The following is a 141,905-nucleotide window of genomic DNA, read 5'->3' on the forward strand; positions in this document are numbered from 1 at the left end:
AGAGAGCACAAGCATGTGGAGCAGCAGAGGGAGAGGAAGAAGCAGATTCCCCGCTGAGCCGGGAGCCTGATGTGGGGCTCGATCCTGGGACTCTGGCATCATGACCTGAGCTGAAGGCAGATGCTCAACTGACTGAGCCACCCAGGCGCCCCTGCAGGATAAAATTTTAAAATATAAAAGTAAATTGCTTTTCCTATATACCAGCAATGAATAAGCGGAATATGACAAACACACACATGCATAGGCACGCACGCACGCAATACCATTTACATTAGCGCTCCAAAATAAAATACTCAGGGGCGCCTGGGCGGCTCAGTCGGTTCAGCGGCTGCCTTCTGCTCAGGCCATGATCCTGGGGTCCTGGGATCCAGCCCCACGTCCGGCTCCCCGCTCAGTGGAGAGCCTGCTTCTCCCTCTCCCTCTGCCTGCCACTCTGCCTACTTGGGCTCTCTATCTCTCTGTCAAATAAATAAATAAAATCTTAAAAAACAAACAAAATAAAATACTTAGGTATAAATCTAACAAAATATGTACAAGGCCTATATGAGGAAAACTACGAAACTCTGATGATCAGAGTCAAAGAAGAACTACATAAATGGAGAGATCTCCATGTTCATGAATAGAAAGACTCAATATTGTCAGGTGGTCAGTTTCTCCCCGCTTGGTCTATGGATTCATTGCAGTCCTAATCAAAGCCTCAGCAATTATTTTGTGGGTATCAACAAACAAATTCCAAAATTTATGTGGAGGAGTGAAAGACCCAGAAGAGCCAACCCAGCATTAAAGGAGAAGAACAAAGTTGGAGGGCGGGTGCTGCATGACTTTAAGACTTGCTGTGAAGCTACGGTAATCAAGATGGGGTAGTGGTGGCAAAAATATAGACAAATAGAAAAAATATATATATAGGTAAATAGAAAGCTCAGACATAGACCCACATAAATATCGTCAGCTAATCTTTGACAAAAGAGCAAAGACAGTACAAAGGAGTAAAGACAGAAATGGTGCTAGAACAACTGAACATCCACATGCAGAGAAATGAATCTAGACACAGACCTTATACCGGTCACAAAGACAAACTCAAAATGGGTCACAGATCTCCATGTAAAACACAAAACTGTAAAACTCCTAGGAGATGACAGAGGAGAAAACCAAGATGACCTTGGGGATGGGGATGCATTTTTAGATAAAACACCAAAGACACAATCCATGAAAGAAATAACTGATAAGCTGGACTTGATTAAAATTAAAAATTTCTGCTCTGCAAAAGACAGTGTCAATAGAAGGAGAAGACAAGACCTAAAACAGGAGAAAATATCTTCAAAAGACACATCTGGGGGCACCTGGATGGCTCATTCGGTTATGCATCTGCCTTTGGGTTGTGATCTCGGGGTTGTGGGATTGAGTCCCGCATCAGGCTCCCTGCTCTATGGGGAGCCTGCTTCTCCCTTTGCCTCTGTTTCTCTCTCTCTGTCTCTCATGAATAAATAAATAAAATCTTAAAAAAAAAAACACCAAAGACACAACTCATAATAGACTGTTATCCGGAATATACAAAGAACACTTAAAACTCAACAATAAGAAAAAAAAAAAAAAACTAAAAAATGGGCCTAAGACCTTAACAGACAACTCAGCAAAGAAGTTTTACAGAAAGCAAATAAGCACATGAAAAGATGTTCCACATCATATGTCATCAGGGAAATGCAAGCTGAAACAACAACAGAACACACTACATTCCTAGGTGGGAATGCAAAATGGCACAGCTACTCTGCAAGACAGTTTGGCTGTTTCCTCCAAAATGAAACATACTCTTACTATACAATCCACCAGTCACACTCCTTGGTATTTACCCGAAGGAGTTGAAAACTTCTGTCCACACAAAAATCTGTACACAAATATTTATAGCAATTTTACACATAATTGACAAATGTTGGAAACAACCAAGATGTTCTTCAGTAAGTGAATATGTAAATAAACTGTGGTCCAACCAGGTGATGGAATATTATTCAGGGCTAAAAAGAAATGAGCTATCAAGCCATGAAAAGACATGGAGGAAACATAAATGCATATTAATAAGTCAAAAGGCTACATATTGTATGATTCCAACTATATGGCATTCTGGAAAAGGCAAAACTATGGAGACAGTAAAAGATCAGTAGAAAAAAAAAACAGTGGTTGCCAGGCATTGTTATGGGAGGGATTAATAAGTGGAACACAGGATTTTTAGGACAGTGAAACTACTCTGACACCATAATTATGATACATGTCATTATACATTTGTCCAATTCCAATTCATCAGCGTCTGTAATATGGTCAAAAACTAATAGCAGCATTCCTCTCCCGTGTATTAGCTAGAATGTTTCTTTAAAAAGAAACTTCCAGGCGCCTGGGCGGCTCAGTTAAGTATCTGCCTTCGGCTCAGGTCATGATCCTGGGGCCCTGGGATCGAGCCCTACATTGGTTCCTTGCTCATCAGGGAATCTGCTTCTCCCTCTGCCCCTCACCCTGCTTGTGCTCACTCCTCTCTCTCTCTCTCTCAAATAAATGAAATCTTTTAAAAAAAAGTAAAAAGAATTCCTTCCTCTCATCTACTATTTGGTTACCCAAATATACAGTGTGTATAGGATAGGCAGGTAAATAAAGACTAGTAAGTGTTCAAAATAATTTGTTCATCCTCCAACCTCTTCCATCTGTTACTATTATTATTATCAACATTAATTCTAATCTATTTAGTATCATATTAACCTCTTTTTCAAAGGAATTAAAGACTTCATTCTGAAAGAAGACTCAGGGTGAATACAGTTGACCCTCGAAAAACACAGTCAAAGATCTGCCTATAACTTTTACTCCCCCCAAAGCTTAACTGCGAAAAAAAAGCCTGTTGCCTGGGAGCCTTACTGATAACAAACAGTCCACACATATTTTGTATGTGAAAATGTATTAGATACCATATCCTCACAACAAAGTCAGCTAGAGAAAAGAAAATGTTACTAAGAAAATAGTAAGAATGAGAAAAGACATTTATTGCATTTATTGAAAAAAAATCCACATATTAGTGGATCCATGCAGTTCAAAGCCTTGTCGTTCTAGGGTTGACTGTATTTCCAAGTGTCAGATGGACAAGCTCAGGGAAAGAAGAGCAAGCTCTGTGGTGTCTTGCGAGCAGAGGCCTGCACATGTGCATAGAAGGCCCAGCACGTAGCTTCGGGTCCACCAAGCAAGATATTTCTCCTTCTCCTCCTCTTCTTCTACTATCTCAGCTAGTTTTTTATTTTATTTTATTTTATTTTATTTTATTTTATTTATTTTATTTTATTTTATTTTATTTTATTTTATTTTATTATTTTATTATGTTAATCACCATACATTACATCATGAGTTTTTGATGTAGTGTTCCATGATTCATTGTTTGTGTAGAACACCCAGCACTCCATTCAATACATGCCCTCCTTAATACCTATCACCAGGCTAACCCATCCCCCCACCCCCCCTACCTCAGCTAGGTTTAAGTGTGCTGTTTGGGAGTATTAAATACACTCATAATGTTGTGCAACCAGCACCGCCATCCATCCCCATAACTCTTTTTATCTTTTAAAACCAAAACTCCAAGGGCGCCTGGGTGGCTGAGTCAGTTAAGCAACCAACTCTTGATCTCAGCTCAGGTCCTGATCTCAGGGTCTTGATCTCAGGGTCATGATGAGTTCAAGCCCCACTGGGCATGGAGCTTACTTAAAAAAAAAAAACAAGGGGCTCCTGGGTGGCTCAGTCAATTAAGCGTCTGCCTTCGGCTCAGGTCATGATCTCAGGGTCCTGGGATTGAGTCCCATGTCAGGGTCCCTGCTCAGCAGGGAGTCTGCTTGTTCCTCTCCCTGTGTCCTTCCCTCCACTCATGCTCTTTCTCTTCTCCCTCAAATAAATGAATACAATCTTTAAAAAAAAAAACACAACTCTATGCCCTTTAAATAATAACTCTCCATTTGCCTTTCTCCCTAGTCCCTGGCACCCACGATTCTGGTGTCCAACTCTGTGATTTTGTCTACACTAACTCATTTAAGTGGAATCATAGTATTTGTCTTTTTGCAACTGGTTTATTTCACTTAACATAATATCCTCCAGACTTATCCGTGTTGTAGCATGTGTCAGAATTTCCTTTTTAAAGCTGAATAATATTCCATTGTACATACATACTACATTTTATCCATTTCCATTGAGGGACACTTGGGTTACCTCCGTGTTTTAGCTGCTGTGAATAATGTTGCTACAAATGGGGTGTACAAATATCTCTTCAAGATTCTGCTTTCAATTCTTTGGGTATATACCCAGAAATGGAATTATGGATCATATGGTAGTTTTATTTTTAATTGTTTAAAGAACCACCATACTGTTTTCCACCATGGCTGCCCCAGTGTGCATTCCCACCAACAGTGCATGAGGGTTCCAAGTTCTCTACATCCTTGCCAACACTAGTTCTTAATTCTTTTTTTCATAGTTGCCATCCTAATGGGTGTGAGGTGGTATCTCATTGTAGTTTTGATTTGCATTTCCCTAATGATTAATGATGCTGAGCATCCTTCATATGCTTATTGGCCATTTGTATATCTTTTTTGGAGAAATGTCTCTTAAGGTCTTTTGTCCATTTTTAAAACCAGCTTGTTTGATTTTTGTCATTTTGGGGAGTTCTCTAAATATTCTAGATAGTCATCCCTTACTGGTTCTCAAATATTTTCTCCCATTCTGGGAGTTACCTTATTATTCTGTTGATACTGTCTTAACAAAATTGTTAAATTTTCAGGGAATCTAATTTTTCTGTTTTTTTTTTTTTTCTTTTGTTGCCTGTGTCTTTGGGGTCATATCCAAAAAATCACTGCCAAATTCAAAGTTGTGAGGTTTTTGCCCTGTTTTCTTCTAAGGTTTTTATAACTTTAAGTGTTACAGATAGATCTTTCACTCATTTTGAGTTAGTTTTTGGGTTAGTTTTTGTAGACAGTGTTAGATAGGCTCTAACTTCATTCTTTTGCATGTGGCTACACAGTTTTCCTAGCATCATTTATTGAAAAGACTATCCTTTCCCAATTGAATGGCCTTAGCCCGTCTTGTCAAAAATCACTGGACCACACATGCAAGGGTTTATTTCAGGCCTTTCTATTCTGTTCCATGAGTCTGTCTGTCTGTTCTTACATTGGTTCAACAATATTTTGATTACTGTAGCTTTGTAGTATGTCTTGAAGTTAAGACATGTAAGTCTTTCAGTTCTTTTGTTCTTTTTCAAAGTTGTTTTGGTCATTCAGGGTTCCTTGGGATTCCATATGAATTTTAGGATGGGGCTTTTCTACTCTGTGAAATGCAGAATTCTTAAATGTGATTCTGATAGGGATTACGCTGAATCTGTCAATGGCTTTGGGCAGTGTGGACATCTTAGCAATATTATATCTTCTAGTCTGTGACAGTGGGATATGTTTCTATTTACTGATGTCTCATTTAATTCCTTTCAGCAATGCTCTGTGGTTTTCATTGTACATCTTTCACCTTCTTGATTAACTTCTAATTTTTTTATTTTTCTATCAAGAAAAATGAAATTGTTTTGTAATTTCCTTTTCAAGTTGCCCATTGCCTGTGTATATAAATGCAGCTCAGTTTTGTATGTTGACTTTGTGTCCTGCTACTTTGTAAAATTCATTCAATAGTTCTAACAGTGTGTGTGTGTGTGTGTGTGTGTGTGTGTGTGTGTGTGTGTGTGTGTGTGTGAGATCTTCAGGGTTTTCTATATGGGAGATCACATCATCTGAGAACAGAGACAATTATACTTTCTCCTTTCCAATTTGGATGCCTTTTCTTTTTCTTGCCTGATTGCTTTGGCTAGAATTTACGGTACATCCTTCATATGCTTATTGGCCATTTGTATATCTTTTTTGGAGAAGTGTCTATTAAGGTCTTTTGTCCATTTTAAAAGAAGTGTTGAACAGAAGTGGTGAGAGTGGGCATCCTTCCCTTCTTCCTGCTCTTAGAGGAAATTTTTTTTCTTTTCTTTTCCTTAGATTTTATTTATTTGTCAGAGAGAGAGCGCGAGAGCACAAGCAGGGGGAGCGGCAGGCAGAGGGAGAAGCGGACTCCCCACTGAGCAAGGAGCCTGACATGTGGCTTGATCTCAGACCCTGGAATCATGACCGGAGCCGAAGTTTCACTGAATGAGCCACCCAGGCGCCCTAAGAGGAAATTTTTAATTTTTCACTGTTGACTATGATGTTCACTGAGGTTTTCATAGATTGCTTTTATGGGAGGTAGTTTCCTTCTGTTCCTAGTTTGTTGAGTGTTTTTATCATGAAAGGGTGTTGAATTTTATCAAATGCTTTTTCTGCATCAATTGCAATAATCATGTGGGGTTTTCCCTCCCTTCATTCTGTTACTGTGATGTATTACATTGGTGTGTAGTTTTATTTTATTGTAGCATCTTTATCTGGCTTTGGTATCAGAGTAATGTTAGCCTCATAAAAATCAATCACTCCTCCCAATCACAGTGCAGCTCTTTTTGCCCACGGGTCTTGTCCCTGTACTTCAATAAAAAACACCTTTTTGGGACGCCTGGGTGGTTCAGTCGGTTGAGCATCCAACTCTTGATTTTGGTTCAGGTCATGCTCTCAGGGTGATGGTTTCAGGCCCCACATTGGGCTCTGTACTCAGCGAGGAGTCTGATTCTCTCCTCCCCCCACCTGTGTTCTTTCTCTCTCTAAAATAAATAAATCTTTAAAAAAATAAAAATAGGGCGCCTGGGTGGCTCAGTTGGTTAAGCGACTGCCTTCGGCTCAGGTCATGATCCCAGGGTCCTGGGATCGAGTCCCATATCAGGCTCCCTGCTCAGCAGGGAGTCTGCTTCTCCCTCTGACCCTCTTCCCTCTCATGTGCTCTCTATCTCTCATTCTCTCTCTCTCTCTCAAATAAATAAATAAAATCTTTAAAAAAAATAAAAAAATAAAAAAATAAAAAAATAAAAATAAAAAATACCTTTTTGCATGGAAAAAATAAAGAAAATGAGTTAAGAAGAGTTTACTCCTCTTCAATCTTTTGGAAACATCTGAAAAGGATTGGTATTGGTTGTCCTTTTAATATTTGGTAGAATTCAGCAATGAAGCCATTGAGCCCAGGGCTTTTCTTTCGTGGGAGATTTGTGATTACTGTTTCAGTCTCTTTACTAGCTATAAGTCTATTCAGATTTTCTACTTCATGATTTAGTCTCATTAGATTTTATCTTTCCAGGAATTTGTCCATTTCATCTAGGTTATCCAATTTGTCGGCATACAGTTTTTCACAGTAATCTCTTATAATCCTTTTATATCTGTAGAGTTGGTAGTAATGGCCCCACTTTCATTTCTGATCTTAGTAATTTGAGTCTTCTCTCTTCTTAGCCCATGTAGCTAAAGGTTTTTCAGTTTGGGTGATCTTTTCAAAGAATCAACTTCTGGTTTCATTAATTTTCTCTACTGTATTTCTCTTCTCTATTTTATCTCTGCTCTAAGCTTTTTAAATTTTTTATTTATTTCTTTAAAAGATTTTTATTTATTTGAGAGAGAACAAGCAGGGAGGAGGGGCAGAGGGAGAGGGAGAAGCAGGCTCTCTGCAGAACAGAGAGCCTGACGAAGTGTTTGATCCCAGGACCTGAACCACCCAGGCACCCCTGCTCTAATCTTTATTTCCTTCTTTCTGCCAGCCTTGGGTTTAGTGTTCGCTCCTTTTTAGTTCCTCAAGTTGTAAATTTAGGTTGCTGATTTGAGATCTTTCTTGTTTTTTACTGTGTTTATAGCTATAAATTTCCTCATTAGTACTGCTTTCAACTGTACCCCATAAGTTTGGGTCTGTTGTGTTTTTGTTTTCATTTAACTCTAAATATTTTTAATTTCCTATATGATTTCTTCTTTCATCCACTGGTGAAGAGTGCTGTTTAATTTGTACCAATTTGTGCTTTCTCCAGTTTTCCTTCTGTTACTGATTTCTAACTTCATCCCATTGTGGTTGGAGAAGATATTTTGTATGGTATCTATCTTTTTAAATCTTTTGAGACTTTATTTGTAGCCTAATATATGGCCTATCATGGAAAATGTCCGATGTGCACTTGAGAAGAATGGGTGTGCCATTCTTGTTGGGTAGAGTGTCTTTATATATCTCTTAAGTCCATCGACTAACATGTAAGCTTTTTTGGTGGTGGGGGGATAAAGGGAGAGAGAGACTCCCAAGCAGACTCCATATCCAGTGCAGAGTCCACGTGGGGCTCAATCTCACGACCTTGACATCACAACCTGAGCCAAAATCAGGAGTCGGACGCTTAACAGACTGAGCCACCCAGGCACCCCTAACATGGAAGCTTTTTAAGAAGACATCTGATAGTAAATATTGTAGGCTCTGTGAAGGAAGGGGAAAACTCAATAATGTAGACAATTGTTATTACAAGAGAGGAAACAAACTATGCAGGTTTTTAATTGATGAAGTTAAAAATATAATAATAAATATAATTTTTTTGTTATATAGGCTGACTCATGAGAAGAACAGAATACTCTTCACTAACATTGGTTAGCAATGGACTGGACTAGCATTTGTTTAATTGGTGGCCGAAGTGTGTGTCCCCTCTAACAAAACCAGTCACAAAAATTCATCTCTAAATGCTGATCTGTAATGAGATTTTATGCGTTTCATCTTTGAAAATGCCTCTTAACACAAAGAGGTACTACCAAGCCTGGTATTGGTCCACAAGCCTGTGATTTTAATTAAACAAATTCATCACATACGAGGCAATTACAGAATTCTTTCAGGTTCTTCTCTTGATATTTGTCTTTTAGCATGTCATTCCATTACAGATTAATCACTTCCAGTTGACAGCTATGTGGAAGCTTCTCTGTTGCACAGTTAAATGGATTTTGAAATATATAGATTTCCTCTGAGCTTGCATCAAGTTCTAAAAATCACTGCTTGAAATGTAGTGTGAGAACAAACAATAAAGGCGCTTCAGGTTTGTATGGGAAAGGGCTCTTCCGTCTTATTTCAACTTTTGACAGCAGGGGAAGCATATAAAGCTGCTTGACATTACCTGAGACTCCAACAGGATTAGCAAAGTTGAAATGACTTTCCCGCAATAGAAGTTTTGCAAGAAGCACTGTATTGCCTGTTAAGGTTCATCTGAACTTATTAAATAACATTTTCAAGTCCACAGCAAAATGCAATTTCCAAAGTCATTCGTTGTCTTACAGTAGTAGTTGAAGGAGGTTCCTTCAGGTCAGAAAAACTTCAGTCTTGGCCCGGAGCTCAAAACCTCTGGATAAAATGTCCCTGTTGATAGGCCTTCAAATTTCCACGTGAGGACAAGTCAGGATATACCTCCTATATTTCTGACAGAATTTCATTGGCCTGATGATGGAGTCCACAAGAGCAAATGACATTCACGATTGACCCCAGTGGTTCAATAAAACATGACAGATTCCAAGATTTTCCCCCACATACCTAATAAATACACCTGTGCGTGACCACAGGTCTCAACACCTTCCGTGTCCGTGAGCCTCCCATGTCTGTCTGTCTTAGCCAATGGCTGCTCCACACATGTCACCGTCGGTCATAACACATCTTAGTTGTGAATTCGTGTTTTAGCAAGTCTCTTTATCATCCTTTTTTTTTTTTTTAAAGTAGGCTCCACACTGGGTGTGGAGCCCGATGTGGGGCTTGAACCCACAACCCTGCAATCAAGACTTGAGCTGAGATCAAGAGTCGGATGCTTAACCGACTGGGCCGCCCAGGCGCCCCACTCTTTATCATCCTTAAAGTTACTCTCACCTGGAGCTGTTCTGGAGACACTATTCACAGAATCTCGTTCTTGGGTCACTTTCTAACTTTTCAGCGACTCCTCAAATCAATGACAACCAGATAGGAACCTCTGCCCTGTTTTTAAACCGCCGTCACTCCCAGTGTCCTAATTCTTAAACAAGCTTGTTCTTTTTTTCCTGGCCGCACTTTTCAGCTGTTGCATTCAAACACCATTTAATGAAGCTACCAACGATAAACAGCTCTGCCTCTTGGCTAACAAATGAGCCACTTTACAACTCATTTTAGTAGCAGATCCCTTTTTATTTTTGACAGGCGTGAAGAAATTCTGCCATGACAAGACAGGGTTTCACATTTTCCAGCTTTTCTGCCCGTCCCCTTCCTGGGCATCGGGGAGACTTCGAGGAACGCTTGGCCCGGCGATGGTGGTGCGTGTGGTGCTCTGTGGCACAGCTGTGGAGCCATCCTGCCCCCCCCACACACACAAGGTCTTGTCCGGTAATTGAAGAGCAGCATAGTCCACACTCCATGAGGCCGTACAGGCACGACATTCACAGTTCACTTTTGTCCTCTTTTCTCGTTTTGACATAAAAGATATGCGCTGGTAATTTTTTTTTTTTTTTTTTTTGGAAAAAAGTCACAGTAGGGGCACAGGGCTTGCTTGGCTGGTGGAACGTGCAACTCTTGATCTTGGGGTTGTGAGTTTGAGCCCCATGTTGGGCGGAGAGCTTACGTAACAAAAATAAAGCAAGAAAACATAAAGAAGTCCCAGGATGCAGACTCCGAGAGCCGCTGGGTTATGGCTGTGTCACTGCGGGGTGCACGTTCTGAGCAGCAGGGGAGGGTGGTGACAGCACCACACGTGGTCCCCCCCACCCAGGGAAGCAGGAAAACACCCACAGAAAATATGTACACAAACGAGCACGGCAGTGTTCCAATAAGAGCTTATTTAGGGACATTGACATTTGAATTTCAAATAATTTTCATGTGCTACAAAAGAGTCTCCTTTTATTATTTTCAACCATTTTCACAATGTAAAAACGAATGAACTCATGGGCACATAAAAACAGGTGGTCAGTCAGATTTGGCCCACGGGTCAGAGCTGTCATGCCCTGCCACAGGTCAAGAAATGTTTTAATACCTTTAAAGTTCAAATTAGGGGATGCCGGGGTGGCTCAGTTGGTTAAACATCTGTCTTTGGCTCAGGTCATGATCTCGGAGTCCTGAGATCGAGTCCCACTTCGGGCTCCCTCCTTCTCCCTCTCCCTCTGCCCCTTCCCCTGTTCGTGCTCTCTCTCTCAAATAAATAAAATCTTTTAAAAAATTAAAATAGGGGCGCCTGGGTGGCTCAGTCATTAAGCATCTGCCTTCAGCTCAGGTCGTGATCCCGGGGTCCTGGGATCGAGCCCCACATCGGGCTCCCTGCTCCGCGGGAAGCCTGCTTCTCCCTCTCCCTCTGCCCCTGCTTGTGTTCCCTCTCTCGCTGTGTTTCTCTCTCTGTCAAATACATAAATAAAATCTTTAAAAAAATAAAAAATTAAAATAAAGTTCAAATGAATGTAGTTAGTTGTATAGACAACACTTCCACATACCTAAAATGGAATGACTCCGAGAAGGGTGGATAGCATGCAATTCCCCTCCCTCCTCAGCCACCAGCTCCCAATTCCCAGAACTCCCTGGAGGCATCTAGCACTGCTAGTTTCACATATAATGTCCCAGAGCTAGTCTGTAAAAATAATAAGCATTTACATACAGACTCTTCTTTCCTCTTCGTGTTTACATGAAAAGTAACATGCCCCACTTCATACCCACTAATATGGCTATAATAAAAAAATGGGCAATAACAAGGATGGGCAAGGATGTGGAGAGCCCAGGACCTTCCCACATGGCTAATGGGAAGGTAAAATGGTGCAGCCAACTTAAGAAAGCAGTTCCTTGAAAAGTTAAACAGAGAGTTACTGCATGACCCAATAATTGTACTCCTAGCATATACCCGAGAGAAATAAAAACATGTTCATACGAAGATTTGTGCACAACTTCTCACAGCAGCACAACTCATCATAGCCAAACAGTGGAAACCACTCAAACGTCCATCCACAAGTGCGTTCTATCCATATAGCAGAATATTATTTAACCATAAAAAGGAACAAAGTACTGATCTGTGCCACAACAAGGCTGAACACATTTTCACAATGAAGGCTTAAGGGGAAAAAATCAGTCACAAAAGGCAACATATTGTGTGATTGCATTTAGACGGAGTGCCCAGAATAGGTAAATCCATAGAGACAGAAAGTAAATTAGTGGTTGTCAGGAGCCGGCGGAAGGGAATGGGGAGGGACTGCTAACGGGAACAGGGTTGGTTCCTTTTTGGGGTGATGAAAATGCTCTGAAACTAAATTGTGGCGATGATGTTACAATCTTGTGAATATACTAAAAACCACTCAATTGTATGCTTTAAAAGGGTAAATTAGGAGCGCCTGGGTGGCTCAGTCCTTAGGCGTCTGCCTTCGGCTCGGATCATGGTCCCGGGGTCCTGGGATCGAGCCCCGCATCAGGCTCCCTGCTCGGCGGGAAGCGGGCTTCTCCCTCTCCCACTCCCCCTGCTTGTGTTCCCTCTCTCGCTGTGTCTCTCTCTGTCAAATAAATAAGTAAAATCTTAAAAAAAAAAAAAAGGTAAATTATATGGTGTGAGAAGCATGTCTCAAGAAGGAAAGGTACCACATTATGCATACACCTCACCTTTTCCCCTTGACTTTATCCGGGAGCCAGTTTAAAGCTGAGGAATGCAGAAACACCGAAGTCGTGGTGTTGCTTTCGTCAGTCTCAGCTCACTTAAAATCATCCGCCCAGCTGGTTAAATCTCAAAATGCTTTCCTCAAGGAAGGGAATAAAATCGGAAAGCCTTTCTACCGCTGTGTGCAAAGACTCCGTAACTGGTTATCGGGAGGCCCAAAACCCCTGAAAACCACGCCCATCTGAGACCGCGCCTACCACTTGCTGAGTCTATCGTACTTTTTGACTAAAAGTTACAGGAATGGGGGGAGAAAGGAGAGCGGACTGGAAATTGATATGGAATATGGATATTGGAAATGGAATATGGAATAAAGATACCCAGAGACAGCCCGAGAGTCCCCAGCCCCCACCATCCTGAAACGTTCCTGCGGTACGTCCCCTCCCTGAGAAAAGACCCTGTTCCTTCTGGAAAAGGAAGGAACCCTGTTCTCTGCTGCCCTCCTACCTCCAAGGCTTGCTTGGCTGGGAACCAGAATCCAAACTCAACGTGCTCTGGAGTGAAATGCAGAACCAGGGTAGGAAAAGAATTACAGCTTGAAAGAACAGCAAGAATTTGCTAATACGGACAGGCACACACCTTGGGTGTATTTGGGAGAATGGACTTACAGGTACACAGGCATGGAAAGGGGGGGGGGGCGTGGTTCACTTTTCCACTGGGATGAAGTTATTGATTCGAGGGCATGCTTTCAGGAGGCACACACACACAGCTGCTTTAGCCGTGTGCTGTTTTGACTAATGTTCTGAACGCTGCTCTGTGCAAAATGAAATGGAAAGGCCAGAAACACTTTGGCATAAGATAGAGGAAAGAATTCAAAGACTTCAGGAGACAGGAATGCTGAATTGGAGCTAGCCAATTCTTCCCACTCACCAGGACCCCCTCCCCCACCCCGCGGTCTTGTCTCCCATTAGGCCTGGAAAGACTACATTTACCTCTGCCTTGAGGAATGGATTGGGGAGGAAGACGTCAGCCTTTTAAACCGGACTCTTACTGACTGTTCTCCTAGCCTGGCAGGCGGGGCTGCAGTTGGTTCCCGATCAATTGTAGCGGAGATGGGGAGAACCAAAGGCGGTTTGGTCCAGGTGACCACTGTTATCCCCCAGAAGCAGTTTCTAGTTATGGGTTCTAGTTACCCTAACAAGCAACAAGGCAGGCGTGATTGTGCAATTTTACAAAATAGTGTGACGCCTGGAGATATTTCACTGTGGTTAATTAACTATAAGTTTCTCGGGAATTAAAGTGAGAGGACCCTTTTTTTTTTTTTATTTTGTAAATTAAAATAAACCCAGGTCTGAGGACAACAGGCCTAACCTCGGAACATCAACACAATCAAGACACGAGAAAGTCAAGGCCTTTCCCCTAACTCTGAACGCCGGGTGGCTTCATCAATTCCAAGTCTCTAGCCCAGAATAAAGTAGATGTCAGGTAGCCTTGAGATCTGTGTAAGCACCAAGGCAAATTGTAAGTCGTCTTCCTCACATTCCCCAAAGAGAAATGTGCCCTAGGAGAATAGACATACCCAAATCTTTGGTCTACCGGATATGTATTCTAAGTTAGTGCTCATTATTGGGATCCTAAGAACTCTGAACATCACCAGTATCTGCCATTCGCAGTGAAGGTCGTGTGCTGCAGATATCAATGGGGTTGTGACCAGGCCCATCCAAAGGCTCTTTTCTATTCCCGTGTAAGCCACTGGCAGGGGGCTCCTCAGCATCAGAAACCCCTTGCTGGCTAACGAAGGCAGGCATGGACTAGGTCCCACCATGGTCGGCAGGCCAAAAGGGAAACCATGAAACTTCGCCTTGCCTCCAAAATCACAATCAAAAGCAGTATCGTGTCTCTGAGGAAAACACAGATTGTCACCACCACCGAATACTTGGGGGGGTGTGCTTGGCGATTCCTAGGACGTCCTCACGGAGCCCACAGTCCAGCCACTGCACAAAACGTCAGTGAGTGAGCACAGAGCTTATCAGTTGGTTTCTCCGATGGCAGAGAAACTCCCATTTCTCCTTACTGGAGAAAACCAACACGGTGCCTGGAAGCTGGTGAGCGCTTCTGACTCAGCAAGCCTATCAGATGTGCTCCTTTATTCCCTTCCAGTCCTTCCTCAAAGTTGTCTCGCATAAACTGTCCCTTCGGACACCTCACACAACAGCTCGCTGAAAGCATCCTACTGGTAGACCAGGGAGGCAAGAAGTAACAGGTGCACTGCGGATTTCTTTCTTATGGCTTTTCTGCACCAAGAGATCCTTGGACTACAAGTGTGTTCATTCATCATCTAGCACATGATTCCTGAAGCCGGAGTGATATTCAGACATTAGCAAAAGGCATATGGAGCTCACCAGAGAACTGGGCTGGGAGCTGTGTTTTCATTGGACGCGATTTCACATTCTCTCCATTTGGGAAAAGCAGGGAGATGTTTGAGTTATGCAGGAGATGCATATGGGGGGACATTTAACATTGTACATATCGGCACTATGAGCACATGCCTGTGCACGCACACTCGAAAGCCACGGGGGTGGGGGGACGGCAGTGAACATTTATTGCTTTTGCCAGGCCAGTACCCGCAATGCCTTTGGGGAACAGTGACCCCTACCTCCAATCACATGGTACTGAAGGGGGTGCCAAACAGAGAACCTTGCTCCTGTGGTCACATGATTGGGCAAACGACCCAGACCAATCATAATTCCTTACTGGTGGGAACATTTCAAGTGGCAAGACGCAGAAAACTCAGTTAAAATGGCTTTTGAATGAAGAATACCCAAGTGCATTGATACAACACTACACACAGGAATGCACTTTTTTTTTTTTTTTTTTAAGAATACAGGGGACATTGACCAAGCTAGACCATATTCTGGGAACTAAAGCAAACCTCAACAAATTTAAAAGAATTAGAATCATACAAAGTATATTTTCTGACCACAAAGCAATTAAACTAGAAACCAAGAACAAAAGACATTTGACATATTCTCAACTATTTGGAAATTAACACACTTCTAAATAACCCATGGGTCAAGGAAAAGTCACAAGGGCAATTAAAAATATTTTTAATTAAATGAAATGAACACAAAAGCTGTAGGTTGGAGCTAAAGCAGTACTTAGAGAAAAAGGAATTATAGCATTAAATTATTAGAATTTAATGAATATATAGAAATATAGAATATATTAGAAAAGAAGGTATCAGGGGCACCTGGTAGGTTAGGTGTCTGCCTTCAGCTCAGGGTGTGGATCAGGGACGGCCTGCATTGGCTCCCTGCTCAGCAGGGAGTCTGCTTCTCCCTCTCCCTTCCCCCCCTCCCTCCAGTTCATGCTCTCTCTCTCTCAAATAAATACATAAAATCTAAAAAAAAAAAAGGTATCAAATCAGTGATCTGACCTTCTACCTTAAGAAATTGAAAAAGTAACTTAAACCCAAAGCAGAAAGAAGCAAGTATTTAAGATAAAAGCAGAGGGACACCTGGGTGGCTCAGTCGGTTAAACATCTGCCTTCGGCTCAGGTCATGATTCCAGGGTCCTGGGATTGAGTCCCACATCTGGCTCCCTGCTGAGCAAGGAGCCTACATCTCCCTCTGTCTGCCTCTCCCCCTGTTTGTGCTCTCTCTCTCTCTCTGTCTCTGACAAATAAATAAAATCTTAAAAAAAATAAAGATAAAAGCAGAAATCAATGAATGAAAACAGAATTATAGAGAGAAATCAGTCAAACCAAAAACTGATTCCTCAGAAAGATCAAAATTTATAAACCTCTAGCCCGATTAAGGGGGAAAAAAGAGAGCGAGAAAAGCTATAGATTACCAATGTCAAGAAAGAATGAAAGATTTTACACTATAGATCTTAGACATTAAAAGCATCGGGTAATATTTAAACATTATACCTATAAATTGACAAATTTGATGAAATGGACAGATTCTCTGAAAGACAAACTTCCTAAGTTCACCAAAGAGGAACTAGATGATCCTGATATTCCTATAGATAATAGGGAAGTTGTACTTGTAGTTTAAAATCTTCAAAAGAAAACTCCAGGCCTATATGGCTTCAGAGGTGTATTCCACCAAACATTTAAGGAAGAAATAATAAAATTCCCACAAGATCTTCCAGAAAATGGAAGAAAAGAAATTGCTTTCTAGCTCATTTTTTGGGTTGTTATCCAATATCCATACTTGAAATAAATATTACAAGAAAAAATAACCTCAGGTCATTATCCCTCATGAACATAGATACAAAAATTGTCAACAAAATATCAGCAAGGTGAATCCAGCAATACATAAAAGGAAAAATATATCATGACAAAGTAGAGGAGGTGATACTGGAAATGCAAAATTGGTTCAATATTCAAAAATCAATTAATGGTAGGGCGCCTGGGTGGCTCAGTTGGTTAAGCGACTGCCTTCGGCTCAGGTCATGATCCTGGAGTCCTGGGATCAAGTCCCACATCGGGCTCCCTGCTCGGCAGGGAGTCTGCTTCCCCCTCTGACCCTCTTCCCTCTCGTGCTCTCTATCTCTCTCATTCTCTCTCTCTCTCTCAAATAAATAAATCTTAAAAAAAAAATCAATTAATGGTAATAAAAATTTTTTTAAAGAGTCTAAAAAGTAAAATTAAAAATTATAAAAAAAACCAATTAATGGAATCAATAGACCAAAGGAGAAAAGCCACATGAATATCTCAATGAGATGAAAAAAAAACCCAAAACCTAAAAAAGCATTTGACAAACCTCAACATCAATTCATGATAAAAACTTTCCACAAACCAGGAATAGAAGGAACTTCCTCACCCTGATAAAGTGCAATTACAAAAGAACCTACAGCTAACATCGTACTGAACTGCGAAAAACTGAAGGCTTTCTCCTAAAATCAGGAATGATGTAAGAATGTCCACTCTCACCACTTCTATTCAGCCTCATACCGGAGGCCCTAGCCAGTGGAATAAGGGAATAAGAAACAAAAGTCACATCAACTGGTCATCAAGAATAAAACAATTCACAGATGATATGATTATCTATGTAGAATATACAAGAGTCTATTTTTTAAAAGCTTCTAGAACTAGGGGGTTCTGGGTGGCTCAGTTTGTTAAGGGTGGGACTCTTGATCTCAGCTCAGGTGTTGATCTCAGGGTGGTGAGTTCAAGCCCAGCCCTGGGCTCCACACTAAGCCCGCAGCCTACTTAAAAAAAAAAAAAAAAAGCGTCTAGAACTAATAAACACATTCAGCAAGGTCACAGTACGCAATGTCAATTCAATCAATTACATTTCTATACACTAGCAATGAACAATTAGAAAATGAAAGATTCCAAAGTGCCATTTACAAGGGCACTAAAAAAATCATGAAATGTGCAGGCCAAAATCTAACAAAACGTGCAAAATCTGCATGATGAAAGAGATCAAAATCTGATCAAAGAAATCAAACAAGGCCTAGGTTCATGCAGAGGTATTTTGTATTCATGGGTTGGAAGACTTAATTTTATTAAGATGTAAATTACACCAAAAATCGATCTAGAAGTTCAGTACCATAGCAATCCAAATCCTAGAAAGGTTTTTGTAGAAATAGACAAACTGACTGTAAAATGTATAGGCAAAGGCAAAGGAAGTAGAAGTGCCGAAATAATTTTTAAAAGTAAAAATCGGGACTCGCGCTTTGTGGACTGCTTTGTAAGGACATTCGAGGTCACCACTCCATCCTAACAAGTGACTAAAGCCAAAGACTGCACAGAAACCTGAACAAACTAAGAAATCGACAGCTCTTCTCAGATCCTTCAGAGAAGTGAGATGGAGACAGAGCAGGGCTGGGCTCGGTCCCCAGAGTTCCCTGGCAGCGGACACCCTATGCCCTTGAGTAGCAGTCTTGCCGGGAGGCGGGGACAAGCTTAGCGACGGGGGGCTCCACCAGGAAGACTGGCAAGACCAGACCCACCCAGTGCGCGCCAAGGCGGCCCCGGCGCTGACCCTGCACCGACTCTTTCCCGCCTTACAACACTAGAAACGGCGCCCAGGGGTGAAGACCTAGCACGCGAGGGAGCCCCGCGATGCACGAGGAGGCAGGGCCTGTCCCCTGCACCTGCGCGCCCCACTCCGGGCTCCCATCCTGCCACAGCCTCTGGGGAAACCTCCCCGGGCCTTTGTCCCCAAGCCAGCCTGAAGGACCCTTCCTTTTGTCGCTTTCCACCGCTTGGAGCCCGCCACGACCTCAGACGGGAGCCAGGCCGCGGGCAGACCACCCCCCGCACCGCGAATCAGCAGCGCCCATGGGCCGAGAGCGACTCACCGGGACAGCACCGGGCCGGGGGACCCGAAGTGCAGCTGAGCAATTGCTGGGGGCCCTGACAGTTCTCAGGGGTAAAAACTGGGTGCGGGGCGGGATAGGAGAACCCCTACTTTGGGGATTTTGCCTCCAGGAGCCTACCATGGCCTTGGCGATTAAAATCGGAGAAAGTTCCATGCTGCTTCCGGCGGGGGAAGGGTGGCAGTAGGCTGTTATGGGGCATAACCCACCTGGGGAAAGGGAAATACCCACCTGCGGCCACTCCAGGGAAGAGAAATCAGAAACACCGGGAAGCGCAGGCCGGTGGGCTCAGCCTCACCCAACGACTGAGCCCACCCTAGGGGCTCCAGAGCACTTCCCTTCCCCACGCCTGTCCGCAGCATTGCCAAAGGCCTGTTCACTGCAGTGCCTTTGACCCCGCATATCATGCCTACCTCCCCACAAAAAATTAAAAGGCCTAATAGAAGGCAGAGAATACAATTTAAAGAAACAGAGCAAACATCAGAACCAGACTCAGAGATGACAGGGAGGCTAGAATGATGAGACCAGGAGATCTTAAAAATTAAGATTGAAACGCTGAGTGGGCTTTTTTTGTTTTGTTTTGTTTTGTTTTGTTTTGTTTTGAAGTAGGCTCCACACCCAACTGGGACTCAGAACCCTGAGATCAAGCAGCGTATGCTGTATGAACTGAGCCAACCAGGTGCCCCTATATGCTAAGGGTTTTAATAGGGAAAGTAGACGGCATGTAAGAACACAGGGATAAGGTAAGCAGAGGGATGAAAATTCCAGGAAAAAATACAAGAGAAATGCTGGACATCAAAAACTATAACAGAAAAGGAGAATGTCTTTGATGGGCTTATTAGCACACTGGACACAGCTGAAAAAAAGATTCTCTGACCTTGGAGATAGACAATAGAAACTTCCCAAACTCAAAAAGCCAAGAGAAAAGAACACTGGGAAGAAAATGGAACAGAATATTCACGAACAGTGGGACAACCACAAAAGGTGTAACATACCCATAATGGGAAGAACAGAAGGACAAGGGAGAAAGGAGAAGAAATTTCTGAAAAATAATGATGGAGAATTTCCCCCTATTAAAGTGAGAGAGACACCAAACCACAGGTCCAGGAAGCTCAACAGAACACCACACAGGATAAATGCCAAAAAAACAACAAAACAAAAAACAAAAACAAAACAAAACACACGTAGGTATATCACATTCAAACTTAAGAAAATCAAAGATAAAGAAAAAATGTTGAAAGAAACCAGAGGAATGAACCACCCTACCTACAGAAGAGCAAAGTTAAGATTTCTATCCAGCTTTTCCTCAGAAACCATGCAAGCAAGAAGAGAGTGGGATGAAATATTTTAAGTGTTTGAAGAAAAATACCCCACCAACCTAGAATTCTGTATCTTGAGCAATTATCCTTTAAAAGTGAAAGGGGGGGGTGGGAAAAAAATAAAAAATAAAAGTGAAAGAAATGAAGAGTTTCTCAAAAAAACAAGCATTTGAGGGGATCTGTTTGCAGTAGACCTGGCTTACAAAAAATGTTAAAAGAAGTTCTTTGGAGAGGGGGCACCTGGCTGGCTCAGTCGGTGGAACATGTGCCTCTTGATCTCAGGGTCGTGAGTTCGAGCCCACGCTGGGTGTAGAGATTACTTAAAAATTAAAAAAAAATCTTTAAAAAAATGTTCTTTAGAGAGAAGGAAAATAATGTAGGTCAGAAACTCAGATCTGTATATAGAAATGACAAGCACTGGAGAATAAATAAGTGAAGGTAAAATCCAAACTTATTTTCCTTATTCGTAATTGATCTAACAGATAGGAGTTTGTTCAAAATAATATCAACAATGTATTCGATTATGCACTGATCCATGTATATATCTTATGTGTGTTTGTATATAGTAGAATGAATGACAGCAATGACATGAGGGAAGGGAGGGATGAGAAATGGCTTCTTATCATAAGAACAATAACTATACCCACAAAGCAGTATAGTGTTATTTGAAAGTGGACTTGGATTAGTGGTAAATGTATGGCAAACTCTAGGGCAACCACTAAAAAAAGTAAAAAAAAAAAAAAAAAAGAAATACAATGTATATGCTAAAACAGGAGAGAAGATGGAATCATATAAAAAGCTCAACTCTGACAAAGGGCAGAAAGAATGGAAGATGAAAAATAGGAATTAAGGCAACAAATAGAAAACTGGAACCAATATGACAGGTATTAATCCAGCAATATCAAAGATCACTTTAAATGGAAATGGTCTAAGGGCACCAATTAAGACAGAAATTGTCACTGTGGATAAAGAAAAAAAAGACTCATCCATAAGTCCTCTACAAGAAACCCATTTTAAACTTAAAGACATATATAGATTAAAAGTAAATGGAGAGAGAAAGATAAACAATACTAACACTAAATTTTAAAAAAACGGGAGTAGCTATATTGATTTCAGACAGAGCAGACTTTAGAGCAAAGAAAATTATCAGGGATAAAGATGGCCATCACATAATGAGAAAGGGGTCAGTTCTCCAAGAAGACATAACAATCCTTAATGAGCATGTACCTAACAACAGACTGTCAAAGTGCTTGAGACAAACACTGATAGAACAGCAAGAAGAAACAGATGAACCCACTGTCAAAGTTGGAGACTTCAAAACCCCTTTCTCACAAATGGGTAGATTCAGCAAGCAGAAAATCAGTAAGGAGATGGTGAAATTAACAAACCATCGATCAACTGGATATAACAGACATCTGTAGAATATTTCATCCAACAAGAGCAGATTCTTCTCAAGCTCACAGGACACATTTTCCAAGATAGACCACATTCTGGGCCATAAAACAGAATATAAAAGAGAAAATCATACAATGTATTCTGTCAGACCACAACGGAATTAAAGCAGAAATCACTAACAGAAAGATAGGTGGAAAACTCTAAATGTATGGAGATTAAATAACATACTTTTAAATAACATGTGGGTCAAAGAATAAATCACAAGAGAAATTTTAAAATATTTTGAACTAAATGAAAATACAACTTTCTGGGGCACCTAGGTGGCTCAGTCAGTAAAGCATCTGCCTTCAGCTTGGGTCATGATCTCAGGGTCCCTCTGCCCCTCCCCCCTGCGCATGTGCTCTCTCTCTCTCTCTCTCTCTCAAATAAATAAATAAAATCTTTTTAAAAAAAGAAAATACAACTTTTCAAAATTTGTGGGATGCAATGAAAGCAGAGCCACAGGAAAATTTATAGCCCTGGACACACATATTTGAAGAGAAGAAAAACCTAAACTCAATCATCTAAGCTTCCACTTTAGGAACTAGAAAAAGAAGAGCAAATTCAATTCAAAGTAAGAAGAAGAAATATAATAAAAATTGGCACAGAAGTCAATGAAATTGGAAACAGGAAATCAATAGAGAAAATCAACGAAACCAAAAGTTGATTCTTAGCAAAGATCAGTAAAATCAATAAGCCTCTAGCCAGGCTAGCTAAGAAAAAGAGACAAGACACAAATTCCTACTGATATCAGAAAAGAAAGAAAGGACATCGCTACAAATCCCATGGATATTAACATGACAATCAGGGGGCACCTGGCTGGCTCAGAGCACGAGACTCTTGATCACAGGGTCATGGGTTCAAGCCCCACACTGGGCGTAGAGATTACTTAAAAATAAAATCTTTTTAAGTATGTAAATAAATAAACAAAATTATAATCAGGGAATATTATCAACAACAGGCCTGCAAATTTGATAACCTAGAAGAAATGGATGGTTCACTTCCTTGAAAGATAGAATCAGCCAAAACTCACGCAAGAAGAAACAGACAACTGAATGGGCCTAAACCTATTAAAGAAATTGAATCAATAATTAATAACCTTCCAAAACAGAAAGCAATAGGCCCAGGTTGGTTCACTGATGAATTCTACTAAACTTTTAAGAAAGAGATTATACCAATTCTCTACCCTCTCAGAGGAGAGAAACAGAGGGATTACTTCCTAACCCATGCTTAAATGAGGTCAGTATTTTCACCTTAATACCAAAACCAGACAAAGACATTATAAGAAAAGAAATCTACAGACCTACATCTCTCACGAACATAAATGCAAATATATATATAACTATTAAATCTAATAACATGAAAAGAATTACACATCACGACCAAGTGAGATTTGTCACAGGTATGCAAAGTCGGTTTAACATTAAAAAATCAGTTAATGTGATCCATCGTATCAACAGGCTAAAAAAAAGAAAAAGAAAAAGAAGAACCACATGCATATTACTAAGGATAAGAAGCTACAAATTGTGTGATTCCAAATATGTGACATCGTGGGAAAGGCAGAACTATGGAGACAGTAAAAAGATCAGCACGGTTGATAGAGTTAAGGCTGATAGAGAGACAGAGCACAGATGATCTTCAGGGCAGTGAAACCATTCTGTAGATACTGTAAGAATATATAACACCAAGAGTCAACCCTTAAGTAAACTATGGACTTTGGGTGATAATGATGTGTCAATGTAGGATCATCAATTTTAATAAATGCACAACTTTACTGGGGGATGTTGATGTCGGGGGGCTCTGTGCCTGAGTAGAGGCAGGAAGTATATGAGAAATCTCTGTAGCTCCCATTCAATTTTGCTGGGAACCTAAAACAATTAGTTTATTTAAAGAAACAAAAGAAAGTGGTTAAAAGAAAGAAAGAAAAAGATAGTGGCCAGGCCATGAAAAGCCTTGTAAAGAGTCAGGGAGACTGGGTCTTATCCCAAGAGCTTTAGGGAATGGGATGGCTGTTGTTTCCTGTGGTTTCTGTAACAAATTATCACAAATTGGGGATTTAAAACAAGAGAAATGTATCCTCTCACGGTTCTGGAGGCCAAAAGTCCAAAATCAGGGCGCCGGTGGTCCCATCCTTCTCCTGAAGACTTTAAAGGAAGCCTTTTTTCTTTTTGTATTTTGGGTTTTTGTTTGGTTGGTTTTTTGGGTTTCTTGTGTGTTTGTTTGTTTTTTGCCTCCTCCATGTTCACCTGGCTCTGATATTCCTTGGCTTCGTCTACCAAAGAATCAGTCTAATATCTGCCTCTATCTTCACAGGGCCTTCTCCTCTGCGTCTCTCGTAAAGACACTTATCATTGGATTTAGGGCTCACCCAGATAATCCAGGATGATCTCATTTTGAGATCCTTAACTTAGTTATCACTGCAAGGACCGCTTTTTCCAAATAAGGTCACATTCACAGATTCTGGGGATTAAGACATGGACATATCTTTTGGGGGACCACCCTTCAACCTGCTCCGATGTTAGGCTACTTAACACACCTCTATTGGGTTGTTGCATTAGTTAAGCCTCTTTAGGTGACTTCTGAAAGCTACTCTGGCTAAACCCAAGCCAAGAAGGTGGGGGAGGGGGCCAATGGGGGTTACTGGAAATTACTGGGAAGGTGACAAAATTGAAGGAAAAGTGAATCAGCTGGCCTTACAAAGGTCAGGGCAGCCTCAGCAGTGAGAAGTCATGAATTATTGCTTTCGATCAGGGGTTGGCAAATATTTTCTGTAAATGACCAGATTGTCAACGTTTTCAGCTCTGCAGGACGTACGGTCTCTGTTGTAGCCGCTCAGCTTGGCTGTCATACATCGAAGCAGCCACAGACAGATGTAAACAAATGACCGTGGCTCACTTCCAATATTGATTCCCTCTTTATATATGAAATTTTCCAACTTCCCTTTCAAAAACGAGAGGGGGTCCAATCAGCGCACTGTGGTCACATGCCCACCTCATGGCTGGAGGTCAGGGTGGAGGTGACAGGCGCCACAATAGATGGACCCGCCAAAAACAAACGAAATGCTGGAGAATGGTTGCCCACAGGAAAATAAAGATGCTCTAACAAAAAAGAGAGGAAGAGGTACTGCCAGTATCCTAGTATCTAGACCAGGGAATGAATGCGGGGCTGTGCCAGGCTTGGAGGACCCTGTATGAATAAGAACCATCACGATTGTAGCTCTCATGAAGTTCACTGTCAAGCTGAGACAGACACCAAAGAAACACACATGAGTGTACAGTAACAAGGAGACACGGAGACACACACTCCAGAGGAGAGGAACATAGGTCAGCTACCGGATGTTTCGATCTCAGTGCTATGGACATTTGGGGCTGGATCATTCTTTGTTGTGGGGGCTGTCCTGTGCCTTGTGGGATATCTAGAAGCACACTCGGATTTGATCCACTAGATGCCATTATCCAACCCCACCCTACCCCTCAGTTGTGACAACTAAAATTATCTCCAGACACTGCCAAATGTCCCCTGGTGGTGGGGGGGGCGGTGCCCCCGGTAGAGAACCACTGGTCTATGACAAAATACAGTAGGGGAACCCATCCCCTTCCGGGGAGTCAGGAAGGCTACCCCGGGGGGAAATGATGGATGAGTTGAGGGCTGAAGGATGGAGAAAATTTACCTAGACCAAGGGAAAGAGGGAGTCACAACCCAAGCAGAGAGAACACGGCAAAAGCAAAGCCTCTGTGGCTGGAGAGAGTGACATGCTGAGGAACTGAGAAGGGCATCACAAGGCTGGAAACAACCATTGCACTTGGGGGGTGTGGGTGTGTGTGAGCGTGAAGCCACTGAGATATCTTAGCAGATCAGGGACAGTAAGAGAACTAAAACAAAGAAAACAAAGCAACCACAAGAACAAAGGCCCCATGGCAGTAGAAGTAAAGATGGAGGAGGCAAGGTGGAGGTTGTGGTCTGTAGTCCAGGTGAGAGAGGACCAGCCCGTTGGTGGCACTGAGGACGCAGAAAAGTAAAAGGATTCAAGGTCAGGGGCATTAGGTGATGAGTTGAAAATGTGGTAAAAGGGACAAGTTTCGGGCACGACCTTTAGGTTTCTCATTTGACCAGAAGTGGTGGTACCATTCCCTAAGGGAGATGAATTAATTCATCTTTAGACACTAAAGCAACCTTGATTCCTAGAATAAATCCCACCTGCTCATAGGCTACGATCCTTTTTACGTGTTGACAGATTTGGTTTAGTTTGTTCTTTTTCTAATTTCTTGAAGGGGGAGATTAGGTGATGGATTTGAGACCTTTCCTCTTTTCCAAGATAGGCATTTACAGCTGCAAATTTCACCATAAGTGCTGCTTCAGTTACATCCTGCACCTTTTCTTATGTTGTGTTTTTGTTTGAATTCTCCTCAGAGTTATTATTTTTTTTTACTTCTCCTGTGATTTTTTTCTTTGATCTGTAAGTTATTTAGAAATGTTGCTTAATTTTGAAAAATTTTAAGTTTTCCTAGGTATCTTTCAGTTGGGGGTCTCCATTTTAATTCTTTTTTTTTAAATTTTTTTGGTAAAGATTTTATTTATTTATTTGAGAGAGAGAATGAGATAGAAAGAGAGCATGAGAGGGGGGAGGGTCAGAGGGAGAAGCAGACTCCCCGCTGAGCAGGGAGCCCGATGTGGGACTCAATCCCGGGACTCCAGGATCATGACCTGAGCCGAAGGCAGCTGCCCAACCAACTGAGCCACCCAGGCGCCCCCATTTTAATTCTGTTGTGACCAGAGAATGTACTTCATATGACTTTAGTCTTTAAAAATTTGAGTCTTGTTTTATGGTCCAGTTGATGGTCAATCCTGGAGAACGTTCCATGTGCTCTTGAAAAGAAATTGTATTCTTTTTTTTTAAGATTTATTTATTTGAGAGAGACAGAGTGTGTGTGCATGTGGTGGTGAAGGGCAGAGGGAGAGGGAGAGAGAGCATCCCAAGCAGACTCCCCACTGAGCACGGAGGCCCACTTGGGGCTCTATCCCAGCACCCATGAGATCACGACCTGAGCCAAAACCAAGAGCCGGACACTCAACCGACTGAGCCACCCAGGCATTCTAAGAACATGTATTCTTTAGCCTTTGGGTGTTTTCCATAAATGTAAGGTCAAGCTGGTCGATAGTGTTGTTCAAGTCTTCCATATCTCTGTTGATTTTTTAAAACTGTGATAAAAACACATAACAGAAAATTTACCATCTTAACCATTTTTGAGTGTACAGTTTAGTAATATTAAATATATTCATTCATGCAATATTGTTGAGATACCCATCTCAAAATACAAAAACTTTATCATTTTGCAAAACTGAAACTCTATACCCACTAAAAACAACTCCCCTTAGCCCTCGTAACCACGATCCTACTTTCTGTGCCTATGAACCTGATTATTTTAGGTATCTCCTATAAGTGGGCTCATACAGTATTTACCTGTTTGTGACTGACTTATTTCACTTACCATAATGTCCACAGGATTATCCATGAAGTAGCATGTGATAGGGTTTCTTACCCTTTAACGACTGGACTATTCCATTGTATGTGCACACCACATTTTGTATATTCAGTCACCCATCAGTGGGCATTTGGGTTACTTCCACTCTTGCCGGTTATGAGCATGAGTATGCAGATATCTCTTTGAGACCCTGTTTTCCGTTCTCTTGGATATACACTCAGAAATGGAATTGCTGGATCACATGGTAATACTGTTTTTAATTTTTGGAGGGACTGCCATATTGTTTTCCATAGCGGTAGTGCCATCTTACAATCCTACTCTCGTTGACTTTTTTGTCCAGTTGTTTAGTAATTATTGAGAGTGAGGTATTGAAGTCTGCAACTATTTTTATTGGATTGTCTATTTTTCCTTTCAGTTAAGTCAACCTTTCCCTCACTTCTTTGGTTTTTTTTTTTTTTTTAAGATTTTATTTGACAGGGAGAGACACAGCGAGAGAGGGAACACAAGCAGGGGGACAGGGAGAGGGAGAAGCAGGCTTCCCGCAGAGCAGGGAGCCTGATGCGGGACTTGATCCCAGGACCCTGGGATCATGACCTGAGTTGAAGACTGACGCTTAACGACTGAGCCACCCAGGCGCCCCTCCCTCACTTCTTTGGGCTAATCAAGAGAGGTTGATAACATCCACATATATTTATAATTATTATATCTAACTCATGTATTGACCACTTATCATTATATGTCTTAAAGTCTATTTGTCTGGTATTTTTAAAAGATTTTATTTATTTATTTGACTGAGAGAGAGAGAGCACAAGCAGGGGGAGTGGCAGGCAGAGGGAGAGGGAGAAGCAGACTTCCCGCTGAGCAGGGGGCTGGACGCGGGGCTAGATCCCAGGACCCCAGGATCATGGCCTGAGCTGAAGGCAAGACGCTTAACCAATTGAGCCACCCAGGTGACCTTATTTGTCCGATATTAATATTGAAACTCCAGCTTTCTTATGGTTACTGTTTGCATGGTATATCTTTTTTTCTATCCCTCTGCTTTCAATTCATTTATGTCTTTGAATCTATGGTGCTTCAGTTTATAGATAGCATATAGTTGGGTCTTGCTTTTTCAGCCATTCTGACAATCTCGGTTTTTTAAAGTATTTAGTCTATTTACATTTAAGGACATTGCTGATACGATTAGATTTATGCCTGTCATTTTGCTATTTGTTTTCTATTTGTCATATGTCTCTCTTTCATTCTCCTTTGCTGTCTTATTTTATGTTAAATATGTTTTCATGGATCACTTTGATTTGTCGGTTAATTTTTTTTTTACTATTTTTTTGAGTTATTTTATTAGTGGTTGCTCTAAGGATTACAACATGCATTTTAATTTAGCACACTCTGCTTCAGAATACCAAATTTCAGTAACATACAGGAACTTTCTCCAAGCCTGTCTCATTTTTCACCCCATCTTTTGTGCCATTATAAAACCAACCACACAGTGTTAGAATTATTGCTTTGCCCAATCTTATATATTTTTAAAAGGCAAGAGAAGAGGTGAAATCTACTTATAGAATCTTTTATATTTACCATTTCTGGTATTCTTCATATCTTCTCATGAGTTCAAGTTACTGTCTAGTGTTAATTTCGACTTGAAGAACTTCTTTTAGTATTTCTTGGAAGGCAGGTCTGTTAGCAACAAATTTTTCAGTCTTTGTTTATCTGCAAGTATATTTATTTTAACTTCGTTTTTTATATTTGTTAGCTATAGAATTCTTGCTTGACAGTTTGTTTTATTTCAGCATTTTGAGTATGTCATCCCACTGCTTTTGGTCTACATTATTTCTGATGAGAGGTCAATCATTAATTGTATTTCCCTTGTTGCTTCCTTTTGATGTCCATTTGCATGGTAAATATTTCTCCATCCCCTTAGTTTCAATCTGCAGGTGTCTTTAGGTCTAAAATGAGTCTCTTGTAGGCAGTATATAGATGGGTCTTGTTTTTTGTTTTTTTTGTTTTTAATCCATTCTGACACCCTAGGTCTTTTGATGGGAACATTTAGTCCATTTACGTTTTCAGAGTAATTATTGATAGATATGTATTTAGTGCCATTTTGTTACTTCTTTTGTTATTGTTTCTGGAGATTTTCTCTGTTCCTTTCTTGTCTTTGTCACTTTTGGTCTTTCCTTTTTGCTTTCCAGAAGAAGAGCATCCTGGCGCACCTGGCTGGCTGAGCTGGTGGAATGTGTGACTCTTGATCTCGGGGTTGTGAGTTTGAGTCCCATGTTGGGTGCAGAGATGACTTAAACATAAAATCTTAAAAAAGAAGAGCATGCACAGGCAAAAATGTCACCGATTTCACACTATTCTTAACTGAAGTTTAGTAATTTTCATTAATAAACCTTCTCAGTTTGGGGCGCCTGGGTGGCTCAGTTGGTTAAGCGACTGCCTTCGGCTCAGGTCATGATCCTGGAGTCCTGGGATCGAGTCCCACATCAGGCTCCCTGCTCAGCAGGGAGTCTGCTCCTCTCTCTGACCCTCTTCCCTCTCGTGCTCTCTATCTCTCATTCTCTCTCTCTCAAATAAATAAATAAAATCTTTTAAAAAAAATAAACCTTCTCAGTTTGTTGTATGCCTTTGACCAATTTCCAGTGGGTTATAATGGCATTTTTGACAGTTTTGTCCAGCTTTTTAAAAAAAAGATTTTATTTATTTCAGATAGAGAGAGCGAGAGAGCAAGCATGAGCTGGGAGAGAGGGCAGCAGGGGAGGGAGAGGCAGACTCCCTGCTGAGCAGGGCACCAGGACCCCAGGATCATGACCTGAACTGAAGGCACTTAACCAACTGAGCCACCCAGGTGCCCCTGATTTATGTTTTTATTTTTTATTTTGTAAATGTTTTATTTATTTATTCATGAGAGTCAGAGAGAGAGAGAGAGAGAGAGAGAGAGAGAGAGGCAGAGGCAGAGGGAGAAGCAGTCTCCCCGTCTAGCAGGGAGCCAGATGCGGGGCTTGATCCCAGGACCCCGGGATCATGACCTGAGCTGAAGGCAGATGCTTAACCATCTGAGCTACCCAGGCGCCCCTATGCTTTTAAAAAAAACGCTCTGGATACTTGTATTTGTTAAGTATTGCTCATAAGAAATTGCCTCAAATTTATTGGCTTAAACACAACACATATTGGGGTGCCTGGGTGGCTCAGTTGGTTAAGCGACTGCCTTCAGCTCGGGTCAGGATCTTGGAGTCCCGGGATCGAGTCCCGCATCGGGCTCCCTGCTCAGCGGGGAGTCTGCTTCTCCCTCTGACCCTCCCCCGTCTCATGCTCTCTCTCTCTCTATTTCATTCTCTCTCAAATAAATAAATAAAATCTTAGGGCCGCCTGGGTGGCTCAGTCGTTGGGCATCTGCCTTCAGCTCGGGTCATGATCCCAGGGTCCTGGGATCAAGCCGCGCGACGGGCTCCCTGCTCCGCGGGAAGCCTGCTTCTCCCTCCCCCACTCCCCCTGCTTGTGTTCCCTCTCTCACTGTCTTTCTCTCTGTCAAATAAATAAAATCTTTATAAATAAATAAATAAATAAATAAAATCTTAAAAAAAACCCACACAACACATATCTATTATCTCATGGTTTATGTAGGGCAGAAATCTCGAAGCGTTTTAGCTTCATGCTTCTGACGCAAGTTCTCTTGTGAGGTTGCAGTCAGGTTGTCACCTGGGACTGGACCGGGGGTCAAGATCAACTTCCAAGTTCACTTCCTTGGCTACTGTAGGAGGCCTCTGTTCCTCACCATCTGGATCTCTCCAGAGGGTTGCCCATGACCTGGCATCTGTCTTCCTCCAAAGCAAGTAATGCAAGAGACAGAGTGGCCAAGATGAACCTAGTCTGAGAAGACTTACAGCGCCCCTGGTCCACTGCATTCATTAGAAGGGAATAGCTAAGTTCAGTCCACACTCAGGGAGAGAGAAAATTAAGCACCACCTCTTGAAGAGATGAGCACTAGAAAATTTTGTGATGGCAAACGAGTCACTTTGGAGAAGCGGAAGGAAATTAAGGGGTGGGAACTGTCCTTTCTAAGTCATTATAGGCACAGCTGCCAGATTATTCTCATCATATTAAGGTTTGTCCATGTGATTTTCCTGCTCAAACGCCTTCATAGTTTTCCACTGCCTGTACTCTATAGGATGAAGGCTAGAATCTGTAGCGTGGAATTCAAGGCATTCCAGGATCTCATGCTACATTCCAGCCTTGTCTCCCAACTGCCACTTTCCTTTTCCCGTGGATCAACCAAACAGAGACATTCTTCTTCCCCATGCCTTTTCTTTTTCTTCCTTCTCCCGAAAATGCTCTTTCCTCCAATCTCAACACGTTCAAATTCCTCAAGTACCTGCCCAGACCATTTTTTTCCATGAAACAGCCCATCTCAGCCAGAGATCATAAGAGCTTCCTCTTCTGAATTCTGAGAGAGCTCATCAACACTTGTCTCCCAGCAGGCCACCTTCACCCTCATGTTAAAGCATCTATATGCCTGTCATGTCTCCTCCACGGGTTCTTGGCTCCTTGATGGCATACTCCCCTTGGTCACCTTGTTCCTGAACCTTGGCACCGAACCTTGCATCTAGAAGTTCAGTAAGTATTTGTCCATTTTATTTGCATCATAAGGACACAAATTATAGCAAAAAATAGGAGGAGCTTTGCAATCTTTGGATTTTCTTTTATGATAAAGTGATTTCGCAAAATTAAAAAAGAAAAAACTCTGTGGATGTTTGGAGAATGGACTGTAATGGAGCAAGGATAGATGTAGTTGGTTTGTTCAATGCTATTGCAGAGGTCTGAGTGAGGGCTAGTGGAGACCTGGACTAGGTGACAGCCAGGGAGACAGAAGTGAATAGATTTGACGTATGCTTTTAGAGCGGACCCGATACAGAACTTGCCTTAGCCTTGGACGGGGGTGGGGCACCACAGAATTAAGGATGACTTCCAGGTACTTGGTCAAGCTAACTGTGGAGCTGGTGGCCCCCTTTCCTGCGGGAAGGAGACTACAGAAGCACCACATTTGGGATGCTCGTGCAGATGTGGAGATGCCCATAGGGAAACCTAATGGTCAGGCCAAGGGACAGTTAGGTCAGTTAGATCACCGAAGACACAGGGCTGGAGATACGAATGTGAGAGTTCTCAGCATCTAGATGGTTTTAAGATGGGGGATGGGTAAGAATCCCCAGGAGGAGAGGTGGGAGCAGAGGAGGGTCCAAGCCTACGTCCCGAGGACCTGCAGGATCTAGAGAACAAGTAGAGGGACAGCTCAGGGCGAGAAGTCCGAGAAGGAAGAGCTGAGGAAGTAGGAGGAGAACCAGGAAAGGCCGTTGCCTCGGATGCAGAGAAGGGTTAATATTTCGAGAAGTCTGGAGCTATCTGTGCCAGTTACTCTTGCACCATCAACCAGATGAAGACGGGGCAGTGTTTCTGGAGAGGGAAAGCTGTTGGTATCGGCAACTGTGGTTCAGTGGCATGAAGGAGAGAGAAGACAGAGAGGAGTGGGCTGAAGCGAGAAAGCGAAACGAAGAATGTAAACATTTGGGTGTTTGTTATACACTCACTGGTAAAACCCTATAAGCCCCGTCATCTGGCCTGCTAACGCTCTCCCACGTGTCTGCTTTGTCCTCAAGCCTGCCTCAACTTCTCAGCCCACCAACAGCATCCTAGCTCGGCTCCAAACCTCTACTTTGCTCCTTCACATCCTTCCTCCAGGGCAGCCAGAATGACCTTCAGAAAACCCTCCGTCTGATCCCGTCACTCTCGTGTTTCAAAGCTTTCCACGGTCACCCATTACCCTGGGGATAAGGTCCAAACTGCTTGCAAGTTTCCAAGTCCTCTCCTGCCTCCCTCCCTCCCCCCACCCCCCTGCTCATGTCTGACCTCCAGCCATGTTTCCTTCTGTGCCCCATTGTCTCTGTCCTCTGTTCTAGTCTTAAGTCTTGGCTTAAACAGAATTTCCCTAGAAAGACCTCCCTTGACCTCTCCTTGAGCCCCCTCCCTTCTACACGATCACCTGAGATGGCTTTTCTTTTTTCTCTGCCATGAGCTCCAGATAGGCTGTATCTGTGGTTTATAACCCCGTAGCAGCACAGAACATCGGGTAGGAACTCAGTAAATACTTCTTGAATGGACTAAGCGAAACCAACTTCTTTCCATGGAAATTCTCCACCAGAGTTTCTCTTAAACTGGAAGGTATCTTCAATGACTATTTACTTTAAGTAATGCAAGCTAAATTGGACATTTTAGATAAGGCTTTCCAAAGAACAAGAGGCCAACAAGACCTCGGGAGGCAAGACCTACAGACCCAATTATTCTAAATCATTGCGACTTATAGACTGAATGCGATGCTTTCATTAAAGGTTGTTTGTGAATCCATTTAATAATGAGTAACCTATTGAGGTTGAACGAGAGGTGATTTAAATAATCCCTGATTCTGTAGGAGTAATTAGTTATACACATATTAACTTGCCTGCTTTCAAGTCAGGTATTATTAAAAAAAAAAAAAAACCCAAGAGGAGAGGTAGTAGGAGTTTAACAACCATCCATTCTTTGCAACATTTTCAGAAAGCAAATGAAAATGAACCCTGAAACAAGCCAACAGCAGGGGCACTCGTTAACTTAATGCACTTTAATCTTGTGAGTAGAAGCTAGAGCTTGATTCATGGAATCCCGAGCTGCAGACTTCCTCCAGCCACCTGCAAGACATCTCCGCCTGGGTGTTCTGACAGCACCTCCAATTCGGCACATCCCAATCGGAACTCAAGTGAAATGCATTATGGTCCTCATCCTGGGCTCCCTGTTTCCACAGCATGCCACGGCATACCCACGGGCTAGAGGGCTCAGCAACATCTTCCTGGGCCCGCTCCTCCGCTCCCCCGAAGGGGTCAAGTTGCCACATCCTGGAGACAGCCTTGCCCACTTCACCCAGGCTTCTCCCTTGCTGGCCAGGTACCAGTGCCAGTGGCCTTTGCGTTCCCAGGACACATGGCAAACCTTGGCTCCCACAACGCTCTCTCCTTGGTCCAAGCTCGCTTGACTCCTTTTGTCATATGACTCTCAGCTCAAATATAAGTTTCACAAAGAAGCCTTGTCTGATGGTCCAAAGTTGGCCTCTCTCCTAGGATCACAAAACACTAGCACTTGTCACCCTCTGTTATTACTTTTGTTTGCTCCTTGTTCAGCTCCTCAGTTCAGCTTCAGACCTCACTAGAATGTGGGGTCCTCCTGGACAAAGATCATGTCCAATTTGTTCACCAATGAGCTGCCGGAGTAGCACAGGGCCAGATGATGGGGGCATTCAATAAGCAGGAGTTGAAGGAATGAGAGAAGAAATGAATGAAATCACAGCTCCTGGTAAGCATTCTGGAAACGGTCACCATTACCAACGTTCTAGAGCTCATGTCTCTAATACTCTTCCGTACGGATGCATGGGTTTTATCTCTCAAAGCATCCAGATCTGATGGTGTTAACATCCCTGCTCAACTCTTCCCATGATGATCAGCAGTCTATCACTTTTGTATCTCCTACTACATGCAGGGAACAACCATGCTGCGGGCTTAAAAAGCATCATCTCAGTTATCCTTAACAACTATCCCACGAGGTAGGCCCTCTCTTCCAGGGCTGCATTATGACATTTGAGAGCACTTTTGGCTTTGTGCACCCTTCTTCCATAAAGAAATATTTAAAATTATATATTACACTGCCTCAGTTCTTTATACCAATTATACAAATACAATCCAGGCTGGATTCATCCTTATACTACTTATTGGTATTCTGATTTTAAAAGAAATGAAAACATTTTCGTAGGCCCCAGACACTGTGCCCCGTAAGTCAGCCCTGCTCTTGCGCCCAGGTGTCAGACGAGAAAACCGAAGCTCTCAGGACCCAAAGTCACGGGGAAGGAGTGGAGCGGGGACCCGAACCCAGGTCAAGAGTGAGCCTCGTTTTAAACTTCTATCCGGAGCTAAAACCCCTGGGACCCAGCCAGGCGGTGTTCCCAGCTCCTTTCGGGTCGTTCGGTCCTCCCAGGGAGCCCAGAGCCGGGAGCCTGCGGCTGCCCTCTGAACCCCGCCCCCTCGTCCAGGCCACGCCTCCGCCGGCCCTTGCCGGGCCCTGGGCGACCAGAGCCACGACTAAGGAGCCGCTCTCTGTGCCCCGCCCCTTCCCCGGCCCCAGGCGCGCGGCCGCGGGGGGCGGGGCCGCGGGACCGCGCGTGCCTTCGCCCGCCCCCCCCCCTCCCCGCCGTGCGCATGCGCCTTGCTCGCGCGCGCTCACGGGAGAGGATGGCGGGGGCCGCGCCGGGCGCCATCATGGAGGAGGACTACTTCGGGAGCGCGGCCGAGTGGGGCGACGAGGCGGACGGTGGCCAGGTGAGGGGGGGCGCGGGCGTCCCCGACGAGGACTGTTGGTCTCCGTCGCCGGCGGGCCGGCCCCGCCCCCGCCGCGCCCGGCCCCGCGGTCGCCGCACGGTTCAAGCACAGCGTGCCCCGCCCCCTCCCCGCCCTGGAGCGCGCCCCCCGCGTCCCCGGAGCGCCCGCCGCCCGCCTTCGCCCCCGGGCCAACGGGGCCGGCCCAGAGCGCCGCGGCCTCCCTGGGCCTCGGTGCCGTGCGCTGCAGACGAGTTGGGGCGGGGGCCGGGCCGCGGGGGTGTCTGCTCCTGGGGGTCTGGGCCGCAGGGGTGCTGGCCACCCGGTCGTGACCCGAGGGGCCCGCTGGCCACTCCCTTGGGGCCAGCCTCAGTGTCAGGTGCCTTGTTTCCTTCCCCCGGAGGCGGGTAGGGCACAGAACTCGACGCACTGGGCTCAGAGCCCCAAGTTTGAACAACGCAAATCTTTGAAAAATTCCAAGTCAGCGTCGTGAGGGGAAGAGTGGAACTCTGGTCTTTCTTCCATGTGTTTTTACTGTTGTAAACCATACTTTTCAGGGCTTTGGGTCGATTCAGTCAATCTTCCAGGGAGGTGACACCCAAAGGATCTTCCTTCCATACCTGGAGGGGGGGTGTGGAGGCTGAGGAGGGGTCGTCCCCACCTTCCTCGAAGCCGGGCTGGAAAGTCAGCACTGGGGGCTCTAGCTCTGCCAGCGTGGCCCAGGCTTGGTCTAATCTGAAAACCCACCCAAAGTGCTGCTCAGAATGCAGCGTCTCAGGTCCCTCCCCTGGGGACCCGTACGGCTGGCCTGGAGGAGAGCCTGGGGATTTGCCTGTTAACAAGAGCCAGCATCCCGTGTGGGAAACACTGAACTCAACATTGTGAAGGAAGAGCGGATGGAGTGGGGCGTCCGCCACTGGAAGGGGGCAGTGGCCCAGGGAGGGCCTTGGAGCCGAGGTACAAAGATGCAAAGATAGGTGCTGTGTTCCTGGAGCTGAAAGCAGTCCTGTGTGGTGAGCGCAGGGGCATGAGGTTCTGCGAGGGAACACGTTCTGGAGGGCCCCTGAGGGCTGCTGACAAGTGTGACTTGTTCAGGAGTTTGGGACGGAATGGTACCACAAGTTTGTGTGTTTGGAGGCTCACCGTGGGGTAGATGGAGGCGGATCTGGCCGAGAGCCTGCTAGCTAGGTGCTTCCCCGCATCATCCCCTTCCACTCAGGAGCTTTGGAGGTGGGGGTTCATCTCATTTCGTAAATGAGGAAAGTGAGGCAAAAAAAAAGCGAGTGACCTGCTTAAGGTTGCAAAACTAGTAAATGAAAGAATGGGGATCCAGCCCAGGTCCTTTTGTCTCCACTGCCACTTTATCAAAGTGCTGGACCATCAACGTGATATAAATGAGCTTCGTGGTAGCTTCGTGCTTCGAGCATCCTGTTCAAAATGTCATGTTACTTGTCACATTGAGCCTTTAAGTCCCAGAGTGTTACAACTGAGGCATATTGAAGGGCCACCTAGACCAGTGCCCTCATTTTCGTCCAGTTTAATGCCCTAGCTTATGCAGCTAGGAATGGCAGGAGGTTGGGGAGTCTCATGCATGGAGAACTTTAATCATGATCGAAATGCAGCCCACTGACCCTACTAGGCTCTCAGTGATGAGAGGGGTGGACCGTATGTTCACTTCATGTTCATTCTCACTGCTTGGAGGAGGAAGAGGAAGTCAAGAAAGGTGACTGAAGGGGTGACATGAGCTGGATTTTGAAAGACAGTGGTAGGTCAGATTTTGTGACACAAATTCTGTTCACATGATGCCCTGTTACTGGATTTGAGAGACAGGAAGATGTGTAAAGAGGCTACAGTGATATTAAATCCAGATGATAGAAGCTAAGAGCTACTGAAATGCAAAAGTTTAGTCTGGCTTCAGCTTGCCAATGGGGACTGGCCAGAGATGAGACTGGCCAGGTGAACAAGTGAAAGGTTAAAGTCATGCTAGAGGTTGGATATCTTTTCTGAGGGAGACTGGGAATTTTAAGCGAGAGAGAGGTGTCAGACGTGTGGTTTATGAAGACCGTTGTGGCATCTGAGTGGAAGACGACTGAAAGGAAGAAATGAGAACTGAGCCATTAGGGGCATTTTGCTACTGCAAGCAATGCACAATATAAGGAATGGTAAAGGTGGAAAGGCCCAGATTGGATAGATGTGTGGGAGACAGAATTGGTGGGTCCTTGTGATGGGGTGTGGGGGTGGAGTGAGGGAGCAGAAACTGAGGGTGACTCCTAGCTTTCTGGGTTTGGGGTAACAGGTAGATGATGGAATCCTTTACTAAAATATAGGTTGTAGGAAAATCTGTTTAGAGGTCAGTTTTGGACCTCATGAGTTTGGAGACCTAGTGGGCAGTGGATGGGAATGAGAATGGACTGCTGACACTCGAGTGTGGAGCTCGAGAGAGAGATCCAGGCTAAATCCTAGATTTATGAACAGGGAGGTGGCATTACCCAAGAGAAGATGTAGAAGAGAATAGGGCCTAGGGCAGAAGCCCAGGAATACAGACACACAAGGATGAGTCTCAGGGTAAAGGCCAGCCTTCCTTCACAGCCTTGCTCAAGGCTCCCCACACAAGTAAGATCTGAGAGAAAACTCCCCAGTCTCCATAGAAGGAATCTGTTTCCAAAGCACGGCTTGCAGAATGTTAGTCCAGACCAGGGGTGGGCCGACTTTTCTGTAAAGAGCCAGATAGTAAATATTTTAGGCTCTGCAGGTCCCTGTCACAACTACTTAACTCTCCCATTGCAAGGGGAAAGCAGCCATAAACAATATGTAAAATTTAAAAAATAATTTTTAATGGGTGTGGCTAGGTTCCAATAAAACTTTATTTGCAAAAACAGAAGGACTGGATCTGGCCCTGCGCTGTAGTTTGCTGGTTCCTGGCCCAGGTCTTACCCCATTATGTTAGTCGCCGAGAGGCAGACTGGTCTCTCCTAGTTTGTGAAGTCCTTTGGTGGAAAAAGCCGTATGTCGTCTTATATGTCCTAGGTTTCCTGGTGACAAGTACAGTGCTCAGTACAGAGCAAGCGTTTAAAAAGCATCTGCTTGTTAGTTGGGATGACAGCGTTCACGCCAGACGGACCTTGATGTCATCACATCATCATCCTGCTTTGTTCTTAAATTCAGTGACTTGCCCAAGGTTGTTTCCACCCGGAACAGGGACTAGTCTCCAGCCAGGCCTGCCGATGTGAGGCAAGTCTGTGACCTTCACTTTCTAACAGTGTATTGATGGCTTTTGCCTTCAGGAATCGCTTCATCAGTCTTTGTTGGAGGAAAGCATTAAAGGGCACATATGAAATCGTAGTTGTGAAAACACTAACTAGTATCTATTGAGATCTTACTAAGTGTCAGGTACTCTGCTTGGTTCTTCCAGAAATTAGATTACGGAGTCCTTAACAACAGACAGATGGGAGCAGTCACTATTATTACCTTTAGTAGAGGAGGAAACGGCCACCCCGCGAGCTCAGGTGACTTGTGTGGCCACTGTGCCCACGTGTGCCAGGGTGGAGGCACAGCACGAACCTGCTTGCTGTGTGTGGTTCTCGATTCAATTTTCGTAGCTGCCCATTACTTGTCCTGCCCACTTCATGAAACTGTCGTGAAAGTCAATTAAATCATGTATGTGGGAGGGACAATTTTGAAAGGTGATAGAAATTTAAGGTGAGATTACAGGATACTTGTATTAATGAAAAAAATCACATGGCTCTTTATGCCACCAGCAGGAGGAGGATTATGGAGAGGGAGAAGATGACGCAGAGGTCCAGCAAGAATGCCTACATAAGTTTTCTACCCGAGATTATATAATGGAGCCCTCCATCTTCAACACTCTGAAGAGGTGTGTGAGCAAGGTCATTTGTATTGGGAGGGGGCTGGGGGTAACTTAGAGACAGTCCGTCAGAGATCCAGAGGATGATGTGCACAAGTGAGAATGATGTGGTTTTCGAATGGAAGGCTTCTAGTTCTGCCCCCCCCAAACATCTTAATATCCTAGCTATCTTGTCATTGATCCCCATGCCCATGCTGTAGCTTTTCTGTTCCTTTTTCTAGGTATTTTCAGGCAGGAGGGTCTCCGGAGAACGTTATCCAGCTCTTATCTGAGAACTACACGGCCGTGGCCCAGACTGTGAACCTGCTGGCTGAGTGGCTCATTCAGACAGGTGCTTTGTGGGTGGCCCCCATCCTGGCTGGTCACTCCCCCCCCCACACCTTTTTTATAGACCTTTGGATCATCTTAATGCTGATGAATTGGAATGGCTTTGTTTGTTTTCTTGGGTTTGAAGACTTCTGTAAGTCGGAACCGAACTTCTTACCCCTCCTCGTCTGCTTGATTCTGATCTTTGGTTCAGTAATGGAGGTTTACAGATAGCCTGCAAATGTGATTCTCATTGAGCTGTTTGCCCTACCATGTTGTAGAATTATAGGATTATACAGTATATGTTCAGTGTGTCATTTTTAAGAGATCTGTTACAGCAGGCAGTAATTGATGGATAATGTGGGACTGGGTATGATTACGGCTTTTAGCTAATATGATCAAAGTAGAGCCTGTAAGTCCACTGAGCTGGGTGCGGATGACATCAGGGGGTAGGGCTGCCACGGCACTTAGAGACAGTGCGCCTCTTGTGGCTGGCGTCTGCTCTCTTCCACCATGGCGGGAATGTCTTTCCATCCTCCTGTCTGTGTTGGCCGTTTGTCCTTGCCCTTACTGAGGTTTCCAAGATGCCGCTGGCCTTTCCATGTAGGCCGACATCCTTGTGTGTTCCGCCCTGTGTTCCTTTTTGAGTCTTACCACTGAATATGGTTAACAAATAGTAATTTTTATGAGTGGTCCCAAATTCCAAGTGGTCAGAAGCAGTTTTGTGGTCTTTGATTCACATGTAGACTTTTCACCTGTCTACTTTTCCTGAAGGAGTACAACAGATTGAGGGACTGCCATTTTCCATCTGGTTGTTTTCATTTTCTTACAGGTGTTGAACCAGTGCAGGTTCAGGAAACAGTGGAAAATCACCTGAAGAGTTTATTGATCAAACATTTTGACCCCCGCAAAGCAGATTCTATTTTTACTGAAGAAGGAGAGGTGAGGAGTCTGTCTTCTTTCTCTAATATGGGTTCCTGGGATCTTTTGCTTGTTCCACGCATACAGTGGAGTGTGCTGTGTTATGTGAGTAAAGCGTTGGGTCCTAAAATCAGGGTGTGAGATGAGTTGCGTAGAGTCAGAGCTGCCCTCTAAATGCTCCGTGCAGTGTGGTGAGCTCTCGTGAGCGGAGAGGCGCACACGTAATGAGCTGGGGAGGAGGAAGAGCAGACCCCCAGCTCCCGTGTCCTGCTGACTCTGGAGCACAGGCTCTGAGTGGAGTGCTGTAGTCATCTGGGTGCCCCAGCAGGCAGACGCCAGGACGGGGTTGTGTGTGCAGGAGATGACGGGGGACATGTGTGTGAGAGAAGATGAGCAGGGGCCGGAGGGCCATGATGCAGGTGTGGCCCCCGAAGGCCGGAGGGAGGGAAGGAAGGTTGGGGACAAAGAGCCCTAGGTGACAGTGCCATTTTCAGAAAGTTTCCACAGTGTCAGTGAGGCCCAGGTCTCCTGGGAACAGGCCTGCCTGAGGAGCCCTGCCACGCTCAGTTGGTGGCTGGGAGTGTCCGGTGGGAAGCCTGGCCTTGGCACAAATGAGAGGTGGACTCAGAGTCAGCCCGTGGGTGTGTCAGTCACACATGGTGATGGATAAAGCCACCGTGCTACTACACGGCCTTTTCCTCCTGCCCAGGGCACACAGCTGGTGTGCGTCTGCTGCAGCCCCTCTCCGTGGGCTTCCCTAGACTCTGGCATGTTTCCCGGAAGTGCGGTTGAGCCTTCCCGAAGCTGTGAGTGGGCCTTCAGGGCTCTGGCGCTGCCACTCAGCCTCCCATGTGGCATCACCAGCTCTGGGTCTGCTTCCGCGGCTGGGACTGCGGGGCTGGATCTAGATGCTCTCGGGGGCTCTTCCAGATGGGGTAGCCAGCCACTGTGTATACAGTGTCATCTTCACTTAAGCTCAAGCTAGGCCTTTTATCTTGCCGTCTGTTTGTTTGTTGGCAGACCCCAGCTTGGCTTGAACAAATGATTGCACATACCACGTGGAGAGATCTTTTTTACAAACTGGCTGAAGCCCATCCAGACTGCTTGATGCTTAACTTCACCGTTAAGGTAGGCAGAGTACTAGAGTCACAGAAAAGGTGAAGGTGCTGAAGAACGGGAGTTATTTTGGGTTGGTTGGGAGGTGGTCTGTTTCTTCTGCAAGGTCGTATTTGGTTTTTGGTAAAGGTCTCTATCACTTCACTTCAGTAAGTCTGAACAGTGAGAGAGAAAAGCATAGAAGATGTATCTGTGGGGTTTTTGTTTTTTTTGTTTTGTTTTTTAAAGATTTTGTTTTTAAGTAATGTCCACACCCAGTGTGGGGCTCGAACTTTTAACCCCAAGATCAAGAGTCACATGCTCCACCGACTGAGCCAGCCAGGCACCCTCATATCTGTGTTTTTGGATCAACATGAACTCTGTTTTAAAACTTGGCAGGAACATATTTATAGAGTCTGTTGTGTGCTGAGAGGAATCTTTAAGAATGCCTGGTTTGGGGCGCCTGGCTGGCTCAGTCGGAGCATGCGACTCTTGACCTCAGGGTCATGAGTTCAAGCCCCACGTTGGGCTCAGGGATTACTTAAAAAGAGAAAAAAAAAAAAAAAGAATGCCTGGTTTGTCCCCTTCATGTGACACACAAAGAAACCAAGATGGGATGGTTAGCCTGGGCTGCAGCCCTAGTCAGTGGCAAGGCCGGGATCAGAATAAAGGTCTGAGACCTGAGAGCAGTGTTTGCTCGGCCCCACCTCACCACAAACACTGACGATAAGCCAGCTTCCTATGCAGTGTGTGGTCACTGCCTATTGATGCTTTGTTTGGCTTCTTATTTTTGTATTATAGCTTATTTCTGATGCAGGGTACCAAGGGGAGATAACCAGTGTATCCACAGCCTGCCAGCAGTTGGAAGTGTTTTCTAGAGTACTCCGTACCTCTCTAGCTACAATTTTGGATGGAGGAGAGGAAAACCTTGAAAAAAATCTCCCTGAGTTTGCCGTAAGTTCCTTCTTTTGTGTATCTCAGATTAGAAGGAGGCTGCTTTGGGTCATGCATATTCAAACATGAAATGCTTCTTCCTATAGACAGTGTCCAGGTCAGAAGGCCCGTTCCAGCATAAATAACTTGCATGCAGAAAGGTTGGGGGTCTGGCTTTTTTGTCGACAGTTGTCAGCGCTGCAACCGTGAAAGCCCAAACTCTCTCCCCTGCAATTTTTCAGAAAATGGTGTGCCACGGGGAGCACACGTACCTGTTTGCCCAGGCCATGATGTCGGTGCTGGCCCAGGAAGAGCAGGGAGGCTCCGCCGTGCGTAGGATTGCTCAGGAGGTGCAGCGCTTCGCCCAGGAGAAGTGAGGGCCGTGTTTTTGCTAGCCCTGGTCCTAACTAGGTGCTCCCCTCGAAATTCCCCCCCACACCCCCCTTGCCCTTTCTCTACAACCAGAGGCTCTGGGTCCTCCTATCTTGACAGATACATAAACTTCCTTTTACCTAGTACATCTGGAAAAGTCAGGGTAATTTTAAATACATGTAGAGAGCTTGCTTTCTGAAGTTTGGCTTTGATGAGTATTTTGTAAAGTAACTGATTATTGTTCAATTCACTGGACCTGTGAACCTGTAATCTCATATATTAGGATTCATCAATAGCAAATAATAGTAGTCCTGAAATAGTTACTCAGTAGTCTAATTGTTATGTTGTAGTCTGTATCTTACAGAACAAAATGAGCCCTTGTGAGTTTATCCTCCACTAATGGAGTCTTAGTGATACGTTAAAAGCGTGTGGCTCCTTTTGGAAAGTCTGCAGGCTGCATCCAGTCCGTCCTTCCCAGTTAGCTTTAAGTGCTGTTTTTATGGGTCGGTCAGGTTCCCAGTGAATGACAGAAAAATGAAAAACAAAGGGACCCAAGCAGTCCCAAGTGTTCGGTGTGAAAAAAGGAAGGAAAGCGGCAGAGGAGGAAGGAGAGGGCGGGGCAGGGCGCCGCCTTCTTAACGATGGGATATGTGCTTTTTTTCCTCAAGAGGTCATGACGCCAGTCAGATCACACTAGCACTGGGTACAGCTGCCTCCTACCCCAGGGCCTGTCAGGCCCTTGGGGCCATGTTGTCCAAAGGAGCCCTGAATCCAGCCGACATCACAGTCCTGTTCAAGATGTTTACAAGCATGGACCCACCCCCCGTTGAACTCGTAAGTTGCTTTCATTTTAATAATACGGTGGGACACCCTCCATGCCGATTAGAAGGGTTATTTTGGAAAGCCCGTGTTTCTCTTAAGTCACTGAGTACAAATCCGTGTTCACCTGTTTCTGCCCTTTTCCTCGTCCTTCCCCATCACATCCTCGGCCCTCGCGCACACTGGGACACCTGCCAGCTCGAGCACAGGAGGGTGGATGGGAGCGGGCATGCCCTCACTCCTGCCGTTAAGTGTATGTGGACTTACCTGACGTCTCTTCCATGCGTTCCTTTCCAATGATACCGTGTGTCCCCTCAGATCCGGGTGCCGGCCTTCCTGGACCTGTTCATGCAGTCGCTCTTTAAGCCAGGGGCCAGAATCAACCAGGACCACAAGCACAAATACATCCATATCTTGGCCTACGCAGCAAGTGTGGTTGAGACCTGGAAAAAGGTACTATCAGTTGAGAATTCCTGGGCTTTTTGGGAGACAAGGAACCTCCTCTCTTTGGTATTATTTGGGAATTTTGGCTGCAAGAAGTCATGAACCCAACTCGTGTCAGAAATATCTTTTTTAGTGTTCATGCATGAAATAGTCGAAGTGCTAAATCTCTCAAGGAAATGTGTATGGCATCTGTAAGACTTTTTCAAACTGGAATTGAAAGTGCAGCTAAAGAAACCGACCAGGTCTCCCTCCGCCCCAGGCCCAGGTTCCCTGGCTTGTTTCTGTAAGCCGGGCGACTGGAGTGCGGCAGCTGAGCTGACTCCTGACCCCACGGATGGGGAGGGGTCTGCAGGGAGAGGCGGCCGGTAGCAGATCACCCCACCTGCAAGGCCACGCACGCCATCGGGATTCACGGACTCGCGTGTGTGTTCTCAGAACAAACGCGTGGGCATCAACAAGGACGAGCTGAAGTCAACGTCGAAAGCTGTGGAAACCGTTCACAATTTGTGCTGTAACGAGAACAAAGGGGCCTCCGAGCTGGTGGCAGAGCTGAGCACGCTTTATCAGTGCATCAGGTGAGCAAAATCGAACCTCGTTCTAAACCGGATCCTTCTGGAGGGGGTGGTCTGAGTTTTCATTTTATTAAAAGCTCAAAAAAATATGTAACGAAAGCTTCAGAGATACTTATTGACTTTATGTTTTCTTTTTAAAATGTAGATAGAGAACTTTGAACTGTTTTAGCAGCACGAGTAATGCTCAGCTGCTTACCTGCCAAAAGTCTGTTCATAAATTAAGCCTCAGAAAAAGGAAGACCCACCAGAATTACAAAAGCTGCTTGAAAGAAAGGGGTCTATTTGTAGTACGTGTTAGGCCGACAAGGTATTGCTTAGCTGGAAAGGACGTGTGACCATAGCAATGGTATAAACCCACAGTCAGAAGAGCTTACAAATAGGGCGATCCCTTGGGCAGTCGAGTCTTTCCCCTGGTAATTTGTGCTCGGGACAAGGAAAGGGTTTACTAAATAGAACTTCAACCCAGTCCGAGCTCCCTGAGTGTTCTGCATAAATGATCTTGTCCTTCCAAACCAATAATGTGGTTTAAAGTAAGCCGATAAGGGAGGTCGGGGTCTTGTACGGCATGTTGAGAGGATGCTGACCTCAGACTGACTCACGGACAAGCATCTCCCTGGCAGAACACATTGGGAGTGACTTGTTGGGATAGACGGAGTGGCGGTGGGTTTTTAAACGTTCCCAACCGTTTAGTTTGGGTGGTGGTGGTGTTTTTTTTTAAACTTCATGTAAAGGAAGCACTGTGCCTTACTTGTACCCGTAGGTTTCCAGTGGTAGCAATGGGTGTGCTGAAGTGGGTGGACTGGACCGTGTCTGAGCCCAGGTACTTCCAGCTGCAGACTGACCACACCCCGGTGCACCTGGCCTTGCTGGATGAGGTAGGAGGGCCACAGGGCCAGGGATGGCACTGTCTGTACCTTACCCTGCTCGGGCCCGGCCTGCCGGGACATCTGTTCACTGAATGCAGGAGCTGCTCTGTACAGGGCTGGCTACTTTCTATCCTTAACGAGGATTTTCCTTTTAAGGAACTAGTTTCATTGGTTCCATAGATTTGCAGTTTTCAGCAAGTGTTTTGAAAGGATGAGGAATGGCACAGAAGCTGACGGGCTGCGGGCTGGCTGCTGAGGCCTGCCATCATGGGCACCCGCCGTGAGCCAGCTGTGACCATTGCTGACGGTTCTCTGCACTGATGGTGAGCCCAGAGACCCGGCTGCAGTGCTCAGCGGGGCTCTCTTTGGCGTGTTTGTAGATCAGCACCTGCCACCAGCTCCTGCACCCTCAGGTCCTGCAGCTGCTTGTTAAGCTTTTTGAGACAGAGCACTCCCAGCTGGACGTGATGGAGCAGGTGAGCGGGTGGCCCTCGGGCATCGTGGAGGCTCGGGGCGAGGACCCGTTCTGACAGATCTGTCTGCCCCCGCTCTCGTAGCTTGAGTTGAAGAAGACCCTGTTGGACAGGATGGTTCACCTGCTGAGTCGAGGTTATGTACTTCCTGTTGTCAGTTACATCCGAAAGTGTCTGGAGAAGCTGGACACTGACATTTCACTCATTCGCTATTTTGTAACTGAGGTCAGCAATACACCGTTTGTTTCATGTTTCATACTGTTGCCTTTTGGCTTAAATTTAGTTTATTTTGTACCTAACTCTGAGACCTGTGCTTTCTGATAATCGGGGTGACGGCAATGATTAGATACCAGTTTACCAAGCCCCTCCCGCCTGCAGGAGCCATATTGTTTTACCTACATAACCACCTGGGTGTCTTAGTTTTGGAGACTGTTGTCATCGGGAAGTGGAAAGGGTGGGGAGGGGAGGGTGGTTTTCTCCAAACTGATTGCCATTTCATCAGGTGGTGGGGACGCTGCTCAGAGACTGTGCGGGGAGTGACCTGGTGTTCTCTCCTCCTAGGTACTGGATGTCATTGCTCCTCCGTACACCTCTGACTTTGTGCAGCTTTTCCTCCCCATCTTGGAAAACGACAGCATCGCCGGCACCATTAAAACAGAAGGTGAACATGACCCCGTGACGGAGTTTATAGGTAGGGTTGACATGTGTGTCCCTTTGCTGCAACTTTAAAGGTCATTGTTCACCTCCTGTTTCTAACCCAGTGCCTGTTTTCTTTCTGTTTGTGAAAGCTCACTGCAAGTCCAACTTCATCCTGGTGAACTAATTTACAGCATCCTCCAGAGCTGACCCAGAATGTTCCAGGAGCCCAGCAGGGGGAAAGCCCTTCCGGAAGCTCTTGCTGAAGAGGCCCAGTCAGCATCCTGGGACTGGGCTCTGGTGGGAGGAGGTGGGTGACTGTTTGTATGGCCGCTAGTGCAGATGGCCCCTTTCCTCAGGGTCCGGGCTGCCCTTGCACCCTGCTGACCACGTTCCTTTCCCCCCAGCACAGGAGCTGGGTCCCTCCCATGGTGGCGGGGAGCTCAGAACCTGAGACATGTAGATGAACCACCTTCCAAGGTGACTTTTCTTACAAGAACCCGGTTAGTTGATCTTTTATTGTCATTGTTTTAATTTTCCAAGAATAAAAAGCCTTTCTGCTGGATTGGCAGGTGGAGATCCTGGTGTTATCATTCTCGTGTGTAAATAAGGCACGCTCAGGCTCTACTCCTGCGGGGAGTCACGTATTTTATTCATCACTTGGGCAATCTCAAATGGCCATCTTCTTTCTCCTTCCACCCCCACCACTGATTCCAGGGTGACATAAGAACTGGTGATAAGTCTGCCCTTCTTTACCATATTATAGACCACATTGCCAAACAGAAAACACCAAATCATGGATTGAAGAGACTGGAGGTCACGTCATTACGGCCTTGCGGATCACACCTCGGCCAGGCTGACTGCTGCCATCCTGGTGGTAGGGGCGCTCCCAGCACGGGGCTCCCAGCCTTCCCATTTCTCTCTTCCCCCAGGAGTGCGCTTGCGGCCAGCGCCACCGCAGTCTGCAGGTCGACACGCGCCCCTTCTAGGCGCTCAGTGCTGTGACCAGCCGTCAGATCGTGTTGAATGCCAGCCCCTAGTCCCTTCAGACCGTGGTGGTACCAACCCAGTGCCCAGAGCGAGCGGACCCCCTCTGATTGTGGTTCACGATAACACTGCTCTTCTGGAGACATGCGCCTTAAACGATGGGGTCCCCAAATGTACAGTACTCCTCCACAGCAAGGTTGTAACTGGCACCCTTCCCATCCTTATAGGTGCTGGTCACTATCCGCATCCAGCCGTGCTCACCCTGTGGGGGAGGGGTGACACGTTAGGTCCCCACATGCCCGTCTCGTGTGGCTCCCGCTCTCCACCTGCACCCTGACCCTCCGCCCCCCTCACCACAGCCTCTGGCTTGGGTGCTCCTGCCCTTGCGCGGGACCCCGACTCCCAAGTACAGTCTGTGAAATATTTTTACTTGGTTAATATTTAACAAGGAGGGTGCCTGGCCCTGTAAGCCAAAAAGCAAATGAATGTAACTAGAACATTGACTCTTCGGGCCAGATGACTTAACTACCTATTAATATCCCCGGTTTCTAGTCCTTTCATCAAAAGTATTGACATTTCATCACCTCAACATTAATCACTCTCCCCCACTTCAGGGTAATGAATTTCTGTGTCTTAGGCTGTTAATGGTTAATACTGGGTCTTAGAAATGAAAATTCTGGCAGTTAATTTATCTCCCCTGGATTTCTAACCCAACTCAAAAGTAATTCTGAAAAAACTCCACTATGACTTGGGAGAGCCGAGACTGTGACAGCAGAAAGGACAAGACGGTTGTAAAGGAAAAATCGAGCTGAACTGAACGTTGCAGAATAGTTTTGCAAACAGGGCGGGGGCTCCCAGGAGACCCCTGGCAGTGACTGGAGACACTGTCGGCGGGGGGGGCCCCCCCACCCCGCCCCGGGGGACGGGGAGGAGCCACTGGTGTCTGACGGGTGGGGCCAGGGATGCGGCCAGGGATGCGGCCACACACGCCACGACCTGCAGGACAGCGACAGCCCGCCCAGCCCCCCGCCCTCCCCGCCGGCAGAGCGCGACCCCAGACGTCACTAGCGCTTCTCCTGGGCTGGCGCAGGAAGCCCCTCCGCTCGGGGCCGCAGTTCGCGGCTGGGAAGCCACCAGAGGCAGGGCCGGAGGCGGGGGGCGGGGGGGTTGGGGTCTGCGAACATCTTACCCACGGTTCCCCCCACGAATTCCGGACAATCCAGTACTCCGTGCCATCGCTGACGCCCCAGCCGACCACAGAGATGACGTGGTTTATGTAGGCATGGTCATGGTACTCGGCGTAGACGCCGCCCGTGTAGTTCACCATCTTCTCCGTCGCCATGATACCGCAGCTGAGCGCAAGGCGTCCAAGAGTGAGCCCCTCGCGCGGACAACTTCCCCGCTACTACCAGCCCCGAGGGCCCGCCTCCCCCACGCGTGGGGGCGGAGTCTGCCGCCGCTGACGCTGTCCGCCCGTCGGGCGCGCGCGTGCGCGTGCGCGCCCGGCCCGCACCACCGTCCCGTGTCTGCGGAGAGCGCTCACGCGGGGCCGCCGGCGGCGGGGCCCGCCCCGGGAAAGGGGCCTCGGGGACCCGGCGGGCAGCGGCCCCCGCCTCGCCTCCTCACCTGACGGGGCCGTTGGCGTAGATTTCCGCCATCATCTTCTCCCTGCCGGAGAGGGAGCCGTAGTCGCCGACCTTCCAGAGGGTGTAGTTCTGGATGGCGTGGCACTCCTTGAATTCCGTGCAGGTTCCGCACTGGTTGAACTTGTCGCACTCTGGGGGACAGCAGGCGAAGTCCGCGTGAGCCCGCTCCCCGAGGAGCACATCCCAGCCCGCTCCCCGCTTTGCCAGTTTAGCTGCTAAGGAAATCCTCTTGCCATCGGGGGCCGAGGCTCCGCGTCCAGCCGCAGGGGAGTTACGCAGAGCCCTGCCCCCGCGGCGGCAGGAGAGAAAGACGGTAATGGGCGCGTCGTAGGCGCTCAAAAGGTAGCCTCCTTTCTTTTCCTTGAAAGGCCAAGAACGGGGTCTTTTCACAAGACTCCATAGCTGAAAAGAGTGTAATTAAATTATTAGCTTTCAAGAAGATAACTGTAGGGGCGCCTGGGTGGCTCCGTCGTTAAGCGTCTGCCTTCAGCTCAGGTCATGATCCCAGGGTCCTGAGATCGAGCCCCGCATCGGGCTCCCTGCTCGGCGGGAAGCCTGCTTCTCCCTCTCCCGCTCCCCCTGCTTGTGTTCCCGCTCTCGCTGTGTCTCTCTGTCAAATGAATAAATAAAATCTTAAAAAAAAAAAAGATAACTGTATTGCTGGCTAGTGAACAGGCCAATACATCTGGAAAAAAATAAGTATTTTCTTATATTTTTTGGTTTAGGGAGGATCAAGAATTAGGCTAAAAAAAAGGGAGGCTCTTAGTTCTGTAAGACAACACTGTCCCTCCCCTTCCCGGGCCCTTGACATCCCCCATCCTGCCTTTTTACAGCTCTCGTGTTACCTAAGTGTTGTAATTTCCCCATCTGTCCGGATTCCTCCCCCAGGACATCAGACTCCTTGAGGGAGCTAGTTGGTGGTTTCATCTGTCCCTGGGACACCAAATGCCCCGAGCCGAATTCAGCTGGAAAGGGATGGATCTGTGGCCACATTTGCTAATACAGAGGTGAGACTATGGACTGCCAACAGTCGGCTTGCTCAGTTGTCCCTGGCCCTGTCGCACGGGTGGGTTACAGGGGCCCAGCCTAGGCCGGACGAGACCAGTGCAGGGCAAGGCACGGCCCTGGGGACCACCTGGTCCCCAACTCTGCAGAGCCTTCTCCCCTTCATCTGGCCTCTCCTTAGTTCTCTGACCCCTCTTTTGTTTACCACTTCAACGAGACTCACCCAACCAGTCTGGGGGAATTCTTTCTGGCTGGGCAATATGGCTCCAGACGCAAGGCGGGGGCACCCCGTGGGTGTGGGATGGTGCCCAGAGTCTGCTCGGGCACTGAGAGGGCACAGGGGGCTGCTAGAGCTCACCCTTTTATAGAGGGAGAGAGTGGGGGCAAAAAAGCGCCCCGAGCTCCCCAGTCCTCCAACCCTGCGGTCTCAGACGGCCCCCTGGGTTCACCCAGGCTCTCTGCTCTGGCCGAGACGAAGCGAAGACAGGGACAGGTCACTTAAAACTGCCAATTATGGGTTTGGGGTTTGGACTTTCTTTCCTTTGGTTTCCAAGGGGAGCAGCCCAGAAGGACTGTGCCAACTCCCAAGACTCCAGGCCAGCTGGCTCTGCTGGTCCACGCAGGACCCTCGGCTCCAAGTCCACCTGCACGTGCACGGCCCCCGCCAGCGCAGCGGGCGGGTGCTGGGTTCCAGCTGGGCCCGCGTGCGTCAGTCTACCCAGCTGCTGGCCTGCCCTCCTCATCCACTCCTGGAAAGTGTACTCTTGCCTTGACAAGGGCTCATTTTGGGAAAGCCCCAAAATGCCAACATGGCACAACCCAAACACCATGACCAGCCCTGGCCACGGGGGGCCCCAGGCTGGAGACACCCTCCCCAAATCTTTTTGGCTGGACTTCTCAACAAGGACTGCAGGCTCCAGCTGCCTGCTCCCCGAGCCCCACCGGTTTCAAGGTGGCAGGTGGCTCCCACCTCTACCCGCCCCGCCACCCCCCCCCCCATGCCCCGGCCACACCTTCCCTGGGAGGAGGGTGGTAGGGGCGGGCAGGGGCCTACCCTGGTCCTTAGCCTGGTAGTTGTTGCAGGTCTCGTCCGGGATGCCGTGCTTGTGGGCGTACCCCCACACCGGCAGGTCGTTGCCCCCCTCGCAGGAGCCCGCGTTGGCGCAGTCCAGGACGTGCTGCACGGACAGCAGGGTGGAGGGCCACGCCCCCTTCCTCTTGATGTTGATCCTGTCTGCAAGGGCAGCACCCACACCTGGTCAGCACGCACCCACCGGCTCGCCCACCCATCCGGGGCTCCGACCCAGCCTCGGGAGTCTCGGCTCTCCAGGGGTCTCCCGGGCCCTTCCAGGCATGGATATGAACCCCCACACACACCAGTGCCCCCTTCCACCTCCCCCCTCCCCCCGGCTCACCCACATCCCTGGTGTCACCACCCAGACCATGGTGCTCCTGCAGCCCCACTCTGGCTCCTCTGACCAGCCCTCCCCCCACGCCCAGCCCCGGCCTTCTGGAACTCACCAACAATCACCAGCAAGGCCCCTGCCGCCCACTGCCCCTTCCTCCATGTCCCCTGGCCACTCCTTGGCCCAGAGAGCCCTTCCTGCAGACACCCCTTTGCTGGCGGCAGGTCGTCGGCCTCCACCCGCCCCTGCACCTCTCAGCCCCTCCCCGGCTGTGCTGACCCCATGTCACCTGCTAACTAGTCCGAGGAGTTCCCCGGGTCTGTCTCCGCAGCATCTGGCCCCAGCTGCAGCTCCTGTGTCTCAACACGACTGACGCACAGTAGGTGCTCAGTACGTATCGGCTGCACGACTGAGCACGCGAGTTTTCTTTCGTTAACTAGCCTGGCCCTGGCTGCTGAACCCCCGCCCCCGGAAGGTCACTTCCCCGAGGGAGGTTCTCCACCCTCACACCCCACACCAGGCAAGGCCTGCAGGCGTGGTGCCGGCCCCTTTGCCCCACTGCCATTTCCAAAACGCTTCGCCTCCATTGGTCTGGGTCTCCTTATGCGCCGTGGCTACGCAGGGGTGTCCCCCTTTCTGGGAGATGCTCGCTGATGTGCTGACCGGAGGCCCCTGCCACCTGGCTCTCTCACGGGGCCCACAGTGACCCCTCTCACCCCGCCCACCCCTCATTCCCAAACTTCACTGGAAAACTCAAACGCAGTCCCCTCATCTCTCCGCCACCCACCGTCCAGGCTTTCTGCGTCCCCAACCCACCTCCCATGACAGCAGGAGGCATGACCCTGCCCCCTACACAAGGCCCCCCTGGACCCCGGTCTCTCCCACATTAGCACCTGCACACAGGCACAAACCTTTCTTGAAACATCAGCAAAGAGCCTCTGCGACCCCGCGCGCACCCTCACTGATGCGGCAGTTGTCCGCTGCGTAGTGAGGCTCCTGACAGCCATCCGGGTCTCCGTTCCCAGCCCCATTCTCCTGCAGCCCAGGCCCACCTCGCTGGCGTCCCCTCCCCTCCAGTGAAGCTGCCGATGCTGACCCTGCTTCCCCAACCTGGGCTCCTCCGTGCCCCCCGAACCCCCGGCAGAGGGGCGCATCTGCATTCAGGTGCCCCATGCCTCCAGGGAGCCCACTCCCCACCTCCCAGTGCTGGCCTCCCTGTCCACACCTGAATGACGTATCCAACCCCTACCCAACCCAGCCACCGAGGGTCTAATACGCTTCTTACGTAGCCCGAACACAAGGGAAGACCCCTCCCCACCTGTCCTGGCCTGCCTTGCTCATCCACTGTGCACCAGGCTGTTCTCCACGCTGGGCATCCGGCACCCAAAAAAGCAGCCTCGATGCACAGGGTCCCAACACAGGATGGGGGCCAGCTTACAGGGGCTCTTGTAGGTCAAGTAAGGATTTTTGTGTTTTATCTGCCTAAAATCTCAGGGTTTCAAGCAGAACAGAAGCACAATCCGACCTGGGGCAATCAGCAGGCACGCTCTAGCAGAGATGGGACAGTGGCGGGGCAAGGGAGCAAGCCCAGAGGCCGGGCAGTGCGAGCCAGGGGTTCAGACTGGGGGTGCGGGGATGGGGGCTGCAAAAAGCAGAGGGGTTCAGAACATACTTTGAAGGTAAAACGGACAAGATCTGGCCCAGGATTGCATGGGGGGCAACCCGAGGCTTTTGTGCGAGTAACAGGAAGGCTGAGATCCTGACTCGGTGAGCCCAGTGAGGGTGGAAAGGCTGAGGTTTGAGGTGTCAGGTGTCCGAGCAGAGGGAGAGCAGCAGCTGGTGTCAAGGTGGAGTGCCCATGGAGGCGAAGTCCAGGGGAGCCCGATGCTGGGAAGCTACGTGGGAAGGATGAGGAGCTGGAGCCGGCAGAGCAGAGGGAGGGACGGCCTGGAGGCAGGAGGAGCCCGCGGTGTGGGGCGAAAGGCAGGGAAAGCGTCCCACGGACAGATGATGGAGCACAAGCAGAGGCCAAGGCCTGGCGGGGGGCCGCTGCACCGGCCCGCGTGGCAGCCCCTCACGGGCAGCCTTGGCAGCATGGTGCCCGCAGAGTGGGAGGTGATGCAAGGCTGGAGTGGGCTGGAGGAGGGACGAAGGGGCTGCAGACACCTCTCCCAGGAGCCCAGAAGCGGGGCAGTGGCTGGAGGGGGGCACGGGCTCGAAGCCCCCTGCTCACTTGTTCACGGTGGCGGCCAGGGGTCAGGGGCTCGGACGCTGGACGCCCAGGGACAGGGGGAAAGGCGGACCGGGAGCAGCTGTGTTAGGTGGCCGCTGGGCCCATGCCCATGGAAGTCCCCTCTTGGGGGCTTTTGTTTTCTCAGTGAAAGAGGAAGCAGAGCCCTGCTGCTGGGGGAGAAAGCTGGAGGTTCGAGGAGAGGAGAGAAGCAGTTGTCTGCCCAGGAGAGAGTCCATTCCAGAAACGTGGCAGGGCTGACCATCGAAAAGGGAACCATGTCAAGGGCCCGCCCCGGTGACCTTCTTGGCCCTTCCCTCCATCCCCCACCCTTAGGGATGCCACAAAGGCCCTCTTTCAGTTCCTCACTGTGAGCGCCATGCCTGCCCAGCCTGGGCCCAGACCCTCTGCCTCCAGGCCCGGCCCGAGGTCTCCCGGTGGCTCCAGTACTTAAGCCTCTGGCTCCACATGCTCCAGGGGCCCTGTCCACCTCCATCTCAGGCAGGGGGCCTCCCCAGCCTCCCCCAAGGGCTCTCACACCTTAAAATGGGGCCTCCGCCTACCTGCCCCCTTCCTCCTCCTTCCTGAAGGGTCAGAAGTATGCTCAAGCTCCTGCTGGCCCCTCCTGGAGTCCAGACCCCACCCTCCACTCCTCGACCTACAGACAGCCCAACAGAGGTCCTGGCCCAAAGTCCAGCCTCCTGGGCTGTCCTCCCAGCTGCCACTCACACCATGGCCAAGTCTCCTGACCTCCTGGCCAGGGATCTCAGCTCCCCCGTCCGCAAAAGAGGAACAGTCACAGGACAGCTCAGAGGCTTCCCCGGAACCACCCTGTTCTTAACCCATTCGACATGAGGCCACAGACACCAGGCCTGCCCAGTGAGCTACCCACCAGGGAGGAGGCCATGGTCTCCTGCCCTCCTGGGGCCAGATTCCCAGTCGAAGAGTCCCTTCTGCAATGGAGATCTGGTGCCACTGCAGGTTCCGGGACCCCCGGGGGGCCACTGGAGATGGCAGAGCCCCTCCCACACACTAGCAGGCCAGCTTGGGGCTGAACGGAGGCCCAAGGCTGGGTGACACCTCTCCTCCGTCCTCTCCCAAGGCCTCCCCTCACTGTGGCCAGAGGGCTCAGGGCCAGACTAGAAAACCTGCCAGCCCTGCTCAATATTCCAAGCCCAGGATGGGCCTGCAGCTCAAATATTAACTGCTGCTGAAAAGCAGTTTCACTTCCTTGTGCCCATCCCTGGCAGGGGGTTGCGTGAGTGAGTCTGCATTTCTGATTTGATCCCAAATGCCTGGGGTCACAGGCTTTGGGGGACAGAAAAGGCACCCTCGAGCCACATTATCCCTGGGCTTCAGGCCCCAGGCAGGCCCACCCCGTGTGATGGGAACACAGTCCAGCTTGTATCAATCACTCTGGCCCTCCCTGGCCAGTGAGGCACGGCAGAGGGCACAGGGCAGCGCCCCGAGGCCTGAGCGGCTCCGACACCGCCCAACCCACACCGAGTCCCGGCGCAGAATCTCCTGGCACAGAATCACGGCCGCTGGTGCCGCTCAGGAGGCCGTGTGGCCGGCCGCGGTGGCCCACAGTCACCCCGCCTACCCGCCATGGCACTGGTGCTGCCGTGGGCCCAGCAGGAGCCACAGTACTGGGGGATGTGCTGGTTCCTGGTGGCGCTGGCGTAGTTGACCCCGTTCACGTTGCGCCAGTCCCAGCTCTTGGGCAGGTCCGATGGGGACAGGTACTCATGAGGCCTGGGGTAGGTCCTGGGAAGAGATCAGCACCACACAATCAGGCCCACTCCTTTCCCCCAAGAGAGGAGGTGAGCCCAGCTCCACGGGGGACCCCAGCCCACCCAGCATGTGAAGGAGGCAGGGCGCCCCCAAATGCAGGAGCCACACGGCTCCCCCAGCAACGCCCCAAAGACCTCCCAGGCCAAGCTGGTCCAAGCCTGCAAATGTAAAGAGAAAGAGTGCCCCCCAAAACACAGGGGCTGGATTTGACCCTCAAAGGTCAAGGGAGGCAGGGCGCCAGGGTCCTGGAGCCCCGGGGAGGCGGCAGGACCCCCAGGAGCCCCGGGAGGGACCAGCCCGCCCGCGGCCCACCTGCGCCCCAGCCCCGACAGCTGGTCCCCCCGCAGGGGCAGGCGGCAGCCCCGGCCCGGGCGGAAGTAGGGTTCGGCCCGCGCGCCGGCCCGCGGGACCAGCAGCAGCAGCAGCAGCAGCAGCAGCGGCCCGGACGGCGCCATGGCTTCCCGCCCGCTCGCCGGCCTCGCGCTGCGCCCGCCCCGCCCCGCCCCGCCCGGGGCCTTAAGGTGGCCGCGCCCGGTGACCCACCCCCGGGGCGGGGCGCGCCGCTGGCCCTGACCCCGACCCCGCCCGCCGCCCCGCCGTGCACCTGCCGGCGCCCCGCCGCCCCCCCCCCCCCCCCCCGGCCCCGCGGCCGGGCTCTCTGGGCCCCATTTCCCCAAGGCCCAGAACCTTCCCGGAGAGGTGCTCACCCTCCGCAGAGCGGGAAGGAGGGATCCGTCTAGAAAATGCCCCTCAAGGAGAATTTCACGTGGCTCATAAATCATTATTTCTACACTCCAACTTCCAAAGATGCTTTTTTTTTTTAAAGATTTTTATTTATTTGAGAGACAGAGAGAATGAGAGAGAAAGCACATGAGATGGGGGGAGGGTCAGAGGGAGAAGCAGACTCCCTGCTGAGCAGGGAGCCCGATGCGGGACTCGATCCAGGGACTCCAGGATCATGACCTGAGCCGAAGGCAGTCGCTTAACCAACTGAGCCACCCAGGCGCCCCAACTTCCAAAGATGCTTGAAAAGCTTCCCTGCTAACAAAATACGTCATGGGCAAAAGGGGAACCAAAAGCAGAAGTGGGTCCCCCAGGCCCCGGTTTTATGACTTTACAGTGTCTCCCTCCGCCCGCTCCTCGTGCGCGGCAGTCACCCGAGCAGGCCACAACATGGCCTCCTTCCCGCTGGAAGACAAGGTCCAGGCGTTGGGTTCCGGGGCCTCACGGCCGCGGGGCCCTCAGGCGAGTTCGCGCGCGGCTCTGCTATGGAGGGAATGCGCGTTCACCGCCTTCCCTCGGCCCGCGCCAAGCTGGCAATCCGGCATGAAAATGCCCATGGGCTCCCTGCGAGTCCCGTGAGCCCCGGGACCCTGTCAAGCCTAGGGCCGGGCAGGGCCGGGCGGGCCACAGAGGCGGAGACCCGGCCCCGCTTTACCAGTCCAGAAGTTTAGTCGCTGCTCCTGAGGGGCCATTGCTGAGGCCCCCAAGGGCAGGCCTGGGCTTTAGCCACGGATATGTCTTTTATCTTCCTGGAAAGTTGACTCCTGGTAACCCCTAGTCCCAGGCAGTTCATTGTTGGGAGGTGGGATGGGGGTGGGATGGGGCCACCACCTGATCCTGCAAAAAAGCACTCAAGTTTGAGCTGGGGGGGGTGGGGGGTGGGGGGTGGGGGGTGGGCACTAAAACCAGGCCCGCAGAGGTGGGTTTGCCTCAACAGGTGCCCTGGACCTGGCCTCAGAGCCCTTTGCTCCTCTCGGGGTGTGACATACGTGGGACAGACCTCCCCTTCCTCCTCCTGTCAACTAAGGTGAGTCAGGTCATCCACATGGGGAAGAAAGCCGGTGGCTGGCCCTCTCATGTCCCCCGGGTGGACTGAAAGGTAGACTTCTGGTCCCTGCTGAAGCCCATCATTGCTTGAGAACAGCCAGAGTGGTGACAACACTGTAGGTGACAAATATTGTTGGGGAGCCTCCTGTACCTCCAGACTGTCAGGGTCCAGACAGTGCAAAGGCCCATCACGGGTTTTACGACAAGGCAAACAGAAGCCCCTGGGATGGGGTTGGCTCACTCCGCACTTCCCCTCCCACGGCTGGGCTGTGAGGTCCAGGGCCACATCCCTAATATTGGGGGAAATTGTGCTGACTTGCAAGTTTTCCCACTGCAGGGCCGAGGGCAGGTCACCCCCAGATGGCCACTTTGGCACGAAGAGTATTCTGAGCTGAAGGCAGTTGACACCCTGCGGGCTCAAGAGAGACTTTTGCCCCTCCCCTAACTCCATAGAAGAGTCTAAATTGGGAGTCTTTCCCAGAGTGAGGGTTATTAGCAGAGATAAATTTCATCTGAGCGACACATCTGTGTGGCAGGACAGACATCTAGTTCCCAGACAGGGCTCTTCTTAGCGCCCTGTCAACTGCGTTCCTTTTTTTCTCAAGCTCCAGACCCCTGCCCCCTTCCCCCCCTGCATTCCGAGGGTCACATTTGCCTTTGAATGGGGCAGGAATTCTTGCTCCAGGACACCACTCCTACAGCCATTGGAAGAACTGGCGGCTCTGAAGATGCCCTGGGTGTAGGCGCCTGTAGGACCCCTGTGCTCAGAGGGCCCGAGGCTCGGCACGGACACTGGCCCGAAGCAGGCCCACATCCTGTTTGCTCCAGGCCCTGCAAATTCTTTGCTGGGCTTGACTGATCCCTAGGCCTCTATGGGCTGGGGTCAGACAGAGGGGTGGTCTTTAAAGGTTCCCAGACCCAATTCTTGCACGAAACGTGGGTCCCCTTCTCTCCACCACCACCCCCCCAAATACCCAGCAATTCTCAAATACCTACTGGGCAGCTAAGATTTCAGCGCAGTCCTGAGATTTTCTGGCACCAGATTCCACAGGTTAGGGGCTCCGTCCTACAAGACCACCCCCCACATCAGAGGCCAGTTGTGAGCCCCACGCTGTTCTGGCCAATCCATTACAGATTGGAGGTTCCAAAGACCCCCTCCTTACGTTCGATTAATTTGCCAGAGCAGCTCATAGAACTCAGGGAAATAGTTACATTTACCAGTGTATTAAAGGGTAAGAATCAAGAGCCAGATGAAGAGATAGTCAAGGCAAAGAATGGAGAAAGGGTGTGGAGCTTCGAGGCCCTCTCCAGATGCCCCCTCCCCTCGGAGGAGGAGGTGCGGGGCCGGGGGGAAGGGACTAGAAATTGTAACCCACTAATCACAAGGTGGGCCCTCTGGGCTACAGCGGTCCCCTTGGGTGGGGTCCAAAGTAGCCCTATTAACATAACAAAAGACACCTTGGGCTACCCTACGTGGCTCAGTCTGTTGAGCATCAGACCCTTGATCTCAGCTCAGGTCTTGATCTCAGGGAAATGAGTTCAAGCCCCACGTTGGGCTCCATGCTGGGGGTGGAGCCTACTAAAAAGCAAAAAAAAAAAACCAAAAAAAACCCACACCCCACCTTTATCGCCCTTAACCGCTTTCAAAATTCCAAGGGTTTAGGGACTTGTGAGCCAGAAATTGTGGGCAAAGACCAACTATGTATGAGAAATATATTGTGGTCGTCTGAATGACCAAATACGTATTTCTTATAAATCACAACGTTGCAGGTAAAAAGGTCAGGAAGCATTCAACCCTGTGGCTTGCGGGTTCCAGGGAGGGGTGGGGATGTTCTCAGACTGGTCACAGGTAGGACCTCCGGAGCCGACCAGTTGCGGCTTACCAGGATTTTCCTGACACAGAAGCGACTCCCACTCAGAAAATGGTGGAAAACCAGGCAGGGGCAGGGGGGAGGGAGTCCGGACATTTAAAACAGCAACTTTCAAGGCAAGAAGAAGGAAGTGAGGTGTGATGTTATCACTCTGCCTCCTCAGCACCTTTGAGGGCTCAAACCCGAGCACCCCGGGCTCTTTCTCCCTCTGAACTTGGCTGTGGTGAGTGAGCGCCCGTCTCGGCCCGGCTGACCGCTCTCCGAGCAGGCTGGCTGTGTCCCTTCGGGGCTGACGGGCTTACGGGTGGGGGATTCCTTTCAGCAGAGGTTCCCAAACGTGTTCCGTCGAGGGGGCGGCCATGGACACAGCCCAACCCAAGTTTCGGCCCTCCGGACCCACTGAGGGCTATCGGCCAAGCGCGCGTGAGCCGGGGGCAAGCTTGGGAGGTTCCTGGGACCGCGAGGAAGGACGGGCCAGCGATCGTGCTTGAACCGGCAGCCCCCAGCGCCTGCCCTGGGCCCCAGGGGAGTCCGCCCTCAGGCCCCGCTCCCTTCGGAGCACAACCACCTAGACTCCCAAACCTGAAAGCCTCGTCCCTTCCTGACACCACGGGGCTCGCTCCCCCGAGGGCATTTCGAGGGTAATGACGCACCTTCCCCTCCAGCCCCGGGCTGGAGGAGGCGCAGGGCAGCGCCCCAAGGCCAGCTCGCCCCCGAGGCCACTGCCCTCTCGGCTCCTCTGTGCCCGCAGCCTTGTAGCCTCGAGCAGACGTCTGCGAGCTGGAGGCTCTCCTGAAACCCTGACAAAGCCCTCTCCCCAGGGGACTGGCTTGGTGCCCGAGGCCTATCTTCCTGGATGTAACTGGGTCCCCCCTGCTCCCTGTGGGGCTTAAAGGCAAAGGTGACGACCGTCGAGAAGACGGTCCACTCTGGGAGATGTCTGTCCTCATTGGATTCTTGGCACAACCTTGTTGGGGTGGAGGCAGGGGCTCGCACCCCATTTTACAGGTGGGAAGACAGGCTTCAGAGAAGTCTGGAGAGACCTGTGGCCGACAGACAGGAGGCCTGTGGGGGACAGGTGTCAATCCTTCTTTTTTCTCCACCCCAGAAAGCCTCCTGGCCGACAGGTGACCCAACGCCCCAACACAAAAGCCTATTCATTTCTAAAAAATAAGGGTGATTCCGCCCCCCCCCGCCGCCCCTCGTTGTGATAAAGGGCACGCAGACCCGACGGTCAGGCCAGGGCTGGCCCGCTCTCGCGACCCGAGGAGAACACGGGATGAGTTCTCATTTAGTGTGCAGTTGCCTCCAAATCCTTTCTTCCCTTCTTCTTTTGTGCCATGTCGTCTGGCCGCCACCCAGCAAGCTGCAGACATTTCCTATTATTCCACATTCCTGAGTTTGGCCACATCCTGGATACGGGCGTTTGTTTGGGTGGATGCTGACAAGTCTGGCTTTGCGGGGCACCGTGGCTTCCCTGGCGGCCGCAGCCCCTCTCCATCCACGCTCCTGTCACTTCCCACACACCTTTGCAGCCAAGGACTTTCAGGGGAGTAGAGAGGTGTGCACACAGGCTCTCCTGCCACTGTCCCCAAATGCCATCATCACCACACCCTCTCCCGGCTGCACACGTCTGCCTGGGAGGAAACGTGGGGTCACATTTGTGGGGCTGACCCCCCAGCAACACCTTCAGAACACACTGGTCACAGTTGGGCATGTAACATACAGCCACTCAGGAGCTGGCTCATGACCAGAGGGGTCTTGGTCATTCACGGGATCACATCCACTCGCTCTCTCTAGTCAGGCTGTTGGCAAGTATTTGTTGAGCCTCTAGTTTGTGCCAGGCCATTGTCCCAGCCCTGGGGATGCAGCAGTGATAAGTCCCACGGGGCATACTAGAGACAGGGCACCCTCTGGGGAGTTTGGTTGGGGACGGTTCTTTTTGTTTGTTTGCTTGTTTGTTTACATAATTATTTCATTATTGATTTACCGTCATTTATTACATATTAAGATTATATTTGGGGCTTACTGGGTTAAATAACATATAACATTTAAAATTAATTTCACCTGTTTCCCTGTTACTTTTTTTACACTCATACATATTTTTATTTTAATTCTGGTAGGTTTTTTTTATTATTAACATATAATGTATTATTTGTTTCAGGGGTACAGGTCTGTGAGTCATCAGTCTTACACAGTTCACAGCGCTCACCGTAGCACATACCCTGCCCAGTGTCCACCACCCAGCCACCCCGTCCCTCCCACCCCCCTCCCCTCCAGCAACCCTCCGTTTGCTTCCTGAGATTAAGAGTCTCTTATGGTTTGTCTCCCTCTCTGGTTTCGTCTTGTTTCATCTTTCCCTCCCTTCCCCTATGATCCTCTGTCTTGTTTCTCAAATTCTACATATCAGTGAGATCATATGATAATTGTCTTTCTCTGATTGACTTATTTTGCTTAGCGTAATACCTTCTGGTTCCATCCATGTCATTGCAAATGGCAAGATTTCATTTTTTGATGGCTGCATACACCACAGCTTCTTTATCCATCCATCTGTTGATGGACATCTGGGCTCTTTCCATAGTTTGGCTACGGTGGACGTTGCTGCTATAAACACTGGGGAGCAGGTGCATCAGGGATGGTTCTTGTAGCTATCCAAGGGGTTGCGACTGAATGATGAGGACATAGCCATGGAAAGTCCTTGACTTTTAAAACAGAAGGAAGAATGTATGCAAAGGCCTCGAAATACACGCACATTGGTAGGCATGACCAGCTGGAAGAAGCCGGTGGGGAGCATGGCAGCAGAGATGACTGGCGAGGAGGCAGGCAGGGGTGAAGTCACCCGAGAGCAAACAGGACCCTAAAGGCCCCTCCCAGACCTCCCAGCTGCAGGGACCACAGCTTGGAGCTCTGCAATCCGGGCCGTACTTCCCACAGTTCCTGCCCCTTTTGGCCCATCTCTCCTTCCCTCCCTCCCCAGGGTAGGCCTGCACCTGGCTGTCCTTCGCCCCCTCTGTGTGCCCCTGACAGGTGTCTTCCCATCAGAGATCTGAGCAACAACACATCTGCCGTGGCGAGAGGGCTTGAGAGGGTTGGTTGGTTTCACCCTGGTTGTGGTTAGTTTCCCAGAAGGCAGTGGACGAGGTCTGATTTTTGTTTCACGAGATCCCTCTGGTGACCGTGAGGAGGGTGAAATGGGAGGAGGCCGGGGGTGGGGTGCAGTAGGGGCGCCCGGGGTCACAGACGGGAGAGCTGGTGGTGATGGGGCAGGGGTGCTTCCGGAGAGGCCGTGCGAGTGGACATGTGGGGCCACGTACCTGGGAGGTGGGGCTGGCGGACCGGCCCACTTACACCCCAGAGGCGAGGAGGAAGGTGAGCTGAGCGTCCGGACGCCTGGGATGCCCAGCTGGAGGCCGTCTGGCCAGCCTGCTTCTTGACTCCTCCAAGCGTACCCCTCAATGTCAGGGTCTAAAGACCTGTGACTGGTTCTGCCATGTTATCCCGGGATTTGAGCTTGTCCTTTCCCTCCCCAAGCCTCCGATTCTACTGCACAAAGAAGAGGACCGTTACCTTGCTCCAGAGCTGGCCCGAGGGGGCGGTGTGTGAGAGGTGGCGGAGAACTTGGCAAAGGCCAACGGGAAGGGGTGGTGCTGTCCTGTCTCTGCGTTCCTGGGGTGCAGGCCCCAAGCCTCCCACTTCTCCAAGGTCCCTCGAGCCCCCAAGTAGTACTCAGCCAATATTTGTTGGGTAAACGAATGGATTTCTGAGACTTTACAACAGAGGTTTCTTGGACAAACACCGGGCTTCAAAAAGTATTTATCTTTGTTTGATTTCAGCTCCAGGTACCGAACCATACCCTGCTTATCTCTGTTCCTGCCACAGCACATTGCTTATCAGGAGCTGCACACCTTGGGAGATGGGAGAGATGCGGATGAGAGGGTTAATGTGTCCATACACCTCGAGAATCACAGCCGTTCAGGGGCCGCAGTGCGTGAGCGAGCTCGTGCGCGCGCGCGCTTCCTCCTGCAGATGAGAGATGCCACAGCCCGGGGTCCGGACTCTCAGTGTCCCCGCAGGGGTGCACAGCATTCACAATATCTGGGCCCAGAGGCCGGAAAGGAGAGGAGGGCAGCCCGGCGGGTCCACGTAGTGTGGGTAGGACGGAGAGTTGCAGCGGTGGGGGCGGAGGTCTGACCTCCTCCGTGGGGCCGGGCAGCCCTGCTTCGTGAAAGCCAGCAACATCTTCTTAGTTCTTTTCTCCTGTACTTACTTATTCATCCTCCCAGAACTTTCCTGTACAGTAAGAGAACAGCGAGGCAGAGTACAAGAAAGTAGAGCTCAGTTCATCTGATGATCTGCCCACACTCGCTGACTCACTCATAATGGCCCCTCAGATGTCAGTTTCTTGCTAAGACATTTGGAAAAATTTCTGCTTCTGAATCACAAGCAAACACTATAATTCAACAATCTTCTCTGAGTTATTCAAGGAACTTCAATGCACTCAGAAGTGGAAGGATCAGGGGCGGATGAAATCAATGAAATCTCTGAGTACTCTGTTTTTCTCCTAATTACATTTCATTTGCCCCGCAGAGGTGGGGGGAGCTCCATCTGACCACTGAGGGGCATCTCCTGGGGGAAGTCTGGAAGCAGCCGATTTGGGGTTTCTGGGTGACACTTGGTTTTTCTTATCATCTTCGTTCTGTTCCCATAATAAAGCCAAGTGTCATGCAGGAAAAGGCTCGCTACCACCGAGTCTTCTCGTGGATGGTTGGCCATGGCCCGCCAGGGGAGAGAGGGCGTTTCAGCGAAGGGCAGGCCTGGTCGTCCTTCTTCCTCATCCTGGTGTACTTGTCGTGAGGCATCGCGCCCGCTCAGGGAAGCTCTCGCTCCTGCCCTCTGCCTTTTTGGGCGATGCTCACTAAAGCTCGGCCCTGAGCCCTCATTTCCAACCTGCCTTCACCACGGCCCTTCCTTGTGGTGAGAAAAGGAGTTTATCACTCATCATGGACGGCCACCTCTAATCCCTTGCTGCAGTTCAGGGCTGGGGGTCACCTTCAGCCTGGCTGGAGAACAGACCCTGGGGAACGGTCTCTCGAGGGACAGTTTACCTGCGTCCTGGGAAGGGACCATGTCTCGTGGTCTGGGAAAGGCGCGTACCTTCACCACTCCCCTGGCTTGTGCTAAGGTGGCGGTCAGAGGAGAGCTCCTTCCTCAGGGGAGCAGGTCCCTTGGTAAATGTGGACAACAGAGCAGAGACGGTGTGGACCCACAACTTGCCCCTCTGCTCTGTCCACACAGTTCCGATCCCGGAGCACAGCCCTCTGGGCCCTGACACGCAGTGGGCACTCGGTTCCTAGGTATCGAATGAATGGCGCTGTCCACACATCTGCTCCCATCCTGTGAAGCCCACGTGAAAAACATCACCTGCGAGGGGCTGTTGGGGGTTAACCCCCAGTGTGCCCTGTCTTCCCCCACAAACCTGGGACCCAGGGCCATCATCCCCTTCTACAGCTGGGAAAATTCAAGTTTCAGGAGGAGGTGGGCCTCCCTGAGCGGCTGGGGCCACCAAGCCTCCCCGCCCCGATCTGCCCCGCCCCTCACAGCGGCCAAGGCTCAGCACAGCGGGCCAGACTGAGTCAACATTGCCGGCAGAGCCGGGAATCAAAGCAAACAGGGTTCCTCTCCTCTCCTCCCCCCAAACCCCCCAATCCTTTTTTTTTTTTTTTTTTTTTTTGCCAACTGCCCCATTAACAGAAAAACCTTTTAAGCGCCCATCTGGAAACCTGCGCTTTTCCCTCCCTGAGCAAACTGAGATGGCCAAGAGGAATGTGCTCCAGGGTGGAGATTTGGCGGGGGGGACCCCAGCACACTGGATCCTGCTCAGACAGCACAGAATGAACACAGGAAGATCAAAAACGCCCCTCCGGCCCAACCCAGTGGTCCCTGTGGCGGCCAACACGGGCCCCTTTCAGCAGCCCGGCCAGCCAAAAGCTTCCCGTAATAGCTCGTGCGGTCGCTGCATCTACAACCCGTTCCTGACACCCAGCTTTCCTGGAACAGTCTCTACTTTCAGCCTAGACCACCTCTCAGGGGCCAGAGAAGAAAGTCCTCAGGCCCCATGCCCCTACCTCGCCCATCAGGACATACTCGTGAATAAATACGTTCTTGGCTTGAAGAAAACTTGCCATTCTGAGTAAGCAGCCCAGCTGTTGGTGTGCACTCCACAAACATTTGCCGAGGCCCTCTTCTGTATCAGGCACTTTGGGGACGCAAAGGTGAAATGACACGGGCAGCTCCCAGGCTGGCGGGGAGATACGGCATGAGGATAAGTGATTAGCAAACACAGACGCAGGTGAGGGCCGTAAGCCCGCGTGCTGGCGCCTGCCGGGAGCTTCCAGCCAGGATGCTGCGGTGGGAGACCGAGGGCTCGGGTCGGGGGGGGGAGGGCGCGCAGCAGAGGGGCTGCCCTGGAATTCTGCGGTCTGATGAGCAGGGGGAGGCTGGGGAGGGCAGGTGAGGGGCCAGAGGGGAGGGCAAAGGGGTGAAGGTAGGCGGGGGGCGGGGGGCGGGGGCTGAATGTCATGGAAGCTGAAAGGTTTATTCTGCATATATATTTTTTTAACTTGTGAACAAAATACTGCTAAGTACATGCACATTTCTTCCTCTGGAATTTACACTTTCTTCTCTTTACCGTGGGGGGTGGCAGGCTTTGGACCAGAGGCAGCTGTAATCATGTGGTCATTCAGATTGGAGTAGGAAAACATTCCAAACTCAGAGATGTTGCAAGAGTATTAATCTTGTACTCGTTTACAAAGATTCTCCAATTGTTAACATTTTGCCACATTTGCTTAACCGGTCTCTCGACATTTATCACACTGTTACTGTTCTTGCCCAACTATTTGCGGGCAAGCTGTCCGCAAGGTGACTCTTGACCCTGAATATTTCATACTATCTCCTGAAAACAAGAATTTCCATTTGTATAACCCGGCCATGATCAAATTCAGGAAATACAACGTGGATACAATGTGATTATTCAATCCACCCGGTCTGTATTCAGATTTTGTAGGTGTCCCGATAGTGTCCCTTACAGTACCTTCTGCCCTGGTCGGGTCCCCGACCCAGGGTCGCACGGAGCTCTCCCTCGGCACGTGGCCCGTGAGGTCACTGGACAGTGGGAGACAGGGGCAGCCCTGGGGGGGGGGGCTGGCACCCACGGGACAAAGTCCTGCTTCCCCACGTCAGCGTTCTCCTGCAGGGAACACTCCAGCTCCTTTTACTTCGGGGCTGAACTCCTTTGGGAGAAGTAGAGGCTATTTTCCAGCAAAAAGGCCACTACAGAGCAGTTAGTGACTTGCCGGCCTGGGTCACTGACCTCCCGTCTTGGGCCTCGCCAGGCCTGCGGAAAGTGCAGAGGGTTTAGGAGCGGCCTGCCGGTCAGGGTGACGATAGGCAGGGCAGACCCCACAGCCGCGGTCACCTGTCCAGTCAGAGGCAGGGGAGGGAGCGCCCGGGGACTCTGGGTCTGTGTGCCTTCAGTCCTGCCTTTGAGTCCACGTCCCGGGGGCCCGTGTCTGCATGGGTCTCCTTCATTTCCATATCCCTGGCTGCCAGTGTGTGCCTGGCCCACGGCAGGTCTCTGTCTGTAGCTGTTCCGACAACGGGGGCCCCGGGAGCTTGGCAAATACTGGAGAGAGGCCCGGAGAAGCAGGTGCCCACGGGGGGTGGCTGCCTGCTCCTCGGGGCTTCGGGGGGAGGTCCTGGCCTGGGCAGCCGCTCTGCAGTTTCTGGAAGAGCAGGAATTGACACGCAGAGCAGGGGAAGAGCCACGCTGACGCGAAGCACAGGCTTTCTGAGGACCAAAGCCTGGGGAAGGGGCTGGAGGGGAAGTGTGGGGCCATGCTGGGAAGGGCCTTGATGGCGAGCCATGGAGTTGAGACGGTGTCTCTTGATAGCGCTTTCCCAAATGCGGAAGAATCACAAGTTGCCTTTACAACTTCGGCCAAGTTCAAAGGAAAGTTTCTCTCATTATCATTTTACTATTGTAAATGCTAATTATTTCTTTTCCTATTTACATTAAAGTAGACACTGTAAAAATAAAAACTGCCCACCCTTGTTCCCCCAAAGGACACGTCAGCACTGCCAGTGGCTGTCGGAGCACTCCTTAGGAAACGTAGCTGAAGACACGGGACACATGGCCAGGTCTAAAGCAAGGTAGGGACGTCTCACTGGCTGTGTGACTATGGTGAAGTCACTTCATGCGCTGGGATATCGTGGCCTCATCTGTCAAGCGATGGGTTTAGACAAAGGATTCCTAATAACACAACTGGCTTGGTCAGGGAGAGCTCTCTGGAGGTGGTCCCCTCACCCCATGAGCTGGGAGCTGTGGTTCGGATGTCATATCACGGGTGATGGGGCTCATCACCCGGGTGTCCAGAGTCCACCACGGTCAGGCCCACACCTGGTGCGAGACCTCCAGGCACTGTGCACAAAGGCAGGCTTTGGTCTTGAACTCTGGGAAGTGACTGGGCAATATTCTGTTTTGGGAGAGGAAGAAACACCCCCTTCACCAGGATGACAGGCAGAGAGCAGAAGAGAGTAGAGGCTGGGCCTCTGGGCGGTAGACACACCCTGGGACCAGCTTGGTCAGCTGGTCCCATCGGTGCAGTGACCAGAGTCGTGTTGGAAGGGCGTGAAGAAGGGCGGCTTTCCCAGAGACTGAGGATTCTGTGAAGACCTTACACTTGGACGCAAAGCAAGGATGCGTGAAATCGTGCATCTTCAGATCGGCCAGTGCGGGAACCAGATCGGAGCCAAGGTAAGGAGAGTTCGATTACTAGGACTAGCTTTCCTACGGTCGCTGGGTGTAGCCAACTAAGAAAATATCCTCAGTCGGCAGGGAAGGTAACAAGTCCAGCAGTTCGCGAGCACTTGCTGAATACTTGGCTTCATTAACTGATGCCCATAGTGAAAGAGAGATACAGGAGGTAGGATGAGAGGGTTAACTGAATTCATGCTAATTTCACCGCCTCTTACAGGGAACCTTGTTTACTTTCATGACTTTAGCAATGAACTTTCTAAAGACAGTACTTTGTCTCAAAACAGTTTCCTAAAGTTTGTTGGGCGACTTTTTGCATGATATCACTAAGATGCCTTTCCATCCCCTCCCTTGTTTGTGCTGCAAAGTTTAAAAAGATCCACATCTGTTCCATTTAGTAAGCAATAGGAGACGAAGGAGGTAAACCTAAACGTTTTTGGGTGTGGTAGCAGAAATAATTAAAATACACTCTCTGGAGTATACACGAGTGTGTCCCCTCCCCACCTAAATTTTTTGTACACAGTGCCTGGTTCAGTGGCCAACTCTAAGAGATGACACAGTCCAACAGGTCTCCAACCCGAATTTCAACCCTAGTTTTACACACTTGTACTAACAGCCATCTGATGGTTCCCTTTGCCATTTTGAAATTACTTTCACTAGTATGAATGGCATTAAAAATTTAATTGCATTGGGGCACCTGGATGGCTCAGTCGGTTAGCATCCGACTCTTGGTTTTGGCTCAGGTCATGATCTCATGGGTCATGGGATGGAGCCCCGTGCGGGCTCCGCACTCAGCAGGGAATCTGCTTGAAAGAGTCTCTCCCTCTGCCCCTCCCCCCACTCTCTCTCTAAAATAAGTAAATACAAATAAATAAATAAAGCTGTAAAAATTTTTAATTGCATTAAAAGTTAAATTTTAAAAACTTGTGGTAAAACACAGTGTAAAATTTGCCATCTCCAGCCATCATTTTTAAGTGTGCGGTTCAATACTGTTAAGTGTATTCACAGTGTTGTGCACTCAATCCCCCAAAATGCTTTTCCTTTTGCAAAACTAAAAACTCTGTCTTCATTAAATACTAACTCCCCTCCCCCAGACTCTGGCACCCACCCTTCTACTATCTAAGAATTTGAACTCTTTTTATTTTTTATTTTATTTTTTATTCTTATTTTTTTTAAAGATTTTATTTATTTATTTGAGAGAGAGAGAATGAGGGATAGAGAGCATGAAAGGGAAGAGGGTCAGAGGGAGAAGCAGAGTCCCTGCTGAGCAGGGAGCCCGACGCGGGACTCGATCCCGGGACTCCAGGATCATGACCTGAGCCGAAGGCAGTCGCTTAACCAACGGAGCCACCCAGGCGCCCAAGAATTTGAACTCTTTTTTAAAAAATGTTATAGTTCGTTATTTATTTAGAAAGTGTGAGTGGGAGATGAGATGGGGAGGGGGAGGCAGAGGGAGAGGGAGAGAGAATCTCCAGCAGGCGCCATGCCCAGCACAGAGCCCAACGCGGGGCTTGATCTCACGACCCCAAGAACATGACCTGAGCTGAAATCAAGAGTCAAATGCTCAACCAACTCAGCCACCCAGGGACCCCCAAATCTGAACTCTTCTAGGGACCTCATAGAAGTGACATCACACAGTATCTGCCCTTCTGTGTCTGGCTCATGTCACTGAGCATTATGTCCTCAAGGCTCAACCACGTTGCAGCCTATGTCCAAATCTCCTTCCTTTTTATGGCTGAATAATAGTCCACTGCATGGATACCCCACACTTTGTTTATCCCCTCATCTGTCAGTGGGCACATAGGTTGTTTCCAACTTTTAGCTATCGTGAATAATGCAGCTATGAAAATCTAGTCTTTTAATGCAGGTGTTTAAAACCTGGGGCAAAGAATACCACTCCTTGAAAAGAAGTTGCCGCCTTTCCGTCCACGGTGATGAGATGTTCCTAAGTCGAACACACAGAGAAGTGGGAGGCGCCAGCCCCAGCACTCTGAAGTGGGAAGATAATCTGGAGGGAGGCGCGGCAGAGGAAGTGCAGGGTCTAGATAGGTTCTTAGCTCTTCCTCCAGCATCGTGTTGTCTGGTGCTTAGAGCCCCGGCGACTACTTATTATTTGGGGCCAAAAGAACTGTAAAAGACATGTAGTTTGTGGTGTTATAGAACTTAAATTTATTTATTCTTTCAGACCCTAAACAGTGCTGGTAATTTACTATAAAATAAAGTCTGGTTAATGAGACCATGGCCAGAGCAGAGCCATCACTTATAAGATACGGCTGGGAAAACACCCTTGGGGATTTTAACATAAATGAATATATTTTCATTGCACTTGAATATGTCCTTCTCTAGGGCAATGAGAGGGGCCATCTCAGTAACTGTTTCCATATTAAGACACACAGCTATATTAATAAATACTGTATGTGAGATTGAAAGTGTCATATGTTTCAAATAGTTACAAGAGCTGTGCATAATCTTGAATTGTGTGCATACCTGGTCGTGAAAAATGCACATGGCTAAAAGCTGGGCCTGGATGTCCTAGTTATGGGCTTTTTGGAAAACTGCATGAAAATAAATACCCAAGTGAAGGGGATATTATTGTGAAATCAGATAAGAATTCAGTCTATTTTCATTTAATGGTATACCTATACTTTACTAGCTTGAAGCACTAGAAGGTGAAATTAGAGATACCCGGGCTGATGTGAATTGTAGAACGACAGCTTTAATGTATACCGTGGCCTCCATTTAATAGGAGCAAAATCCAATTTAATATTTTATGTGTTGGCATTTTATTTAAGGCGTTCAGGTGGGTATAAAACACAGTCTTCATATCCGTGTTTAGCGGAGGCAAGAGCAAATTACAGTGCCGTGCAGCTGGCACTGACAAAATGGGCCTAAAGGCACGTCCGGGAAAGGGGCAGCCAGACGGACCCCTCCGGGCAGGCCCAGCAGCACTCCCTTCCTCCTGTCCCTCTGGTCAATCTGCTGGCTCACGGGTACCCACCTGCCCTTTTCTGGGGTCCCTCTGTACACTGACCTCCCCTCCTGCTGCTTTCAGTTCTGGGAGGTGATTGGCGAGGAGCATGGGATCGACTCGGCCGGGGGCTACTGTGGGGACTGTGCCTTGCAGCTGGAGAGGATCAGCGTGTACTACAACGAGGCCCACGGTAGGACGCTGTGCTCTGGTCGCGATGCGCACACGGTCAGGCTGATGTCCAGGCAGCGCAGTGGGATCCCGAGACTGGCGGGTCCCCAAGTTCCACCTAGGGCAAGGGCCCGGGGAAGAAGTCACTGAGTGGGGGCACGTGTGTTTACCACCGCTGCTCAAGCACCACCTTTCCTGTTTAGTTCTTAAATGAAAACCAGAATCACTTCCAGTAGGGCAGGATCTCTGTCATTGACGAGACAACAAAACAACACAGAAAATGATGGAAAAGGGATTTCGAAGGTATTTTATAGATTTATGCACTTGTTGGTGTCAAGAATATTACTTCAAATGTCTTTCTTCTAGAAATACCTTTTTCCTGATGGGTATCACAAGGTTCTATTTTGATGAAACATTAACTTTTAGAAAAACGAAAGTTTGCTGACTTCTTCCTATTTTTCTACACAGGTAAGAAATATGTGCCCCGGGCGCTGCTGGTCGACCTGGAGCCTGGGACGATGGATAGCATCCGATCCAGCAAATTGGGAGCTCTCTTTCATCCGGACAGCTTCATCTACGGTACGTTTTCCTGCAGGGATGTTCCCCCCCCCCGGGGGGGGCACGAGGTGAGGGTGCCTCCTAGTGGTGCCCTGTCTCCCGCCGCCACCCGGACAGCCCCGTAACCCGCCTCCCTCTGCACAGGTAACTCCGGGGCCGGCAACAACTGGGCCAAGGGCCACTACACGGAGGGCGCCGAGCTGGCCGAGAGCGTGCTGGACGCCGTGCGCAGCGCCAGCGAGGCCTGCGACTGCCTGCAAGGCTTCCAGCTGGTGCACTCGCTGGGCGGCGGCACGGGCGCGGGCATGGGCACGCTGCTGCTGAGCCGGATCCGGGAGGACTTCCCCGACCGCATCCTAAACGCCTTCAGCGTCCTGCCCTCGCCCAAGGTGTCCGACACGGTGGTGGAGCCCTACAACGCCGTGCTGTCCCTGCAGCAGTTGGCGCAGAACGCCGACGCCTGCTTCTGCATCGACAACGAGGCGCTCTACGACATCTGCCTCCGCACACTCAAGCTGGCCGCGCCCAGCTACGGCGACCTCAACCACCTGGTGTCCCTGACCATGAGCGGCATTACCACGTCCTTGCGCTTCCCGGGCCAGCTCAATGCCGACCTGCGCAAGCTGGCCGTGAACATGGTGCCCTTCCCGCGCCTGCACTTCTTCACGCCTGGCTTCGCGCCGCTCACCAGCCGCGACGGCCGGCAGTACCGCGCGCTCACCGTGGCCGAGCTCACGCAGCAGGTGTTCGACGCGCGCAACGCCATGGCCGCCTGCGACCCGCGCCGCGGCCGCTACCTGACCGTGGCCTGCATCTTCCGGGGCCGCATGTCCACCAAGGAGGTGGACGAGCAGATGCTCGGCGTGCAGACCCGGCACAGCAGCTGCTTCGTGGAGTGGATCCCCAACAACGTCAAGGTGGCCGTCTGTGACATCCCGCCCCCGGGGCTGAGCATGGCCGCCACCTTCATTGGCAACAGCACGGCCGTGCAGGAGCTGTTCGGCCGCGTGGCGGAGCACTTCTCGACCATGTTCCGGAGGAGGGCGTTCGTGCACTGGTATACCAGCGAAGGCATGGACGTCGGCGAGTTTGCAGAGGCCGAGAGCAACATCCGCGATTTGGTGTCCGAGTACCAGCAACTGCAAGACGCCAGAGCGGTTCAGGAGGACGGAGAGGTCGTGGGGGAGGCAGAAATGGAACCGGAAGATGGGCCACACGAACCTCGCGGGGCGGTGTGAGGTCGGCTGCAGACCCCCTCCCGCCTCCCTGCCGTCCCGCCGACTCCCCACGGGACGCGCCGCAGCCACCCGGTGTCCGCACGCATGCACGGCCGCGGGGACAGGGGCCTGGGCGGGAGCTGGGAGCGCTGGGGCCTTCCGCTGGCTTTCACTAGCTTTCAAGACTTTGCTATTCACTGCACACTCTATTAACCGGGTTTTAATGGCAAAGTGAATTTATCGTGAAGCACACCACCTTTGTCTAGAAATGTTGATCGGGTAGTTACTGCAGGCACGGCGCTGTGCCAGGCATCAAGACTACCCTCAAGACTACCTGCGTGCATGGCTACCGCGGCTGACGTCCACCTCCACCCTTTCGTAGCACCGATGAGCACCCTGGAACCCTTGCTTGGCACCCCTGCTAAGAGTCATACCCCAGCTTCTGTCATGTGCACTGCCCAGCATCCTAACTCCTGGTGCTCGCTGGCCTCCCGAAAAGCCAGGTGACTAACTGGTACGTGGGGAGCTGTGCAGCCGAAGCAAGTGTGAGTCAGCATCCACTAGTGAATCGTGTAGACCTTGAGTGCACGTCCGTGTACTAACTGGAAAGGGAAAAAAGGGAGGGCAGAAAAAAAAAAAAAGTGGCAGTGCTTTTTACCAAAATACCTGGCCAAGAAAAACCCCTCAAACGACAGGCAACAGTCACCAACCCCAATCCTCTGATCTTTATTTCTGAATAGCTACCTGTTAACATAGATGTTTAGATACTCTTTAAGTTTCTTAGGGGTGTTGGATTCTGGGAATTCATTAATCACCATCTTCGGTTTTCCTGGTAAAGGCTGTTTCAAAATGCCCTTTTCACTTTCATTCAGTAAACACCTTCTGAAAGCACTCGGTAGCCTCTGCTCTTTCAGAAAGGGCACCCGGTGCGCTGGGCACGCTGGGCAACCATTCAAATGCAGGAACTCGGCAGCGGCCACCGCCACAGTGTCCTTCCTCGTGGAGGACGTCGTCTCATTAGGGAACTTTTACAGTTCAAATTAATTTGCAGAAGTTGCCATAAATGTTTGCATGATGACACAGCTTTGACCATTACCCGAGTTTAATCTGCTCACATTACAACAGGACCAAATCCACAGGAGTGTAATCAAATCATCCGTAACTTTTTAATTACAGTTTACCTATTTCTGACATACTGCACGGCCATCCCTTCCAGGGCCGTAAGGGTCTTAATGGCCTCCTAGAATTACCACTGAGCTCTTCTCTTTGATCCGTGAGTAGCTGGCAATGGGAAGAGGCTCCAACCCTCCCTGCAGGAAATATTTACTTGCAGGCAACGAGGTTCTCGGATCTGCATTTGTCATCTGCAGTAAGGTAGCAGGTGGATGGACGACACTGCCTGCTCATTCTGGGAAACGTCACTCCTTCACGTGCATGTTGTGAGAAGTAACGAAAATACCTGCGCAAACGATGTCCTGCTGTCGGCATCGTGACAAGCCTTCTATTTACAACACTTAAGAAAAGTTTTAAACACTTCCTACTTGTGGCTCAAGCATTAAAAACAAAAGCAGATTTATTAAGAAAATGTACCTGTATACTCTGAAGTTCATAACTTCTCAGAAGCTAAAAAGACTTATGACCTTTGATGTTACAAGAATTTAGATGCGCTTCCTCTAGCACTTTCCTTCTCAAATCTAAAAAGGCAATCTATTATAGATACAAGGAAGGCTACAGATCTAAATCAGAAAACCTGCTGATTTATATTACTGTCAAGATTTTTGTTTGCTCAATAGTAATCATTAAAGTACAAGGAAATTCAATTTTAAATGGCTAAATTGCTTTATTTCAGACTAAATAAATTCCTTTTCTTGGAGCCTAACCGCCCAGACTGATTAATTTGAGTAGTTAAAAAATATTTCAAAATGTATTTCACCATCCTACTCTTTTGTATGGTAGAAACACACACGCACAAACAAAAAAAAAAAAACCCACTAGAAACTGAAAGAAATCTATCCCCTCAGATATTGAGCCTATTCCTTTAGCGGTATGGTTGCCATGGTGACAGTGGTCTCAGAGATAGAGACATGGGATCAGAATCTCAGAACTTGTCCGTTCCTTCCCTTCGCACAAGAACCCCACAGGAGCAGAGATTAACGACTCCCTCAAAAACCACTCAACTAGTTAGTGAAACGCCCACAGCCAGGTCTGATCAGGGTCCTCTGGTCATCCAGACACAGTAGTCCTGCCAGGGGCCCAGTAGGCCTGGTACTGGAAGTTTACTTTATCCCAGTATCCATTCAGGATTTTTAATCACAGAGAAAGAGGCTCAAAGAATCTTTGCTAGACCGTAAACTTGTCTTTTATTCAGTTGCTTTACCCCTTTCCCTATCACCAGCCCTGGCCCCAAGTCTCACCTTAATTAACCTATCTCCCACATTCACTGATGCCTTCTCTCTAGTTACCCGGCTGCAAAGAATTCAGCCGTTTGCCCATTGGCTTTGTTCGTCTGAAAAAGGCCTGACAGCCTCGAGACTCATTGATTCCTATCCCTGTAATGAAAGATGCCTCCTAGTACCTTGACCTTGGGGACTGAGGTGCTGACAGCTGAGGTGCCCCGACTTTAGAACAGCAGACCAGCCCGGGCAAAGAGTTCCCGGGGCCCTCAAGTGGCTACTACCCAGTGGCCGGGCTCTCATACTCCATCCAGGAGCTCCTCCTTGCCTGTCCTGGGCCAAGAATTAAATAAAACCTACAGGTCAAGTGTCCAGGGGCAGGAAATCGCCTGCAGAAGGCCGAGAACAAAGGCATTCTCTTGGGCGCCTCCTCAGCACTGCTCGGTGGCCCCCAGAACTTATTGTTGTTATCTTAAGTATCATGGGGAGAACTGGTCCTGGCATAGAAGCTGAACTGTGTTTCAAAATTTCCTGTTCACATTTCTTTCTCCGTTCTCCAAAACAGTTCAAATCAAGCAGTTAACTTTGCAGTGGGTGTTTTACTCAGGCGAGTGCTTCTAAGTTTCAAAGGAAGATAAAAACAAAACACTTGCAACAGGTCTTCACGCCCGAGCATTTAGAGCATTTAATGAAGAAGTGAGACAGCGTGCAAACACCGTGGAGCAGTTGCCATCCTCATGCGCCCCCCCCCCCCCCCAGACCTGCAGGCAAGAGTCTTTTTAAAGACTAAGCTGCAGCTCGGCCATCAGCTCCAGGAGAGCAAGGTACTGAACGGCTCCCGCTCCGACCCATTTCCCATGGGGAGTGTTCCCAGGACAGAGATTCATTTACAAAACAATGTCAAGCACATTTCTTGCTGAAATCCCGGTATTAGCTCTTCTCCACAGGTTTTAAGTGTACAATAAAAAATGAAGACCACAATCTAGTATTTTTTTTTTTTTCCTTATCTATGCTTTTAGTAATTTCTGTCATTTAGGCAAAAAGCCGGCTATGTGGGAGAACCAGGCCAGCGGGTAGTAAGTAAGCCATCCCGCCACTTGGCCGTGACTTCTGCAATTCAAAGATAAGGGACAATGAGAGCCTCAACAAGAGGCTAATTTTGTCAATTGATATGAAAAAGAGAACTTTCTATCCTGAGACATTTAAAACCTCTTTTCTGTTTCCCTCTGCTCACTAGATATGAAACCCGTTTCCCCCTACCTTAAGAAACTGCAGTTCCTAAGGTCCTAATCCTGCAGGTGTGGATAGCTCCTATGAAGAAAAAGTCCAAAGGAAAACAAGAACCAACAGCAAGAAGTGAACCATACTTCAATTTATTGGCATTGTCAATCTAGAACAAGACAGGGATTTTTTTCCATGTAGGGAGATCGTTTTCAATCTGCCATAACATGTACCCACACATCTTCACCTTGGAAAATGTAGCATTTCAAGCTTTAGTCAGGGTCTAGGAAGAAAGAAGAAAATGCAACAGTTGCTAGTCCTCTGTGTTTTCTTAAAAATCCGACATGAACATGGACAATGACTTCCTTGTCACGAACTGTGTAATATAACTTTGGCGTCACTTCACATGGCTGATGCTGACCCTTGGCTCTTGGCTGTAAAAACTGCTGGTTCACGTGCATGGCCTTAGCCGAACAGGAACTTCCTTTCTAAGTAGAACCAAGTACTCTCTGGGCTATAAAGAAACTACTCTGCCTTTAAAAAGACACTAAAAGCCCCCTGTGCTTAAGGCCAAGAGCATCCCCAGCAGGACATACGGAGAGCAGGTGTGTCTTGTTTACGGGAGCTGGACACTACTTCCTGACCCCAAGGACATCACAAGGTCAAGGGAGTTCGATGTGGAGTTTGGCTTGGCTCTGCGGCAGAGGCTCAGTGATTTTCTCAGCTAGCTCATTGTTAAAACAACCCAACATAAAACCAGGTCTCATTACTTAGAATTATGAGATGAGACAGAGAGCCCCTAGAAAAAGGGCCACATTCAAAACACTGCATCTCCAGACTCAATAAAATATTTACTAATTCAAAATGGAAATGAAAAGTGCTTAGGGGAGACAGCTCCAATAAGTAAAATTGCTCATAACCACAAGCTGCCAAAGGATTCATATTGATCACATTTCCTTGCCACTGCAGGTCTGATGCCTTTTTTTTAAAGCAAAACAAGAAAATTAAATCTGAAAAACATCTCTCTGGTATTTGCCTTGCTTATCTTTGAAATAACAATGTCAAGAAAGAGGCTTAGAGATCAAATCGCTTTAGTAGTTGGGAGCAGAGAGTCAGAACTTATCAACTGTACAAAACTGTCTTTTATTGCACAGGATATAACTCTACATGGCTCACATCTCTGGAGAAGTGAAACGAACCAAGCCCTCGGAAAGAATCCTAAATCTAGCAGAGTAACAGCTGTCCCCGCAGGGCCCTGCAGATGTTCCCGCTTGATAAAATCGCAGGACCCTTGCCTGTGCTTGTAGCCCTCATGTTCAGGAAGCAGCCATTTGTGAGAACATTAGCAGATGTGGGGGAAATGAAGACGCAAAGAACTGCAATTTGTCATGCCCCTGAACTGTTATGTAACTCCAACAGCAATTACAAAAAGGGGGGAGTTTATCCTTCAAATTATTTGATGTTGTGCAGACAAATGAAACAGGTTTAATTAAAATAAGACGGCTCTCTACCCTAAGCACCGCTAAATGAGCTGAAAATCAATGTGCCAATTACTTCTGCTTGTCAGGGCCCGGAACGAAATTCTTTTACGATGCCTCAGGACTCCTATCACCTGTATGCTTTAAATTATTACCCACTAACATCTGAATGTACTGACTGACCAAAAATATGGACAGAATTCAAAACTAAAATTACTTTGTTTTGAAAGTGTTCTAAGAACTTAAGATGCAAGCCTTCGAACAAATCAGTAACTTACAGATTACTCCTTTTTCACTTTCACAATTTTTACGGTGCTGCCGGAAGTCTTCTCAGCATTTGCTTTGAACTCTGCCTTCAGTGCATCTCTCACTGCTTTTGCACAGATCTGGGAGTATCGGATATAGCTGGGAGGTAACGAAGATGATATAAAGTTAATTATCAATGATCCAGCCAGACTGCTCGTTGTTACTGTTTGTTTTTTTCCTTCCCATAGTTTTAATTTTGGTTTGACTGTAAATTATTGTGGAACGGGATTTAAAAATGACTAGTGCCAGAAGCAATCTACACGGAGAAAAAGACCAGAAGGAAATGCACCAAAGTCTTAACTGGTATTAGGATGGGTAATCTTTAGTTTTTTTCTTTATACCACCTTCTCTCTTTAATACATGCTAATTTAAAATAAAAGATTCAGTGATTTTTTAAAAATCCCACAGCACAAGAAACAGACCAAAATGTTATGAGAGGCTAAGTGATGTTTCCCCCCATTTCTCTACTTAAAATTTTTTCTTATACTATTCTTACAAGGTAAAATATATACAATTAAAAGAGAAAAAACTATTTTGAATTCAACAATTCTTCCTGATTATTTACAGGCTTCCTTGAGAATATTGGATTTTGTTTCCCAAGTCTGCCACTGAAGATGCTTCCCAATCAAGGTTTCTAAATGAAACCAGAAAGTCTTACAGAACATCCTTAATTCTAACAAAATATCTAACAGCCTGCTTCCTGTTTGGTAGATGGACTCCCATCAACATCTTATTTTCCAAAAAATGTCAGCTCACTTTTTACACTTTTTGAAAACAGGAAGGGGAGGGGGAGTGCTGCTGTCTATTTTCTCATGTTTCAAATTTGTTTTTTTGGGCCAGAGGCAGGCGTTCCAATGCCTCCTCGGGTGCTGACTAATTGGGTTGACCTTCAAGGCTGCTCAAGCTTTTCCGCTACTTTATCCACCTGTAGAAACAAGAGAATAAAATAGAAGGATAATGAAGCCTGCCCCGCTGATGGTAGGGAGGAGTGACAAAGCAGGGGCCACCACACCGATCACAGAACAGGTGCTTAGGACATGGTTCCTGGTACTGGGACCGTCGACCTTCCAAGTGGACACAACGGGGCTTGACCTCCCTAGGCAGGAACTCCTGGGCTGCTCAGCTGTCCCAGGCAGGTGCACGCCCCCCAAGGAGCAGCGGGACGAGTCAAGTCACAAGGGAGGCCCCCCGCGCGAAGGCGCACGGCCCGGTGGGTGCACGAAGCCACCAGGTGTGCGGGCGGCGCCCACGGCTGCCCCGTCGCTGGCGCTGGTGTCTTCAGACGGGTTCCACACGTGAGCTTGCCGAGCCGCTGCCCACCCGCCCTCTGTGCCGTGTCCCGAGGGCCTCCTCCCCCTTTACCGGGAAGGCGGCCCGACAGCGACGGGAGTCGGTGTGCAGTAAAAACACGTGTGTGCCGGACACGAAGGCTTGGAGCGCGGGCCGGGCTCACACACCCAGGGCCCAGTCCCGGGCCTCCGGCGCCCCTTGGGTGGGGGGAGGAGAACGAAGACCCGGCACGCAGCGCGGCGGGGGCCCGGCCACACCCCGCAGAGGGGGCGGCCCACCGCAGGTGCTGGGCCCGCCGCCCGCGCGGCGCGCTCTCGAGGCGCCCCCGCCCCCCCCCCGGACGTGCGCCGCCATCTTGGGGCCGCGCTCCCCCGGCCCCGACCCCCGCCGCGCGCCGCGTGCCCGCCGCCCCCGGGCCGCGCCGCTGGCTCCCCGCACCCCCGGGGCGCGGGTATACCTGAGGCCAGCCTGTCGCCAGTATGCCACCATGATGTCGCGAGAGCGGGCGCGTCGAGTCGAATCGCGAGGACGCCTCAATGTCGGCTCGGCGCACGGCCCAGCGGCAGGAAGGTCAGGCCTGGGAACCGGAAGAGGCGGGACTCCGGACCTGCCAATCTCGCCGCCTCTTGCCCCGCCCGCCCATCCCGAGCAGCCCCTGCTGCCCCGCCGCTGAATCCCCCCGACGCCGGGAGCCAATGGGGGCGGGCGGCCGGGGCCCCGGGTGCCAATCCCCGGGCGGGCCGGCCGGCCGCGCCCACCGATTGGCTCCGCGGGCGCCCCGAGCTTGTGCCCCGCGGGCTTCCGTAGCACCGCGGCGGGGCGGCGGGGGCGCGAGGGCAGCGGGGGGCAGCGGGGGGCAGCGGGGGGCAGCGGGGGGCAGCGGGGGGCAGCGGGGGGCAGGGGCCCAGCCGCGGGGCAGGGGCCCAGCCGCAGCCCAGGGGCACGGAGGTGCGTCGGCGTCGGCGTGGAGCACTTCGCCCCCTCCTCCGAGGGGGCAGTGGGCAAAAGCGAACTCGGCCCAGACAGCGCGCGGGCCTCCGGGGCCACCCGCGACGTGCGACGCCCTGGGCTGGACCGCCGGGCAGGGGCGCTGCGGGCAGGGGCGGGGGGCGCGGGCCCGGGGCGCAGGAGCACACGTGTGTGTACACGGAGCAGTGACTAAACAGAAACTGAGGGCAGGGAACACATCGTTGCAAGGAAGTTTTCAGAAACTAGACACCTAACTTCCATCTTTAACGTTAGATAGGGTAAGACGCCCCACAGTCCGAGGGGAACCTGTGAACACTGTCCCAGTTCAGTCCCCCCCCAAATACGTCTACTTGCCGTCTACGGAGATTTCAATAGGCAAAAGCCACAAACTACCAGCTACTTCACTACACTGGAAGATGAAAATTTCTAGAATTTTATTGTATTAGAATAAAAAAATCAAACAGGATAAAAATTTGTTTAGAAATATTTTTATCATTAGGGCATTACACCTTTTTCAGAACGGGTATAATTTACAGAAATATACAAGGCAACTTTTTATCAAAGATCAGTATTTTGCTATGTTTTAACTGAAATGTTACTTCATTTGTAAAAACCATCTCCGATTACAAAAAAATAGTCAAAAACCTAATTGGATTTAAGTTGCTTTTACAAATGTCCTAAGAAGTCTTAAGCTAAACAACATTTTAAGTAGACAAACACTAATTTTTAAATAGTCTGCTATACTATTTCTGTAGTTTATGTACATATACTAACTGGTTTCTTTTACAGGAAACCTGATGAGTTTATTACATTAGCACTGTAAGATACAGGCAAGAGCTAATCACCTTTTAACAAAAATACTATGTATGCAACAACTGCAAGTATCAAAGACATTATTTACCGGTCGGTAACTGCCTGCTACAAAACATGAAATACATTTACTGGATTGTTTTTCAGATTGCAGCTGCCCCTTAGCATCCAAAATAATTGATTTCCCACAAAAGCTGCAAAAAAATTCACATAGTGGTTGGTTTAGGTCAATGCTTCTTTTCTCATTATTATTCTTTTTTTCTTCCCCACCGCCCCCACCCCCCGCAGTTGCACCGTATTATTAAAAACACTAAGTACCTGGGATTTATGCTTCAGAAAGACATCGTTTGAGTAATTTCAAATGACGTACAGCTCTTCATGTAAAAAAGATGTTTTGTGGTCACAATTACTTCAAAAAGTAATTATATTCAAATAACCTGACATATCATGCTTTAGCAATTACAGAGCCATGATTTTGACACATGGCAATTTATAAGTTAGGCAAATGTGAAATGCTAAAAGATGTGAACAGCTGTTCTTCTGTTTAAGTTTAGAGTGCTGCAAAATTCCGGTAATGACTTTATTTTTTCAGTGAACATCACCAGCCCACGGTATAGCATACTAAGTCATAAAGTACAAATCCAAGGAAGGTAATACCTTTCCTAAGTTACAAAACTTTGGCAAATTAATACAGTACTCTTTAATACATTAAAATCCTTTTTTGTTTGTTGGAGTTATTTTAGTGATACTTTTCATTCCAAAAATGTCATTTAAATACCAAAACACTGGTTTTTAACAGTGGTTTATAGCAGAACACGTTATTTTAATACAAATTAATATGTCTTTTCAAACTATAATTTCTCTTTTTAAAGAGCATTCCCTCGTGCAAGTTCTTGCAGTTTACCATACACAGCAGGGTAATTCTGTGTATTTAGGTGGCTCTGCTTGTTCTGGGGTTGGTCCAAAGCCAGGTAGAGTTCCAATGCATGAAAAGCTTTACAATTCTACCTTAAAGGAGATTTTAATATGCTAATATGATTTTCCAAGTACTTTTCAAAAATTGTTAAATTTTCACATAAATACTGGAATCCTCAAAATCAGATGGTCATTTCAAACACTACTACTTTCAGATGATCCCTTTTATTTAGAAACCCTGCAGCCTCTTTGTTTTGATCATAAGTCCTACAGCTTTTCTTCAGCTTATTAAAAAAAAAAACTCTACCTAAAATATAATTTTATTTTTTAAATAACAAATAAATATACTGCCAGTCTGCAGAGACCTGAGGGGCGGTTGCTGGGTACTGACTTTCGTCCTCATTTCTCCACAAACGCTGCCGCCGCCATCGGTGTCCTTCTGCTCCCTCTCGCCGAAGCCGCCAATTCTTCAATCTCAGCATTTAATTTATGTATTACCCATTCCATTGCTTCTCGGCCCTTAAAAAAACCCAACACATCTATTGTTACCAAGTGAGAGCAAAGGCACGTATCCAATAAATGGTACATCAGGAAGTAACAAGGAGCTTCTACAAGTATAACCAAGCCTCACCAGAATGGATTGTTTTTGTGCTTGTTTTTCTTTAATGTTAGGTACCAAATATCAAATGCCTTGGCCAACTGGAAATTGATCTATAAACTCATTTTTATTTTGCATGCAAAAGATGTTATCAAAAGAATCTACAATTCAATGATTATGATCGTTTCCTTATTTCTGATTAGAGTGGTCCCTTCTTGGGGGATCAAAAGGTCAAACCCAGTTTTTTTTTTTTTGGTCCGTTATTTTAAACCAAAATCCTGTATGAGGCCCTAGAAGATCTGGTCCCCAACTTCCTCTTCAACCGTTCTCTCCTGGTGCCTAATGCAGGTCCTTGAGGAAATGAGAAGCATTTCCTGCTTCCTCTCTCAGGGCCTTTGCACATACAGCCCCTCTGCTGGAGAGGCTTCCCGGCATACCCCTAACAACCAACGCGCCCCCCACTCAGCACACAACAGAACACTCATGAAATACTTTTATCTCTGTGTGCTTTTCCTTTCCCAATGACGTGATTAATGTTGCCTTCCTCTTAGTTCCACGAGGGCAGGGACCATGCTTGTTTTGTTCCCTACTGTATTCCTAGTCTAGCCTAGCACTTCCTCTGGTACAGAGAAGGCATCTATAAGATCTTTGGACCGCTGAATGATTATATGAAACGTGTTATAATGAAGTGCATTAAGTATCTCTTTCTCTAAACTTAAACTGTTTTAAATCATGCATTCTCCAAGGGGCAAAAATTAGTTGGGGGTGGGGAGAGGTGGAAATATCTCACTCTTTTCATGTACATAGCACATTTATCCTTTCATCCATCTATCCATGGTGTTAAATACTTTCATGTGGTGGTGGCTGTTAAGAGAAAAAAGATGTCTAAAACAAACCTGGGGGTTACCGGGCAGAGAGGATAATGAAAAAGGTTGAGAATTGGTGTTTTAAACAATGGCACACAGTGACATTATCACCAAGCACTTCCCACATGCTGGGCCCTGGGCACACGCTTTCCATATGTTATCTCATTTGCTCTTCATGCCCAGCCGGTAAGATGGCTAACTGATCTCTACTTCACAGATGGGAAACTGAGGCACAGAAAGATTAACTTAATTGTCCAAGGTTGAAAGGCTGGTAAGAGTTATGGCTTGCACATAAATCCCAGGGTGCCAGACACCAGAGCCTGTGCAAGAAATTGCCTATATGGATTCTCACTGCATTGCGGCTGAGAGTCAGTTTGCCAGGACAAACACACGTTCAGTACTAAGCTCTTTCAAGACAGGAAACCCAGGAATAACGATTAGGGAGCAGCCTGACTTACTTTATTAGCATTTGAAGATATCGTATTCGCCATTAGTCCTTCAAGGTAACTGCTGAGACTGACTCCTTTCACAGTGATTATGGCTTCTTGAGTCAGAACAGTTCTGGAACAGAACACATTCACACAGCTTCAGAATGACCTTTCATTTTTTAAAAGAAATATCTGATAAAAAAAATTAAAACACCCCGTAAAAGAAGTTTGTCAAAACATTTTTTACTCACTTTTCTGGGTCCTGAGGATGTGGTTTGTATATAAGTCTCTCATCTACTGAAACCATATTTGTAAATGAAATCTATAGAATGAAAAAAAAAATCAACTCATTTTGGAAACCAAGATGAAAAACATTCGCAAAATTAATTCACAAACCAAAATCTTGCTAGGTAAATATACAAATAACAAATAAAGCACTTCGGTATTACTGCAAAAACAGAACTTAAATTTCACTATTCACTGCTTCCTTTTTATTATAAAAATAATAAATACGACAAAAGCATTACAGTAATAATATGCACATGATCCCAAATTCATTTTATTGGGTGCTGTGCCCTGGAAACAAGTAGTAGCCTCACTGCTCCAGTGAGGAGCAGGAAAGGACAATACAGTATATAATCACCTGTACATCAACTATAGAGACAAAAAAAATTAAGCTATTAGTTTAAAATCAAAACAAAAGGGAGCCCACACTTACATTAGTAGATTTAAGTTCCATTGTCTTCTCTACAGGATCAACTACAGAATGTTCTTGCACGTAGGTTTTAGTTCTTGCAGCACCAATAAGCTAAATAAAACATTTACAGTTAGTATTCAGAGGAAGAGGGATTTCTTAACAAGTGTATCAATATTTTATTTGAAGGTAAAAATGTGTTAATATCTTGAACCAAAAAATCTGTTTCGTAAAAAACAGGAGGAATCAGACAAAGGTCAGAAAGGAGGCCCGTTGGAGGATAACGGGAATTCACACACCATGAATGAGATGAGACTGCTGGATACAAAAACCCTTCCCAGAGGCAATTAGCGACCAGCCCAGGGAGAACGCAGGCAGTGTAAAGCAGACACCGAAACCACCAAGGTGTGACAACGGAGCACTGAGCCTGAAATACGGAAATCGGAGTATTTGGGTAAACATGGCATCTGGAGAAAGGAGAGCTTGAGACTATGTCAGGATTTTCTTAGAGCAGTCTGAGGGAGAGGGTGCTGCGGCCTTGTTCTCCAGACAGAAAAACGGCCACCTCATGACGGAAGATAATACACCCTACCCAGCATCACTCCTGTGCACGAGCCCAAGCCAACCGCCTGACCTTGCTCGCTTCTGCGTCCCTACTATCTAACGCAGTGGTTTGTGCAAAGGAAGCAATCAGGACATTCCTGCTGAAAAATATGTCCTTTAGTTTTCTGAGTGGACCTACCTTCCCCAACTGAGTCTACTTATTATACCAGAGTTCTCTCACATTGTAATCATCTGGCACTCCAGTTTCTTGCTGGTTAAATTGGCTCATTAAAGCCTGATCACATGTAACTGAACAGAATTCAGTTTTTAAATGCATGGGGAGGAGTCTCAAACTTCGGAACAACTGTGGCACAGCAGAGCCTGAGAACGCGCTCCTCAACTAGTGTCATGACCCACCACTGACCACAGCCACTGTCAGCTAACCATCGCCACCAGCCCATGGCTTCCAGATCTTACTACTGGTCTGAAGTGGCTGGCAAAAGCAGGAAAAGCAGAACAGAACTCCTTTTAGATTACAGAGCATTAGCTGGCTTCCTTCAGAAGGTTTTATCAGGCGCCTTCATGAAGACTGTAATAATATTTCCAATTCATTATACACTCATAACTCAAGTTTATTATAATACAATTTGAACTGATGCAAAAATGACATTCAGAATCGGCTCCCACAACCTATTTGAAATTATAATGTGGTTTAGAAAACTTCTCTACAGCAGTCACATTTCCACAGGAATAAAGACACACTTACAGATTTCACAATGGAAGGCAGTCCCCACTCTGTGCTGAGAAGTCTATGGCTGTGCAACTTTCCAGAGGGATCTATATGTCTGTCCAACACATCAACTCCAACCACGCTTGGGTTCATAGGGTTTGGGTATTTCTGCATTGCAGCTGTTGTAACAGTTTCCCATGGGTGGCTGCCGACATGAACCAAAAACCAAACATTTGAAAAATATGCATATAAATTAAACTGTTTTTATAACCCATCAAATCACTCTTTACAGTTGAAGTTTAATTAATTTAACTAGGGAAAATTATTTCCTGAAACACTGACTAAAAGATGATTTGGGGAGCTCAATCTACATTTTGAATATGTATAGAATTCAGTATTTTCCCAGCACACAGGCTATATGGTGCAACTGAGGTCTATAAAGATATAAATAGCCTATAACACATTAGAGAACTGTTTCTTAAACAATCTCTCCTATTTACCCATGTTCACTTTCACATGTAAATTTTGTTTCTAAGAATCACTGATTCACAAAAATGTATTTTAAAAAATATGTTCTATGAAAACAAGCAGGACAAATTATTACTACAGTGTTTGTTCTTTTGTCTGGCCCCAGTTCCATAAAGCTATAAAGATGTAACAAAAGTATTATAGACACCATAAATTCTTTTAGGGATTACAAAAAGATCCAAAGTATTATTGATTTAAATACTATAAATTAAAAATATTTTTTTCTCTATTATTAAGGTAGTAAGTAACAGTGGCCCCTCCAGTCAATCTTTATCCATTGCTTTCCCCAAAGGAGTGATTCTGATTTGTTTTGAAAAGGTCACTCAACACCATGAAGTGTTTTTAAGGCGCTTCTAATAATACTCTTTTCTAATGTTCTCTCTTAATATTATCTTCTTGAAAAAGCCCGTGTGCTTGGATGATTCGAAGTGTGATGTACATTTGTTCACTTCTCAACTTGTGTGAGTAAGATGCTCGTACAAAAGCCATCCTTCTCAAGAGCCCCTTATTAACGACGATGAGTATTAGAGGTGATGGAGCCCACCTGCAGTCTGATGCCACCCTATCTGCGCTCTTGTCTTTGTTGGAAGGAAAAAAGAGATCTGGAGATAATGTTTCAAACCACACGTACTGATAAACCACACAGCACTACTTTTTATTTTTCCAAAAGCAAAATAGGTAGGCCATTAATCCAGTTCAACTTTTCAGAGAACTAAGCCTGACAACTACTTCTTGCCAATAGAAGGAAAACCTCAACACCATTCATTTCCCAGTACCCTGGACAACCAGTGACATTTTTAATGTTTTCATTTTTGCTATTATATAAATGAACCTCATTCTGTTTTTAATCTCAAGCCTTATTCAGCAATCAATGCAGGTACATAAGGGGAGCTACTTCATAAATCTAAACAGTCCCCACAAATAGAAGTGATACAGGCCGAACACCGACTGTTACCAAGGCAACTATCTAAAATGAAAATCAGATGAACCCTGTCCCTGTCTCCATCTAGTCATATACCACAGTTATCTGGCTTCCTTGCACTTATCTCTTCCCCCCATCCCCTCTAAAAAATTAATAATTGCACACAGCTTCGGGGTGCTTATGTATTATTTGTAACATAGTCCTTCTCTACTCTGAGCCAACTCGAAAACACTGGTGTTGACTTAACTTGAACTAAGACTGCTTTACGAAACATAATTAACTTAAACATTACAAACGATGCAATGTTAACGGTCTTCCAGCAATTAATCTGGACCCTACTAATGTAATCATGTGAAAAGACCTCACACTGGAAGACACTCAGAATGGCACCAAAGGGCAGGCAGAACCTCACCTACCTGCCCGATATCTTCACCTAGAAAATGAGGTGGGTGGACATTCAGGTATACTTAACTCCAGCTAGGCAGCAACAATGTCTTGATTAATCTACTGATATGTAACCAATTCAAAGAAGAGTGCTGGCACATAGTGGGTATTCCTATTTGTTGAAGGACTCAATGAATGGCTTCACCTGGATGCCAACGATATGTGAAGCCTCAGAAGGAAGTGCTGATGCTGGTGGGAATGCAAGCTGGTGCAAACACTCTGGAAAACAGTATGGAGGTTCCTCAAACAGTTGAAAATAGAGCTACCATACGATCCAGCAATTGCACTACTGGGTATTTACCCCAAAGATACAAATGTAGGGATCTGAAGGGGTACGTGCACCCCAATGTTTATAGCAGCAATGTCCACAATAGCCAAACTGTGGAAAGAGCCAAGATGTCCATCGACAGATGAATGGATAAGAAGATGTGGTATATATACACAATGGAATATTATGCAGCCATCAAAAGGAATGAGATCTTGCCATTTGCAACGACGTGGATGGAACTGGAGGGTGTTATGCTGAGTGAAATAAGTCACTCAGAGAAAGACATATGTCATATGACCTCACTGATATGAGGAATTCTTAATCTCAGGAAACAAACTGAGGGTTGCTGGAGTGGTGGGGGGTGGGAGGGACGGGGTGGCTGGGTGATAAGACACTGGGGAGGGTATGTGCTATGGTGAGCGCTGTGCAAGACTGTTGAATCACAGATCTGTACTTCTGAAACAAATAATGCAACATATGTTAAGAAAAAGAACAACAAGATAGCAGGAGGGGAAGAATGAAGGGGAGTAAGTCGGAGGGGGAGACGAACCATGAGAGACGATGGACTCTGAGAAACAAACTGAGGGTTCTAGAGGGGAGGGGGGTGGGGGGATGGGTTAGCCTGGTGATGGGTATTAAAGAGGGCACGTTCTGCGTGGAGCACTGGGTGTTATGCACAAACAATGAATCATGGAACACTACATCAAAAACTAATGATGTAATGTATGGTGATTAACATAACAATAAAAAATAAAAAAAAAGAAGGAAGTGCTGAACGTATATGGGTAAGACAGAATAATGACTTTGATATTGTAGACAGTAGTGTCCTTAAGACATGAAACACTTGGCAATGGTAGGATTTGTGAGGGGAGATGGTAACTTCCATTTCAGGACTGAGTTTGGGGAGTCCACAGGACATGTGAGCAGAGATGTCTGGTAAGACCTGAAAATAAGGATTCGAGGTTCGAGAGAGGCTGGAGCCCAAGGTACAGATTTGGGTGTCCTAAGTATGTATATTTATCAGCTGGGACCCTGACTGAAAAGCCCAAATTATTTGGGGAGAATCAGGATCACGGCTGCTTCTTCCAGAACACGTCCAGCATTTGTTTGAATATGTCTATCTTCTGGGAAGAGGATCCCAGAGCTTTCATCAAATCTCGGAGACGTCTGTGGCAAAAAGATTAAGGATCACTGATGAAATCCAAGACAAGAAGGCCACTAACAGAATCTCCTTGAACATTCACACTGAAGGGGAAGAGAGGGAAACACTGAAGAGAAGAGCAGAAGTGGAGGGGTAGCAAGGAGAAGAGTGTTAGGGAGGACAGAAGAACGTTCTAAGGAGATGCAAAGTTCAAAGAACTTCTGAAGCACTGAAATCCGGAAGAGGATTGCCAGCAAGAAACCACCTATGATCCCAAGGGCTGAAAGAGAGCAGTAAAGACTGTTACCAGGTAAAGAACATCAGAAAGATCACAAATTTACAGAAAGACTGTAAGCATTATGGAGAAAGGAATCGTCCCTCTGATTTTAACGTTCCGTACTTCCCAGGACCCCCTGGACTCTTGGATGTGTCTGATTCACTAAGTATGCAAAGGGTTTACAACTTCTTTTAAAACTGCCCTCGGGAACATGGTTTAAAAAAAACCAAACGGTTAAGCTAAAACATACTGCAGAGCTATAAAAATTAAAACAGTGTGGCAACAACAGCATGATCAGCAGAACAGAGCAGAGGGCTCAGAAATGGATTCAAGTGTGAATCACAACAGAGTTTAGGCCCAAAGTGACATTTCAAATCAGTGACAGGAGGGCGCATTGGCCAATGAAGAGTGCTTCCCTCGATTAACTATTAACTGTCTCTTTACGCAAAAAAATGATATAGCTGCTTATATGCGTGGTTCGTTTGTATATGAATCATGGACCCAGAAGGAGATTCAATCCCCAACATCCAATTAATTAGTTTAAGGCCTTCTGTGTTACTAAGAAATTCTAACCAAGAGATGTCACTGAGCGTGGCCTCAAAAGTCATGTGCCAGTGGCAGGCCCGGACGGCACCACTGTCTTCCGTGTCTCCCACAAAAATGGGCAGCCCAAGGTCACACCGTACGCTGGAGCCAGAGCTGGACCTTGGACTCCAACTGTAATAAGGCCCCGTTCCTCAGGTCATGAGCTGCCGGAAAAGTCTCTCCTCCTGGTCGCCTGAGCTCACCCGGGAAGGCACTCCATCCAAAGGTGGCGGGGCGACCAGACTCCCGACAACGCCCATGCTTCCTGCTGGAACCCGCGGGTCCCCGTCCCACCGGGTTGGGCACGGCCGGAAGGGGCACGCAGGGGCCTCTCCCACCCCGAGTGCGGTCGAGGACCTCGTGCCAGGCGAGGCCCCCACCGGCCCGGGGGCCCTCCCCGGGGGCCAGGCTGCCAGTGCCCGTCTCTGGACCCCCTGCCAGCCGGGGCGGCGGCGAGGCCTCAAGTCCCGGGCTCTCTCCACCGCCGGGGCCGCAGACCTCGAGTCCCCGCACCTCCACCCCCCCCCCCCCCGGGGCCCCGTGGTACTCCGGCCCCGCTCCCCCCGCCACCAGGCCCGACGCCTGGAAGCTTCCTGAGGGGCGGCCCGGCCTCGCCACGACTCCGGGCCCGAACTGCCCGCCCACTCGGCACTTGCCCCATACGCCCCGCCGACCTGTCCCACGCCCCTAACTTACTCAAAGACGTGCTCTGAAGTCCAGATCTTCATGATGCCGGCAGCCTGCGCGCTAACCGGCAGGCGCTAGGGGACAATGAGGCAAAAAAGCCACACTTGCCCCCGCCCCGCCCCCCAGACACCCCGCCAGCCGCGCAGCGCGCACGCGCCGTCGGGCCCGACGCGAGGGACGTCCCGACGCGCTGCCCCACGCCCTATCCCGGCCCGGGTTTCGCCCCAGCCTAGCGCGCGGCGCAACGAAACTCCGCCCCTTAGCGCCGAGCGCAACGCGCCGGCGCAGTTCCGGGGCAGCGCCCGGGGCCGCCGGCGTAGGCACTGTGTTGCGCAGGCGTGGTACGCGGCCGGCTGCCCGCCCCCTCGCGGGCGGTGCCGGCAGCGCTGACCTCTGCGCAGAGTTGGCCCAGGCCCAGAGGATTTCTGGGCGCCCTGGCCATGCCTTTCTCGCGTGCTGGTTCCATTGCGTTGCCAGGCATGTAGACGGGTTCAGCGGACGGGTCCAGTAAGCCCTCCTGCACGGACAGTACTGTGCTGTGTAGTTGAGCAAATGTTCATGGCGCCTCATTAGAACATTCCTACCAACTCTTGTCTTAACGTGGACTGTGGGTTCCCAAAGTTACCGAACCAACCAGCCACTGCCTGTCTCTATTGAGATTGTGGGCATCCCAAAGTCATCCAACCAACCAACTAGCCACCTCCTGTCTCAACCTGGACTGTGAGGTCCCCAAAGTCATCCAACCAACCAACCGGCCACCTCCTGTCTCTATTGAGATTGTGGGCATCCCACAATGCCCACAATCTAACAACCAACCAACTAGCCACCTTCTCTCTCAGCCTGGACTGTGGGGGCCCCAAAGTCATCCAACCAACCAGCCAATCAGCTCTGTGTTCATTCCTCTTGCCCTCCCAGCAATTATGACCCTGGGTGGGTAGAAGACGTAGACACAGAGAAACTACACCAAACACTGTAATCGATGCCCAAATGAAGGGTGTTTTAGGAAGCATGGGTGCTAGTTGAAACGGGAAAATATGGTCCTGAGTTCCTAGGTGGGTCTTATCTCAGATGTCACCCGTGAGAGAGAGCTCCCCTCATCACTTTTCCTTAGAGATCCTCCAAACCCTAGCTCTTCCATCACAACATTCCATTGCATTTTTCTTAGCGTGCATCACTCTCTGAGATTATCTTGTTTATTTGTTTAATGTCCACTTGAATATAAGTCCTTGAAGGCAAGGATCTTGCTCACTTTGCTCAATAAATTATTTTCAGTACCTGGTATATAGTAAAGGCTCAATGATTATTTATTGAAAAATAAAATAATAATTATTTGTGGAATGAATGAATTACTGAAATCATCTAGTTTATCTGTTTAAATTCCACTAGACTGCAAGCTCTCAAGGGTGAGGCTCTTGCCAGACTTATTCAATGATTCCCCCATACCTACATAATAATTATTGGTTGCATAAGTGAGCAAATGACTAAGAAGTGAGGGGCAGGCAGGAATGGCATGTGACATCATATGCAGGTGAGCCTTGTCCAGTGGACAAAGTGCAGAGTCTAGCTTTCAGGTTGAGCCCTCCCTCCCTCTTGTCTCTCCTGCCCCTGTCCCTAACAGAACAATTTGCCATTTTAAATATTGGCTGTGGAGCAAAATCTTTACATCTGGTTACTTAGAAGCCAGTTCAAGGCACTGCCTTATTCTTCTTCCTAGCTCGTTTGATTGCTAAAAACAAATAAAAGCCAGGTTAATTTAGGAGGGAGGATATATTTTTTTTTAAATAGCTGAAGTCCTTTATATAGAAAAACAGAAAAAGTACATTAGGCAGGAAGGAAATAATATGGTTGGGTAGTTGCTAAGTGCAATTTGTGGTACCTAGGACTTAAAAAAAAAAGCCCTGTGGTACTTGGAGTGAATTCTTGGGGAGGTAATGCTTTAAAGGCAGCTGAGAGTGGCTCAGCCTTGATTAAGATGCAAAGTTAATGTTGCCGGGTGTTTAGAACACTGGTTCAGGACCCGACAGCACAGTACAGCCTGTCTCTGGTATTCCTGGAGCTCCGAGAAGCTGTTCACCATCCAGGATTCCTATTCTGTTTATTTTAGAGAATGCTATTCTCCCCTCTAGTTCAAGATTTCTGTTTTTCAAAGTCATGAAAATGAAATGACACCTGTCCTCCACTCATACTGTACCCGTCTATTGATTTTGCTTGCTGCATCTGGAGTGAGTGATGGGGACAGGGGCATGGAAGGATGGAGATTGAGGACCCAAGTATCTTTTCTGTGTGTTTCCCAAAGGTCGAAATAAAACCACCTTGTACTTGGATTTGGAGAGCAAGACCCTGACATAGATTATCTCCCCGATACTCCCTTAGAAACACGCAGAGGAAACAAATGATTGGGTTTTAAATACCTAGAAATTGTATCACTGACTGTGCCTGTCACAAAAACAGGGAAATTATTAGCAGGTCATTACTTTGACTTGATATTAAGTAGGTGACTCCTCTGGTAGTGCTCGCCGCAGGGATGACACCCAATCCCCGGGTCTCCACACCCTTCCCTGTGCCTAGGAATGGAGGGTGGAGCGAGGGAGGGAAGAATGTAGGTGTGATTCCAACCATCAAGGCACTTCCGGCTAAGGATGCCAAACACAAGTCAAAAAACAGCTAGAAGATATTTAAAGTGAAGTTTGGGTGTTTGGAGCAAAGAGACGACGGCCGTGAACTGCAGTCCCTGGGGCAGCCTTTGCAGAAGATGGTAGGCAGAGCATGAAGCTACAGGGAACTGCTGGTGGTGGGGCCCAGACACAGGCCCGGCAGAACAGGTAGATGAGGTCATGTGCCTCAACTTTAACTGGGCCCCAGCTCCTTTCATGTCCTTCCAAACTTGAGTCATTCACATGCCATCTTCACAATTCGCCCAGTCTGACCTGTCCCATTATTACTTAATTTTTTCTATTGGCTTCTTTGCAAAGACACTTATAGAGCTACTGTCCACAGAAAATTAGTATTTTTTAAAAAAGATTTTATTTACTTATTTGACAGAGGGAGACACAGCGAGAGAGAGAACACAAGCAGGGGGAGTGGGAGAGGGAGAAGCAGGCTTCCCGCTGAGCTGGGAGCCCGATGCGGGACTCGATCCCAGGACCCTGGGATCATGACCTGAGCCGAAGGCAGACGCTTAACGACTGAGCCACCCAGGCACCCCAGAAAATAGGTATTTTTAAAATATACACTAAATTCCTAACTATTAAAATAAAACAGTAAACCCATGGGCTCTTACTGTCTGTCTTTCATACACTCCAGGATTGGGAATGCCTTACTTTGGGGTCCATCCCCAAGCTTTCTCTATACCCTTTTTAAAAAAGATTTTATTTATTTATTTGAGATAGAGAGGAAGAGAGCAAGCACGAGTGGTGGGGTGGGGCAGGGGTGGGCGCAGAGGGAGAGGGAGAAGCAGACTCCCTGCTGAGCAGGGAGCCCGATGCGGGACTCGATCTCAGCACCCCAGGATCATGACCGGAGCCAAAGGCAGATACTTAACCGACTGAGCCACCCAGGCGCTCCTCTCCATACTTTTTTGACTCTTATCTGTCCTCTGCAAATTGCAAATCCTCTGAGCCTCTCGGCAAAGACCTTGATCTCTGCATTCACTGTGAACTTACTCCACTTGCCTCCACTTCTCTTTAAAATGTTTTGTATCCTCATTAATCCTCTGTATTTCTTCTGCACTCAGAAAATGTATTCTTTCGGGGCGCCTGGGTGGCTCAGATGGTTAAGCGTCTGCCTTCGGCTCAGGTCATGATCCCAGGGTCCTGGGATCGAGCCCCACATCGGGCTCCTGGCTCAGCAGGGAGCCTGCTTCTCCCTCTGCCTCTCTCCCTGCTCATGCGCGCGCGCTCTCTCTCTCTCTCTGTGTCTCTGTGTCTCAAATGAATAAATAAAAAATCTTAAAAAAAAAAAGAAAATGTATTCTTTCTCTCTCCAATATTCTTGCCTTTGCTCCCTTACTCATTCAACAAATAGCCTCAGGTCACCTGTTCGAAGCCATCCCTAGCCACATAGAGCTTATACTACACCAGTGGTTCTCAATGGGGGCGATTTCCTCCGGGAGACATGTGGCAATGTCTGGAGACCTTTTTGGTGGTCATATATAGGGAGGGGCTGCTACTGGCATCTAGCGGGTAGAGGCCAGGGATGCTGCTAACACCCTCCAGTGCCCAGGACAGAGACAGTCCCTTGCAACAAAGAAGTAGCTGGCCCCAAATGTCCATAGTGTGGCAGTGTGGAAACCCTGGGCCGTAGCTACCAGGCTCCCAGAATCTGGGCCCAGTCTGTCTGTCTGGACTCAATATTTTGTCGTTCCATCCCCCAACTCAACTGAACCCTTTGGCTGCATCAGTTACTTGCTGTCCTCTAGCCACCCATTTCCACACCCTTGAACTTCGTACATGGTGTTCTCTGGCCAGCATGCACTTTCCCCTTGCTTGCCCTGAAGAGTCTTACTTACATCTTGAGACTGTGCAAATACTCCACTCCTGCGAGTGCCTCGCTGATATGCCTCTTCCAGAGCCCAGCACGGCGCTTTGTTTCTGCCTCGGTGCTCCTGTTGGCGTTCAATATGCACCTTATACTGGTGTGTGTGTCGGGGGGTGTGTGTGTCTACAACTTAGTCTGTTCGGGCTGCTGTAACAAAATACCACAGGCTGGGTGGCTTCTTATTCTCACAGTTCTGGAGGCCGGAGGCCCAGGCCCAGGCCCGGGACGTCAGCATATTCGGGTCGCTGGCTTCTCGCTGAGTCCTCCTGAGGTGGAAGGCCCGAGGGGGCCGCTGTGGGGCTCTTTTATAAGAACACTAATCCCATTCTCGAGGACTCCACTTTAGTGACCTAAGCACCTTCCCAAGGCCCCCCTCCTATCAATTTGGGGGGCGGGCGGATACATTCGTTCAAACTATAGCAGCTTCTGTGTTAGAGGGATAAGGAACCTCTTATCCAACTTCTCATTTTTTGAGTCCTGGCTGTAATGTGGCTGCACAGGGAAGCAGGAATCATCAAAACATGAAAATGTTCATGACCAAACCCAGTTACTTACAAACTTGATGTCATCTGAAAACACTAGCCTAGACCCTCACCTGTTGGGCCCCAGTGTTTGCTGATTAGTCTCTCACTAGCTGTCCATGGCTGAAAACGCACCACAAGAGTGAAATGGAAACTCTTGGAGAAGATGCACGATCTCATCAGGTTGCGGAGGGTGATGCACAAGACCTCCGTCACACATGAAACCGTCAGGGGATGACTTCATGTGAATTAAGGCAGTTAGCAACTGAGAAGAGAACACCGACAAGGGATAGACCTCAAAGACAAAGCATGTCCTGAGGCAGTCATTTGAACAGCTAGGGACTGGGGGACACACATGGGAAAACAAATCAACTCATTGAATATTTCTGTAAGGGTCTCCATTCCTGGATTGAGCCATGAAGTCCAAATGGGTTGTGTGGTGCTGTTCCCGGGCTGGTGGGAAAGACTGTGGTAAAAACTAGCCCAGGGGAATGGGGTAGCCGGGTGATGGGCATTAAGGAAGGTACATGTTGTGAGGAGCACTGGGTGTTATATGCAACTAATGAATCGTTGAACACTACATCAAAAACTAATGATGGGGCGCCTGTGTGGCTCAGATGGTTAAGTGTCTGCCTTCGGCTCAGGTCATGGACCGAGTCCTGCATTGGGCTCCCTGCTCTGCGGGGAGGCTGCTTCTCCCTCTGCCTCTCTCTCTCTCTCTCTCTCTCTCTGACTCTCATGGATAAATAAATAAAACATTAAAAAAAACCTAATGTTGTACTATATGTTGGCTAACTGAACATAATTAAAAAAAAACCCAAAAAACAAAACAAAAACTAGCCCTTGATTCATTCTGGGTAATAAGAATTTGCATAGAGTTAACAATTCTATCCTAAGTTGTGTGTATCTCATCGTATACATAAATATATAATCATATGTCTCTGTATCACTACATATATGTATATATGTGCATGGGTGTGTATAAAAACTTACTCGTCATTTTATATTTCATTTTTCAGGATGAAGCCTCAGCTACACTTTTTGTTTTTCATTATTTACTATGAAATTTCGGTGTTGGTTTTAGGTGGATTCAGTGGGCTTATTGGGCACCAATTATACACTACAAAATGGGGGCTTTCTGAACCCTTCAGGGCTGGGACTGACGTGGAGGCACAGTTCGGAGGAAGATGCGGGAAGACCTCGGAGTGAGAAGCAAGAAGGGTAGAGGTGGAGGGAGGGGAGGGGCATGTGACGCCTTTCGGGACAGCCTGCTGACGGAGGTCTGTACACACTTCCAGCTCTCCAACTTGGTGACCTGAGCGGCCCTCACCAAATGGAGAGCCAGAGTCTGCTTGGCCACAGAATGAGCCAGAGAGGACTGGCCTATGAATCTCAAGCCTGAGACTCCCATGTCTTGTGGCTTCTCTCCCATGTGGGGCAGGGGTGGGGGGGTGGGGGGGTGGTTCCCACTTGCCCCGGAAGGGGAGAGGGGAGAAAGCAGGAGGAGCCCATGGCTTCCAGGACCCCAGGCCCGCACCCCCCCACCCACCCAATTCAGGGATCTCACATTACTCCTAATTAGGCAAGTGTCTCGAGGCAAATTCAATTTCGTTCCCATTAGCGACTGAAGATTTTGGGTAATTGTGCAGAACTTCCTATCCATATGATTTCCCCCCACCTCTTGTTTACCTAAGTATCTAACAAAATTATGCCTAAATTCCTATCATAAGAAATGAATCTCTTCTCCTGGGAGGACTTTGACTATTCCAGTAACTCCTCACCCTGAGAAATTAAAGGTCATTTCTTCAAGTTGGATCGATTTGTCTTGTTAGTGGTCGCCCCATAACCAGGCAGTCTGTCTTGACATGGGCACTACCCCCCTGCCAGGCACTTTTGCTGTGGAGAGACTGCCTTGCACGGACTCTCTGCACACAGATCCTAAGCCTGGCCAGAGGTCCTGCCCGGGAGAAGAGAAGTGTCACTATTGCCCTGTGACGAGCAGCTTCTGCGGTCCGTTCATGTTCGCCTAGTGTACGCAGTTTGGTCCCCATTACCCCATCAGGAGATGGGAAGGTGGAGAAGGTGTGCTGGCCTCACGCCCGCCCGGTGTCTGAAGACCAGAGAAGCCTCAGAGCCACATTTGCGTGGACACACTTAGGAGCTTTTTCCTTTTTCCTTTTTTTAAAACCCTTGTAAAGTACATTTCTTATTTGAAGCCACCCAGACAGCGGCCTGTTGTTTGGTGACCAGGGCCAAAATAGCAAATTAACTCCTTGCTTCTTGTCTCAAAAAGCGAGAGTGGGTACAATCTACGGGGACATTCACCCCCTTTCTGGGAGGCGTAATTAGGTTTGTGAAAGGAGACAGAGGCTGGCTCTTTGTCTGTGGAGCTTGGCAATCTCCTGCATTTTGCTGGAGGCAAATTAGTCCTCTATCTTTGCTGGAGGCAAATGGACCAATTCAGAAACAGATGAGGCCTTGTAGGGGGCTCCCCGCCCAAGTACCCCCATCCACAGGGGACCTTGGAAACAGAGAATTACAAATGCAGCTGCATACTGGCTTGGGTCGGATTCAGACAGCTCCCTTTTGTGTGGCCAGTTCTTGCTTGACTTTATCTTGATGACCTTTCAGATACAACGTTTCAGTGGCCAACAGCGTGAACACGGAGGGAGAGAACAATTACGGCCACAATCCACTTCCTGAAAGCTGTTCAGCTGTCCACGGTTTCAAAAGATCAAACCCCCGGGGTCCATCCCAGTCAATAATGAGTGCCGGGCAGTACTGTGAGATTAATAAATATCTGGTCTTTCTCCAAGGCAGCCTAGAGCACATGGCACATATCCGCTCGTTAGCCAGTGTGACACCTTGCGCAGGAAGGAGGTCAGGTCTATTACTCCCGCTAGTAAATGAAGGTGGAGACACAGCAGTGTCTATCCTGTCACAGGTGACTTCCGCTTCTCAGCCTGACTCTCTGGTCACTAGATTACTTGCGTGATGCACTTCCTGGGTGCCGGGTGGTAGGTGGCCAGGCCAGCCGCAGGAGCGCACAAAGGTTTGCAGTCCCAGAGTCTGACCTGCCAGGCTACCCTGGTTCCCCCTGCGAGAAGGGGGAAAGGGAGAGCGCCAGAATGTTTTCCACCTGACCGGAAGTGCGATGAATGCCTGCTGGATTCTATTCAGAGAATTGGGGTAGAGTCAACTTTTCCTTTATTACCCTCTTCTTAAGAGGTCCATTGTGCAGAAGTGTGATGTTCTGGGTACATTGTAAGAATTGTATTAAAAGTGAACACAAAAGGATGGAAAGGTGGAAGAAAAGTCAGTTGTTTGCCATGAACCATCTTGTAAGAGCTGATCGGGCCCTTTCAAAAAAAAAAAAAAAATACATTCGTTCATTGTCAAGACTCAGTTCCCAGTACAGAAAGACAGCGTCATGGTGTGGGGTACGCTGAGGAGCTTATGAGCATGTGATTAGAAGGTTCTTGAATATGGGTCCAATAGGAATATTTGGATGGTATTTTTCCAAAGCCCTGGGGGTCAGCAACACCAAACAGCAAGTGCCTGGGCGCCAGCAGGTAGCTCTCCTCTACTCACCTGGGAGTCTGTTGCCTTTTGTGTTGCCATGATATACCCAGACTGGTTGATTCAGGCACTTAATGAAAGGAAGACTAGACTGGCTTATTGGCACCAAGATGGAAACCAGAACACTGTGGAAGCACAGCCTTGATGCACCTGAGCATCATGTTGGGAAATCTTTGGGAAGAGACGCTATAGAGATGTCCACTCCCATTCACAGCATATGTTCTCCTACCTCCTCCCAAACAAAACAAAAGAGTGTGACCTTTCTATCTTTATGGGCGCTTCTTGACCGACTGAGAGAACAGAAGTTCTGTTCATATTCAACATCATGTTGGAAATTTGCCAAGTGAGTTTTCCATGAAGTATAAACTGAATGCATATCATTCTAGACTACAAAGCAAACGAAACCCCAGCATTTAGGTTTGGAGGGGTACAGAGCCCTGCAAGAAGGGGTTTGATCTTCGTTCTGGGGAGAGCACTGGACAGAGGGAACAGTCTGGAGAGAAGGTCTGTCTCCTTCCCAGCTATATGTCAATTGCTTAGCCATGACCACGCACAGTGCCAGATATCAAGTAGCACAATTGTTGAGTGAGTAAAGGAATGATAGAAAGTCAAACCCCAGCAGCAGGTGATGCCATGTCTTATTTATCAAGGGAGTCAACAAGAGTGTAGACAGGCTTTTGAAACTGGACGATTCCCAGAACTGGGAACTTGCAAGGCACACCGTGAAGGTCCTTAAGCTGGAAAGAGTGCAAGGGTCCTGGGGGAGAAGCAGCAAGTGCCCGAGTCTTCTCCACGCACCCCCCCCCAACAGGTCTATGGGTCAGTCTCAGAGGCTGGTCTTCCAGGCCAGAGCAAAGAGAAGCAGAGGCAGGAGCCCAGCTGGTAGCTCAGAGCAGGCCTGGAGGGAGGGATGTGCCCACAGCCCAAACTGTCTTCGTTTGAAAGAACAGCTGTTTGCCTGGGCCTAAGGCCGGGAAGAAAATGCTGAGCCATATGTCCTTAGTAAATCAGTGCGCGGCCCTATTAGAAGGCGTGCCTGAGTGATTGATGGGAAAATAACCAGGCAGCCCTGCATACTGCTCTACCCGTGTACTGCAGGTTTGTTTAATGCCGAGATGTACCGCCATCCACCCTGCCCCTGCCACTCCCATGTTTCATCAGAGAAATAGTTGACAAATGCATGTACTCTAACCATTGTGGAAGAGAGGAAAGTAAGACATTTTCTTGGGGGCTAAGACTGCAAAGTGAAGCATTAGCTCCAACAGAAAACATCCCCTTTTATGGTCTTTATGTTACTTTGAACAACAATGAAAATGTTTATGAGTACTTGCAGGCTGATAGATCATAATGAAATCTTACAATCACATAACCCTTTCTTCCAAACACTTCAGACACCTAGCAGATGGGGAAACAGAGGTACCAGAACCCATGTGTTGACAATTTTTGGAATGCAGTGAAGTAAAACTGTGTCTGCATATCCAGGCTTTTTGCTTTTCTGAGTTGTCTCATCACTAAGAGTAATAGTGTTGAAAATGCCTTCTGTAAGAAGTAATTTCAGAGGTTTCTCATTTCTTCAAATGGCATTGACTGTAACTCTGAATAAGATGAAATCCTCAAATAATTTCGGTTATTTACATCGGCCAACTGGTGTCTCAGCATGGATACATTCAGGTATTTACATTTTTAACAGGACTTATCAGCACATAGCATCGGTTGTATAGCTACTAAAATTTTACTTTGGGTGATTGTGATTTATTTGAAAAGCTGATATAGATCCTTTAAAGTTTTATTTAAAATTAGTTGAAAATACAGAAGTTAATAGCTTTCTTTCATACCAGCAAAGATAATTTATAAGCAATGATGAAAATTTTTCATTCAAAATAACCTAAAATATGAGATACCTGGAAGAAATCTTAACAAGAGACATATAGGAACTATAGGAGGAGAATCATAAAAATTTCAGAGAAATGTAACAGGAAACTTGAGTAAAGGAAGACGTACCATGCTCCTGGGCAGGAAGATTGAATGTTTCGATGTTGTCAATTTCCCCCAAATTAGCTTAATGAAATTCCAATCAAAATCCCAATAGGATGCTATTTTTGTCACAATCACACCTGATGGAGTGATTCCAATGTTCATTTGGAAAAATAAATGAGTGAGAATAGCCAAGAAAGTTTTGAAAAAGCAAAGAGGGGGGCGCCTGGGTGGCTCAGTCAGTTCAGCATCCGACTCTTGATTTTGGCTCAGATCATGATCTCAGGGTCATGGGATCGGGCGCCACATTGGGCTCCACACTGGGTGTGGAGCCTACTGAAAACAAATAAAAGGCAAAGAGGAAAATTTGATCTACGATATATTACAACATATTATCCAGTTACAGTAGCTAAAATAGTGTACTGGGCAAATAGAATATAAAAAAATAAAATAAAATAAAATTTCTAAAAAAATAGGTACTAGACAAAAATGGGTAGAAAGAAATGCATAGTTTTAAAATTAACTTAGGATATATGATACTTTATCGTTTGATTTCAACTGGCATTTCACATCCAAGCGGAAAGGATAGATTAGCAAATAAATGGTGTTGGGACAGTCCATTAAATACTTGGAAAAGAAACCCAGAAAGTTGTATTATCTCAGGCTATATAACTAAACCAATTCGAGACTGATTAAAGAAGTAAATATTAAAAATCTAATTATTCATACAGATTCAACTGAATAAATAAGACTGATTCACAAGCATGGAAACATCAGAAATAAAATTAAAAGGAAAATGTAGGAAAATATTTACCACAAATATGATGAAGAGTTAGTTTTCTTAATATATTAAAAAACTCATACGAACTACTGAAAAGTCACTAAAAACCCTTTGGAAAATAAAAATATCATGAACAGACAATTGGTAGAAAAAGTGCAAATAGTTAATAGATGTGAAAAATGCTCACCAACTATGCTGGTGATCCAACAAACGTAAATTAAAACAGTATACCATGTTTGGCCTACTAACTTAACAACAATTAAAATATAGCTCTTGTTCAGAGTTGGTGAGTGTGAAGTGAAGTAGGCACTCATACACTTCTGTTGAAAGTATGAATTGGTACACTCTTTCTGGAGAGCAATTTAGCAATGTTATTCAGAACCTTAAACATTTCTCTTTGTCCCTGTGACTCCCAATGAAGGAATCTACTGCAACAAAATATCCAGGAATTTGGACAAAGATCTAGATCTCAAAATTCTTTGTATTTAACGTAAAATTGGAAAAACTCAAATGTTCAAAGAATGATTTATTGGTTGGATCGTGAAGGAAAAAAAGTAGTCTTTCAAGGGGCGGGAAGAGGTAGGAGGAAATTCTAGGGAGAAAGAGGACTGTGGGTGTTATTAGGGGTGTGTGAAAGTTCACTGCATGGCCAGTTTGGAGACTGCAGTGTGCGTTGTCAGGGCTGATGCGGGGCACGTCTGGGGAGTAGGAGAAGGTGGAGAAGGTGAGGCTCATTAGCTCCTATATAGTTGTCTGTCTCCCCTGTGAGAATTTAAGATGCAGGAGTCTGTGTTGGTCATTTATATATCTTCCCAAGTTTCTTTTCCTTTTTGACGATTTTATTTATTTATTGGAGAGAGAGAGAGAGCATGAGAGGGGAGGAGGAGCGGAGCGAGAGGGAGGAGTAGAGGAAGAGGGAGAAGCAGGCTCCCTGCTGAGCCAGGAGCCCGATGTGGGGCTCGATCCCAGGGCCCTGAGATCATGACCTGAGCTGAAGGTAGACGCTTAACCGACTGAGCCACCCAAGTACCTCTCTTCCAGAGTTTCTATTAGGTGCTTAATAAGTGTCTGTTAGTTAATAAATAAATTGCTTTCTTTCAGGTGTTGAGTAGCTTTGAGTTACGTTATTGAGCTGTGTTGTTACCCTATAGCCAATGAAAATCCAGCAAAGTTTCTTAGGAAGAAAATAAAGACTCTTCCCAAGTAACTTGATTGCTTTATGACATGTATCAAATGATATTTTAAAACAGACTCATTTGGACTTCAGTCAGTAGGGGGTGCACCAATGCTGGAAATTCCAGTATTAATAAAGAATAATGCTTGTTTATTAATCTTACAGTTCTTCATCCTGGCTACTATTTCTCCTCTGTGCCTCACCCCTTGCTATCCATCTCCCACAATGTTTTTATTTCTCACTACTACACACACTACTCGTGGATAAGTAATGCCTCAAAACTACCAGTTACAAAACTTGTTTTAAAAAGAGACTTAATCTGGGGCACCTGGGTGGCTCCGTCATTGAGCGTCTGCCTTTGGCTCAGGTCATGATCCCAGGGTCCTGGATTGAGCCCCACATCGGGCTCCCTGCTCGGCCGGGAGCCTGTTTCTCCCTCTCCCACTCCCTCTGCTCGTGTTTCCTCTCTAGCTGTCTCTCTCTCTCTCTCTGTCACATAAATAAATAAAGTCTTAAAAAAAAAGAGAGTTAATCTAATATTGCTATTTATTATAGTTGTTAAAAGTAAGTGTGACATTTTTAAGAAATTGGTGTTAAATGGAGAAGGATTTAAATTATGCTTATCATTTACTCAGGACAAACTTTCCATCAGAATAGGTGAGGAAGTACTAGAAAAAAGTGTAGGTGATAATTCGATGATTTATGTGAACACTAATACTATAATTGGAGAAAGAATAATAGTGACCTTTAGAGAAAGGATATTTTATAAAGCATTCATTAACAAGAAGGATTTGGCTTTTGGAACATTTTTTTCTCAAAGTCCCTTAATGAAATAGAATTAATAAAATGCTATGGTTTATTGAAATTTCAAAAAAAGGACAGAAAACTGTGGAGTTGTGTAGAAGAATTGAGGGGAAAGTAAGATGATTTTATATATGGCTTTTTTGGGGGACAAAAAAGAACTTGAATGGTAGATTTAAAATATGATGATTATAGCTAAAAATATTGTACCAGAATAATAAGTCTTGAGACCAAAACTAAGAAATAGGAATCATCACCTGGTGGAAGATAAATGAACAGCTATAGAACTCAAGAAAACACAACCCAAATAGAAAAAGGGAGCTAATTGTGGTGGTGATGGTGGGGGAGTTTGGAAACTTGAAGTGCTTAAATTTCATTAGAAAATGCTGTGCTCTTTTGGAATGATGATATAGGGAGGACCAGGGATCTTCTCCCCTTTAATTCTTTTAAAATGCTTTTAAAGTGGCTTAAAAGAAATATCAGCTATGAAAACGATCACTCAGGTGAATCAAATTCAACCAAAAGTTTAAAAACTTTTATAGAAGGAAAAAGAATGAAACTAAAACAAGAAGAAAAACACCGTGTGGAAATTCCTGGAAAAGGCAAAGATGCTCAAAAGGGATTCTAAAAGATATTTCAACATGGTGCTGCTCATGAATAACATACTTACAAAAAGTCACATGGACAACCTAAAACTAAAAGTTTCCATAAAGATATGGCAATGATAATAAAAATAGGAAAGCAAAGGCTGCAATAACGATATCAAGTAATTCAAGATAAAACATAGGAAGTGAAATAAATGGGTGGTTATACAGAGATAAACACTGTACCTACTTAAGATATAATAACTGTCAACTTATATGCACCTAATAACATAGCAACAAAACACACAAAGCAAAGAATGTAAGAACTTCCTGTAGAAACTAGCAAAAATTCAGTTATAGCGGAGCATTACGTTCCTTATAATCAAAACCATGACAAGTAAAGTAAACAAAGTTCTGTAGTTTATACATGAGGTATAATGTCTTTAGAATTACTTGAAGAACACTTAACAAACTTCTCACTTCCTAGTTTACATAAAATTGAATGAATAAACTTCACCAGAGGTTATATAGGCTATTGTAACCAAAATGCAAGTAACAATTGAAAATAAAAGTCTTAAGAACCATCAAAAAAAAAATTATTCTGATATTTTGAAATAATCTCTTAAAGAGCACCTGGGACAATGGGAAAATCAAGAACTCAGTAACAGATATTTAGAAAATAATAATAATATACTACATATCAAAATCAATTGTTAGAGAAATGTTAATAAAACTGTAAATGTTTTATTGTTAAAATTAAAAAGAGAAAGTCAATAAATAATTCAACTTAATATTGCAGAGAATAAAAAACACAAAGAAATAAAAATATAAAGTCATAAGTTGGAAAGTAAAAAATAAGGTCAACAAAAGCAAGAGTTGATTCTTTAAACTTTATTAATATAGACAAATTCTGCTAAGTCTAATAGAGAAACTAAAAAAATAAAAATAGAAATTAGAACAGAAATAGAAATGTATTGAAATAACTATAAGAAATAAGTATAAGTATGTTACTGTACTTGTAATTCTCAAAGAAATGGGTAATTTCATTCAAAATAAAAATTCCTAAAGTTGATGCAAGACAAAGAAAATCTTTATAGATTGGTAACAGTAGGGGAAAATCAGAAAGTCATAAAAAACTATTACAGTGTCAAGACAAAAGTCTCTGAATCTCAGTGAATTTTTAAAAATAATTTAAGAAATAGATAATACTATGTTATAAAGAGTATTCCTGAGAGAGGAACACCTACTACACTTCTGATAAGGATAAGCACTCCATACAAGCAGTAAATGTCTTGAATATAGATGGGAAAATCTTTTTTTTTTTTTTTAAGATTTTATTTATTTATTTGAGAGAGAGAGAACATGAGAGGGGGGGAGGGTCAGAGGGTGAAGCAGACTCCCCGCCGAGCAGGGAGCCCGACACGGGACTCGATCCAGGGACTCCAGGATCATGACCCGAGCCAAAGGCAGTCGCCCAACCAACTGAGCCACCCAGGCGCCCTAGATGGGAAAATCTTAAATAAATTCTTATCAAATGGGCATTGCATTATAAAGTTAAATGTATCCTTGACATGCAAGGATGGTTCAATTACAAAGTGTTATAAGACTCAGTGAATTAAACAAAAATCCGCACATATAGTTATTCCCATATGTGCTGAAAAGTAATTTAAAAAAAATTGACACAAATTCCAAGTACACATTTTTTAAAGAAAGGATTAAAAGTATATTTTCTTAAAATATTATGAAAATTTTTTTTAACCAAGAGACAATGTTTTAGTCAATGAACAACCCTAGAGACAATTCTTTAAAAGCAGAATAAAATTAGATGATGCCTTAATTTAATATTGTTTTGAAGGTCTGTTCAATAAATTAAGAACCAAAATTAAGGCATAAGAAGAATGCATGTTGGGCCCCTAGAGACAAAATATCCAATTTCAAGTGACAAAAAGTGTAAATAGACCTGCAAAATGTTGTCAGATATAAGAAATGTCTATAATCAATAGCATTCTAATGTACCAGCATTAGCATCTCATTAATTATAACAAAAAGAAATTACAATAGGAAAATTAATTATACATTTATTACTTAGGAATAAAATTAACAAGAAATAGACTATGAAAAATAATGCAAAATTTACTGGGAAGCACAAAAGAAGACAATGGAATGCAGAGCAATGCTGTGCTCTAGAAGAGAACAAATTTCCAAGGATGATAGTTCTTCACAAGCTGAATTAAAATCCCTCGGTAATGTTAAATAGAACAAACAAATGAAAACAATCAAAGAAAATAATTATAAAATTCATTAGGATAAAAAGATCATAAAAATACAAACGATTTAAATAAATGGAAACTAGCTCAGATGGCAGAGGTGGATTTACCATGAAGCAAATGAATGTTAAATTCTCATGGTTTTTGTAAATTTTACAAAAGTAAATATATCCCCCTTATATTTTTCTGTCCCCCAAATTGTATAAGCTCCCCAAATTCTATAAGATGCTACAATATTTTATTCTACCATGCCAGATATAAAATTATGTTATAAATCTAAAATAATTTAAAAAATTATCCAAGTGGTATAGAAAAACAAATCAATAGAAGGGGGGGGCTAGAAATAAACCCACTGATATGTAAATTTTAGCTATATGAGAAAGTGTCACAAAAATGTGATGAATGAATGAATAATTTAATATATGGTTTTAGGTAACATTCTAGGTGAGGTCCAAAATATTAGCAACAGTATGATAGGGGCATGAGAACAGATGCTGGCCTTTCCCACCAGGTGCCACTGTATAGGTGGGTGTGAACTTGATCTAGCTCTGGCTTAATTAAATTAGGAAATTGGGAAATACACTCTAGATCCATATCCTATTTTTTAAAAAAAGATTTTATTTATTTGAGAGAGAGAGCACAAGCAGGGGGGAGGGACAGAGAGAGAGAGGGACAAGCAGACTCCCCGCTGAGCAGGGAGCCCTATGCGGGGCTCGATCCCAGAACCCTGGGATCAAGACCTGAGCTGAAGGCAGATGCTTAACTGACTGAGCCACCCAGGTGCCCCTAGATCCATATTCTATACTATATTGAACTCCGGATGGATTAGCACATTACACAAAAGGTATTTGATTCTAGATATTTAGAAGATATTTAGAAGAGGGACACAACTTTCTAAGGGCTGAAACAATATAGGAAACAGAACATTTGACTATGAGACTGTATACCACTTTCATAAAATGAAAATCAACAAAATCCAAAAGGAAACAATTATCTCAGGAAAAGTGTGGGAGTCAAATATGACAAAGGTTTAATATTTAAGGAAGCCACTTCAATATGCCAATAAAATGAAAAGTCCAATAAACAAAGAGACAAAGTTCATAAGTGGACCATATGCACAAATGTGGAGAGTAAACAAACACAGGAAAAAGTGTTGGGCTTCCACATGAATTAAAGAAATGCTAAATACGATAGCTTTAGGTGCTGTTAAAACAGTTCACATGAGCAAAAATGTTTAAGATTGGGGTGCCTGGCTGGCTCAGTCGGTAGAGTGTGCGACTCTTGATCTTCGAGTCGTGAGTGCCAGCCCCAGGCTGGGTGTAGGGATTACTTAAAAATAAAATCTTTGGGGCGCCTGGCTGGGTCAGTAGGTAGAGCCTGCTACTGTTGATCTCAGGGTTGTGAGTTCGAGCCCCAGGATGGGTGTAGAGATTACTTTAAAAAATAAAATCTTAAAAAATAAAAATAAAATAAAATCTTTAAAAAAGATAATGCCTATTGTTGGTACAGTTGTAGTTACACTGGTAACTGTGTATGCTACATATAATAATATCTTTCAAACAGAAATAAAAGGAATATATCAGCAATATGAAAAATAGAATAATAAAAATGTGTCTGCCTCTTTATAATCTTACATCTGGGAAAAACCACAATTCATGAAGAGGATATGGAATGTTAAGTCAGAAATTCTAGGACTGATTCCGGATTCTAATATTTTCAAGCTGAGTGATCTGGGGAATGGTGTTTACTTTCTGTCCCCCAGTTTCCTCATTTGCAAAGATGAGATTATCATATGTACCTCACAGGGTTGCAGTGAGAGTTAAAAGCAATGGTGTGCATGCAAACTGAAAAGTCCTGCATTTCCATGGCACTTTGTACCTTTGTGCATGAGCCTCAGTTTCCTTATCTGTAACATGGAAACAATAATACCTGTCTCACAAGTTCCTTGGGATAATGAAACCAGATAACGCACGCATTTTTTCATTGAACCACCAGGGTCCAGTCCAGTAGTCAGAGGGTGAATAAGGCAAGCCCAGTTAGTCATTCCATGTCCAAGTGGACTTGTGTCCAGGGACAAGCTTGTCCTGTGGTGATCATGTTGCGGGTCTCAACAAACACAAACACGCCAAAATTAGCAGTTCTGATGGTGGTGCAGACTGCTCTCCGTGCTCCTCCAAGGAGATTTCACATTTGCGTTCCCTTTCTGTGTCCTCTGCGTAGAACAGGGGCTCAAATTAATATTCCACCATTGGATGGATGGACAAATACATGTATAAATGTTTACAGGAGGAGGGCAATTGTTTTAATGAATGATCTGAAGTCCCCTAAATGCCCAATACAAGAGAAGTGGCTGAGCAAACAGTGTTGTAATCACTCAGTGGAAGAGTCTGCAGCCATTAAAATGGAAAATTATGAGGATCACGAAAGATGGAAAAATATTTGATATGATATTACATGGGGAACAAAAGCAGAATACAAAACAGCATATACTTCCCAATTACAGCTACATGTCCAAAGTGAAAGCAGATATTGAAAATAAACATTTTTATTACAGTAGAGGGGTTCTGGGTGAATTTAAAAAATTCTTTTAATGATTTGAAATATTAGGTATGCAAGAAAATAACAATAAGAAAGAAAATGGTTGTACAGAGAGAAAAAATAGGTAATTTTATTCAATTTTTTTTTTGCTTAAGTATAACTTACAAAGAGTAGAGTGCACTTGAGTGTACTCTCAATGAATCTTTACACATCTATACATCCCTTAACCTCCACCCAGATCAACTCATAGAATATTAAAACCGGGTAATTTTAAACAGGAAAAAGAGTTTTGGTGTTTACTGTGATTGGTGGAGGGAAAACTAACAGTATTATTTTGCAGAAATCTATCACTGTGTTACGAATGGGGAAGATACAATGTTACAATGTGTAAAATCTGCAGAGACTCTAGCTCCCATTTTTAGATGGAGTTGGGAAGTTGAGAGATTTCCCAAGGCAAACAATGTGAGCAGACTCCCCCCCCCTTTTACGCTAAAAGGCCCAAATGGAAGAAAAATCACTTTAGAATGATTACATATAATATGCATAACTGCAAATCTGACACCACCAAGGTAATAGGCCTAACCTCCCTTTTCCGTGCAGCAAGATAAACAAAGCAACACAAAAATTCAACTGGAAATAGGACTCTGGAATGCTCCCCCCATCTCCTCCCCGCACCCCGCCCCCCCAGTTTGGGTGAGAAGAGATGGGAATGGCAGGGAAGCGGCGGGGGAGGGGTGCGAGGGGGCTCTGCCCGTCCTTGCCTCGGTTTCCCCCAGGCTCAGAGGCCCCGCAGCGACCTCCCCCCACCCCCAACCCCGCCGCTCTTCGCCACTGCCAGCCAGGAGCACTGCGGCGTCCGCCCGCCTTCCGGTGGGTGATTGGCGGGGGCCGGGGGCCCGAGTCTTTCTGGCCTCTGCGGGCGCTTCCGCAGACCCCCCTCCGCAAGGCGGGGGCGGGCGCTGCGGCTGAGTCACCGCCGCGGGAGGGGCGCGGGTCAGGGACCCTGACGTCAGGCCCGGAGCCAGTCTTTAAAAATAGTGAAATGCTCTGTGAATCAAAATGATCCGATGGGGAGAAAACAAGCGGGCGATGGAAGGTCATATTGCTTCCTACAAGTAATTTATCCTCGACCTCAAGCCAGCAGAAGTTACAGATCGAAATAGACCGAAGGGCCTTAGGTATCCAGAAACTCATCAGAAGCAGTCAGAGTGAACTTAATAACGACCCAAGGATGTCTTGAGAGGGTCGGGAATAGCGAAGACGCCGGGCCCCCTTCCGGGTCTCAGTAACCTAAGCAGGCGGGATGACCGGTTCCTGCTTTAGGATAGATAACATAGGTCTGGTGGATCCTTACTCAGAAATCATGTGGGGTCAGGGTATCAGTGGGTATGGACGACAGAGCCTTCATTGCTCAAGCTGTCCAAGTTAACCCCAAAGATAAAAGGATCCAAGTATGTTTTGTGATTACGTAACGTGCCCAGACTTGAACGCGCAGGTGGTTTATTCATATATGGCTCGCATGGCAGATATTCAACCTGCCTTGAGCAGTACCAGCTTTAATTAATTTAATTGGTTTTCTTCTTTTGATGGAAAATAGAAATGCATTAGTTAACTAATATTCCAGATAACCCCACTCGCACCCAAGGAAAGTGTCTGTGAATTCTACATGATGAGGTGGCTAAGTTCTTGAGTGGGTGCTCCTATACAAGCATATAAACACAAAAATAATCTTTAAACAGTACCAAAGCTGGACACGCTGCTGGCATTTAATAAATCCTAAATAACTAGTCAGACCACATCAGTAGCTCTAAATTCAAAAATCAATTCTGTAACATTAATAATAAAAATCACCTGTGGGAATTAGGTTTTTTGCTTTCTTTTAGTGATTCACAAGCTTGTGGTAATAAATGCAAAAATAGGATTTACCCACTGCATAAAAAATGTTCTATTTATAAAAACCAAGCAAGGCCAATAACTAAACACTGTATTGCTTTAAAGCATAGTTTTAAATTTTAGTCTCTTGATAAAATTAGCTAGCTCTAATTTTTAAAATGATAAATAGTACAGGAAAGACTAGAGGACCTATTTAAAAAACAAAACAAAACACCTGAAGCAACTTGATAACAAAAACAAGTTAATTTCAGTTTCTGTTGTTAGTCTTTACATATTATCCAGATGTTGCCATAAATTATAAGATGGAGGTAGCCGCATGGTTTTAATGAAGCCCATTCTGGGTTCATTTCATGTACATTTTATCCATATGACAAAACATCAATGTAGAATTAAGTAATATACCAGCAAAGGGATACAGAAAATAAGAACGCTTTATTTTACCCTTTCTTTTCTCCCACTGCACTGAGTACTATCAGTGAGTTGCAAATGAGGGACAGTTACCAGTATTAATTTATGCTGTTGAGGACAGCTGGAATAATTTATAACAATAAAGGCTGCTAACAAACGGTTGCAGGGAAAATCCAGCTCCATCTGTATAGATAGAGGCATAAATACATCGGAAACCTCGGCTGGGATTACAAAATGATGAGTATGAAGCATAAAAAAGCTTTAGGTTGCATTACATTTTTAAAAGACAATTATCTGGATATCAAGGAAGGTAAAGAATCTGACTGTATGACTGGACATTGTGACTCTAATTCTCTAATTACCACCAACCTGATTTGTAATGGTCTAGGGGGGCGAAAAAGATAATTGTTTCTTCAAACGAAGCCTCATGACTTCTCAGAGGGAAGCCACATTCTGTGTCCCACGGTAGAGGAGAGTCTTTGCCCTTTTCTTTCAAAGGGATTCAGAAGCATAAAACAGATTTATGATAAATAGACAGCTATTATATTGAAACAAGTTGGAGTCTGCAATGAGTTAGAATGATTTAAAAAGGAAGTATTTAAAAAAAAAAACAGGCTTATATCCTTTCCAAGCTATTTTGAACAATTGATTCCATCTATTAGATGAAAAATTTCAACCTTTAATATCACTAAAGGATAAACAACGAAGATACCAGCTCAGAATAAATAACAAATCCATATATTCTACTACTACATTCTAAAGTAATGCTTTTACTTTCATGAGTATAAAATATTACTTAGAAATACCTTAAGAGCCATGTTTTAGAAGAAAATAACATAATCCAGAGATTCTGCAATGGCTTACCCATGATATCTGGCATATACTAAGAAATAACCCAATGATAGACAAAACAAGAACCGTGACCTATGATAAGCAAGAAGATCAAAGAAACAATACAAGTAGACAGAGGGGACCCAGGCATCGGAATGAGCAAAAAGTACTTCGAAATAACTGCTTCATAGGCTAAAGAAAAGAGCCAAATGTGGAGCAAATGGATGAGAAGATGAGGTATTTAAAAATGAATTAGAAAGTACCAAAAAGCTGATAGGACCGGCTACGGTGCCAACAGTGTTGACTAGCAGGGGTCCGAGGGGTTATCCGATCTTGCCCCTCGCCCGAGCAGTGATGGGAGTGAGCTAAAGGGTTTTTGTAGCCAAGCCCTTCAGGTCTGGGCACTGTACTGTCTGTAAGTTACATCTCAATAAAAAAGCTAGCTATCTTGGGAGATATTTTTATTTGGGTCTTAAACAGTTTCAAAAGAGTCTAACCTTTATCTTTTCCTTAAAACACTAGAAAATGCTCAGCCTAATCTCTTTTCAGTTACCGAGAACTGCAGCTTTAGGATCCCGATGGTCTCCCTAAATGGTTACTGACATCGGCGGTAAATAAAAGGGTAAATAATTGCTTGGAAACCTCAAGACTGACAGAAAATTATTCTGATCAAGATATTTTTATTGAAATGTTATCGTTTCAAAATTTGGCAGTTGATTTCTGGTCTCACCATGACGCCAACAATGATAAAAGTCAAGTATTCAGTGAGCTATCCAGGTGGATCAAGGAACACAGACTTGTTAAAATCTCTCCTGCATGTCCGGGCTGTTACCAACGTCAGCAAGCAGTTTAGTAATCTTGGTGAATAGAAATGAGGGCAGGGGCCGGCCGGGGGCGGCAGTGAGGAAGGGGGGGGGACCGGAGGGGGGTGTCAGGCGGTGACAGTCTGACTCAGTCTCCACGCTCTCTCAGCCCAGACTGGAACCCGGAGGAGACAAAAAAAAAAAAAAAAAAAAGAAGCCTTCAAACCCAGACAGGGGGGCGTCTTCATCTCTCACCCCTAGAACCCAAAAAGCAATGAAGCTCCTCATTTATTGCTCTCATTAGAGTCTCAAACACCGGATATCAAACTTGCAAAAATTCTTTTCACATAAAAGATTTCTGATGGCCATTTAATGACTTGTTTCGATTTCCTGTTCATTCCAGACACTGCTGTCTGGGAACGGCATTTCAATGGAAGATATCATGCGTTTTCCCCCAAACATTTTCAGCTACCTGACGGGAAACATGATGAACCATTCTTTTAACCTGAGTGGGGTGTTTATTTCCTTGGTTTTCAATGCTGTCTCCGGCGTTTCAATTTTCTGAGCATTCAGAGGCTTCTACTGATTTCTCCCTTCTTAAAAGGTTGTCAAGGCTGTTGCCAGCCCAGGACAGTCTCTGAGAATTGTTTTGCTGGCACACAACAGACAGGGATTAGATTCTTGCTTCCTGATTTGCCACAGGCATATTTTGGAATCAATATTCCTCCGTGTAACAAATCCTGTGGGAAGAAGGAAGGCCGATGCTCCAAAGAGCCGATGGACAAACTATGGTCCTGGGGCCAAATCCAGCTAGCTGCCTTTTGGTGCACCCCGTGGGCTAAGGAGGGTGGCTATATTTTTCAAGGGTTGGGAAACATCAACAGAGGAATGATGCTTTGTGACATGTGAAAATTATATGAAATGCAAATCTCATCGTCCATAAATAAAATATTATTGGCACGGAGCTCCTCCCCTTTGCTTACCTATGACACATAGCCATTTCCCTTCTGTAACTGCAGGGTGGGGTACTTGTAGCAGAGACCCTGTGGCCACCAACACCTCACATATTTACTATTTGGTCCTTTACAGAAAAAAGTTTGCCCACTGATATGGATTAAATTATGCCTCCCCCCCGAACCTGCGGCGTGCATGTGACCTGATTTTGAAATGGGCTTTTTTGGAGATGGTCAAGTTGAGATGAGGTCGTTAGGGTAAGCCCTAAACCAACCTGTCCTTCCACAAGGGGGAAGTTTGGACCTAGACCCAGGCGCGCACAGAGGGAGGCGGCCCTGTGAAGATGAAGGCAGAGGGGGGTGATGCCTCTACAAGACTCGGGAAGCTGGAGGAGAGGCCTGGAACGGATCCTTCCCTAGTGCCTTCAGGGGGAGTGTGGCCCTGCCGACATCTCCACTGTGGCTTTCCAGCCTCTGGGATGGTGGGACGATACGTTTTTTTGTTGTTGTTTGATTCGCTGAGTGTGTGTGCCTTCTGACGGCAGTCCTAGGAGATGGAAACAGCCCTCTCCATTTGAAGTGCAGTAACATAAACACTATTCTCGGAAAGGTGCTCGTGGTCTTTTCAGATCCTTGGGTTCTTAAGAGCATCTGATTTCAGCAAATGCCCTTTCCCTTCAGGGCACCTGTGAAAAGGGCACTGGCGGTGTCCCGGGCTCTCTCTCGGAAATGGGCCCCCTCAGTGACGGCTTTCTATCCTCTGTGCACTCTCTAGCTCCCACATGTGACACACAGCTTATTTTTCCCAAATAACAAATGAATCAGAAACTGTCAAACTCCCACCTGAACCAACTTCTCATAGCCTCCTATTCAAAAATTATAATTTTCCCAAAGAGGCTTTCTTCTAAAAGATAAAACAAGAATGGTTGCATGTGATTTTTTTTTTTTCCTACCGATATTTTCAAGAGCATTCACCAGTGGAAGTGTCCAGCAGACTCCTGAAAACTTTCGGCTTTTCATTGTAATACCCCCGATAAGAAAATGAGGAAGCCAATGTTTTAGGCTCCTTTTAAAAACATTTTAGGAAACCCAGCCTGCTTTCAAAAAAGTTTTCAGTTAAAATATTTAATGAAGGCAAACTACCATGGAGAATAAACAATAAATTCTCTTGACCTATGTTCTAGGATTAGTTATTTACAGTTTTAAAAATGTCTAGGTCATTTGTGGCAGTCACTCCAATACAGGTATAAGCTGCTAACACAACACAGTATGAACATTGAGTTGTGCATAAAGTAGAAGCTAAGGGTGGATTATTCACTTTAACAACAGGGCTTTGGGATTCTTGTATAAATGATTATGAACATTTGGTTGTATGTTGTTTTAGAGCACATAGCTCGCAAAAAAAAAAAAAAAATCAAAGCTCTAGTTCCTAATCAAACAGAAGATTTACTGAGAAGCCTGTAGACGTCCAGTTCTCATTCTGGTGCTATGGGGAAAAAAATATACTGGGACATAAACTTTGACCTCAGTGAATTTATGGAATTCATTTTTAGTCTACTTGCAAAGATTAGAAAATTATGCAGTTAAGGGCTAAACGGATGGGGAGATTTATATGTGCAGCCGATGCTCTGAGCAAACACCAAGTCCTTGCAGCTGTCACGAAAGCACACGGGGGGCGCAGGTGCCTGTTAACCCGGCCGCTCCTCGAAGGGGCAGTAGACCTAAAGACGGTGAGAAAGGATTCTTACCGTAGTAAGAAGCCTGACAAAGGAAAGATAAATGACGTGGTTGGAAGGTAGGAGAAATCCCCCAAGTGGAAATGGGCTAAATCCCCAAAGGTGATTTTTTTTTTTTTAAATGTCACTGGTTCTTTTGGGTTGCTATTTTTTTTTTAATATTTTATTTATTTTATTTGAGAGAGAGAGAGTGCAAGTGAGCATGAGCAGGGGCGGGGAGAGCAGAGAGAGAGAAGCAGACTCCCTGCTGAGCAGGGAGCCCGACATGGGGCTCGATCCCAGGACCCTGGGATCATGACCTGAGCCGAAGGCAGACGCTTAACGACTGAGCCACCCAGGTGCCCCCCCAAAGGTGATTTTTAAGGGTTTTTAATTTCTTGCAGGAAATAAGATAAACGGTGGTTGCCTTCCTGCAATACCCCCTCCACACAGTTTCCTGGATCTTGTCCTGTAAAAGGAGGCTCTGTATCTGTCATTACAAGGGAGGCAGCAGAAGGAGGCAGGGCTGGGTTCAGGAACCCTACATTGCCTTTCCTCACCTGTGGCCTCTTCTTTATCTGTCAGTCTCCTCAATCTGTCTTCTCCCTGTGGTGGCAAAAGTGGCCCCTGGCAATTCCGGGCCTTCATCCGACCAGTTCGGGGGCATCAGCTGGTTGGCAACAGTGCTCAGCCACACTGGACCTGTGCTCCAAGAAAAATCAGTAACACCGGTCCTGTCTTTTCAAAGGGTGGTGTTTTGTTCATCCTGGATTTTTTTTTTTTTTTTTTGCATCATTTCTTATTTTGAAATATGTTGCCTTAAACCATCCTCTACTCTGTTTACTGCGGTTTTGGTGCCTCTTTACTTGTTGCGCCCAGGTGAGTGCCTCGCTTGCTTCAACCTGGTTCCAGTTCTGGCTCCACCTGGGAGGTTACTCTCACCTCTCAGGTGTCCAGACCCTACATTTCACACTTTTCCCCCAAAGTACTCGTTATGGGTTGAATTGTGTCTTCTCAAAAGTTATGTTGAAGTCTAGCCCCCTGATACCCAGGAATGGGACCATATTTGGAAATAGGGTTTTTTTCAGATGCCATCGAGTCAGGATGAGGTCATTCAGGTGAAGAGGAAGACTCCACACGAAGGAGATGTGTGGGGAGAGGAAGGCCCAGTGAGGATGGAGGCAGACATTGGAGGGATGCGTCTCGAAGCCAAGGCAGGCCAAGAGCTGTGGAGCTCCCCAGAACTGTGAGATCATGAATCCATCAGTATATTTCTGTGGTTTTCAGCCACCCCCTTTGCTGTACTCTGTGACTCACAGCCCTAGGAAATGAACAGTCCCCATGCCCCCTACCCTTCTTTCGGGCTTAACTCCCGAGACCCAGACTCAAGAAGCCCTCGCTGGCTTCTCTGCCTCTCCACAACTTTTTCTCCCTTTGTCTGCTGCTTAAGTGTTGGCTCCGGGGCCTCTGCGAAGTCTCCTGCGGGGTTTCCAGACAACCCCCTTTCTATTGTGTAAGAAAAAGGTCCACTCTCGTGGACCGGCAGCCAAGGATGCCAACGACCAAGAACGACTTGGGGCGGGGAGCTCAAAATAAACTGGAAGGCAGTTAACAGTCTGTGGCTCAGATCACAGCACCTCTGGATAGGGATCTGGTGATAGTGGTGGGGGGCATGGTTCGGGGGGGGGGGGCACGAGGGGAGTATTAATTGATGAGATGTGTAACTTCAAAGTTACCCTTTACTCTGCCCTAGGTTTTTAGCCAGGTAATAAATCCTATCATTTCTCCTTCAGGCCATTTTGCCCCCGGTTGCCCAGACTGGTAGAGTAATGTATTTTGTCTTTGATTTCACTTAGTAGCTTCTTCCAAACAGGATGATTTCAGGCTCAGAGGAATTTCTTATTACTTGGTCACAGAGGGCCTGATCTTCTACATTGCTTGATATTGCTATCTTTAAGAAAAACAAGGCATAAATGGAATTTCATAGCAATCTGTTGCGTACGTGGAATTGCTATTAGGAGTTCATAAATCTCTTTCTAGAGGAGGAGGTGGGTGGGAGAGGAAAGGGCAGGGAAAGATGAGCTTAGAAAATACAATTCTCTGGGCAGGGAGCAAGCACAGGTTTGTAAAGAGCAAAGACGAGGGTCCAGGAATGAAGCACTATGTTATGAAGAGCAAGAGGCCTGGGAAGGCTCTCACAAATTCGTAATAACAATGATGAAATCTACAGACACTAAATACAAACTTGGTAATGTCAGTTACTTAAAGGTGATGTATGCATCTTTCTACCTCCTAGAAACAAGCAAAGGACAACTCAAATCAGCTGAGAAATTCTCTACTGAAAACGTGGACTTCTTCTTCTTATGCCTGGAAGTCTTTGTGATTTGATCCCATGAATTCTCAAGAATAAGAATACAAATCAAGCCGGTTTCGGTGAAGCAGTACATCAGTGCCCCGTGTTGGGAAGCTTGAAATGCATTAAACTGAAGGGCCACAGAAAATGCCTGGTACCTTGGTTCACATGCAGGAGCCTTCACACAGCATGCATCTTATCAAATGTGAGTCCTCCACATACATACTTTTAAGCTTAAAATGCAGTATACGTTTATAAAATGTACTGGATTCTGATCAACTCTGTAGCGCTTCTGAGATAGAAAAACTTACCAGATCTCTTCCCAGCTTTTATACACCGAGGGGAAAAAAAAAAAACAACAAAAAAAAACCAACTTTCAGAATTACCACACTGAACTTTGATGCTACTCTCAGAAAGTTAGTGCTTAGTTCTACATCTCTTATGTAAACTGGGAGGCGCACGATTTCATTTCAACTTATTAAGTCAATTACCTGAAAAATAGACACCAAATTACAATGTATACTGTTTTTTCCCACTCTATAGAGAATCAAAATGTCACAGGTAGGTGGGATACAACAGAATTTAAAAAGTTTTCTGCTTATGAATGATACATAATTTCAAATGACTCATAGCACTTGTTGAAACAAAGTATCCAACCTGGCTGACTCATAATAACGCTGACACTAGAGTTTCAAATAGAGTTTCCATAATAACAAAAATTGACCCAACCTATGCATTGCAGAGAGTTATCTTGACCATGACAGATCAGTAATGATCAAGCTATCAATCATCTGAGCAAGCCATACTGTCCCAAGATAATGCACTCAATGACCCAGCCCCATCTAGAAGCTCCACAGGAATGACTTTCATAACTCGAACAGAACGCTATGGGATACATTTAAAAATCTTTTAAAAATGCAGGCTCTATTGTCAAGCTCTGATGAAAAAGGAGTGCTCTTTATTCACCTATAATTTTGAAAATGGCCTCATTTATTCTCCACGTACATTCAAGACATTTTGGATAATTGAAGAATACTGTATTTCTTAAAGACAAGATGTGAGAAATGTCGATATTATTTGTTTCATGTCTTTCTGCTCCCACAGAGCCCGAGGAGATCGTACAATGGATTTTTCACTTTGGTGTCTTCAAGGAGAGGGTCTCAGAACAGAAAAATAGAGCCCTAAATAATTGAGACTGATTCACACTTACCAGCTCGCAACCATGTTCTACTTACTAATTTATAACACCTTTATGAAAAGTCAGACCCCCTCCATTTCAGCTTCCTCTTCCAATATGGAAGATGGAGATGTTACTTTAGTAGCAGGACTTCAAAGGGGAGAACTTCAGAAACAGACCGAGTACTCTTTGCATTCTGTTTTCATTTCTAAAACAGGAGAGAGACTCATGGATTTATGTGAGGAAGGTTAGCAGGTTAGCTTTTATTCAAGTCCTGTATTCATATCATTCAGCTTCACTGTCATTATAAACACCTTGGCTGTGTGAAGAGAGCACCCATTAATTTTCTCCCCTAAGGAAACTTCTAGGGAGGAATTGCAAAGTTCTGAGGAGTAGTAAGTATCTCCTAAGAGCTGATTCTTCTAGTTTTCTAGTGTTCTAATATAATCATCTGTGCATTTGGCCAGTAATTATCCAGAACCTACTATGTGCCAACTAAATAGTAGAGCAAAAACAAAATGGCACCTGACAGAGTTTACAGAGTTTACCCTCTAGGAGGAGAAGGAGTTTCTGAACAAGCAAGCACTACATTAATCACAGAGTGTGGTAGGTCATGGGAGGGAAGCAGGGGGCCGAGGGCGACATGGCTGCTCCCTGAGATGGATCGGCTTGGGTACCTAAGGAGGTGCCACTTAACCTGAGGTCTGCAGGATGGAGCAGATTTGGCCCCCGGGCAGCAGGAGGAAGCATGTTCAGGGGAGGGAGTGGAGGCTGGATGCCGGGAGGTCTGAAGGGGCGGGGCTGGGAGGAGGACGTAGGGGGTCAGAGGAAACGGGGACAGTGTTCTGTCTTACTCTCCCTCTCGTTGCCCCTTCTCCCCCTGCCCCTCAGGAGGACGCCAAGTCAGGCTCAAGTCAGGTGAGGGTGTGCGGTGCCGAGTGCTGTAGGAATGAGAGCGACCCTGAGAGAGTATGTGCATACATATGGCCCTTAGTGTGTGCGGGTGTGCGCTTTCTCAGGAAGGGACTCTCCTCTGCTGTACCACAGCTCATCTGGGAGACCCAGAATCTCTGTGCCACCTTCTTGTTCTCATGTAAGTTAGTCCACAATGTGAATGGCACCCCTTTAGATGTGGTACAGTGCACAGATTGAACACCTGTACACAGCTGCCCTGGGATGATGCAGGTTCTGACTTGCGCCACTGGCAGTACCATCACTGAGCTGGGAGAACTGGAGGGCAAAGTTGAAGAAAAGAGGAAGAATACCCCCTCCCAACCATTATGTGGCTTTTTTTTTTTTTCCAGTTACACTGTGTAAAATGTCACAGGGGCAAGGGGCAGTCTCAAGTGGTCCCTTTATCTTTTAGAACCCAACAAGGGGACACAGATTGAAGCAAGCTCCAGCACCGTTGTGACTGTCACAAGGGTGGAGACTATAGGATCTGGGGTCAGACCGCTGTGGTTTCTGCTGGGCCTCTCCATCTGCCAGCTCATAGGTCCCTTAACCTTCTGAGCCTCAGCTTTGCCATCTGTAAAGTGGGGAGTTCGCACGGCTAGTAAGTGGAGACACCTGAGTCAGAACCCAGGTCTTCGTGACTCCCAGGTGCTGGCTCTCTATCTCTATCCTTCTACCCTGTGTCTGGAGTTGCATGCCCATGCTGTTTGGGGTGGGGGGCACTTCTTTAAAGCAAACATTTACATTTTACTTTTTTATTCATACAAAGGAAATCTGTTTTTCCAAGCAAGTACTTTTAAAATACAGAATATCAAAATTTTGAATAGAGAATATCCAGTATCTCCTCTTCGTCTATGTAACATATGGTAACGATTTGCAAATTACTCTAGAATTTTTCTATCCTTTACTACAGGACATTAAGTAAAGAAATGGCTTCATTTTTACATTGCTGAAATACAATGTGGTCAGCTGGATTGAAATGTGTATGGCCCAAGAATACAGGACGGTCGTAACAAAACTCAAACTTCTCATGTTTTCTTTTTCTGATTCTTTCAATTATGTCTTTGTTTTATTTTATATTTTTTCTTTTCTTTTCTTTTCTTTTCTTTTCTTTTCTTTTCTTTTCTTTTCTTTTCTTTTATGGAGCTAGTAAAGCATGGCAAAGAGTACTTGGATTTTGGGAGATTCTGAGAACTTTCAAAATAATGTCAATGCTACTGGGAAAAAAGAGTTAACCGTGCAGGAGTGGTCCACTCAACCTTCAGCCCTAGAACCTATTTTCAGTGAAAAGAAGGTTTTACTCTTCATGCAATGACACTGGGCAGCTGGTCTCAGCACCTCCGGTCTTAGCTCAAGGGGGCAAGAACTGGGAGCCCGGCGCATATCTGGGAAGTGCAGGATCATGGTGTCTACCCCGAGGCAGGGATTAGTCTCTTTCTAGTGACTTCCATGTGAGACTGGGTGTCAGCTCAAGAGTTTTCTGATTTACTATGCTATCATTTCAAGGAAGTATTTCTTTTTCACATGCCCCATGAGCTCTTGGTGCATCACTGTCCTAGACAAGAAAACGTGGTGGTAGTTTCTGATATGCCTACGGGGCTGTGGTCCAACTCAGGCTTCGTCTTCTCCACAGAGTTTGGGTAAGCCAAGTGAGAACGACGTTCTCTTTCCTACAGCCCCAGAGGTTTTGGTTTCTGCCTCACCTGTAGGACTGTGTGGTCTGCCCTGTAGCGTGAACAGATGTATATATGTCTTCACTAGATTTGGGGTTCAAAGAAAAACACTGACAATATCTTTAGCGGCTTCTTCATTCCTCAGAATAATGCCTTAAACCAAACAGTTCCTCAACAAATATTTATTGAATTTGAATTTCAAATTTATTCTCTATTAATAGATTCAATCAGTGATAAGCCCAAGATTTGTATCTCAAGTTTAAGTGGAGACGTACACTGTATCAGTCAAGAGTTCTGATTACCAACTACAGAAATGGTTCTGATTAACTTAACACTTAACACTCCAGGGCGTGTCTGGCTGGGCCTCCCCCACTGACCTGTCTGCGCACCTGCCATCACCACCCTTTGGCTCCTAACTCTGCTGCCATCACGCCCAGTAACCTGTGACTTAGGGTCATTGCCTGGAAATATAAAACCAGGGACGGGAATGAGCAGTCGGTTGGGACTGGGAGGGCACCCATATCCCGGCTGCTGGGAGGGGCTCATCTACATCCTCGCCTCAGTTCCCTTCTGGGGGGCAGGGACCTCAAGACAGAGAACGTCACCAAGATATGAAGGGCATTATCAGAGCGGAGAAGCGGAGGGGAGGGAGGGAGAGAGGCAGGAAGGAGGAAGGAGAGGGAAAGCAGCTGGAGGAAGAGGGAGGGGAGGGAGGGGGAGGGGGAGGCGGAGACAGAAATGTCCCCTAGGTTAGGGAGGAGATTTTGATTTCTTCAACCATGCTTTTTAAAAACAAGTTGAACCAACTCTTCAAAAACATACGAGCTTTTTCTGAATACATTTATCTAAAAAAAAAAAACTAAATCGTTTGTGTGAGTAGAAACAGCTTAAGTAACAATTCAATAGGGGTGTCTGGGTGGCTCAGTCGGTTAAGCATCTGCCTTCAGCTCAGGTCCTGATCCCGGCTCCTGGGCTCCCTGCTCAGCGGGGAGCCTGCTTCTCCCTCTCCCTCTGCTGCTCCCTTGCTTGTGCTCTCTCTGTCTCTTAAATAAATTTAAAAAAAAAATTAAATAAATAATTTTTTAAAAAAAGTAACAATTCAATAGAAGTGACAAATTCTACATCAACAATACAAAATACTAGAAACTTGAAACATTTAATAAAACCAAAATATAAAGAGTAAAAGTTGTTCTTTATTTCTATACTAATAAAGAGGGAACTGTTTTAGAATAGAAATCAGAAAATTAGTTATTAACTAGAGAGTTATTAATTAGGTCCCAGTAGTTGAAACTGATGAGCTGTGTAATAAATACTCTCGTACTTGATGTCTTTACCTGGTTCACATCTGGAGATAAAGACCATCTGTGACACTCGTAAGTAGATATGTCCCACAGTGTGTTCATACATTGGGAGCATGAGTTATAAATCATTTTGTTTTCTCACACAAAATCAAAAATTCTCTCCTGAGGGCAGAAGTGATTTGCTCATTATGACCATAATGATTGTCTGTGCCATGCATCTAGGCTAAAAATTCCCCCTTAATACCTTTCACTTTCTCCCAGTCTTTGTGAATTATATTTTTTTCAAAGATTTTATTTATTTACTTGAGAGAGAGAATGAGAGATAGAGAGCACGAGAGGGAAGAGGGTCAGAGGGAGAAGCAGATTCCCCGCCGAGCAGGGAGCCCGACGAGGGACTCGATCCCGGGACTCCAGGATCGTGACCCGAGCCGAAGGCAGTCGCTCAACCAACTGAGCCACCCAGGCGCCCCTTTGTGAATTATTTTAATGTTTCTAAATAGTTCACCTGACTGTGCCTCTGCATACTCCTAGAATTACAGTGACCCTCTCCTTTAAAAAATAGGGCTTTACCTTATTTATGCCATATCAATTTTAAGTCATGTTCCAGAAAGATTGGACACTGTTCTGATAAAATAACATGCTCTAAAAAATATCGTTAATTCAGGGTTAAATTTTTTTTGAGAGTGGGTACACCCAAATTCCCATGGTGCGATTTATTCCTAATACCCTAGAAATAACAAAAGCAAATACTTAAAAAATTAATCTTGCTATTCATCTTGCTCAAAGGATATATTTTTCTTCAAATTCTATGTAGGACTTTCAAGGTGCATGAGCTGGTATTTCTTTGGTAAATAGAGACACAAGTCATCAATACCATGAGTAATTGTACTTTATGTACCACAAAGAGAAACTAGACCATCACCAAAAAGGCATTTTATGGCCCTGATGGCGATATACATATAAACTACCATCACTTTAACAAAAGGTTAAAGGAGTCTGACATTTGCCGGTCACACAGCAGAGGGGAGAACAGATGTCTCAAAAGAATGGGGCCAATAAATTTTCAGGGAGTGGCATCGGACGGTACAAACAAAATGTCTAGTTTTAGGATTTATCAAAGCGATGAGTCAAATCATTAAACTGAACAACCCCACGGTTACCTTTGACTGTTTATAAATCGAGCTGCCTCAATCAAGGGCTTTTCATGTACATTTAAGAAGGTGTAATTTTGCTCAAATACTTTTTTTTTTAAAGATTTTATTTATTTATTTGAGACAGAGAGAATGAGAGAGAGAGAGAGAGCACATGAGAGGGGGAGGGTCAGAGGGAGAAGCAGACTCCCCGCTGAGCGGGGAGCCCGATGCGGGACTCGATCCAGGGACTCCAGGATCATGACCTGAGCCGAAGGCAGTCGCCCAACCAACTGAGCCACCCAGGCGCCCTGCTCAAATACTTTTAAAAGACAATGTTGGTGGGCGCCTGGGTGGCTCAGTTGGTTAAGCGACTGCCTTCGGCTCAGGTCATGATCCTGGAGTCCCGGGATTGAGTCCCGCGTCGGGCTCCTGGCTGAGCAGGGAGTCTGCTTCTCCCTCTGACCCTCCCCCTCTCATGCTCTCTCTATCTCATTCTCTCTCTCAAATAAATAAATAAAATCTTAAAAAAAAAGACAATGTTGGTTGTCCTTTTTAGCCAAATGGTGGAGAAAAATCCACATGTGCAAATAAGTGATGAAGATTCATGTAGGCTCAGTTCCGGCAGGTTTTAATGAAGGTAGTGAGCTTTTTTTTTTTTTTTTTTTTAAAGCCTGTTACATATTTTGGAAGGAATGAGCGACTTATAAAAGAGAGGGTCAGATATGACAGGAAGTGTAAATTTGAGTCAAAATTTCTTGAAGGCAATTTGTCGATACATGTCCAAATCCTTAGCTTTGGTTTTGCTCCAACAAATCCACTTTGAGGGATGTATATTGAAAACATAATAATGAATTTGTGTAAAGATTGTGCGCGAAGGATGTTCACTCCAGCATTGTTTATAAAAGCAGAAAATTATTAGGTATCCACCATCAGAGCACTTAGGAAAATCAATCATACACAATGGCATGATAGGCAGGCGTGAACAGTGAGGCTGGGAGGCTTCTAGAGATCCGAGTCACAATGAGATACCATTTCACACTCACGAGGTTGGCCATCATCAAAAAGTCAGAAAATAACGGGTTTTGGTAAGGACTGGAGAAACTGGAATCCTCAGCTATTGCTGGTGGGAATGTAAAATGGGCCAGCCACCATAGAAAACAGTTCCGTGGTTCTTTACAAAGTTAAGCATAGAATTACTGTACAACCCAATAATTCTACACTATTGCACGGCTGTTCATAGCAGCATTACTCACAATCGCCAAAAGGGGGAAACAAACCCAAATGTCCATCAACAGAGGAATGGACACACAAAGTGTGGTCTAGCCATACAATGGGATACTGTTCAGCTGTCAAAAGGAGTGACACACACCACAACGTGGATGAACCTCAAAAACAGGACACTCAGTGCAAGCATCTGGACACAAAAGTTCCCACATTGAATGATTCTACTTCCATGAAATATCTGGACTAGGTAAATCCATAGAAATCAGACCTATGGTTACCAGGGGCTGGCAGAAAGAGGGAATCGGGGGTGATGGGTCAAAGGTCCAGTGTTTCCGCTGGGGAAATGAGAATGGTTTGGAACCAGAGGGGACAGTTGCACCCCACATTGTGATTGTATTAAATGTCACTGACTGCTCACTTTAAAGTGGTTAACTGTTAACTTTACGTTACGGGAATTTTTCCTCAGGATAAAAAGAATGGTAATGGAGAAAAATATCGCATGCTAAGGGAAAATGCTCACCATATATTTAGTGGGGAAAAAAGTAAAAAAGTAGGTAAGAAGATAGTAGATATAGCAATTATTTATACTTGCTGCAGTATTATCTATATACATATTATATATTATGTATATGATTATACACAAAACCACTAATAGCATGGCTCTTGGTGGTGGATTTAGGGGATTATGTGGTGGGATTATGGGTGATTTAACTCTTTTCTTATCTGTATTTCCAAATATCTCATAAATAGCATGTAATACTTCGTATTAAGGAAAAATGTTTAGGGGCGCCTGGCTGGCTCAGTCGGCGGAGCATGTGACTCTTGATCTCAGGGTCATGAATTCAAGCCCCACGTTGGGTGCAGAGCTTACTTAAAAAAAAAAAAAGACTAAGCCATTAAAAAAAATGTATAGGTACTATAATAAAAACAGGATTCAAACATTAAGATTAGGTCCGGGACTCACAGAGTGCTGCCATACAACCCAGGAATGACCAGAATAATTTTTCCATGAGCTCATTTGTATTCCTGAGCAAATTATGTCCTGTGAAACATCATAGCACAGTGAAAAGCTGGATATATTGTGCTGAACAAACAAGTTGGGATCTCCAGAGTGCTCCACTGTGCTTCTGCTCAAAGACTTAAACCTTTTAGTTGAGATAATATTGAGGCAATTACAGTAACACAATTGTGTTACATGACTTTTGAATGCACTCAAAAGAAATATCCTGACAAGAAATACCACATCAAGAAAATAAACCCACATACTGTATTTAAATGTTCCTTTAATAAAAATATAATTTACTTAACATCATTAAGAGAACTTGCTCTCTTATTCATAAGTATATAAACATGTGATCAATTTAACCAGGATGGAGTAAAATATGACATTTTATTTACCATTGTTCTACTTCTGTTTCACATTGCAGTTTAAAGAAAGCTACCCAAATGAAAATATCTACATTTTCATGCTTTAAGAAAACTCGATAAAAATGCAAACATAAAACAGGGAAATCACATGACTGGCAATTGCATTACTAAAAAAGACTACAGCATTCTTTGACAGGATGAGCTCTTTCAATGCATTTTGAAAATTTCAGTTTTTCTACTTGTGCAGAGTTACTACCGCTCTTTAAGCTTCTGTCTGTATCTGCAATTATTCGTCTAGATGTTACTAATCGTTATCATGAAGGTACTCCTTTGATGCCATCTGTTTTCTTTTTTATTAGCCGAGGCTGATATCGGGCCACTTAACAAGGATTTGAGGAGTATCCACCCCAGTCCAGGCCAAATGCCCAGCGCCTGGTGGACCGCAAGTCGTGGGTCTCCCCGTCAGGTCACAAGTGGGACGCCCAGTGCCCCAAACGCCAATGGTACACAGCAGGCACTTGAAGCTCAGCTTTCGGAGGAGGAGCCTGAGTGACTCTGGAAATGCACATTACAGCCTCTCCCAGGGTCAAGGGCTGGCTGTGCAGACTTGCACGTTACGAAATGGCAGATGGATGTGAGCTAACATTGCACATCCACCAAATTCTGGGCACTGTTCTGAGCATTGCACACGTACCAAGTGCACCTCCTTGGGATGGTGCATCAATCTATTGACCGTTATTGTCCGCACTTTACAGACGAGAAAACTGAAGTCCAAGGGGTTTCAATAACTTACTTGAGGGCATAGGTGTGACACCTAGAGGCCACATCTGCTTGCCAAGGGTACGAGGGGAGAGGAGAGTGATGAGGAAGAAGGTAGGTTCTTAGGGGCTTCCTCCCTAAGTTGCTTCCTAAACGTTCAGTCCCCACAGAATGCTTCGGGAGGGCACTGCTCACAAGGTCAAGTAACAAAAGAGGTTTGGGATGAGGTGGAGAGAGGAGGACCAGAGGCACCTGGTATTTAAGAGTGGGGGCCTTCCTGGGAGCACCTCCGGCCATGTGAGGAGGACTGAGCAGAGCCCCTGGGCCTCAGACCGTGACCAGGCTTGGGAGGCACGGTGTCTGACTCCTCTTTGCAAGAGGCTTGGGATGCAGGGCATGTGTGAGCTTGTTTCATGCTGGAAGGGGAATTCAGGGGGGAATTATTTCAGACCAGGGCCAGGTCAGGACAGAGAGACTGGGGCGAGCAGAGTCACAGAGAAAGGCTGCCGGCTGAGGGAGAGCTGGGGCAACAGGGTGGAGCTCAGCCGAGGGGGAGGGAGGATGTGGCCCCCTGACATGGGGGTAAGTGAAGCTGGCTTCCCAGAACGCTGGCTGGAAAGCAGGGACTTTGGGGGCCCTTATGCCACAGGCAGCCCAGGCCCCCCATGGGAGCCCTGGTCTCACCATCAGACCATTCCCACCCCAGAGAGCGAAGCGCTCAAACGGGGGCTTCTAATCATTGTGGCAGGACGTTTTCGTCTTCGTCAAACCTCAGGCAATGTGACCCGGGGCAAGCCGGGAGAGGCAATGAGTAAGATAATCTCACACTGGATTCTGTGCGCACGGACGCCCCACAGTTCCTCAGGCATCTTACGTGGCAACTTTCTGTTCCAGGCGAGTGGTCCTGGCTTTTCCATTCACAGTCCTTTCCCTTTAAAATAAATCTATTTAGGTAAAATAAGTAAGTCCACTATGGGGAGAATGTAAAGTAAATCATGGGAGAGCTGATATTGTCGCGGGGCATGGCCACCATCGTGAAGGTGGGGCCTAGCTGCTGGGAGTCTGGACAATCCTGAAGTACAGGGAGCGCATTTCTTCATTAAAATCATTTAAAACTGGATTTTTTTTTTTTTTTTTTTTTAAGTGCCACGATTTCTTCAGCTGCAATGCTGGAACCTGGCGAGGTGGGGCCACATCTCAGCCAAAGCCAATACCCGCCCTGAGAGGAGAGGGGCCGAGGTCCTGGCAGGGTTTCCAGACTAACATTGGCAGAGACCGTGGCCTGAAGAAGCATCCAGCCCCGCTGGGACATGTGGATTCGCAGCTGTGCGCCCAACAGTTTCCATATGATTGCAAACCCCCCACCAAAAAAACAAAAAACAAAAAACAAAAAACAAAAAACAAACAAACAAAAAACCCAACCAAACTAAAAACCCAAATGAAACAGCTACAATTTTTAATGTTCCTTTCCAGGCAATATATCAGTTCATCTCCCTCGACGTTTGTCAGGCATTGCAAAAGGAAGTGGGAACATCCTTGCTCTAAGGGCTGAGAGGCAGAATAAAGCACATGGCAGAGTTTTATCTGTGTTTTCTATGGCAGACATGACTGTGGCTCTTGGTGGCACCCATGACTCTTGCCGGTTATGACATTAATTCTGGATACTGAGACCAAAGGGGACCCAAGACAAATGCCAGCTTCTCATTAGATCTTGACCTTCCTCTTGGGCTTCCCTTGGGATACTGAGTTGACTAACCCATCACCCTCATTGAACTCTAGAAAACCAAAGCATAGTTGCCATGTAGAGATGCAAAGGTGGTAAGTTCCAGAACTCCTTTAGTTATGGACATAGGATGAAAATAAAATTCTAACTTTACCGCAGGAGTATGGGCCTGCCTTGTAACATTAGGTTTATTCACAGATGGGGCAAATTACTTTTCTCTCCTATTCACTTCACTTTCAAATTTCTCCCAGGGAAGTGTCGCTGATGTTGAAAAAGAGAACCCTTGGAACAAGATATTCTACGCTGGTGTCTTCTAGATCCCTAGTGGGATCATCGTACTGCAGTTGATAGCTCTCTGGTCCAAGAGTAGTGAGATGGAACGTTCCTGGGGGCAGAGTGAGTGCACAGTTGCATCAGAAATGAATCTGCTTGATACACAAATTACTTCCCTACTCCACCAGCAGGATTCATAAAGAAATTGGGTCACTCTGTAGTACGTAAGTCCAAAGTACGGACATTCTAATGTATTATGGGGGAAAATGAAATCTTCCATATAAATGAAATCTTTAAAATGAAAATGAAAATCTTCCATATAAATGAAGATTCAGCTAAAAATCCATTAACCTAACAGTAAGACAGGAAATCCAAAGACGCAAATCTTGATTTTTTGGGGGGGGAGTCTTATCCTCTAGACAATTTTTAAAACATCAAAATCAGCCACATGCACTGCTTTCAAAATAAGACCCTTGATTCCTGGTGTCATGAAATGGATAGGAAACACATTTCAAATGGCATAAAAACACTAAATCTAATTTTACAGCACTTCCTTCAAAATGCTAATTAAATTAAATGTGAATAATGTAAGCATTTATCAACCAGAAAGACTATAAGCCTTCTCATAAAATTTGTACAATTCTTTAGGAGGTTTTATATAGAACAAGACAGACATTAGAATGAAAATATAAAAAACATGTACTTGTCTAAAACTTTGAAATGATGACCAGAGTTTGCCTGGGAGAGTGAGAATTCCCATGAGTAGAAGAGAATGATATTTTCATCATTTTAATGTCTGTTCAGTCAGCTAGCCAGCCAGATAATAACCCCCCAAAATGGGTAAATTTTTGCTAATAAATTATAGAGGTGACTTATGTACCATATGACAAGGTATGTGACTGATGTGACTTATTCAGATGCAATCATAATTTTAAGATTTAATTCATTTCTTTATAAATATTTTTAATAAATAATCAAGAAAGCACCAAGTCAATACTAATATGGTAGGAATAGAATTGTGAACTCCATATTATTTCTAGACATTCTTAGTATGTATATTCTACAGGTGTTTCCTGAAATGGAAGGCATCAACAGAAAAAGACTGTTCACTATAGCAGGGCTTAGCAGATTATGGCCTGCAAGCCAAATCTGGCCCACCACTTGGTTTTGTAAATAAAGTTTATTGGAATACAGCCACGTGCATTTGTTTACATATTGTCTTGGGAAGCTTTTGTGCTGCAACAGCAGAGTTTAGCAGTTGTGGCAGAGATCATCTGGCCTGCAAAATCTCAAACATTTCCTCTCTGGCCCTTTATGCTGGCCAGGTTTGCTGACCCCTAGCTTATAGAAGCATTCAGAATCATGATGATTTATACGTACTTTAAGATTCACTGATGATAGTAAATTTGCAAATCAATTAATTTTACTTCTCTTTACTTCTTTACACTCAAAATAAATTATGTGTTTATTTTAGAACTTGTGGCTGATCAATGCTCAAAAGCAAATAAGCAAAATCATTAATCAGAACTAAATACTCTGCAAGTTATTTTCATAAAAATAAATAAGGCATTGAATAAATAGGATGTACAGTGGATAATATAAATAACAAGATACTACTTGGAGCTGAAGACTACCTTAAGGCTGCTAAGAAAAAGCTGGATACTTATAGGAAGTGATTAACCTCCCTTGGAATGTATCCTTTACTCTGAAGTAAATGTTCCCGTCAAAGGCATCCTGACAATGTTGATTGAAACGAAGCTGGAAAAGTCCTATACTGTGTGGGAGATGGGCTTGCATTCTCTTGCTTTTTAAAAAAGTTTCTTATGAGAAACTCATGGAAAAGAGCTGAAATTTTAATTCCATAGGTCATACTATTAGTTTCTGAACTTGGGATGCAATTTCAATAAGTATATAATAAAATCCTCTGAAATATAAGACATTGGTCATCGGGGTTAAGATGAAAATAATTTCAATGACCAAAACGTAATTAAAAAAAAAAAGAGATGAAATGAATTGCTTGGGGCACCTCAGGAGGTGGGTAGAATGCTCTGGAATGGGCCACTGTCCCTGGTCAAGAGGACCACCAGGGGGCGCCTCGTTTCTAAGATTTCCCCAGGGGCTGTTCTAGTCTTAAGATTCCTGGATTTAGGATTCAACTCAGAAACTTTAGAGACACCCTGAAACTGATTAATCAGCTCCGAGGCTCTCAGTTCCTGCTCATGCCGGACCCTCAAATGCTCCAGTGGATCCTTGAAGTACAATGGGATGGTTATGTCCCCTCAACTTGGGACCCTCTATTTCAATAGATGTAGGCTTCAATCTACACAGGCTTTAAAAGCCTACAGTCAAGTGGAGTCCCGACTCTTTCTGACACGAATTGTGCTCTGGTTCAGGTTTACCCCGTGAGGAAGTGTTTGTGGAAAACAGGAGAGTATAGTTCGGAGTTCCAGGGACGGAGATTAGCTTGGCGGTATACTAGTGCTCTGTGACCTTGAGCAAGCTACTTACCTGATCTCCGGCTTCCGTTCTCCTGTTGCTACTTTGCAGGACTGTCACAAAGACAAGCTGACAAGATGCCCATCCGATGTTGGGTGCACGGTGGGCCCTTCACACCGCTTGCTGAGCTGCTGCTACCTTTTAATTGTATTTAAAAAAGAAAGAAAGAAAGAAATTCAGCTCTTTACATTCACTCCTGTTACATATCTTCTTAATTTTGGTCTGTCTTTGACCTGGGAAAACCGTTTTGAATCTTGATTTTTTTCTTTCCAGCTCTGGGCTAAACCAGCATGGATGGACATTTCTTCTGAGTCTTCATCCCAGTCAAACATACGGGGGCAAGCGGAACCCAGAGGTATAACAAGCCACTCTCTTTCCAGGTTGATGGCAATCTATTAATGGATACTTTTGGGAGGAATTTGTCTTGAGTGATTCTAACTTCATTGGACCCCCCAGAGCCTTGGGTGAGCCAAGTCATGGGCAAAGATGGATATTCCCACTAGCCCCCTGCCCCTGGAGTCCACCCTTTCCAGGTCTTCTTGCTTTTCTGCTGGATGTCAGTTTGACTATGTGCCTTTTGGTGGCCCCTGGTGTCTCCCCACTTTATGAGGTTTTTGGTGGCTTGGTTCTGGATCGTTCTTACAGTGTCCTCACTGCTTCAGAGAGTGTGGAGCGGGGGGGCCAGTGTTGTTCACCTCTTGTCTCCTTCTGTCTCACTGTCTCTCTGGCGGCTCCGTGTCCAGCGTTGGGGATTGGCTCTGTCCCTAGCAGTAAATGCATTTCTCTTTACCCACCTTGGATGAGCCAGCTTTGGAACATTCCTAGACCTTTGTTGACCCTGTGCGCCCTGCCCCCCCAACAGGAGATGCAGTTTTTATTTTTAAAGTTCTTTCATTCCTTTTACCATGTTCCTTGCAACAAATTCCCGAGGGTCAGCTCAGAGGGCAGTTGAGGAGTGTTTTCTAGGACCACAACCACTGCAGTTTTAAAATTAATTAATTAATTAATTTTTACAAGCATTGCAGTTTACTTATTTATTTTTAAGATTTTATTTAGTTATTTGACAGAGAGAGAGAGAGAGAGAGAGAGAGCGCATGAACACAAGCAGGGGGAGTGGGAGAGGGAGAAACAGGCTTCCCACTGAGCAGGGAGCCCGATTCGGGACTCAATCCTAGGACCCTGGGATTGTGCCCGGAGCTGAAGGCAGATGCTTAACCAACGGAGCCATCCAGGCGCCCCCAAGCATTGCAGTTTAAATCATAATCTGGATGTCAGGTCAGTGCTGAGGAATCTAGAGCCTTCCAAGCTCAGGGAGCATGCCTTACCTTGTGAGTGTCACAGACATTGTAAGGAGTTAGGGTATCTGGTTCCTTTTCTAAGTTTTAAATTTTAATTCCAGTATAATTAACATATAGTGATATATTAGTTTCAGGTGTACAATACAGTGATTCAACACTTCCAGACATCACCTGGTGCTCATCATGACAAGTGTGCTCCTTCATCCCCGTCACCTGCCCCTCACCTCCCACCTCCCCTGGGAACCAGCAGTGTGTTCTCTTTAGTTAAGAGTCTGTATTTTTTGTCTCTTTTTGTCTTTGTTCATTTATTGTTTCTTAAATTCCACATGAGTGAAATCATTCGGTATTTGTCTTTCTCTGACTTATTTCACTTAGCATGATACCCTCTAGCTCCATCCATGTCATTGCAAATGGAAAGATTTCATTCTTTTTTTTTTTTTTTGGCTCAGTAATATTCCATTGTATATGCACTACATCTTCTTTATCCATTCATCTATCGATGGACAGTTGGCCTGCTTCCGTAATTTGGATATTGGAAATAATGCTGTGATAAACATAGGGGTGTATATATCCCTTTGAGTTAATATTTTTGTACTCTTTGGGGTAAATACCCAGTAGTGCAATTACTGGATCATAGGCTAGTTCTATTTTTAACTTTTTGAGGAACTTCCATAGTGTTTTCCAGGGTGACTGCTCCAGTTTGCATTCCCACCCTCAGTGTAGGAGGGTTCCCCTTTCTCCACATCCTCACAACACCTCATGTTTCCTGTGTTTTTGACTTTATCCATTCTGACAGTTGTGAGGTTATATCTCATTATAGTTTTGATTTGCATTTCCCTGATGATCAGGGATGTTGAGCACCTTTTCATGTGTCTGTTGGGCATCTGGTCCCCTTTCTTGAAGAGATGTTACCTCCATGACCCAGGGCCAACGAGTGCTCAAGATTCCTTTTACTATTTCTCCTCACAGGCCTCATGGGTCCTCAGGCAAACAGGCTGCTGAGGACCTGCTCTGGCAGCTCAGAATTCTGGAATGGGCTCCGATAGACACCCTCACTACGTCTCCCAATGCATTTATTGACTTTAAGCTACAAGAAAGAAAGCTGGGAACAACATAATACATTTTGTAAAGTAATGTTAATCATTTTCCTTTTTTTTTTTTTTTTTTTTTACTTTTGAGGTGAAATTAACCATGTTAAAGTGAATAATTCAGTGACGGTTAGTACATTCACAGTGTTATGCAACCGCCACACCATCTAGTTCCAAAACATTGTCATCACCCCCAGAGGAAAACCCATTCCCATTAAATAGTCACTCCTTATTCCTCATTCCCTCCAGGCTTGACAACCACCATTGCATTCTTTCTGTATGGTTATTTAAAATTCTGGAGGGGCACCTGGGTGGCAGAGTTGGTTAAGGGTCCAACTCTTGGTTTTGGCTCAGGTCATGATCTCAGTGTCGTGAGATTGAGCCCCGCATCGGGCTCAGCGCTCAGCGTGGAGTCCACTTGAGATTCTGGCTCCCTCTGTCTCTGTCCTGCCTGCTCGTGCTTTGTCTCTCTCTCTGTCTCTGAAATAGATAAATCTTTAACAAAAGAAATAAAATTCTAAAAATTTTCTATAAATGGAATCAAATAATATGTGACCTTTTGTGCCTGGATTTTTTTTTTTACTCAGCATGTTTTTGAGATTAATGCATGTTGGAGCGTGTGTCAGGACATCATTCTTTTTTATGGCTGAATACTATTCCATTGTTTGGATACCCCACACTTTGTTTATGTATTCACCTATTGATGGGCACTTGGGCGGTTTCTGCCTTTTGGCTACTGTGAATAGCGTTGATATAAACATTCATGTGTGAATTATTTACTTTATTTAAGAAATATTTATTTTTTTGGGTATAGTTGACAATGTCACATGTCCCATGTGTACAACATAGTGATTCGACAACTGTATACATTCACCATGCTCACCACAGTGTCACCACGCAATGTTATTACAATACCATTGATCATATTCCCTTGCTGTACCTTTTATTCATGTGACTTATTCATTCCATAACTAGAAGCTGCTATTTGCCACTCCTCTTCATGTACAAAGTTTTGTTTAAACACCTGTTTTCGATTCTTTTGCGTGTATATCTAGGAGTGGAATTTCTGGGTCATATGGTGATTCTATGTTTAATTTTTTGAGGGACCACCAATTTTCCCCCCATTTTTTAACTTAGTTGTCTTTTTGTTGTTGAGTTGTAAAATTCTTTATATATTCTGGATCCTTGACTCTTATCAGATACAAGATTTCCAAATATTTCCCTTTATTGTGTAGCTTGTCTTTTCACCTTCTTCACAATTTTATACTGTCCCATTTTTTCCCCTTGTTAAGAGTCAAGTTTATTGAGGTTTAACTTACATAACTTACAATAAAACTCACTCCGTAAAAGTATTTAGTGCTATGACCTTTGACAAATGTATATAGTCATCTACAATGAAGACGTAATATTTTCTTCCCCACGACAAGTTTTTCTCATGCCATTTTGAGGTTTATCTCCTCCTAATGCTAATTATTTGTTAAGTTTTGTCATTATATTATAAACGTTAGTTTTCTGAAAAATTACCACGAAACATCCAACAAATAATGCTAGGGTAAATGATGCCCAGTTATATTATTTGTATGGACACTATTTAACTTATGGAGTATTGACATTTTATATTTTTAATTTATACTTCCCTAGCACCTTGCTGCAGGTAACACTGGTTTCAGGTGAGTGGACCTGGAGTGCCAGCAGGTGTATCAGGAGTCGGCTCCTTTCGTCCTGATGATTCACCAAGAAGACACACCCTGGGAGGAAGGCAGAGGTAAATTCCACCATGAGATATGTTCTGATATAACCGGTTACTCATGTGCAATCTAAAAAGATATAAGACCTGGGCTGATATATTTCTTTAATAATGTTCCTCTCTAAAAGTAAAGCAGTACTAATGATTTTTTGGGTTCTCAAGAGATAAAGGAAAATCATTTAAACAATGAAACTGCAATTTGCACGTTAGTATGGCCTTGCTCTGGCCACCTGTCTGTGCTTTTGGACACCTGCCCTCAACTCTCCCACTTCATATTCCTCTTTGGAGCTATCCAGTTCTGTGCTGCAACTGTCTTAGAGATATTCTCTGGCATTCCATCCCTGCCAAGGGGGTCACAGCCATTATTTGCCCCCTCTATTTGAGCTAGGTGGAATAGATCTAGATTTTTGAAACTCAGAGAGCCTGATCCAAATAGAATTGATACAAAGAGAGATATTTCACCAAAAAGGCCTCACAAAGAAATTTGGGCTGCTTATAAGGTTATCAGGACGCACAGTTGGGTAGATGATGGAGAGAATCCTCTTGGAACTCTACAATGAGAAATTAGTGTTCTGTAGGGTAAAACAGTTAATAGAACTGATTCCTTGAGACTCAAGCAAAGAGCTTTCAAGTTTCTGAGTATTCAGAATAAAATAAATCAGTGGCACACCACAATTCTGCAGGTGTGCATGGAGGTCTCGGCATCCATGTTACCACTTCGTGTTGGAATGATCTGTTTGCATGTTTGTCATCTCCCTTAGACTGTCATCTTGGCTTTGTTTCCCTAATGTCTGTGGTACCTGAACAGAGGTCACTCCGATGACAGCAGGGAATATCATCAACCTGAAGAGAGGGGTCATCTAAGGCACATTCCCAAGGATTCAGGTGCAGCATCTTCTGTGCTCACAACGGTTCACCAACACTAGAGGCCCAGTTATACCTTGGTGGCTCTTTCCACCTTCTCAACCCTTCCTTAACACCCTGCTCCCTCTTTTTTTTTTTTTTTTTTTTTAAGATTCTAATTTTATTTGAGAGAGAGAAAGCGAGAGACAGAGCATGAGTAGAGAGGGAGGGGCAGAGGCAGAGGGAGAAGCAGGCTCTCTGCTGAGCAGGGAGCCTGACATGGGGCTCGATCCCAGGACCCTGGAATCATGCCCTGAGCTGCAGGCGGATGCTTAACTGACTGAGCCACCCAGGAGCCGCTTCCTCTTTTTTTGTCCCTCCAGACACTTTCCTTTTTTTAAATTGAATTATAATGAACATACAGTTGTTATTTTAGCTTAAGGCATACAACACAGCCATTCAAGAATTCTATACATTACCCAGGGCTCACTTGGGTAAGTGTAGTCACTGTCTGTCACCAATTTTTACAGTCTTACTGACTATATTCCTTATGCTGTACTTTTCACCTCTGTTACTTATTTATTTTGTAACTGGATGTTTGTACTTCTTAATCTCCTTTATTTCACACACCCCCATCTCCCCTCTGCAATCACCCATTTGCTTTCTCTATTTAAGAAGTGGTTTTTGTTTGTCTGTTTTTTCTTTGTTTCTTAAATTCCACATGTGAATGAAATCATATGGTATTTGTCTTTCTCTTTCTGACTTATTTCACTTAGCATTGTACCCTCCAGATCCATCTGCATTGTTGCAAATGGCAAGATTTCATTCTTTTTTATGGCCGAGTAATGTTCTCTTGTATATACACACCACATCTTCTTTATCCATTCATCTATCAGTGGACACTTGGGCTGCTTCCACGATTTGGCTATTGTAAATAATGCTGCAAGAAACACAGGGGTGCATATATCTTTCCAAATTAGCATTTTTGTTCTCTTTGGGTAAATACCCAGTACTGGAAATATTGGATCATATGGTATTTCTAGTTTTAATTGTTTGAGGACCCTCCATACTGTCTTCCACAGTGGCTGCACCAGTTTGCCTTCCCACCAACAGTGCATGAGGGTTCCTTTTTCTCCACATCCACACCAACACCTGTTGTTTCTTGTGTTGTTGATTCCAGCCATTCTCACAAGTGTAAGGTGATAGATCATTGTCATCCCTGTTACCTCTTAAGATACCTGAATCTACATTACATTCCCAGCATCTTCGAACCTGGCCAGGGGGTATTTAGGGCTGAAGTCCATGTTCAGATTAATAAGGACAAAGTTTGTTATTTCTGGACAACTAGATACAAGGCATGATGTTGGATTGAATACCGGGCCAGGGAAAAGTTGCTCTTAAAGACATTGTTGAGACAGTTGGTGAAACTAAGCTTATTAAATCTTTTCTTAGATGCACTGTACATGAAAGGGCTAGGCCGCCGAGAGCTGAGAGCCAGGACTCAGCATTTGGAGCAATGCGTCTTTATTCAGCCATCCCTCTCCTTCCTCCTTCTCTTTCATTTTCCACCCATGCTTCTAACTTCCTTCTCTTGTTATCTAAATGTGGACATGCCTGAAGGCCCCTTTGCTCTTTCTCTACACTTTCCTGGCACTCTCGGGTCTGCTCATGGCCTCTCTGGTGGCATTCACCAGTTGCTGTTGAGTATTATTTTGATAGGGGCTTGGGTGAGTTGCAGATGCTCAATTTATGGTCCTGCAGATAAGGCAGGTGCCCAGAGGGCGCTTCTGATCTGGATTTTAAAGGAACCACAGGCATCAAATGAAATGGGGGATCCTCACTTCCTCCCCGTGCCCACACTCCCACTGAGCAGACTGGTTTTGGTTTTTATCGCCATTCAGATCAGTTGCCCTTGGTAGGTCACCAGGAACTTCCCATTGGAAATCCAACAGACAGTTTTCTGACTTTGATGCATCCCCTGCCTGAGGACTCCGCTTTCAAGATCCAGTCACTCTCCAAGGCCCCACCTCCTATTACCATTCCCTTGGGGGGTTAGGTTTCAACATATGAATTTTGGGGGACAAAACATTTGGAGGGTAGCATTAAGATCTCCCTTTCACATCAAGAAACTGAGGTAAGAGATGTTAGGTAACTGGTCTCATGTAGTAGCTGCTGGTGCCAGGAATGAAGCCGAGGAATCTGAGCACTTACCTACCGTGTTATATTGCACAGGATATGCTCACCCCTGTCCTGTACATGGTGGTTGTCGTTGCTATTACTAGCTCTCTGGACTTGAAAGTCTGGGATGGTCTAGGGCTGGGCTGTCCATCATGGCATCCTCTAGCCCCACGTGGCTTTCCAGCACTTGAGATGTGGTTAGTGCACACTGAGATGTGTTTTAGGTGTAATATACACGTCAGGTGTTGAAGATTTAACACACACACAAAACAAATGAAACATAAATAAATACTCCAGATTAAGAGTCACAGCAAAAATTTTACATGGAAAAAAATTTTACATGTAGCATATGGAGCAAAAATTTTACATGGGAAAAAAATTTACATGGAGCAGATAATAACGTGCACCTCCAACTACCTATCTTGTTAAAAAAAAGTTTTGGATCCAGTGGCATAAATAAAATATATTAGTAACACTAATTCAACATTTAAAATTTCACTTTAAAAATGTATTTATGAAGAAAATCTAAAACCACATATGTGGGTTGTGTTGAGTTTCTGTTGTTCAGTGTTGGCCTAGAGATTGGAAAGCAAGCATGAAACCGGGAGCTTCGCCGGGAAGAGGCATGAAACTCTTGCGGACTGATCAGCTCCAGGGTGAGCAGAAGAGTTGGAAGTGGCTTTGGGGTGAGAGACTCCAAGGACCTGCACAACTGCCAACACATTCACACACTGCCTTCTCTCACTGGAGAGTGAGGACCACAGAGGAAGGAGGCTGTGTAGAGCCTCTCAACGTTCACTGTAATTGCTCCAAATTCTGGGTGCGCACACATGACCAAGTACCACCCCCCCAACAGAGACGGAGTGAACTGGCGCCGCGTTGCTCACCTTTTCTCATTAGAGGAAGGCTTCTTCCGGTCTCATCAGAAGTCCCGCCCCCTAGAGTGAGGCCCCTCCTCCTCTACTGTCACCACGCATGTGCAGCTGATGACCTATGTGGATTTTTCTGGAAGCCCTGTTTGTTCCAGAAGGCTTGTAGTTTTCTGAAGAGAGTTGCATCAGAACTTAGCTGTTTGTCTGATAGTTTAGGCTCCTCTCCCAGGGCTGTGGGTGGGGGGTGGACAGGGGACTCCCATCACTTGCAGTAGGCTCCTCCTGGAGCATCTTCACCTGGCTCTGCCCTGTGAACACCTCCAAACCCATTTCTCCAAAACTGGCCTCAGGACCGGTCCCCGACACCTGCCTCTCTTGTGTGCCAGCCTTAGTAAATCCCTCCTGCACCGGGCGGGGCCAAACCCCGGCATGGTTTTCACTCTCCATCTCCTTCCATCTGTTTGTCCAGTCAGTCATCAGTTCTGTAGATTGCGCCTTTTGGGTGTCTCTGGAGCCTCTCCACTTGTCTCCTATCCTGGTAGAGGTTACCTGGACGATTGGAAGGGACTGGAAAGGTCTTCACGTTTTCAGTCTGAGCCGCATGACAGCAACCAAACTCGGCATTCCAGAGGGGGCTCTTTCTAAAGTGTACGGCTGATAGAGTCACCTGGCCTTGGTCCCGTGAAGCTCAGCCTCCCTCATGTGGCTGGCTGGCAGGGCA

At 46.3% G+C, this 141,905-nt stretch overlaps 6 protein-coding genes across 8 annotated transcripts; 2 read left to right on the forward strand and 4 right to left on the reverse strand.

Moving 5' to 3' along the window:
- The first annotated feature begins 35,359 nt into the window (after nucleotides 1-35,359).
- On the forward strand, nucleotides 35,360-47,355 carry NELFCD (negative elongation factor complex member C/D). Of its 3 annotated transcripts, none has more exons than XM_028089110.2 (15): nucleotides 35,360-35,479; nucleotides 39,235-39,350; nucleotides 39,563-39,672; nucleotides 40,480-40,589; nucleotides 41,589-41,696; nucleotides 42,465-42,617; nucleotides 42,839-42,969; nucleotides 43,637-43,802; nucleotides 44,106-44,240; nucleotides 44,667-44,806; nucleotides 45,564-45,678; nucleotides 46,050-46,145; nucleotides 46,227-46,367; nucleotides 46,704-46,833; nucleotides 46,931-47,355. In XM_028089110.2, exons 1-15 carry the CDS (start codon nucleotides 35,360-35,362, stop codon nucleotides 46,963-46,965), a joined length of 1,806 nt encoding a protein of 601 aa, XP_027944911.2. In that variant the 3' UTR covers nucleotides 46,966-47,355. The 3 variants fall into 3 exon arrangements, with proteins under 3 accessions (XP_027944911.2, XP_027944912.2, XP_027944913.2); XM_028089111.2 differs by having other exon boundaries at nucleotides 35,378-35,479; nucleotides 39,238-39,350; XM_028089112.2 differs by lacking the exon at nucleotides 46,931-47,355 and having other exon boundaries at nucleotides 35,378-35,479; nucleotides 46,227-46,278; nucleotides 46,704-46,827.
- A 51-nt stretch (nucleotides 47,356-47,406) lies between these two features.
- On the reverse strand, nucleotides 47,407-56,328 carry CTSZ (cathepsin Z). Its single transcript, XM_028089113.2, has 6 exons — nucleotides 56,159-56,328; nucleotides 55,656-55,819; nucleotides 51,471-51,650; nucleotides 49,392-49,542; nucleotides 48,955-49,117; nucleotides 47,407-48,027 (listed from the first exon to the last, which is right to left on the reverse strand). Exons 1-6 carry the CDS (start codon nucleotides 56,299-56,301, stop codon nucleotides 47,917-47,919), a joined length of 912 nt encoding a protein of 303 aa, XP_027944914.2. The 5' UTR covers nucleotides 56,302-56,328; the 3' UTR covers nucleotides 47,407-47,916.
- Nucleotides 56,329-61,837: 5,509 nt separating this feature from the next.
- LOC114197941 (uncharacterized) lies at nucleotides 61,838-64,077 on the reverse strand. The gene is made up of 2 exons (XM_028089164.2): nucleotides 63,115-64,077; nucleotides 61,838-63,032 (listed from the first exon to the last, which is right to left on the reverse strand). The coding sequence occupies exons 1-2, from the start codon at nucleotides 63,429-63,431 to the stop codon at nucleotides 62,405-62,407; spliced, it is 945 nt and encodes a 314-aa protein (XP_027944965.1). The 5' UTR covers nucleotides 63,432-64,077; the 3' UTR covers nucleotides 61,838-62,404.
- Nucleotides 64,078-68,127: 4,050 nt separating this feature from the next.
- Nucleotides 68,128-75,093, forward strand: TUBB1 (tubulin beta 1 class VI). The gene is made up of 4 exons (XM_028089150.2): nucleotides 68,128-68,359; nucleotides 71,412-71,520; nucleotides 71,967-72,077; nucleotides 72,201-75,093. The coding sequence occupies exons 1-4, from the start codon at nucleotides 68,303-68,305 to the stop codon at nucleotides 73,292-73,294; spliced, it is 1,371 nt and encodes a 456-aa protein (XP_027944951.1). The 5' UTR covers nucleotides 68,128-68,302; the 3' UTR covers nucleotides 73,295-75,093.
- A 1,930-nt stretch (nucleotides 75,094-77,023) lies between these two features.
- Nucleotides 77,024-80,561, reverse strand: ATP5F1E (ATP synthase F1 subunit epsilon). Its single transcript, XM_028089181.2, has 3 exons — nucleotides 80,419-80,561; nucleotides 78,644-78,770; nucleotides 77,024-77,170 (listed from the first exon to the last, which is right to left on the reverse strand). The coding sequence occupies exons 1-2, from the start codon at nucleotides 80,448-80,450 to the stop codon at nucleotides 78,647-78,649; spliced, it is 156 nt and encodes a 51-aa protein (XP_027944982.1). The 5' UTR covers nucleotides 80,451-80,561; the 3' UTR covers nucleotides 77,024-77,170; nucleotides 78,644-78,646.
- Nucleotides 80,562-81,402: 841 nt separating this feature from the next.
- PRELID3B (PRELI domain containing 3B) lies at nucleotides 81,403-91,485 on the reverse strand. Its single transcript, XM_028089184.2, has 6 exons — nucleotides 91,376-91,485; nucleotides 86,551-86,719; nucleotides 85,266-85,355; nucleotides 84,799-84,869; nucleotides 84,578-84,680; nucleotides 81,403-83,174 (listed from the first exon to the last, which is right to left on the reverse strand). Exons 1-6 carry the CDS (start codon nucleotides 91,405-91,407, stop codon nucleotides 83,055-83,057), a joined length of 585 nt encoding a protein of 194 aa, XP_027944985.1. The 5' UTR covers nucleotides 91,408-91,485; the 3' UTR covers nucleotides 81,403-83,054.
- Nucleotides 91,486-141,905: the final 50,420 nt, after the last annotated feature.

Source organism: Eumetopias jubatus, unplaced genomic scaffold (assembly GCF_037043125.1).
Source record: "Eumetopias jubatus isolate StellerSeaLion01/CBP00866 unplaced genomic scaffold, mEumJub1_p1.0 scaffold_9, whole genome shotgun sequence".
NCBI lineage: Eukaryota > Metazoa > Chordata > Mammalia > Carnivora > Otariidae > Eumetopias > Eumetopias jubatus.

Coding starts and splice junctions, on each gene's coding strand:
- PRELID3B (XM_028089184.2), bottom strand. CDS start 91,407: ATGAAGATCTGGACTTCAGAGCACGTCTTTGA. Junction 86,720..91,375: donor ACTTCAGAGCACGTCTTTGA/GTAAGTTAGGGG, acceptor TCATGTCGGCAG/CCACCCATGGGAAACTGTTA. Junction 84,870..85,265: donor TGGAACTTAAATCTACTAAT/GTAAGTGTGGGC, acceptor TTCATTCTATAG/ATTTCATTTACAAATATGGT.
- NELFCD (XM_028089110.2), top strand. CDS start 35,360: ATGCGCCTTGCTCGCGCGCGCTCACGGGAGAGGATGGCGGGGGCCGCG. Junction 42,618..42,838: donor AAAATCTCCCTGAGTTTGCC/GTAAGTTCCTTC, acceptor GCAATTTTTCAG/AAAATGGTGTGCCACGGGGA. Junction 45,679..46,049: donor ACCTGGCCTTGCTGGATGAG/GTAGGAGGGCCA, acceptor GCGTGTTTGTAG/ATCAGCACCTGCCACCAGCT.
- LOC114197941 (XM_028089164.2), bottom strand. CDS start 63,431: ATGTGCTGTGGCAGGAACAGAGATAAGCAGGGTATGGTTCGGTACCTG. Junction 63,033..63,114: donor CGGGCCAGCTCTGGAGCAAG/GTAACGGTCCTC, acceptor ATAACATGGCAG/AACCAGTCACAGGTCTTTAG.
- CTSZ (XM_028089113.2), bottom strand. CDS start 56,301: ATGGCGCCGTCCGGGCCGCTGCTGCTGCTGCTGCTGCTGCTGCTGGTC. Junction 55,820..56,158: donor CTGTCGGGGCTGGGGCGCAG/GTGGGCCGCGGG, acceptor ATCTCTTCCCAG/GACCTACCCCAGGCCTCATG. Junction 49,543..51,470: donor CTACCAGGCTAAGGACCAGG/GTAGGCCCCTGC, acceptor GCTGTCCCCCAG/AGTGCGACAAGTTCAACCAG.
- ATP5F1E (XM_028089181.2), bottom strand. CDS start 80,450: ATGGTGGCATACTGGCGACAGGCTGGCCTCAG. Junction 78,771..80,418: donor TGGCGACAGGCTGGCCTCAG/GTATACCCGCGC, acceptor GTTACCTCCCAG/CTATATCCGATACTCCCAGA.
- TUBB1 (XM_028089150.2), top strand. CDS start 68,303: ATGCGTGAAATCGTGCATCTTCAGATCGGCCAGTGCGGGAACCAGATC. Junction 71,521..71,966: donor GTACTACAACGAGGCCCACG/GTAGGACGCTGT, acceptor TTTTCTACACAG/GTAAGAAATATGTGCCCCGG. Junction 72,078..72,200: donor TCCGGACAGCTTCATCTACG/GTACGTTTTCCT, acceptor CCCTCTGCACAG/GTAACTCCGGGGCCGGCAAC.